The 125,329-nt window shown below is 35.5% G+C and overlaps 14 non-coding genes across 14 annotated transcripts; all 14 read left to right on the top strand.

The window, feature by feature from the left end:
* The first annotated feature begins 3,739 nt into the window (after positions 1-3,739).
* Trnak-uuu (transfer RNA lysine (anticodon UUU)) lies at positions 3,740-3,812 on the top strand. Its single transcript has one exon. It is a non-coding gene; the product is annotated as a tRNA-Lys (tRNA).
* Positions 3,813-11,259: 7,447 nt separating this feature from the next.
* Trnak-uuu (transfer RNA lysine (anticodon UUU)) lies at positions 11,260-11,332 on the top strand. Its single transcript has one exon. It is a non-coding gene; the product is annotated as a tRNA-Lys (tRNA).
* A 3,695-nt stretch (positions 11,333-15,027) lies between these two features.
* Trnak-uuu (transfer RNA lysine (anticodon UUU)) lies at positions 15,028-15,100 on the top strand. The gene has a single exon. It is a non-coding gene; the product is annotated as a tRNA-Lys (tRNA).
* A 7,477-nt stretch (positions 15,101-22,577) lies between these two features.
* On the top strand, positions 22,578-22,650 carry Trnak-uuu (transfer RNA lysine (anticodon UUU)). The gene has a single exon. It is a non-coding gene; the product is annotated as a tRNA-Lys (tRNA).
* Positions 22,651-26,343: 3,693 nt separating this feature from the next.
* On the top strand, positions 26,344-26,416 carry Trnak-uuu (transfer RNA lysine (anticodon UUU)). Its single transcript has one exon. It is a non-coding gene; the product is annotated as a tRNA-Lys (tRNA).
* A 3,701-nt stretch (positions 26,417-30,117) lies between these two features.
* Trnak-uuu (transfer RNA lysine (anticodon UUU)) lies at positions 30,118-30,190 on the top strand. The gene has a single exon. It is a non-coding gene; the product is annotated as a tRNA-Lys (tRNA).
* Positions 30,191-45,163: 14,973 nt separating this feature from the next.
* Trnak-uuu (transfer RNA lysine (anticodon UUU)) lies at positions 45,164-45,236 on the top strand. The gene has a single exon. It is a non-coding gene; the product is annotated as a tRNA-Lys (tRNA).
* Positions 45,237-54,824: 9,588 nt separating this feature from the next.
* Positions 54,825-54,897, top strand: Trnak-uuu (transfer RNA lysine (anticodon UUU)). The gene has a single exon. It is a non-coding gene; the product is annotated as a tRNA-Lys (tRNA).
* Positions 54,898-58,589: 3,692 nt separating this feature from the next.
* On the top strand, positions 58,590-58,662 carry Trnak-uuu (transfer RNA lysine (anticodon UUU)). Its single transcript has one exon. It is a non-coding gene; the product is annotated as a tRNA-Lys (tRNA).
* A 3,662-nt stretch (positions 58,663-62,324) lies between these two features.
* On the top strand, positions 62,325-62,397 carry Trnak-uuu (transfer RNA lysine (anticodon UUU)). The gene has a single exon. It is a non-coding gene; the product is annotated as a tRNA-Lys (tRNA).
* Positions 62,398-66,071: 3,674 nt separating this feature from the next.
* Trnak-uuu (transfer RNA lysine (anticodon UUU)) lies at positions 66,072-66,144 on the top strand. Its single transcript has one exon. It is a non-coding gene; the product is annotated as a tRNA-Lys (tRNA).
* Positions 66,145-76,557: 10,413 nt separating this feature from the next.
* Positions 76,558-76,630, top strand: Trnak-uuu (transfer RNA lysine (anticodon UUU)). Its single transcript has one exon. It is a non-coding gene; the product is annotated as a tRNA-Lys (tRNA).
* A 3,697-nt stretch (positions 76,631-80,327) lies between these two features.
* Trnak-uuu (transfer RNA lysine (anticodon UUU)) lies at positions 80,328-80,400 on the top strand. Its single transcript has one exon. It is a non-coding gene; the product is annotated as a tRNA-Lys (tRNA).
* A 32,291-nt stretch (positions 80,401-112,691) lies between these two features.
* Positions 112,692-112,764, top strand: Trnak-uuu (transfer RNA lysine (anticodon UUU)). Its single transcript has one exon. It is a non-coding gene; the product is annotated as a tRNA-Lys (tRNA).
* Positions 112,765-125,329: the final 12,565 nt, after the last annotated feature.

The raw sequence follows: 125,329 nt of genomic DNA, 5'->3' as shown, positions 1-125,329 counted from the left end.
TTCAGTCGGTATAGCATCAGACTTTTAATCTGAGGGTTCGTGAGTTCAAGTCCCACGGTGGGCGTACAATTTTTAATACCAGTACAAATTTATACTACACTTTGTACACGCGTCTATTTGGCTACAAATAGGTGTGATGGTAAATGTCCCACAGAAACGTTTTTTTCTCTCATATAATCATTTTTATGTTGAATTTTGATATCCTCTTCTTCAAATTCATTAGCTTGTCAATGTCTTTCTGGTTTCCACACAGCCCTCATAAAGGTACTGATTATGGTAGTGACCCTGTATGTACCCATCCAGATAAAAAGTGAATGAAATATGTAAGTTCATTTACATATTCTATATACTTCTATTGATGCGTTTTGTTTTGTAATTCAATAGTGTTGGGATTTTTCTATCCTATCCTTGTACTGGTGTATATTTTTGTTTGTTATCTAATATTTTCGAGCTCTTAGCGCTTTAACGTCTTAGGCGCTGTACTAAGTCCACATAATTATTATTATTATTATTATTATTATTATTATTATTGTTAATATTATTATTATTATTATTTTTATTATTATTATTATTATTATTATTATCAATTGTGGGAATTTACAAAATACTGATAAACAATTCTTCCGAATTATTTCTTCATTTTGATTTAGCAACTAAAATTGTAAGTCAGCAAAAATTCATTTTTACGACTAACATCTTTCTTTCTTTCCTTTTTTTTTTTTGGTCATTGTTTTTTATTCTTCTTTTTTGTGTTTTAACCATTAATATCACCGCACCGGATTGCGCGATCCTTGTGGCCACTGCTTTCGAGTGTCCGATAGCCCGTAATCATACTTCCCACAAAACTGTGAACTCATTATTGTAACCTTCATGACTTGATCTAAGATAGGTTTCTTTCACATATGTACGGTGCAGTCTTTATTTTCTCCACGTTGCAAAGTTTCATCTAACTCATCAGAACAGGAAAGAACTGACAGTACCTTGCAGTGCTAGTCTCTTTTCTTCTCTTCTTTTTAAGACATATTAACTTTTAGTCGCAGATTTTAAAATTCCTTTGAGATTTGTGTTACATTGCGAATTATATATTATGTTATTGTTTGAATCGTAAAATTAATGCATTTAATTCTCAAACGATGCATTGCATTCTTTAGCTTACTTAAATCGAGAACTATTATCAAAACTCGCAATTGATAAATCATTTTTAAAAATCCATATTTTCATTCATTTAGATTGAGCATCCGAAACTGGACGGCAACAATTTAATTTTAAGACTTAGTATTTTCACCAATACAATCATCGCATTCTATACCGCGATGTTGTGACCACCGAATTCAGGTGTCCGAGAGGCGGTGATCGTACCTCCATTAAAACCGTGAACACATCCTGCATGCATATCTCATGCAGTTATTGTTGATTGAAACGAGAAGTGTTTATACGTCTTCACGGTGCATTCTTCGTTTTGTCTCCATTACAACGTTTGAATAAACAATTTAGAACACGAAACAACTGATAGTAGCTTGCAGTGGTAGTGTCTCATTACTTTAAACATATTGTCTGTTAGGTGGAGCTTTTAGACTGGCGTTGACTTTTGTGCTTCTGTCCGTATATTTTAATAATATTCGTATCATAATATGAATGCGTTCAATTTGCATATGATATAGTGGATGCGTTAGATTTACTGGAATCAAGAAGAAATGCTGACAGAATGATCAACATCTCTTAGAGTTGATTAAATTGGGTACTCTATCCCGTTCGCATGGACATGTGGATACGCTCTCATTTAGGGACATTTTAGGAAAGGAGAGAAATACTTGCAGGTATATCTATATTCATTTTGACAACAATTGAAAATCAGTGGAAGCTAAATCATAACCACCTACCCTCGGACTTTCACCCATGACCCTTAGATTAAATGTCGGATGCTCTAGCGACTGAGATTGGGGCACTACTCATCCAAATTCTGTCAGTTTGTCAGTCTCGGATTTTGCTGCGTAGCCCTTTCCATTACATATTTAAAGGGCGCGGCCATATTTGTATCACATGACGTTTAGCAGTTATGGTGCAGATAGATGCCCAGAGCTCGGTTCAAACGAAAATGCTTTTCTTTACATTTCACGTCAATATCATTTAATTGCACAAGTCTTTGGAATTAAGAGTTTTTTGTTATGAAAACAAAATTCAGTAAATGCGTCCCCCACTGCTGCCATCATATTTGCATTTCCAGTAATGCTGCATATTAGTTCGTTAACTGAGAAATGAATGAGTCATAATTACCCAATAGTATTACGAATCTATGGTCATACACTAAAAAACAAACCTAAGCAAAACCAAAACGGTTTGTAATACTGAACAAATAATTCAGTTAACAAAGTTGTAAAATGAAAATGTAAGAGGGACTTACAGCATTATGAATTGCATCCAAAATCATCCCAAAATGTTATCTTCAAGTCCAAAGGAATAGAATGTTCCGAATAAAATCTACATCCTCAAATGCATTGGTCTACCAACAGTTCTGATATATCACAATGGCATTTTCAAGAATTCTTTAGAAATAATTCACAATAGGCCAAAAATAATATTTTAACCCACATAGCATTTTGTGGCTCCAATGAATAATTCAAACAAATGTTTGCTTCCAAATAATATCTAAACACAACAATAAATATATCTGAAGAATAATGTTACAAGAAGAACATACAAAATATGACTGACCAAATAGTCCAACTCCACGTACTTAAATACAGACATAAGGACTGAAAACTCATTAGCTACTACTCACTACGTGACAATGAACAAATATCCCTAAAAGCTCCGGTGGCCTAGTAATTACAGCGTACGCCTCGGATGCGGGAGTTCGTGGGATCGATCCCCGGCCGAGTCATACCAAAGACTTACAAATATGGTACTAACAGCTGCCTTGCTTGGAGCTCAGCATTAAGAGGTTAGTGTTAGGACTGGTCGGCCGGGTCTCAGGATAAAGTGACTGGGTGGGACATCATGCCACATGTCTGCGGCATGATGCCCCAGTGCTAGCCATCACTATAAACTGCCACACTGCAGACATCGTAGCGATATGACTGACAAATTCTTAAAAGCTACCTTAAAAATACAAATCACATGCACACACAAACACACACACACACACACACACACACAAATCTCCCATGTCGTAGAAATAAAACCACCACATCTAAAACACACCTTCCGTATTTATGTATTTTCTCCTGTACCGATCCATAGAAGAAAATCACAAATATGTATAGAGAACAATTAATTGGAAGCAAGTTTATCAACTTACAGGTGCTATTTAATTGATTATGTAGTGTGTAAGCATTGCTTTCTCTGGAAACAAAAAATTTCAAGATAGGTGATTTTCACATGTGTAATTAACTGAGAGAAATTAAGGAAAGAATGCGAAGATTTAAGAGAAGAGCAGAAGGATAGTGTTTGTGTTGTCCGGACTGTAAAATCATAACTGTTAACACAAAGAAACAATGACTAGTCTTAACTTTAGCAACTTGCTCGGCTAATGACACATTTGTGCATTTCCTTATGCAGCAAAATTTAAATTCCTCCGTGAATGGTTGATTGCCATATAACTGGATTATTGTTTCCATAAGGGGCTAACATCTAAGATCCAATCAATCCTAGACGCTAGCTATGTGAAGTTGATGAGATAACGATTAACCATGTTGCGCATAACTACCCGAGCCAACATTCGACCATGCATTAACAAGTAGCCCGCCTAGCTCAGTCGGTAGAGCATCAGACTTTTAATCTGAGGGTCGTGAGTTCGAGTCCCACGGTGGGCGTACAATTTTTAATACCAGTACAAATTTATACTTCACTTTGTACACGCGTCTATTTGGCTACAAATAGGTGTGATGGTAAATGTCCCACAGAAACGTTTTTTTCTCTCATATAATCATTTTTATGTTGAATTTTGATATCCTCTTCTTCAAATTCATTAGCTTGTCAATGTCTTTCTGGTTTCCACACAGCCCTCATAAAGGTACTGATTATGGTAGTGACCCTGTATGTACCCATCCAGATAAAAAGTGAATGAAATATGTAAGTTCATTTACATATTCTATATACTTCTATTGATGCGTTTTGTTTTGTAATTCAATAGTGTTGGGATTTTTCTATCCTATCCTTGTACTGGTGTATATTTTTGTTTGTTATCTAATATTTTCGAGCTCTTAGCGCTTTAACGTCTTAGGCGCTGTACTAAGTCCACATAATTATTATTATTATTATTATTATTATTATTATTATTAATTATTGTTGTTAATATTATTATTATTATTAATATTATTATTATTATTATTATTATTATTATTATCAATTGTGGGAATTTCCAAAATACTGATAAACAATTCTTCCGAATTATTTCTTCATTTTGATTTAGCAACTAAAATTGTAAGTCAGCAAAAATTCATTTTTACGACTAACATCTTTCTTTCTTTCCTTTTTTTTTTTTTTTTGGTCATTGTTTTTTATTCTTCTTTTTTGTGTTTTAACCATTAATATCACCGCACCGGATTGCGCGATCCTTGTGGCCACTGCTTTCGAGTGTCCGATAGCCCGTAATCATACTTCCCACAAAACTGTGAACTCATTATTGTAACCTTCATGACTTGATCTAAGATAGGTTTCTTTCACATATGTACGGTGCAGTCTTTATTTTCTCCACGTTGCAAAGTTTCATCTAACTCATCAGAACAGGAAAGAACTGACAGTACCTTGCAGTGCTAGTCTCTTTTCTTCTCTTCTTTTTAAGACATATTAACTTTTAGTCGCAGATTTTAAAATTCCTTTGAGATTTGTGTTACATTGCGAATTATATATTATGTTATTGTTTGAATCGTAAAATTAATGCATTTAATTCTCAAACGATGCATTGCATTCTTTAGCTTACTTAAATCGAGAACTATTATCAAAACTCGCAATTGATAAATCATTTTTAAAAAATCCATATTTTCATTCATTTAGATTGAGCATCCGAAACTGGACGGCAACAATTTAATTTTAAGACTTAGTATTTTCACCAATACAATCATCGCATTCTATACCGCGATGTTGTGACCACCGAATTCAGGTGTCCGAGAGGCGGTGATCGTACCTCCATTAAAACCGTGAACACATCCTGCATGCATATCTCATGCAGTTATTGTTGATTGAAACGAGAAGTGTTTATACGTCTTCACGGTGCATTCTTCGTTTTGTCTCCATTACAACGTTTGAATAAACAATTTAGAACACGAAACAACTGATAGTAGCTTGCAGTGGTAGTGTCTCATTACTTTAAACATATTGTCTGTTAGGTGGAGCTTTTAGACTGGCGTTGACTTTTGTGCTTCTGTCCGTATATTTTAATAATATTCGTATCATAATATGAATGCATTCAATTTGCATATGATATAGTGGATGCGTTAGATTTACTGGAATCAAGAAGAAATGCTGACAGAATGATCAACATCTCTTAGAGTTGATTAAATTGGGTACTCTATCCCGTTCGCATGGACATGTGGATACGCTCTCATTTAGGGACATTTTAGGAAAGGAGAGAAATACTTGCAGGTATATCTATATTCATTTTGACAACAATTGAAAATCAGTGGAAGCTAAATCATAACCACCTACCCTCGGACTTTCACCCATGACCCTTAGATTAAATGTCGGATGCTCTAGCGACTGAGATTGGGGCACTACTCATCCAAATTCTGTCAGTTTGTCAGTCTCGGATTTTGCTGCGTAGCCCTTTCCATTACATATTTAAAGGGCGCGGCCATATTTGTATCACATGACGTTTAGCAGTTATGGTGCAGATAGATGCCCAGAGCTCGGTTCAAACGAAAATGCTTTTCTTTACATTTCACGTCAATATCATTTAATTGCACAAGTCTTTGGAATTAAGAGTTTTTTGTTATGAAAACAAAATTCAGTAAATGCGTCCCCCACTGCTGCCATCATATTTGCATTTCCAGTAATGCTGCATATTAGTTCGTTAACTGAGAAATGAATGAGTCATAATTACCCAATAGTATTACGAATCTATGGTCATACACTAAAAAACAAACCTAAGCAAAACCAAAACGGTTTGTAATACTGAACAAATAATTCAGTTAACAAAGTTGTAAAATGAAAATGTAAGAGGGACTTACAGCATTATGAATTGCATCCAAAATCATCCCAAAATGTTATCTTCAAGTCCAAAGGAATAGAATGTTCCGAATAAAATCTACATCCTCAAATGCATTGGTCTACCAACAGTTCTGATATATCACAATGGCATTTTCAAGAATTCTTTAGAAATAATTCACAATAGGCCAAAAATAATATTTTAACCCACATAGCATTTTGTGGCTCCAATGAATAATTCAAACAAATGTTTGCTTCCAAATAATATCTAAACACAACAATAAATATATCTGAAGAATAATGTTACAAGAAGAACATACAAAATATGACTGACCAAATAGTCCAACTCCACGTACTTAAATACAGACATAAGGACTGAAAACTCATTAGCTACTACTCACTACGTGACAATGAACAAATATCCCTAAAAGCTCCGGTGGCCTAGTAATTACAGCGTACGCCTCGGATGCGGGAGTTCGTGGGATCGATCCCCGGCCGAGTCATACCAAAGACTTACAAATATGGTACTAACAGCTGCCTTGCTTGGAGCTCAGCATTAAGAGGTTAGTGTTAGGACTGGTCGGCCGGGTCTCAGGATAAAGTGACTGGGTGGGACATCATGCCACATGTCTGCGGCATGATGAACCAGTGCTAGCCATCACTATAACCTGCCACACTGCAGACATCGTAGCGATATGACTGACAAATTCTTAAAAGCTACCTTAAAAATACAAATCACATGCACACACAAACACACACACACACACACACACACACACACAAATCTCCCATGTCGTAGAAATAAAACCACCACATCTAACACACACCTTCCGTATTTATGTATTTTCTACTGTACCGATCCATAGAAGAAAATCACAAATATGTATAGAGAACAATTAATTGGAAGCAAGTTTATCAACTTACAGGTACTATTTAATTGATTATGTAGTGTGTAAGCATTGCTTTCTCTGGAAACAAAAAATTTCAAGATAGGTGATTTTCACATGTGTAATTAACTGAGAGAAATTAAGGAAAGAATGCGAAGATTTAAGAGAAGAGCAGAAGGATAGTGTTTGTGTTGTCCGGACTGTAAAATCATAACTGTTAACACAAAGAAACAATGACTAGTCTTAACTTTAGCAACTTGCTCGGCTAATGACACATTTGTGCATTTCCTTATGCAGCAAAATTTAAATTCCTCCGTGAATGGTTGATTGCCATATAAACTGGATTATTGTTTCCATAAGGGGCTAACATCTAAGATCCAATCAATCCTAGACGCTAGCTATGTGAAGTTGATGAGATAACGATTAACCTTGTTGCGCATAACTACCCGAGCCAACATTCGACCATGCATTAACAAGTAGCCCGCCTAGCTCAGTCGGTATAGCATCAGACTTTTAATCTGAGGGTCGTGAGTTCAAGTCCCACGGTGGGCGTACAATTTTTAATACCAGTACAAATTTATACTACACTTTGTACACGCGTCTATTTGGCTACAAATAGGTGTGATGGTAAATGTCCCACAGAAACGTTTTTTTCTCTCATATAATCATTTTTATGTTGAATTTTGATATCCTCTTCTTCAAATTCATTAGCTTGTCAATGTCTTTCTGGTTTCCACACAGCCCTCATAAAGGTACTGATTATGGTAGTGACCCTGTATGTACCCATCCAGATAAAAAGTGAATGAAATATGTAAGTTCATTTACATATTCTATATACTTCTATTGATGCGTTTTGTTTTGTAATTCAATAGTGTTGGGATTTTTCTATCCTATCCTTGTACTGGTGTATATTTTTGTTTGTTATCTAATATTTTCGAGCTCTTAGCGCTTTAACGTCTTAGGCGCTGTACTAAGTCCACATAATTATTATTATTATTATTATTATTATTATTATTATTGTTAATATTATTATTATTATTATTTTTATTATTATTATTATTATTATTATTATCAATTGTGGGAATTTACAAAATACTGATAAACAATTCTTCCGAATTATTTCTTCATTTTGATTTAGCAACTAAAATTGTAAGTCAGCAAAAATTCATTTTTACGACTAACATCTTTCTTTCTTTCCTTTTTTTTTTTGGTCATTGTTTTTTATTCTTCTTTTTTGTGTTTTAACCATTAATATCACCGCACCGGATTGCGCGATCCTTGTGGCCACTGCTTTCGAGTGTCCGATAGCCCGTAATCATACTTCCCACAAAACTGTGAACTCATTATTGTAACCTTCATGACTTGATCTAAGATAGGTTTCTTTCACATATGTACGGTGCAGTCTTTATTTTCTCCACGTTGCAAAGTTTCATCTAACTCATCAGAACAGGAAAGAACTGACAGTACCTTGCAGTGCTAGTCTCTTTTCTTCTCTTCTTTTTAAGACATATTAACTTTTAGTCGCAGATTTTAAAATTCCTTTGAGATTTGTGTTACATTGCGAATTATATATTATGTTATTGTTTGAATCGTAAAATTAATGCATTTAATTCTCAAACGATGCATTGCATTCTTTAGCTTACTTAAATCGAGAACTATTATCAAAACTCGCAATTGATAAATCATTTTTAAAAAATCCATATTTTCATTCATTTAGATTGAGCATCCGAAACTGGACGGCAACAATTTAATTTTAAGACTTAGTATTTTCACCAATACAATCATCGCATTCTATACCGCGATGTTGTGACCACCGAATTCAGGTGTCCGAGAGGCGGTGATCGTACCTCCATTAAAACCGTGAACACATCCTGCATGCATATCTCATGCAGTTATTGTTGATTGAAACGAGAAGTGTTTATACGTCTTCACGGTGCATTCTTCGTTTTGTCTCCATTACAACGTTTGAATAAACAATTTAGAACACGAAACAACTGATAGTAGCTTGCAGTGGTAGTGTCTCATTACTTTAAACATATTGTCTGTTAGGTGGAGCTTTTAGACTGGCGTTGACTTTTGTGCTTCTGTCCGTATATTTTAATAATATTCGTATCATAATATGAATGCGTTCAATTTGCATATGATATAGTGGATGCGTTAGATTTACTGGAATCAAGAAGAAATGCTGACAGAATGATCAACATCTCTTAGAGTTGATTAAATTGGGTACTCTATCCCGTTCGCATGGACATGTGGATACGCTCTCATTTAGGGACATTTTAGGAAAGGAGAGAAATACTTGCAGGTATATCTATATTCATTTTGACAACAATTGAAAATCAGTGGAAGCTAAATCATAACCACCTACCCTCGGACTTTCACCCATGACCCTTAGATTAAATGTCGGATGCTCTAGCGACTGAGATTGGGGCACTACTCATCCAAATTCTGTCAGTTTGTCAGTCTCGGATTTTGCTGCGTAGCCCTTTCCATTACATATTTAAAGGGCGCGGCCATATTTGTATCACATGACGTTTAGCAGTTATGGTGCAGATAGATGCCCAGAGCTCGGTTCAAACGAAAATGCTTTTCTTTACATTTCACGTCAATATCATTTAATTGCACAAGTCTTTGGAATTAAGAGTTTTTTGTTATGAAAACAAAATTCAGTAAATGCGTCCCCCACTGCTGCCATCATATTTGCATTTCCAGTAATGCTGCATATTAGTTCGTTAACTGAGAAATGAATGAGTCATAATTACCCAATAGCATTACGAATCTATGGTCATACACTAAAAAACAAACCTAAGCAAAACCAAAACGGTTTGTAATACTGAACAAATAATTCAGTTAACAAAGTTGTAAAATGAAAATGTAAGAGGGACTTACAGCATTATGAATTGCATCCAAAATCATCCCAAAATGTTATCTTCAAGTCCAAAGGAATAGAATGTTCCGAATAAAATCTACATCCTCAAATGCATTGGTCTACCAACAGTTCTGATATATCACAATGGCATTTTCAAGAATTCTTTAGAAATAATTCACAATAGGCCAAAAATAATATTTTAACCCACATAGCATTTTGTGGCTCCAATGAATAATTCAAACAAATGTTTGCTTCCAAATAATATCTAAACACAACAATAAATATATCTGAAGAATAATGTTACAAGAAGAACATACAAAATATGACTGACCAAATAGTCCAACTCCACGTACTTAAATACAGACATAAGGACTGAAAACTCATTAGCTACTACTCACTACGTGACAATGAACAAATATCCCTAAAAGCTCCGGTGGCCTAGTAATTACAGCGTACGCCTCGGATGCGGGAGTTCGTGGGATCGATCCCCGGCCGAGTCATACCAAAGACTTACAAATATGGTACTAACAGCTGCCTTGCTTGGAGCTCAGCATTAAGAGGTTAGTGTTAGGACTGGTCGGCCGGGTCTCAGGATAAAGTGACTGGGTGGGACATCATGCCACATGTCTGCGGCATGATGAACCAGTGCTAGCCATCACTATAAACTGCCACACTGCAGACATCGTAGCGATATGACTGACAAATTCTTAAAAGCTACCTTAAAAATACAAATCACATGCACACACAAACACACACACACACACACACACACACAAATCTCCCATGTCGTAGAAATAAAACCACCACATCTAAAACACACCTTCCGTATTTATGTATTTTCTCCTGTACCGATCCATAGAAGAAAATCACAAATATGTATAGAGAACAATTAATTGGAAGCAAGTTTATCAACTTACAGGTGCTATTTAATTGATTATGTAGTGTGTAAGCATTGCTTTCTCTGGAAACAAAAAATTTCAAGATAGGTGATTTTCACATGTGTAATTAACTGAGAGAAATTAAGGAAAGAATGCGAAGATTTAAGAGAAGAGCAGAAGGATAGTGTTTGTGTTGTCCGGACTGTAAAATCATAACTGTTAACACAAAGAAACAATGACTAGTCTTAACTTTAGCAACTTGCTCGGCTAATGACACATTTGTGCATTTCCTTATGCGGCAAAATTTAAATTCCTCCGTGAATGGTTGATTGCCATATAAACTGGATTATTGTTTCCATAAGGGGCTAACATCTAAGATCCAATCAATCCTAGACGCTAGCTATGTGAAGTTGATGAGATAACGATTAACCATGTTGCGCATAACTACCCGAGCCAACATTCGACCATGCATTAACAAGTAGCCCGCCTAGCTCAGTCGGTAGAGCATCAGACTTTTAATCTGAGGGTCGTGAGTTCGAGTCCCACGGTGGGCGTACAATTTTTAATACCAGTACAAATTTATACTTCACTTTGTACACGCGTCTATTTGGCTACAAATAGGTGTGATGGTAAATGTCCCACAGAAACGTTTTTTTCTCTCATATAATCATTTTTATGTTGAATTTTGATATCCTCTTCTTCAAATTCATTAGCTTGTCAATGTCTTTCTGGTTTCCACACAGCCCTCATAAAGGTACTGATTATGGTAGTGACCCTGTATGTACCCATCCAGATAAAAAGTGAATGAAATATGTAAGTTCATTTACATATTCTATATACTTCTATTGATGCGTTTTGTTTTGTAATTCAATAGTGTTGGGATTTTTCTATCCTATCCTTGTACTGGTGTATATTTTTGTTTGTTATCTAATATTTTCGAGCTCTTAGCGCTTTAACGTCTTAGGCGCTGTACTAAGTCCACATAATTATTATTATTATTATTATTATTATTATTATTATTATTATTATTGTTAATATTATTATTATTATTAATATTATTATTATTATTATTATTATTATTATTATCAATTGTGGGAATTTCCAAAATACTGATAAACAATTCTTCCGAATTATTTCTTCATTTTGATTTAGCAACTAAAATTGTAAGTCAGCAAAAATTCATTTTTACGACTAACATCTTTCTTTCTTTCCTTTTTTTTTTTTTTGGTCATTGTTTTTTATTCTTCTTTTTTGTGTTTTAACCATTAATATCACCGCACCGGATTGCGCGATCCTTGTGGCCACTGCTTTCGAGTGTCCGATAGCCCGTAATCATACTTCCCACAAAACTGTGAACTCATTATTGTAACCTTCATGACTTGATCTAAGATAGGTTTCTTTCACATATGTACGGTGCAGTCTTTATTTTCTCCACGTTGCAAAGTTTCATCTAACTCATCAGAACAGGAAAGAACTGACAGTACCTTGCAGTGCTAGTCTCTTTTCTTCTCTTCTTTTTAAGACATATTAACTTTTAGTCGCAGATTTTAAAATTCCTTTGAGATTTGTGTTACATTGCGAATTATATATTATGTTATTGTTTGAATCGTAAAATTAATGCATTTAATTCTCAAACGATGCATTGCATTCTTTAGCTTACTTAAATCGAGAACTATTATCAAAACTCGCAATTGATAAATCATTTTTAAAAAATCCATATTTTCATTCATTTAGATTGAGCATCCGAAACTGGACGGCAACAATTTAATTTTAAGACTTAGTATTTTCACCAATACAATCATCGCATTCTATACCGCGATGTTGTGACCACCGAATTCAGGTGTCCGAGAGGCGGTGATCGTACCTCCATTAAAACCGTGAACACATCCTGCATGCATATCTCATGCAGTTATTGTTGATTGAAACGAGAAGTGTTTATACGTCTTCACGGTGCATTCTTCGTTTTGTCTCCATTACAACGTTTGAATAAACAATTTAGAACACGAAACAACTGATAGTAGCTTGCAGTGGTAGTGTCTCATTACTTTAAACATATTGTCTGTTAGGTGGAGCTTTTAGACTGGCGTTGACTTTTGTGCTTCTGTCCGTATATTTTAATAATATTCGTATCATAATATGAATGCATTCAATTTGCATATGATATAGTGGATGCGTTAGATTTACTGGAATCAAGAAGAAATGCTGACAGAATGATCAACATCTCTTAGAGTTGATTAAATTGGGTACTCTATCCCGTTCGCATGGACATGTGGATACGCTCTCATTTAGGGACATTTTAGGAAAGGAGAGAAATACTTGCAGGTATATCTATATTCATTTTGACAACAATTGAAAATCAGTGGAAGCTAAATCATAACCACCTACCCTCGGACTTTCACCCATGACCCTTAGATTAAATGTCGGATGCTCTAGCGACTGAGATTGGGGCACTACTCATCCAAATTCTGTCAGTTTGTCAGTCTCGGATTTTGCTGCGTAGCCCTTTCCATTACATATTTAAAGGGCGCGGCCATATTTGTATCACATGACGTTTAGCAGTTATGGTGCAGATAGATGCCCAGAGCTCGGTTCAAACGAAAATGCTTTTCTTTACATTTCACGTCAATATCATTTAATTGCACAAGTCTTTGGAATTAAGAGTTTTTTGTTATGAAAACAAAATTCAGTAAATGCGTCCCCCACTGCTGCCATCATATTTGCATTTCCAGTAATGCTGCATATTAGTTCGTTAACTGAGAAATGAATGAGTCATAATTACCCAATAGTATTACGAATCTATGGTCATACACTAAAAAACAAACCTAAGCAAAACCAAAACGGTTTGTAATACTGAACAAATAATTCAGTTAACAAAGTTGTAAAATGAAAATGTAAGAGGGACTTACAGCATTATGAATTGCATCCAAAATCATCCCAAAATGTTATCTTCAAGTCCAAAGGAATAGAATGTTCCGAATAAAATCTACATCCTCAAATGCATTGGTCTACCAACAGTTCTGATATATCACAATGGCATTTTCAAGAATTCTTTAGAAATAATTCACAATAGGCCAAAAATAATATTTTAACCCACATAGCATTTTGTGGCTCCAATGAATAATTCAAACAAATGTTTGCTTCCAAATAATATCTAAACACAACAATAAATATATCTGAAGAATAATGTTACAAGAAGAACATACAAAATATGACTGACCAAATAGTCCAACTCCACGTACTTAAATACAGACATAAGGACTGAAAACTCATTAGCTACTACTCACTACGTGACAATGAACAAATAACCCTAAAAGCTCCGGTGGCCTAGTAATTACAGCGTACGCCTCGGATGCGGGAGTTCGTGGGATCGATTCCCGGCCGAGTCATACCAAAGACTTACAAATATGGTACTAACAGCTGCCTTGCTTGGAGCTCAGCATTAAGAGGTTAGTGTTAGGACTGGTCGGCCGGGTCTCAGGATAAAGTGACTGGGTGGGACATCATGCCACATGTCTGCGGCATGATGAACCAGTGCTAGCCATCACTATAAACTGCCACACTGCAGACACCGTAGCGATATGACTGACAAATTCTTTAAAGCTACCTTAAAAATACAAATCACATGCACACACAAACACACACACACACACACACACACACACACAAATCTCCCATGTCGTAGAAATAAAACCACCACATCTAACACACACCTTCCGTATTTATGTATTTTCTCCTGTACCGATCCATAGAAGAAAATCACAAATATGTATAGAGAACAATTAATTGGAAGCAAGTTTATCAACTTACAGGTACTATTTAATTGATTATGTAGTGTGTAAGCATTGCTTTCTCTGGAAACAAAAAATTTCAAGATAGGTGATTTTCACATGTGTAATTAACTGAGAGAAATTAAGGAAAGAATGAGAAGATTTAAGAGAAGAGCAGAAGGATAGTGTTTGTGTTGTCCGGACTGTAAAATCATAACTGTTAACACAAAGAAACAATGACTAGTCTTAACTTTAGCAACTTGCTCGGCTAATGACACATTTGTGCATTTCCTTATGCAGCAAAATTTAAATTCCTCCGTGAATGGTTGATTGCCATATAAACTGGATTATTGTTTCCATAAGGGGCTAACATCTAAGATCCAATCAATCCTAGACGCTAGCTATGTGAAGTTGATGAGATAACGATTAACCATGTTGCGCATAACTACCCGAGCCAACATTCGTCCATGCATTAACAAGTAGCCCGCCTAGCTCAGTCGGTAGAGCATCAGACTTTTAATCTGAGGGTCGTGAGTTCGAGTCCCACGGTGGGCGTACAATTTTTAATACCAGTACAAATTTATACTTCACTTTGTACACGCGTCTATTTGGCTACAAATAAGTGTGATGGTAAATGTCCCACAGAAACGTTTTTTTCTCTCATATAATCATTTTTATGTTGAATTTTGATATCCTCTTCTTCAAATTCATTAGCTTGTCAATGTCTTTCTGGTTTCCACACAGCCCTCATAAAGGTACTGATTATGGTAGTGACCCTGTATGTACCCATCCAGATAAAAAGTGAATGAAATATGTAAGTTCATTTACATATTCTATATACTTCTATTGATGCGTTTTGTTTTGTAATTCAATAGTGTTGGGATTTTTCTATCCTATCCTTGTACTGGTGTATATTTTTGTTTGTTATCTAATATTTTCGAGCTCTTAGCACTTTAACGTCTTAGGCGCTGTACTAAGTCCACATAATTATTATTATTATTATTATTATTATTATTATTATTGTTAATATTATTATTATTATTATTTTTATTATTATTATTATTATTATTATTATTATTATTATTATTATTATTATTATTATCAATTGTGGGAATTTCCAAAATACTGATAAACAATTCTTCCGAATTATTTCTTCATTTTTATTTAGCAACTAAAATTGTAAGTCAGCAAAAATTCATTTTTACGACTAACATCTTTCTTTCTTTCCTTTTTTTTTTTTTTGGTCATTGTTTTTTATTCTTCTTTTTTGTGTTTTAACCATTAATATCACCGCACCGGATTGCGCGATCCTTGTGGCCACTGCTTTCGAGTGTCCGATAGCCCGTAATCATACTTCCCACAAAACTGTGAACTCATTATTGTAACCTTCATGACTTGATCTAAGATAGGTTTCTTTCACATATGTACGGTGCAGTCTTTATTTTCTCCACGTTGCAAAGTTTCATCTAACTCATCAGAACAGGAAAGAACTGACAGTACCTTGCAGTGCTAGTCTCTTTTCTTCTCTTCTTTTTAAGACATATTAACTTTTAGTCGCAGATTTTAAAATTCCTTTGAGATTTGTGTTACATTGCGAATTATATATTATGTTATTGTTTGAATCGTAAAATTAATGCATTTAATTCTCAAACGATGCATTGCATTCTTTAGCTTACTTAAATCGAGAACTATTATCAAAACTCGCAATTGATAAATCATTTTTAAAAAATCCATATTTTCATTCATTTAGATTGAGCATCCGAAACTGGACGGCAACAATTTAATTTTAAGACTTAGTATTTTCACCAATACAATCATCGCATTCTATACCGCGATGTTGTGACCACCGAATTCAGGTGTCCGAGAGGCGGTGATCGTACCTCCATTAAAACCGTGAACACATCCTGCATGCATATCTCATGCAGTTATTGTTGATTGAAACGAGAAGTGTTTATACGTCTTCACGGTGCATTCTTCGTTTTGTCTCCATTACAACGTTTGAATAAACAATTTAGAACACGAAACAACTGATAGTAGCTTGCAGTGGTAGTGTCTCATTACTTTAAACATATTGTCTGTTAGGTGGAGCTTTTAGACTGGCGTTGACTTTTGTCCTTCTGTCCGTATATTTTAATAATATTCGTATCATAATATGAATGCATTCAATTTGCATATGATATAGTGGATGCGTTAGATTTACTGGAATCAAGAAGAAATGCTGACAGAATGATCAACATCTCTTAGAGTTGATTAAATTGGGTACTCTATCCCGTTCGCATGGACATGTGGATACGCTCTCATTTAGGGACATTTTAGGAAAGGAGAGAAATACTTGCAGGTATATCTATATTCATTTTGACAACAATTGAAAATCAGTGGAAGCTAAATCATAACCACCTACCCTCGGACTTTCACCCATGACCCTTAGATTAAATGTCGGATGCTCTAGCGACTGAGATTGGGGCACTACTCATCCAAATTCTGTCAGTTTGTCAGTCTCGGATTTTGCTGCGTAGCCCTTTCCATTACATATTTAAAGGGCGCGGCCATATTTGTATCACATGACGTTTAGCAGTTATGGTGCAGATAGATGCCCAGAGCTCGGTTCAAACGAAAATGCTTTTCTTTACATTTCACGTCAATATCATTTAATTGCACAAGTCTTTGGAATTAAGAGTTTTTTGTTATGAAAACAAAATTCAGTAAATGCGTCCCCCACTGCTGCCATCATATTTGCATTTCCAGTAATGCTGCATATTAGTTCGTTAACTGAGAAATGAATGAGTCATAATTACCCAATAGTATTACGAATCTATGGTCATACACTAAAAAACAAACCTAAGCAAAACCAAAACGGTTTGTAATACTGAACAAATAATTCAGTTAACAAAGTTGTAAAATGAAAATGTAAGAGGGACTTACAGCATTATGAATTGCATCCAAAATCATCCCAAAATGTTATCTTCAAGTCCAAAGGAATAGAATGTTCCGAATAAAATCTACATCCTCAAATGCATTGGTCTACCAACAGTTCTGATATATCACAATGGCATTTTCAAGAATTCTTTAGAAATAATTCACAATAGGCCAAAAATAATATTTTAACCCACATAGCATTTTGTGGCTCCAATGAATAATTCAAACAAATGTTTGCTTCCAAATAATATCTAAACACAACAATAAATATATCTGAAGAATAATGTTACAAGAAGAACATACAAAATATGACTGACCAAATAGTCCAACTCCACGTACTTAAATACAGACATAAGGACTGAAAACTCATTAGCTACTACTCACTACGTGACAATGAACAAATAACCCTAAAAGCTCCGGTGGCCTAGTAATTACAGCGTACGCCTCGGATGCGGGAGTTCGTGGGATCGATCCCCGGCCGAGTCATACCAAAGACTTACAAATATGGTACTAACAGCTGCCTTGCTTGGAGCTCAGCATTAAGAGGTTAGTGTTAGGACTGGTCGGCCGGGTCTCAGGATAAAGTGACTGGGTGGGACATCATGCCACATGTCTGCGGCATGATGAACCAGTGCTAGCCATCACTATAAACTGCCACACTGCAGACACCGTAGCGATATGACTGACAAATTCTTAAAAGCTACCTTAAAAATACAAATCACATGCACACACAAACACACACACACACACACAAATCTCCCATGTCGTAGAAATAAAACCACCACATCTAACACACACCTTCCGTATTTATGTATTTTCTCCTGTACCGATCCATAGAAGAAAATCACAAATATGTATAGAGAACAATTAATTGGAAGCAAGTTTATCAACTTACAGGTACTATTTAATTGATTATGTAGTGTGTAAGCATTGCTTTCTCTGGAAACAAAAAATTTCAAGATAGGTGATTTTCACATGTGTAATTAACTGAGAGAAATTAAGGAAAGAATGAGAAGATTGAAGAGAAGAGCAGAAGGATAATGTTTGTGTTGTCCGGACTGTAAAATCATAACTGTTAACACAAAGAAACAATGACTAGTCTTAACTTTAGCAACTTGCTCGGCTAATGACACATTTGTGCATTTCCTTATGCAGCAAAATTTAAATTCCTCCGTGAATGGTTGATTGCCATATAAACTGGATTATTGTTTCCATAAGGGGCTAACATCTAAGATCCAATCAATCCTAGACGCTAGCTATGTGAAGTTGATGAGATAACGATTAACCATGTTGCGCATAACTACCCGAGCCAACATTCGACCATGCATTAACAAGTAGCCCGCCTAGCTCAGTCGGTAGAGCATCAGACTTTTAATCTGAGGGTCGTGAGTTCGAGTCCCACCGTGGGCGTACAATTTTTAATACCAGTACAAATTTATACTTCACTTTGTACACGCGTCTATTTGGCTACAAATAGGTGTGATGGTAAATGTCCCACAGAAACGTTTTTTTCTCTCATATAATCATTTTTATGTTGAATTTTGATATCCTCTTCTTCAAATTCATTAGCTTGTCAATGTCTTTCTGGTTTCCACACAGCCCTCATAAAGGTACTGATTATGGTAGTGACCCTGTATGTACCCATCCAGATAAAAAGTGAATGAAATATGTAAGTTCATTTACATATTCTATATACTTCTATTCATGCGTTTTGTTTTGTAATTCAATAGTGTTGGGATTTTTCTATCCTATCCTTGTACTGGTGTATATTTTTGTTTGTTATCTAATATTTTCGAGCTCTTAGCACTTTAACGTCTTAGGCGCTGTACTAAGTCCACAGTATTATTATTATTATTATTATTATTATTATTGTTAATATTATTATTATTTTTATTATTATTATTATTATTATTATTATTATTATTATTATTATTATTATTATTATTATCAATTGTGGGAATTTACAAAATACTGATAAACAATTCTTCCGAATTATTTCTTCATTTTGATTTAGCAACTAAAATTGTAAGTCAGCAAAAATTCATTTTTACGACTAACATCTTTCTTTCTTTCCTTTTTTTTTTTTTTTTTGGTCATTGTTTTTTATTCTTCTTTTTTGTGTTTTAACCATTAATATCACCGCACCGGATTGCGCGATCCTTGTGGCCACTGCTTTCGAGTGTCCGATAGCCCGTAATCATACTTCCCACAAAACTGTGAACTCATTATTGTAACCTTCATGACTTGATCTAAGATAGGTTTCTTTCACATATGTACGGTGCAGTCTTTATTTTCTCCACGTTGCAAAGTTTCATCTAACTCATCAGAACAGGAAAGAACTGACAGTACCTTGCAGTGCTAGTCTCTTTTCTTCTCTTCTTTTTAAGACATATTAACTTTTAGTCGCAGATTTTAAAATTCCTTTGAGATTTGTGTTACATTGCGAATTATATATTATGTTATTGTTTGAATCGTAAAATTAATGCATTTAATTCTCAAACGATGCATTGCATTCTTTAGCTTACTTAAATCGAGAACTATTATCAAAACTCGCAATTGATAAATCATTTTTAAAAAATCCATATTTTCATTCATTTAGATTGAGCATCCGAAACTGGACGGCAACAATTTAATTTTAAGACTTAGTATTTTCACCAATACAATCATCGCATTCTATACCGCGATGTTGTGACCACCGAATTCAGGTGTCCGAGAGGCGGTGATCGTACCTCCATTAAAACCGTGAACACATCCTGCATGCATATCTCATGCAGTTATTGTTGATTGAAACGAGAAGTGTTTATACGTCTTCACGGTGCATTCTTCGTTTTGTCTCCATTACAACGTTTGAATAAACAATTTAGAACACGAAACAACTGATAGTAGCTTGCAGTGGTAGTGTCTCATTACTTTAAACATATTGTCTGTTAGGTGGAGCTTTTAGACTGGCGTTGACTTTTGTGCTTCTGTCCGTATATTTTAATAATATTCGTATCATAATATGAATGCATTCAATTTGCATATGATATAGTGGATGCGTTAGATTTACTGGAATCAAGAAGAAATGCTGACAGAATGATCAACATCTCTTAGAGTTGATTAAATTGGGTACTCTATCCCGTTCGCATGGACATGTGGATACGCTCTCATTTAGGGACATTTTAGGAAAGGAGAGAAATACTTGCAGGTATATCTATATTCATTTTGACAACAATTGAAAATCAGTGGAAGCTAAATCATAACCACCTACCCTCGGACTTTCACCCATGACCCTTAGATTAAATGTCGGATGCTCTAGCGACTGAGATTGGGGCACTACTCATCCAAATTCTGTCAGTTTGTCAGTCTCGGATTTTGCTGCGTAGCCCTTTCCATTACATATTTAAAGGGCGCGGCCATATTTGTATCACATGACGTTTAGCAGTTATGGTGCAGATAGATGCCCAGAGCTCGGTTCAAACGAAAATGCTTTTCTTTACATTTCACGTCAATATCATTTAATTGCACAAGTCTTTGGAATTAAGAGTTTTTTGTTATGAAAACAAAATTCAGTAAATGCGTCCCCCACTGCTGCCATCATATTTGCATTTCCAGTAATGCTGCATATTAGTTCGTTAACTGAGAAATGAATGAGTCATAATTACCCAATAGTATTACGAATCTATGGTCATACACTAAAAAACAAACCTAAGCAAAACCAAAACGGTTTGTAATACTGAACAAATAATTCAGTTAACAAAGTTGTAAAATGAAAATGTAAGAGGGACTTACAGCATTATGAATTGCATCCAAAATCATCCCAAAATGTTATCTTCAAGTCCAAAGGAATAGAATGTTCCGAATAAAATCTACATCCTCAAATGCATTGGTCTACCAACAGTTCTGATATATCACAATGGCATTTTCAAGAATTCTTTAGAAATAATTCACAATAGGCCAAAAATAATATTTTAACCCACATAGCATTTTGTGGCTCCAATGAATAATTCAAACAAATGTTTGCTTCCAAATAATATCTAAACACAACAATAAATATATCTGAAGAATAATGTTACAAGAAGAACATACAAAATATGACTGACCAAATAGTCCAACTCCACGTACTTAAATACAGACATAAGGACTGAAAACTCATTAGCTACTACTCACTACGTGACAATGAACAAATAACCCTAAAAGCTCCGGTGGCCTAGTAATTACAGCGTACGCCTCGGATGCGGGAGTTCGTGGGATCGATCCCCGGCCGAGTCATACCAAAGACTTACAAATATGGTACTAACAGCTGCCTTGCTTGGACCTCAGCATTAAGAGGTTAGTGTTAGGACTGGTCGGCCGGGTCTCAGGATAAAGTGACTGGGTGGGACATCATGCCACATGTCTGCGGCATGATGAACCAGTGCTAGCCATCACTATAAACTGCCACACTGCAGACACCGTAGCGATATGACTGACAAATTCTTAAAAGCTACCTTAAAAATACAAATCACATGCACACACAAACACACACACACACACACACACACACACACACAAATCTCCCATGTCGTAGAAATAAAACCACCACATCTAACACACACCTTCCGTATTTATGTATTTTCTCCTGTACCGATCCATAGAAGAAAATCACAAATATGTATAGAGAACAATTAATTGGAAGCAAGTTTATCAACTTACAGGTACTATTTAATTGATTATGTAGTGTGTAAGCATTGCTTTCTCTGGAAACAAAAAATTTCAAGATAGGTGATTTTCACATGTGTAATTAACTGAGAGAAATTAAGGAAAGAATGAGAAGATTGAAGAGAAGAGCAGAAGGATAATGTTTGTGTTGTCCGGACTGTAAAATCATAACTGTTAACACAAAGAAACAATGACTAGTCTTAACTTTAGCAACTTGCTCGGCTAATGACACATTTGTGCATTTCCTTATGCAGCAAAATTTAAATTCCTCCGTGAATGGTTGATTGCCATATAAACTGGATTATTGTTTCCATAAGGGGCTAACATCTAAGATCCAATCAATCCTAGACGCTAGCTATGTGAAGTTGATGAGATAACGATTAACCATGTTGCGCATAACTACCCGAGCCAACATTCGACCATGCATTAACAAGTAGCCCGCCTAGCTCAGTCGGTAGAGCATCAGACTTTTAATCTGAGGGTCGTGAGTTCGAGTCCCACGGTGGGCGTACAATTTTTAATACCAGTACAAATTTATACTTCACTTTGTACACGCGTCTATTTGGCTACAAATAGGTGTGATGGTAAATGTCCCACAGAAACGTTTTTTTCTCTCATATAATCATTTTTATGTTGAATTTTGATATCCTCTTCTTCAAATTCATTAGCTTGTCAATGTCTTTCTGGTTTCCACACAGCCCTCATAAAGGTACTGATTATGGTAGTGACCCTGTATGTACCCATCCAGATAAAAAGTGAATGAAATATGTAAGTTCATTTACATATTCTATATACTTCTATTCATGCGTTTTGTTTTGTAATTCAATAGTGTTGGGATTTTTCTATCCTATCCTTGTACTGGTGTATATTTTTGTTTGTTATCTAATATTTTCGAGCTCTTAGCACTTTAACGTCTTAGGCGCTGTACTAAGTCCACATTATTATTATTAATATTATTATTATTATTATTGTTAATATTTTTATTATTATTATTTTTATTAATATTATTATTATTATTATTATTATTATTATTATTATTATTATTATTATTATCAATTGTGGGAATTTACAAAATACTGATAAGCAATTCTTCCGAATTATTTCTTCATTTTGATTTAGCAACTAAAATTGTAAGTCAGCAAAAATTCATTTTTACGACTAACATCTTTCTTTCTTTCCTTTTTTTTTTTTTTGGTCATTGTTTTTTATTCTTCTTTTTTGTGTTTTAACCATTAATATCACCGCACCGGATTGCGCGATCCTTGTGGCCACTGCTTTCGAGTGTCCGATAGCCCGTAATCATACTTCCCACAAAACTGTGAACTCATTATTGTAACCTTCATGACTTGATCTAAGATAGGTTTCTTTCACATATGTACGGTGCAGTCTTTATTTTCTCCACGTTGCAAAGTTTCATCTAACTCATCAGAACAGGAAAGAACTGACAGTACCTTGCAGTGCTAGTCTCTTTTCTTCTCTTCTTTTTAAGACATATTAACTTTTAGTCGCAGATTTTAAAATTCCTTTGAGATTTGTGTTACATTGCGAATTATATATTATGTTATTGTTTGAATCGTAAAATTAATGCATTTAATTCTCAAACGATGCATTGCATTCTTTAGCTTACTTAAATCGAGAACTATTATCAAAACTCGCAATTGATAAATCATTTTTAAAAAATCCATATTTTCATTCATTTAGATTGAGCATCCGAAACTGGACGGCAACAATTTAATTTTAAGACTTAGTATTTTCACCAATACAATCATCGCATTCTATACCGCGATGTTGTGACCACCGAATTCAGGTGTCCGAGAGGCGGTGATCGTACCTCCATTAAAACCGTGAACACATCCTGCATGCATATCTCATGCAGTTATTGTTGATTGAAACGAGAAGTGTTTATACGTCTTCACGGTGCATTCTTCGTTTTGTCTCCATTACAACGTTTGAATAAACAATTTAGAACACGAAACAACTGATAGTAGCTTGCAGTGGTAGTGTCTCATTACTTTAAACATATTGTCTGTTAGGTGGAGCTTTTAGACTGGCGTTGACTTTTGTGCTTCTGTCCGTATATTTTAATAATATTCGTATCATAATATGAATGCATTCAATTTGCATATGATATAGTGGATGCGTTAGATTTACTGGAATCAAGAAGAAATGCTGACAGAATGATCAACATCTCTTAGAGTTGATTAAATTGGGTACTCTATCCCGTTCGCATGGACATGTGGATACGCTCTCATTTAGGGACATTTTAGGAAAGGAGAGAAATACTTGCAGGTATATCTATATTCATTTTGACAACAATTGAAAATCAGTGGAAGCTAAATCATAACCACCTACCCTCGGACTTTCACCCATGACCCTTAGATTAAATGTCGGATGCTCTAGCGACTGAGATTGGGGCACTACTCATCCAAATTCTGTCAGTTTGTCAGTCTCGGATTTTGCTGCGTAGCCCTTTCCATTACATATTTAAAGGGCGCGGCCATATTTGTATCACATGACGTTTAGCAGTTATGGTGCAGATAGATGCCCAGAGCTCGGTTCAAACGAAAATGCTTTTCTTTACATTTCACGTCAATATCATTTCATTGCACAAGTCTTTGGAATTAAGAGTTTTTTGTTATGAAAACAAAATTCAGTAAATGCGTCCCCCACTGCTGCCATCATATTTGCATTTCCAGTAATGCTGCATATTAGTTCGTTAACTGAGAAATGAATGAGTCATAATTACCCAATAGTATTACGAATCTATGGTCATACACTAAAAAACAAACATAAGCAAAACCAAAACGGTTTGTAATACTGAACAAATAATTCAGTTAACAAAGTTGTAAAATGAAAATGTAAGAGGGACTTACAGCATTATGAATTGCATCCAAAATCATCCCAAAATGTTATCTTCAAGTCCAAAGGAATAGAATGTTCCGAATAAAATCTACATCCTCAAATGCATTGGTCTACCAACAGTTCTGATATATCACAATGGCATTTTCAAGAATTCTTTAGAAATAATTCACAATAGGCCAAAAATAATATTTTAACCCACATAGCATTTTGTGGCTCCAATGAATAATTCAAACAAATGTTTGCTTCCAAATAATATCTAAACACAACAATAAATATATCTGAAGAATAATGTTACAAGAAGAACATACAAAATATGACTGACCAAATAGTCCAACTCCACGTACTTAAATACAGACATAAGGACTGAAAACTCATTAGCTACTACTCACTACGTGACAATGAACAAATATCCCTAAAAGCTCCGGTGGCTTAGTAATTACAGCGTACACCTCGGATGCGGGAGTTCGTGGGATCGATCCCCGGCCGAGTCATACCAAAGACTTACAAATATGGTACTAACAGCTGCCTTGCTTGGAGCTCAGCATTAAGAGGTTAGTGTTAGGACTGGTCGGCCGGGTCTCAGGATAAAGTGACTGGGTGGGACATCATGCCACATGTCTGCGGCATGATGAACCAGTGCTAGCCATCACTATAAATTGCCACACTGCAGACATCGTAGCGATATGACTGACAAATTCTTAAAAGCTACCGTAAAAATACAAATCACATGCACACACAAACACACACACACACACAAATCTCCCATGTCGTAGAAATAAAACCACCACATCTAACACACACCTTCCGTATTTATGTATTTTCTCCTGTACCGATCCATAGAAGAAAATCACAAATATGTATAGAGAACAATTAATTGGAAGCAAGTTTATCAACTTACAGGTACTATTTAATTGATTATGTAGTGTGTAAGCATTGCTTTCTCTGGAAACAAAAAATTTCAAGATAGGTGATTTTCACATGTGTAATTAACTGAGAGAAATTAAGGAAAGAATGCGAAGATTTAAGAGAAGAGCAGAAGGATAGTGTTTGTGTTGTCCGGACTGTAAAATCATAACTGTTAACACAAAGAAACAATGACTAGTCTTAACTTTAGCAACTTGCTCGGCTAATGACACATTTGTGCATTTCCTTATGCAGCAAAATTTAAATTCCTCCGTGAATGGTTGATTGCCATATAAACTGGATTATTGTTTCCATAAGGGGCTAACATCTAAGATCCAATCAATCCTAGACGCTAGCTATGTGAAGTTGATAAGATAACGATTAACCATGTTGCGCATAACTACCCGAGCCAACATTCGACCATGCATTAACAAGTAGCCCGCCTAGCTCAGTCGGTAGAGCATCAGACTTTTAATCTGAGGGTCGTGAGTTCGAGTCCCACGGTGGGCGTACAATTTTTAATACCATTACAAATTTATACTACACTTTGTACACGCGTCTATTTGGCTACAAATAGGTGTGATGGTAAATGTCCCACAGAAACGTTTTTTTCTCTCATATAATCATTTTTATGTTGAATTTTGATATCCTCTTCTTCAAATTCATTAGCTTGTCAATGTCTTTCTGGTTTCCACACAGCCCTCATAAAGGTACTGATTATGGTAGTGACCCTGTATGTACCCATCCAGATAAAAAGTGAATGAAATATGTAAGTTCATTTACATATTCTATATACTTCTATTCATGCGTTTTGTTTTGTAATTCAATAGTGTTGGGATTTTTCTATCCTATCCTTGTACTGGTGTATATTTTTGTTTGTTATCTAATATTTTCGAGCTCTTAGCGCTTTAACGTCTTAGGCGCTGTACTAAGTCCACATAATTATTATTATTATTATTATTGTTATTATTATTATTGTTAATATTATTATTATTATTATTTTTATTATTATTATTATTATTATTATTATTATTATTATTATTATTATTATCAATTGTGGGAATTTCCAAAATACTGATAAACAATTCTTCCGAATTATTTCTTCATTTTGATTTAGCAACTAAAATTGTAAGTCAGCAAAAATTCATTTTTACGACTAACATCTTTCTTTCTTTCCTTTTTTTTTTTGGTCATTGTTTTTTATTCTTCTTTTTTGTGTTTTAACCATTAATATCACCGCACCGGATTGCGCGATCCTTGTGGCCACTGCTTTCGAGTGTCCGATAGCCCGTAATCATACTTCCCACAAAACTGTGAACTCATTATTGTAACCTTCATGACTTGATCTAAGATAGGTTTCTTTCACATATGTACGGTGCAGTCTTTATTTTCTCCACGTTGCAAAGTTTCATCTAACTCATCAGAACAGGAAAGAACTGACAGTACCTTGCAGTGCTAGTCTCTTTTCTTCTCTTCTTTTTAAGACATATTAACTTTTAGTCGCAGATTTTAAAATTCCTTTGAGATTTGTGTTACATTGCGAATTATATATTATGTTATTGTTTGAATCGTAAAATTAATGCATTTAATTCTCAAACGATGCATTGCATTCTTTAGCTTACTTAAATCGAGAACTATTATCAAAACTCGCAATTGATAAATCATTTTTAAAAAATCCATATTTTCATTCATTTAGATTGAGCATCCGAAACTGGACGGCAACAATTTAATTTTAAGACTTAGTATTTTCACCAATACAATCATCGCATTCTATACCGCGATGTTGTGACCACCGAATTCAGGTGTCCGAGAGGCGGTGATCGTACCTCCATTAAAACCGTGAACACATCCTGCATGCATATCTCATGCAGTTATTGTTGATTGAAACGAGAAGTGTTTATACGTCTTCACGGTGCATTCTTCGTTTTGTCTCCATTACAACGTTTGAATAAACAATTTAGAACACGAAACAACTGATAGTAGCTTGCAGTGGTAGTGTCTCATTACTTTAAACATATTGTCTGTTAGGTGGAGCTTTTAGACTGGCGTTGACTTTTGTGCTTCTGTCCGTATATTTTAATAATATTCGTATCATAATATGAATGCATTCAATTTGCATATGATATAGTGGATGCGTTAGATTTACTGGAATCAAGAAGAAATGCTGACAGAATGATCAACATCTCTTAGAGTTGATTAAATTGGGTACTCTATCCCGTTCGCATGGACATGTGGATACGCTCTCATTTAGGGACATCTTAGGAAAGGAGAGAAATACTTGCAGGTATATCTATATTCATTTTGACAACAATTGAAAATCAGTGGAAGCTAAATCATAACCACCTACCCTCGGACTTTCACCCATGACCCTTAGATTAAATGTCGGATGCTCTAGCGACTGAGATTGGGGCACTACTCATCCAAATTCTGTCAGTTTGTCAGTCTCGGATTTTGCTGCGTAGCCCTTTCCATTACATATTTAAAGGGCGCGGCCATATTTGTATCACATGACGTTTAGCAGTTATGGTGCAGATAGATGCCCAGAGCTCGGTTCAAACGAAAATGCTTTTCTTTACATTTCACGTCAATATCATTTAATTGCACAAGTCTTTGGAATTAAGAGTTTTTTGTTATGAAAACAAAATTCAGTAAATGCGTCCCCCACTGCTGCCATCATATTTGCATTTCCAGTAATGCTGCATATTAGTTCGTTAACTGAGAAATGAATGAGTCATAATTACCCAATAGTATTACGAATCTATGGTCATACACTAAAAAACAAACATAAGCAAAACCAAAACGGTTTGTAATACTGAACAAATAATTCAGTTAACAAAGTTGTAAAATGAAAATGTAAGAGGGACTTACAGCATTATGAATTGCATCCAAAATCATCCCAAAATGTTATCTTCAAGTCCAAAGGAATAGAATGTTCCGAATAAAATCTACATCCTCAAATGCATTGGTCTACCAACAGTTCTGATATATCACAATGGCATTTTCAAGAATTCTTTAGAAATAATTCACAATAGGCCAAAAATAATATTTTAACCCACATAGCATTTTGTGGCTCCAATGAAAAATTCAAACAAATGTTTGCTTCCAAATAATATCTAAACACAACAATAAATATATCTGAAGAATAATGTTACAAGAAGAACATGCAAAATATGACTGACCAAATAGTCCAACTCCACGTACTTAAATACAGACATAAGGACTGAAAACTCATTAGCTACTACTCACTACATGACAATGAACAAATATCCCTAAAAGCTCCGGTGGCCTAGTAATTACAGCGTACGCCTCGGATGCGGGAGTTCGTGGGATCGATCCCCGGCCGAGTCATACCAAAGACTTACAAATATGGTACTAACAGCTGCCTTGCTTGGAGCTCAGCATTAAGAGGTTAGTGTTAGGACTGGTCGGCCGGGTCTCAGGATAAAGTGACTGGGTGGGACATCATGCCACATGTCTGCGGCATGATGAACCAGTGCTAGCCATCACTATAAACTGCCACACTGCAGACATCGTAGCGATATGACTGACAAATTCTTAAAAGCTACCTTAAAAATACAAATCACATGCACACACAAACACACACACACACACACACACACACACACAAATCTCCCATGTCGTAGAAATAAAACCACCACATCTAACACACACCTTCCGTATTTATGTATTTTCTCCTGTACCGATCCATAGAAGAAAATCACAAATATGTATAGAGAACAATTAATTGGAAGCAAGTTTATCAACTTACAGGTACTATTTAATTGATTATGTAGTGTGTAAGCATTGCTTTCTCTGGAAACAAAAAATTTCAAGATAGGTGATTTTCACATGTGTAATTAACTGAGAGAAATTAAGGAAAGAATGCGAAGATTTAAGAGAAGAGCAGAAGGATAGTGTTTGTGTTGTCCGGACTGTAAAATCATAACTGTTAACACAAAGAAACAATGACTAGTCTTAACTTTAGCAACTTGCTCGGCTAATGACACATTTGTGCATGTCTTTATGCAGCAAAATTTAAATTCCTCCGTGAATGGTTGATTGCCATATAAACTGGATTATTGTTTCCATAAGGGGCTAACATCTAAGATCCAATCAATCCTAGACGCTAGCTATGTGAAGTTGATGAGATAACGATTAACCATGTTGCGCATAACTACCCGAGCCAACATTCGACCATGCATTAACAAGTAGCCCGCCTAGCTCAGTCGGTAGAGCATCAGACTTTTAATCTGAGGGTCGTGAGTTCGAGTCCCACGGTGGGCGTACAATTTTTAATACCAGTACAAATTTATACTACACTTCGTACACGCGTCTATTTGGCTACAAATAGGTGTGATGGTAAATGTCCCACAGAAACGTTTTTTTCTCTCATATAATCATTTTTATGTTGAATTTTGATATCCTCTTCTTCAAATTCATTAGCTTGTCAATGTCTTTCTGGTTTCCACACAGCCCTCATAAAGGTACCGATTATGGTAGTGACCCTGTATGTACCCATCCAGATAAAAAGTGAATGAAATATGTAAGTTCATTTACATATTCTATATACTTCTATTGATGCGTTTTGTTTTGTAATTCAATAGTGTTGGGATTTTTCTATCCTATCCTTGTACTGGTGTATACTTTTGTTTGTTATCTAATATTTTCGAGCTCTTAGCGCTTTAACGTCTTAGGCGCTGTACTAAGTCCACATAATTATTATTATTATTATTATTATTATTATTATTGTTAATATTATTATTATTATTTTTATTATTATTATTATTATTATTATTATTATTATTATTATTATTATTATCATTATTATCAATTGTGGGAATTTCCATAATACTGATAAACAATTCTTCCGAATTATTTCTTCATTTTGATTTTGCAACTAAAATTGTAAGTCAGCAAAAATTCATTTTTACGACTAACATCTTTCTTTCTTTCCTTTTTTTTTGGTCATTGTTTTTTATTCTTCTTTTTTGTGTTTTAACCATTAATATCACCGCACCGGATTGCGCGATCCTTGTGGCCACTGCTTTCGAGTGTCCGATAGCCCGTAATCATACTTCCCACAAAACTGTGAACTCATTATTGTAACCTTCATGACTTGATCTAAGATAGGTTTCTTTCACATATGTACGGTGCAGTCTTTATTTTCTCCACGTTGCAAAGTTTCATCTAACTCATCAGAACAGGAAAGAACTGACAGTACCTTGCAGTGCTAGTCTCTTTTCTTCTCTTCTTTTTAAGACATATTAACTTTTAGTCGCAGATTTTAAAATTCCTTTGAGATTTGTGTTACATTGCGAATTATATATTATGTTATTGTTTGAATCGTAAAATTAATGCATTTAATTCTCAAACGATGCATTGCATTCTTTAGCTTACTTAAATCGAGAACTATTATCAAAACTCGCAATTGATAAATCATTTTTTAAAAATCCATATTTTCATTCATTTAGATTGAGCATCCGAAACTGGACGGCAACAATTTAATTTTAAGACTTAGTATTTTCACCAATACAATCATCGCATTCTATACCGCGATGTTGTGACCACCGAATTCAGGTGTCCGAGAGGCGGTGATCGTACTTCCATTAAAACCGTGAACACATCCTGCATGCATATCTCATGCAGTTATTGTTGATTGAAACGAGAAGTGTTTATACGTCTTCACGGTGCATTCTTCGTTTTGTCTCCATTACAACGTTTGAATAAACAATTTAGAACACGAAACAACTGATAGTAGCTTGCAGTGGTAGTGTCTCATTACTTTAAACATATTGTCTGTTAGGTGGAGCTTTTAGACTGGCGTTGACTTTTGTGCTTCTGTCCGTATATTTTAATAATATTCGTATCATAATATGAATGCATTCAATTTGCATATGATATAGTGGATGCGTTAGATTTACTGGAATCAAGAAGAAATGCTGACAGAATGATCAACATCTCTTAGAGTTGATTAAATTGGGTACTCTATCCCGTTCGCATGGACATGTGGATACGCTCTCATTTAGGGACATTTTAGGAAAGGATAGAAATACTTGCAGGTATATCTATATTCATTTTGACAACAATTGAAAATCAGTGGAAGCTAAATCATAACCACCTACCCTCGGACTTTCACCCATGACCCTTAGATTAAATGTCGGATGCTCTAGCGACTGAGATTGGGGCACTACTCATCCAAATTCTGTCAGTTTGTCAGTCTCGGATTTTGCTGCGTAGCCCTTTCCATTACATATTTAAAGGGCGCGGCCATATTTGTATCACATGACGTTTAGCAGTTATGGTGCAGATAGATGCCCAGAGCTCGGTTCAAACGAAAATGCTTTTCTTTACATTTCACGTCAATATCATTTCATTGCACAAGTCTTTGGAATTAAGAGTTTTTTGTTATGAAAACAAAATTCAGTAAATGCGTCCCCCACTGCTGCCATCATATTTGCATTTCCAGTAATGCTGCATATTAGTTCGTTAACTGAGAAATGAATGAGTCATAATTACCCAATAGTATTACGAATCTATGGTCATACACTAAAAAACAAACCTAAGCAAAACCAAAACGGTTTGTAATACTGAACAAATAATTCAGTTAACAAAGTTGTAAAATGAAAATGTAAGAGGGACTTACAGCATTATGAATTGCATCCAAAATCATCCCAAAATGTTATCTTCAAGTCCAAAGGAATAGAATGTTCCGAATAAAATCTACATCCTCAAATGCATTGGTCTACCAACAGTTCTGATATATCACAATGGCATTTTCAAGAATTCTTTAGAAATAATTCACAATAGGCCAAAAATAATATTTTAACCCACATATCATTTTGTGGCTCCAATGAATAATTCAAACAAATGTTTGCTTCCAAATAATATCTAAACACAACAATAAATATATCTGAAGAATAATGTTACAAGAAGAACATACAAAATATGACTGACCAAATAGTCCAACTCCACGTACTTAAATACAGACATAAGGACTGAAAACTCATTAGCTACTACGCACTACGTGACAATAAACAAATATCCCTAAAAGCTCCGGTGGTCTAGTAACTACAGCGTACGCCTCGGATGCGGGAGTTCGTGGGATCGATCCCCGGCCGAGTCATACCAAAGACTTACAAATATGGTACTAACAGCTGCCTTGCTTGGAGCTCAGCATTAAGAGGTTAGTGTTAGGACTGGTCGGCCGGGTCTCAGGATAAAGTGACTGGGTGGGGCATCATGCCACATGTCTGCGGCATGATGCCCCAGTGCTAGCCATCACTATAAACTGCCACACTGCAGACATCGTAGCGATATGACTGACAAATTCTTAAAAGCTACCTTAAAAATACAAATCACATGCACACACAAACACACACACACACACACACAAATCTCCCATGTCGTAGAAATAAAACCACCACATCTAACACACACCTTCCGTATTTATGTATTTTCTCCTGTACCGATCCATAGAAGAAAATCACAAATATGTATAGAGAACAATTAATTGGAAGCAAGTTTATCAACTTACAGGTACTATTTAATTGATTATGTAGTGTGTAAGCATTGCTTTCTCTGGAAACAAAAAATTTCAAGATAGGTGATTTTCACATGTGTAATTAACTGAGAGAAATTAAGGAAAGAATGCGAAGATTTAAGAGAAGAGCAGAAGGATAGTGTTTGTGTTGTCCGGACTGTAAAATCATAACTGTTAACACAAAGAAACAATGACTAGTCTTAACTTTAGCAACTTGCTCGGCTAATGACACATTTGTGCATTTCCTTATGCAGCAAAATTTAAATTCCTCCGTGAATGGTTGATTGCCATATAAACTGGATTATTGTTTCCATAAGGGGCTAACATCTAAGATCCAATCAATCCTAGACGCTAGCTATGTGAAGTTGATGAGATAACGATTAACCATGTTGCGCATAACTACCCGAGCCAACATTCGACCATGCATTAACAAGTAGCCCGCCTAGCTCAGTCGGTAGAGCATCAGACTTTTAATCTGAGGGTCGTGAATTCGAGTCCCACGGTGGGCGTACAATTTTTAATACCAGTACAAATTTATACTTCACTTTGTACACGCGTCTATTTGGCTACAAATAGGTGTGATGGTGAATGTCCCACAGAAACGTTTTTTTTTTCTCTCATATAATCATTTTTATGTTGAATTTTGATATCCTCTTCTTCAAATTCATTAGCTTGTCAATGTCTTTCTGGTTTCCACACAGCCCTCATAAAGGTACTGATTATGGTAGTGACCCTGTATGTACCCATCCAGATAAAAAGTGAATGAAATATGTAAGTTCATTTACATATTCTATATACTTCTATTGATGCGTTTTGTTTTGTAATTCAATAGTGTTGGGATTTTTCTATCCTATCCTTGTACTGGTGTATATTTTTGTTTGTTATCTAATATTTTCGAGCTCTTAGCGCTTTAACGTCTTAGGCGCTGTACTAAGTCCACATAATTATTATTATTATTATTATTATTATTATTATTGTTAATATTATTATTATTATTATTTTTATTATTATTATTATTATTATTATTATTATTATTATTATCAATTGTGGGAATTTCCATAATACTGATAAACAATTCTTCCGAATTATTTCTTCATTTTGATTTAGCAACTAAAATTGTAAGTCAGCAAAAATTCAATTTTTACGACTAACATCTTTCTTTCTTTCCTTTTTTTTTGGTCATTGTTTTTTATTCTTCTTTTTTGTGTTTTAACCATTAATATCACCGCACCGGATTGCGCGATCCTTGTGGCCACTGCTTTCGAGTGTCCGATAGCCCGTAATCATACTTCCCACAAAACTGTGAACTCATTATTGTAACCTTCATGACTTGATCTAAGATAGGTTTCTTTCACATATGTACGGTGCAGTCTTTATTTTCTCCACGTTGCAAAGTTTCATCTAACTCATCAGAACAGGAAAGAACTGACAGTACCTTGCAGTGCTAGTCTCTTTTCTTCTCTTCTTTTTAAGACATATTAACTTTTAGTCGCAGATTTTAAAATTCCTTTGAGATTTGTGTTACATTGCGAATTATATATTATGTTATTGTTTGAATCGTAAAATTAATGCATTTAATTCTCAAACGATGCATTGCATTCTTTAGCTTACTTAAATCGAGAACTATTATCAAAACTCGCAATTGATAAATCATTTTTAAAAAATCCATATTTTCATTCATTTAGATTGAGCATCCGAAACTGGACGGCAACAATTTAATTTTAAGACTTAGTATTTTCACCAATACAATCATCGCATTCTATACCGCGATGTTGTGACCACCGAATTCAGGTGTCCGAGAGGCGGTGATCGTACCTCCATTAAAACCGTGAACACATCCTGCATGCATATCTCATGCAGTTATTGTTGATTGAAACGAGAAGTGTTTATACGTCTTCACGGTGCATTCTTCGTTTTGTCTCCATTACAACGTTTGAATAAACAATTTAGAACACGAAACAACTGATAGTAGCTTGCAGTGGTAGTGTCTCATTACTTTAAACATATTGTCTGTTAGGTGGAGCTTTTAGACTGGCGTTGACTTTTGTGCTTCTGTCCGTATATTTTAATAATATTCGTATCATAATATGAATGCATTCAATTTGCATATGATATAGTGGATGCGTTAGATTTACTGGAATCAAGAAGAAATGCTGACAGAATGATCAACATCTCTTAGAGTTGATTAAATTGGGTACTCTATCCCGTTCGCATGGACATGTGGATACGCTCTCATTTAGGGACATTTTAGGAAAGGATAGAAATACTTGCAGGTATATCTATATTCATTTTGACAACAATTGAAAATCAGTGGAAGCTAAATCATAACCACCTACCCTCGGACTTTCACCCATGACCCTTAGATTAAATGTCGGATGCTCTAGCGACTGAGATTGGGGCACTACTCATCCAAATTCTGTCAGTTTGTCAGTCTCGAATTTTGCTGCGTAGCCCTTTCCATTACATATTTAAAGGGCGCGGTCATATTTGTATCACATGACGTTTAGCAGTTATGGTGCAGATAGATGCCCAGAGCTCGGTTCAAACGAAAATGCTTTTCTTTACATTTCACGTCAATATCATTTCATTGCACAAGTCTTTGGAATTAAGAGTTTTTTGTTATGAAAACAAAATTCAGTAAATGCGTCCCCCACTGCTGCCATCATATTTGCATTTCCAGTAATGCTGCATATTAGTTCGTTAACTGAGAAATGAATGAGTCATAATTACCCAATAGTATTACGAATCTATGGTCATACACTAAAAAACAAACATAAGCAAAACCAAAACGGTTTGTAATACTGAACAAATAATTCAGTTAACAAAGTTGTAAAATGAAAATGTAAGAGGGACTTACAGCATTATGAATTGCATCCAAAATCATCCCAAAATGTTATCTTCAAGTCCAAAGGAATAGAATGTTCCGAATAAAATCTACATCCTCAAATGCATTGGTCTACCAACAGTTCTGATATATCACAATGGCATTTTCAAGAATTCTTTAGAAATAATTCACAATAGGCCAAAAATAATATTTTAACCCACATAGCATTTTGTGGCTCCAATGAATAATTCAAACAAATGTTTGCTTCCAAATAATATCTAAACACAACAATAAATATATCTGAAGAATAATGTTACAAGAAGAACATACAAAATATGACTGACCAAATAGTCCAACTCCACGTACTTAAATACAGACATAAGGACTGAAAACTCATTAGCTACTACGCACTACGTGACAATGAACAAATATCCCTAAAAGCTCCGGTGGTCTAGTAATTACAGCGTACGCCTCGGATGCGGGAGTTCGTGGGATCGATCCCCGGCCGAGTCATACCAAAGACTTACAAATATGGTACTAACAGCTGCCTTGCTTGGAGCTCAGCATTAAGAGGTTAGTGTTAGGACTGGTCGGCCGGGTCTCAGGATAAAGTGACTGGGTGGGGCATCATGCCACATGTCTGCGGCATGATGAACCAGTGCTAGCCATCACTATAAACTGCCACACTGCAGACATCGTAGCGATATGACTGACAAATTCTTAAAAGCTACCTTAAAAATACAAATCACATGCACACACAAACACACACACACACACACACAAATCTCCCATGTCGTAGAAATAAAACCACCACATCTAACACACACCTTCCGTATTTATGTATTTTCTCCTGTACCGATCCATAGAAGAAAATCACAAATATGTATAGAGAACAATTAATTGGAAGCAAGTTTATCAACTTACAGGTACTATTTAATTGATTATGTAGTGTGTAAGCATTGCTTTCTCTGGAAACAAAAAATTTCAAGATAGGTGATTTTCACATGTGTAATTAACTGAGAGAAATTAAGGAAAGAATGCGAAGATTTAAGAGAAGAGCAGAAGGATAGTGTTTGTGTTGTCCGGACTGTAAAATCATAACTGTTAACACAAAGAAACAATGACTAGTCTTAACTTTAACAACTTGCTCGGCTAATGACACATTTGTGCATTTCCTTATGCAGCAAAATTTAAATTCCTCCGTGAATGGTTGATTGCCATATAAACTGGATTATTGTTTCCATAAGGGGCTAACATCTAAGATCCAATCAATCCTAGACGCTAGCTATGTGAAGTTGATGAGATAACGATTAACCATGTTGCGCATAACTACCCGAGCCAACATTCGACCATGCATTAACAAGTAGCCCGCCTAGCTCAGTCGGTAGAGCATCAGACTTTTAATCTGAGGGTCGTGAATTCGAGTCCCACGGTGGGCGTACAATTTTTAATACCAGTACAAATTTATACTTCACTTTGTACACGCGTCTATTTGGCTACAAATAGGTGTGATGGTGAATGTCCCACAGAAACGTTTTTTTTTTCTCTCATATAATCATTTTTATGTTGAATTTTGATATCCTCTTCTTCAAATTCATTAGCTTGTCAATGTCTTTCTGGTTTCCACACAGCCCTCATAAAGGTACTGATTATGGTAGTGACCCTGTATGTACCCATCCAGATAAAAAGTGAATGAAATATGTAAGTTCATTTACATATTCTATATACTTCTATTGATGCGTTTTGTTTTGTAATTCAATAGTGTTGGGATTTTTCTATCCTATCCTTGTACTGGTGTATATTTTTGTTTGTTATCTAATATTTTCGAGCTCTTAGCGCTTTAACGTCTTAGGCGCTGTACTAAGTCCACATAATTATTATTATTATTATTATTATTATTATTGTTAATATTATTATTATTATTATTTTTATTATTATTATTATTATTATTATTATTATTATTATTATTATTATTATTATTATCAATTGTGGGAATTTCCATAATACTGATAAACAATTCTTCCGAATTATTTCTTCATTTTGATTTAGCAACTAAAATTGTAAGTCAGCAAAAATTCATTTTTACGACTAACATCTTTCTTTCTTTCCTTTTTTTTTGGTCATTGTTTTTTATTCTTCTTTTTTGTGTTTTAACCATTAATATCACCGCACCGGATTGCGCGATCCTTGTGGCCACTGCTTTCGAGTGTCCGATAGCCCGTAATCATACTTCCCACAAAACTGTGAACTCATTATTGTAACCTTCATGACTTGATCTAAGATAGGTTTCTTTCACATATGTACGGTGCAGTCTTTATTTTCTCCACGTTGCAAAGTTTCATCTAACTCATCAGAACAGGAAAGAACTGACAGTACCTTGCAGTGCTAGTCTCTTTTCTTCTCTTCTTTTTAAGACATATTAACTTTTAGTCGCAGATTTTAAAATTCCTTTGAGATTTGTGTTACATTGCGAATTATATATTATGTTATTGTTTGAATCGTAAAATTAATGCATTTAATTCTCAAACGATGCATTGCATTCTTTAGCTTACTTAAATCGAGAACTATTATCAAAACTCGCAATTGATAAATCATTTTTAAAAAATCCATATTTTCATTCATTTAGATTGAGCATCCGAAACTGGACGGCAACAATTTAATTTTAAGACTTAGTATTTTCACCAATACAATCATCGCATTCTATACCGCGATGTTGTGACCACCGAATTCAGGTGTCCGAGAGGCGGTGATCGTACTTCCATTAAAACCGTGAACACATCCTGCATGCATATCTCATGCAGTTATTGTTGATTGAAACGAGAAGTGTTTATACGTCTTCACGGTGCATTCTTCGTTTTGTCTCCATTACAACGTTTGAATAAACAATTTAGAACACGAAACAACTGATAGTAGCTTGCAGTGGTAGTGTCTCATTACTTTAAACATATTGTCTGTTAGGTGGAGCTTTTAGACTGGCGTTGACTTTTGTGCTTCTGTCCGTATATTTTAATAATATTCGTATCATAATATGAATGCATTCAATTTGCATATGATATAGTGGATGCGTTAGATTTACTGGAATCAAGAAGAAATGCTGACAGAATGATCAACATCTCTTAGAGTTGATTAAATTGGGTACTCTATCCCGTTCGCATGGACATGTGGATACGCTCTCATTTAGGGACATTTTAGGAAAGGATAGAAATACTTGCAGGTATATCTATATTCATTTTGACAACAATTGAAAATCAGTGGAAGCTAAATCATAACCACCTACCCTCGGACTTTCACCCATGACCCTTAGATTAAATGTCGGATGCTCTAGCGACTGAGATTGGGGCACTACTCATCCAAATTCTGTCAGTTTGTCAGTCTCGGATTTTGCTGCGTAGCCCTTTCCATTACATATTTAAAGGGCGCGGCCATATTTGTATCACATGACGTTTAGCAGTTATGGTGCAGATAGATGCCCAGAGCTCGGTTCAAACGAAAATGCTTTTCTTTACATTTCACGTCAATATCATTTAATTGCACAAGTCTTTGGAATTAAGAGTTTTTTGTTATGAAAACAAAATTCAGTAAATGCGTCCCCCACTGCTGCCATCATATTTGCATTTCCAGTAATGCTGCATATTAGTTCGTTAACTGAGAAATGAATGAGTCATAATTACTCAATAGTATTACGAATCTATGGTCATACACTAAAAAACAAACCTAAGCAAAACCAAAACGGTTTGTAATACTGAACAAATAATTCAGTTAACAAAGTTGTAAAATGAAAATGTAAGAGGGACTTACAGCATTATGAATTGCATCCAAAATCATCCCAAAATGTTATCTTCAAGTCCAAAGGAATAGAATGTTCCGAATAAAATCTACATCCTCAAATGCATTGGTCTACCAACAGTTCTGATATATCACAATGGCATTTTCAAGAATTCTTTAGAAATAATTCACAATAGGCCAAAAATAATATTTTAACCCACATAGCATTTTGTGGCTCCAATGAATAATTCAAACAAATGTTTGCTTCCAAATAATATCTAAGCACAACAATAAATATATCTGAAGAATAATGTTACAAGAAGAACATACAAAATATGACTGACCAAATAGTCCAACTCCACGTACTTAAATACAGACATAAGGACTGAGAACTCATTAGCTACTACGCACTACGTGACAATAAACAAATATCCCTAAAAGCTCCGGTGGTCTAGTAACTACAGCGTACGCCTCGGATGCGGGAGTTCGTGGGATCGATCCCCGGCCGAGTCATACCAAAGACTTACAAATATGGTACTAACAGCTGCCTTGCTTGGAGCTCAGCATTAAGAGGTTAGTGTTAGGACTGGTCGGCCGGGTCTCAGGATAAAGTGACTGGGTGGGGCATCATGCCACATGTCTGCGGCATGATGCCCCAGTGCTAGCCATCACTATAAACTGCCACACTGCAGACATCGTAGCGATATGACTGACAAATTCTTAAAAGCTACCTTAAAAATACAAATCACATGCACACACAAACACACACACACACACACACAAATCTCCCATGTCGTAGAAATAAAACCACCACATCTAACACACACCTTCCGTATTTATGTATTTTCTCCTGTACCGATCCATAGAAGAAAATCACAAATATGTATAGAGAACAATTAATTGGAAGCAAGTTTATCAACTTACAGGTACTATTTAATTGATTATGTAGTGTGTAAGCATTGCTTTCTCTGGAAACAAAAAATTTCAAGATAGGTGATTTTCACATGTGTAATTAACTGAGAGAAATTAAGGAAAGAATGCGAAGATTTAAGAGAAGAGCAGAAGGATAGTGTTTGTGTTGTCTGGACTGTAAAATCATAACTGTTAACACAAAGAAACAATGACTAGTCTTAACTTTAGCAACTTGCTCGGCTAATGACACATTTGTGCATTTCCTTATGCAGCAAAATTTAAATTCCTCCGTGAATGGTTGATTGCCATATAAACTGGATTATTGTTTCCATAAGGGGCTAACATCTAAGATCCAATCAATCCTAGACGCTAGCTATGTGAAGTTGATGAGATAACGATTAACCATGTTGCGCATAACTACCCGAGCCAACATTCGACCATGCATTAACAAGTAGCCCGCCTAGCTCAGTCGGTAGAGCATCAGACTTTTAATCTGAGGGTCGTGAATTCGAGTCCCACGGTGGGCGTACAATTTTTAATACCAGTACAAATTTATACTTCACTTTGTACACGCGTCTATTTGGCTACAAATAGGTGTGATGGTGAATGTCCCACAGAAACGTTTTTTTTTTCTCTCATATAATCATTTTTATGTTGAATTTTGATATCCTCTTCTTCAAATTCATTAGCTTGTCAATGTCTTTCTGGTTTCCACACAGCCCTCATAAAGGTACTGATTATGGTAGTGACCCTGTATGTACCCATCCAGATAAAAAGTGAATGAAATATGTAAGTTCATTTACATATTCTATATACTTCTATTGATGCGTTTTGTTTTGTAATTCAATAGTGTTGGGATTTTTCTATCCTATCCTTGTACTGGTGTATATTTTTGTTTGTTATCTAATATTTTCGAGCTCTTAGCGCTTTAACGTCTTAGGCGCTGTACTAAGTCCACATAATTATTATTATTATTATTATTATTATTATTATTGTTAATATTATTATTATTATTATTTTTATTATTATTATTATTATTATTATTATTATTATTATTATTATTATTATCAATTGTGGGAATTTCCATAATACTGATAAACAATTCTTCCGAATTATTTCTTCATTTTGATTTAGCAACTAAAATTGTAAGTCAGCAAAAATTCATTTTTACGACTAACATCTTTCTTTCTTTCCTTTTTTTTTGGTCATTGTTTTTTATTCTTCTTTTTTGTGTTTTAACCATTAATATCACCGCACCGGATTGCGCGATCCTTGTGGCCACTGCTTTCGAGTGTCCGATAGCCCGTAATCATACTTCCCACAAAACTGTGAACTCATTATTGTAACCTTCATGACTTGATCTAAGATAGGTTTCTTTCACATATGTACGGTGCAGTCTTTATTTTCTCCACGTTGCAAAGTTTCATCTAACTCATCAGAACAGGAAAGAACTGACAGTACCTTGCAGTGCTAGTCTCTTTTCTTCTCTTCTTTTTAAGACATATTAACTTTTAGTCGCAGATTTTAAAATTCCTTTGAGATTTGTGTTACATTGCGAATTATATATTATGTTATTGTTTGAATCGTAAAATTAATGCATTTAATTCTCAAACGATGCATTGCATTCTTTAGCTTACTTAAATCGAGAACTATTATCAAAACTCGCAATTGATAAATCATTTTTAAAAAATCCATATTTTCATTCATTTAGATTGAGCATCCGAAACTGGACGGCAACAATTTAATTTTAAGACTTAGTATTTTCACCAATACAATCATCGCATTCTATACCGCGATGTTGTGACCACCGAATTCAGGTGTCCGAGAGGCGGTGATCGTACCTCCATTAAAACCGTGAACACATCCTGCATGCATATCTCATGCAGTTATTGTTGATTGAAACGAGAAGTGTTTATACGTCTTCACGGTGCATTCTTCGTTTTGTCTCCATTACAACGTTTGAATAAACAATTTAGAACACGAAACAACTGATAGTAGCTTGCAGTGGTAGTGTCTCATTACTTTAAACATATTGTCTGTTAGGTGGAGCTTTTAGACTGGCGTTGACTTTTGTGCTTCTGTCCGTATATTTTAATAATATTCGTATCATAATATGAATGCATTCAATTTGCATATGATATAGTGGATGCGTTAGATTTACTGGAATCAAGAAGAAATGCTGACAGAATGATCAACATCTCTTAGAGTTGATTAAATTGGGTACTCTATCCCGTTCGCATGGACATGTGGATACGCTCTCATTTAGGGACATTTTAGGAAAGGATAGAAATACTTGCAGGTATATCTATATTCATTTTGACAACAATTGAAAATCAGTGGAAGCTAAATCATAACCACCTACCCTCGGACTTTCACCCATGACCCTTAGATTAAATGTCGGATGCTCTAGCGACTGAGATTGGGGCACTACTCATCCAAATTCTGTCAGTTTGTCAGTCTCGAATTTTGCTGCGTAGCCCTTTCCATTACATATTTAAAGGGCGCGGTCATATTTGTATCACATGACGTTTAGCAGTTATGGTGCAGATAGATGCCCAGAGCTCGGTTCAAACGAAAATGCTTTTCTTTACATTTCACGTCAATATCATTTCATTGCACAAGTCTTTGGAATTAAGAGTTTTTTGTTATGAAAACAAAATTCAGTAAATGCGTCCCCCACTGCTGCCATCATATTTGCATTTCCAGTAATGCTGCATATTAGTTCGTTAACTGAGAAATGAATGAGTCATAATTACCCAATAGTATTACGAATCTATGGTCATACACTAAAAAACAAACCTAAGCAAAACCAAAACGGTTTGTAATACTGAACAAATAATTCAGTTAACAAAGTTGTAAAATGAAAATGTAAGAGGGACTTACAGCATTATGAATTGCATCCAAAATCATCCCAAAATGTTATCTTCAAGTCCAAAGGAATAGAATGTTCTGAATAAAATCTACATCCTCAAATGCATTGGTCTACCAACAGTTCTGATATATCACAATGGCATTTTCAAGAATTCTTTAGAAATAATTCACAATAGGCCAAAAATAATATTTTAACCCACATAGCATTTTGTGGCTCCAATGAATAATTCAAACAAATGTTTGCTTCCAAATAATATCTAAACACAACAATAAATATATCTGAAGAATAATGTTACAAGAAGAACATACAAAATATGACTGACCAAATAGTCCAACTCCACGTACTTAAATACAGACATAAGGACTGAAAACTCATTAGCTACTACGCACTACGTGACAATGAACAAATATCCCTAAAAGCTCCGGTGGTCTAGTAATTACAGCGTACGCCTCGGATGCGGGAGTTCGTGGGATCGATCCCCGGCCGAGTCATACCAAAGACTTACAAATATGGTACTAACAGCTGCCTTGCTTGGAGCTCAGCATTAAGAGGTTAGTGTTAGGACTGGTCGGCCGGGTCTCAGGATAAAGTGACTGGGTGGGGCATCATGCCACATGTCTGCGGCATGATGCCCCAGTGCTAGCCATCACTATAAATTGCCACACTGCAGACATCGTAGCGATATGACTGACAAATTCTTAAAAGCTACCTTAAAAATACAAATCACATGCACACACAAACACACACACACACACACACAAATCTCCCATGTCGTAGAAATAAAACCACCACATCTAACACACACCTTCCGTATTTATGTATTTTCTCCTGTACCGATCCATAGAAGAAAATCACAAATATGTATAGAGAACAATTAATTGGAAGCAAGTTTATCAACTTACAGGTACTATTTAATTGATTATGTAGTGTGTAAGCATTGCTTTCTCTGGAAACAAAAAATTTCAAGATAGGTGATTTTCACATGTGTAATTAACTGAGAGAAATTAAGGAAAGAATGCGAAGATTTAAGAGAAGAGCAGAAGGATAGTGTTTGTGTTGTCCGGACTGTAAAATCATAACTGTTAACACAAAGAAACAATGACTAGTCTTAACTTTAGCAACTTGCTCGGCTAATGACACATTTGTGCATTTCCTTATGCAGCAAAATTTAAATTCCTCCGTGAATGGTTGATTGCCATATAAACTGGATTATTGTTTCCATAAGGGGCTAACATCTAAGATCCAATCAATCCTAGACGCTAGCTATGTGAAGTTGATGAGATAACGATTAACCATGTTGCGCATAACTACCCGAGCCAACATTCGACCATGCATTAACAAGTAGCCCGCCTAGCTCAGTCGGTAGAGCATCAGACTTTTAATCTGAGGGTCGTGAGTTCGAGTCCCACGGTGGGCGTACAATTTTTAATACCAGTACAAATTTATACTTCACTTTGTACACGCGTCTATTTGGCTACAAATAGGTGTGATGGTGAATGTCCCACAGAAACGTTTTTTTTTCTCTCATATAATCATTTTTATGTTGAATTTTGATATCCTCTTCTTCAAATTCATTAGCTTGTCAATGTCTTTCTGGTTTCCACACAGGACTTCCGGTTATGACATCAGAAGGAAAACACGTTTGATGATCGCTCCGTGAATTTTCAAGTTTTTTTCCTTTAATAGACATTTTTGCTGTTTTAATTTGTTACAGGTACGTTGATAAGATTTGTTTGATCGCATTCATATATAAGTGAGATATATTTTGAGTGTGTGGATAACTTTATCCACCACACAAAATATTATTTTCTGTGACAATGAATACAAAGCCTGGTCGTGCTGCACGTGCAGCACAAGGAGCTGACTCACACTCTAATGACACCAGTGGAATAGCTAACAATAAGAATGGCATGTCGAGTAACATCGATAGACAGACAGGAGCTTCTCGTCGTTTTGGGAAAGAATGTACCGTGGTGATTGATGTAAAGGATGTGAAGAAAATAAAGGCAAGTGATATTGTTAGAAGTGTAGAAGAATTAACCGGAGATATGTCGGTCTATGCAGTTGTGCCCAAAGGTGCAAATTTGTATGAGGTCACACTACCGAGTAAGGAAGTAGCATATAATACCTTGTGTGGAATTGATATTGGAAGTGAACACTTTGATTGTACTCTTTTATATTCAGACACTATTATTGTGTCAATTCTTCATTTACCAGCATACATCACAGATGATGATATAAGTATGAAGCTCGGTGAATACGGAGTAGAACTTCTTTCTCCCATTCAACGCAGATATTATCCTGGGACTAGTGTGGCTGATGGGACTCGTTATGTCAAATGTAAATTTCCACAGCAGGTAAAATCCTTGCCTTACAGTCTAAAATTTCAGACTATCAATGGTCAACAATACTTTAGAGTATTACACAATAATCAAGTTAAGGTATGTTCTAGATGTCTTGATCCGGGACATGTTATAAAAGACTGCCCTGATTTTGTATGCTACAAGTGTGGGGAGCAAGGCCATGTAGCAAAAAATTGCACAAGGCAAAGATGTGAAAGTTGTGGAAGTTTTCCTCTTATGTGTACATGCAGGATATGCGACAAATGCCACAAAGAGGCGCAAACATGTATGTGTTACAGAGAGGCCATTGCAGGCATTCATTCGCAAGTTGATGATGATACGAGGGAAGACATATTGGAGTTACAGAGTGACGAAGATGATAAAGAAGAAATTGAGAATGCAAAAAAAGATAATGAGAGTGGAGAAAGTGGGGAAGAAAAAGAAAGAAGTGGAGTTGATATGACCAATGTAGAAATAGAATCTGAGGAGGAAGTAAACAACAATCATACAATTGGAGATGGATCGGGGACAGATTCAGATGATGACAGGAAGATGGCTGCAGACGTTGTTGAAAGATCAAACGAATCACGTACATGTCAAGAAAACGGTACTAATATCGAAAATTTCAAAGTAGTACAAAGGAGGAGGAGAAGGTTTAATCCAGTACCTAACATGAAGATGAATAGCATGCGACGAACACCTATGAAGAAATGATCAAACACTCAACATTTTTTAATACTTTCAATACACTCATCATAATCATGGCTTTAAATATTGTATCTCTAAATGTAAATGGCTTGCGTAATTTGAATAAACTAAAGTCTGTTTTAGAAATATTTAAAGAGAAAAGAGGCCATATTTTATTATTGCAAGAAACCTTTTGGGATGATGAGTTTGTTGAAAGTATTAGAGAAAATGAGATTTGGAATGGTGACATATTTCATAGTAATGCTGACAATAGGAGGGCAGGTGTTGCTGTTTTAGTAGTGAGAGAATTGAGAAATCAGGTGACACAAGAAATGATTGAAAAGGGTAGGATTTTACATCTTAAAATAGCTAGTGATGATAAAGTGATTGATTTAATCAATATTTATGCTCCAAATATTGTGAAGGAAAGGGTTAACTTTTTCATGAAGCTAAATACATATTTACATAACAGTACTAGTGATAGCACTATCCTGGCTGGTGATTTTAATACAACTTTAGCAGGTATTGATCGACATAACAAAGCCTTACATATTGATGATGTAGCAGTGCGTGAACTTTATAAAATTATTCATGATAGGAATATTACCGATTTATGGAGATCACGAAATCCTAGTACTCGTAGTTTCTCCAGAAAACAAGTTGTACTAGGCGAATTGAAGCAGAGTAGAATAGATTATTTTTTGATTTCCTCAAAATTGCATTCCAATGTGCAAAATATTTATTATGCAGATACATCCTTTAGTGATCATTCTTTTGTATACCTTAAACTAAATACCTGCAAAGTGGAAACAGGGCCCGGATTATGGATACTAAATAACAATGTTCTTTTTGAGGAAAAATATGTACAAAGAGTGAAATCAATTCTTACCGAGGGAAAAACTGACGAAATGTATTTCAGTGAACCACTCATTTGGTGGGATAATGTAAAATACAAAATTAAAAAATTTTCCCAAGTATACTGTACAAGAAGAAATAAGGAAAGATTACAAGAATACTTTACATTGCAAAATAAATTAAAATCATTTTCAGAAAAAGTCGCAAATAAAGAATCATATGACATTAACAAATATGAAGAACTAAAACATCAGCTAAGTGACTATGAAACTGATTTTTGTCGGGGTGCTATATTGAGATCTAAGGCGAAATGGGCAATTGAAAGCGATAGAAATACTAAATACTTTCTAAATCTTGAGAAATATCGACACAACAAAAATGTAATCAATGAATTGATTGATGATGATGGTGTAATTATTTCAAATACAAGCGGGATCTTAGATGAAATACATCAGTTTTATAGTCATTTATATTCTTCGGTAACTGTTGATGATAATTGTACTGATTCACTTTTAAATTTTGTAAACTGTTCTGTATCTGATGAGGATAAAGATATGTGTGATGCCATAATAACAGTTGATGAAATACATACAGCTATAAAAGGGATGGCTAAAAATAAAAGCCCCGGCCCGGACGGATTGACAGTAGAGTGGTATTGTAAATTTTATGATTGTATATATGATATTCTGTTGCACATCTTTCAGAGTGTTAAGAATGACAATATTATGTCGAGATCAATGAGATTTGGGGTTATATCACTTATTTATAAAAATAAGGGGGATAATAGAAGATTGCAAAATTGGCGTCCTATCAGTTTACTTAATGTAGATTATAAAATTTTGGCAAGGATTTTGTCTACACGTTTAAAAATGGTATTACCCAAAATTATTTCTCAAACTCAGACATGTTGTATAGTTGGGAGAGATATTGCTGATACTATAGTCACTGTAAGAGATATTATAGATATGGTTGAGAGAGACAATCTTGAGGGATATATCTTAAAAATTGATCAAGAAAAAGCGTTTGACAGAGTTTGCCACTCATATTTGATTTCTGTTTTACGAAAGTTCGGTTTTGGTGACAATTTTATTCAGTGGATAAAGATATTTTATAATGAAATTAAAAGTAGTGTTAAATGCAATGGTCATCTAACGAAACCCTTTTTAATTAAAAATTCAGTCAGACAAGGTTGTCCTATATCAGCAATGTTATATGTATTAGCAGCAGAACCCTTAGGACTCGCTATCAAAGCAAATCCCACTATCAAAGGTATTCCACTCCCACTGTCTAGTAATACAAGTAAAGTTTTTCAACATGCAGATGATACAACCTTGACATTAGCGGACACACAATCCATTAATCAATCTTTTAATGTACTTGACTTGTATTGTAAAGGATCTGGTGCAAAGGTGAACAAGGAAAAGACAGAACTTCTGTGTATTGGATCTGGTAAACTTACTGATGATTATTGCAAACAATTACAAATTCAAATGTGTGATCAAGTCATCTTAATTTTGGGAGCTTATGTTGGAAAATGTGCAAAGTTATGTGAGCAACTGAACTGGAATGATAGATTGTCTAAAATTAAAAACTTATTGCAACTGTGGTCACAGAGATATTTGACAATACAAGGAAAAGTAACAGTTGTTAATAACTTATTAGTTTCTAGAGTATTGTACATAGTGTCAGTTCAGCCTCTTCCTGATATGATTGCTGATGAATTGAAGCAATTATTTCTCAGATTTATCTGGTCAGGAAAGTCCCATTTGGTTCACTATTATACAATAATTGGTGATAAGCGAAATGGCGGACTACAGTTAACTGATATAAAGATGAAAATGTATGCATTCAGACTAAAATTTTTAAAAAGATACTTTGATGTGAATTGCCATGCTATGTGGAAAAATACCTTTGATCACTTTTTATCTACTGTCCTGAACATGAGGTTGACCAAAGAGTTGTTTCTCATGTCTTTAAATAAGCAACAATTGAATACCCTACCTATATTTTACAGAGAAATGTTTCATGCATGGGAAAAACTTAGAAATAATATCGATACCAATATTGATGTGAGGAATGTTTTTGAACAACCTCTTTTTTTTTAAAATCCTAATATTACATGTGCTGGTAAAACGTTGTTTTTCGCAGAATTTATAGAAGCAGGAATTGTTCGTGTTCAGGATATTACATATGAATTTGTACCTGGAATACTACCTTATAGAGCTATTCAAGAAATGATATACAAATCAAATTCTGAGATCAAAACAGATAAGATAAAAAAAGACTATAATTGCATAATAGAAAGTATACCATTAGGCTGGAGAAATATTGTTGCAACAGAGTCAAAACCCACTGTAACCAATGGGAGAAATAATATGTTTCTCAGAGTTGATACAAAATTATATGACCTCTGTTTATGTACAACACAACTATTTTACAAGCTTTTATGTACGTTGATTTTTCAAGAACCAGCTTCTGTTTCCTTTTGGAGTAAGATATTTAGTTTGGAAAAGCATAAATACTGGAAATTGATACACCTACCTTTCAAGACCCCAGATTGTATAGATTTGGATTACAGAATAATGCACAATCGAATATTTACAAAAGAGAGACTAAAATACTATGGCAAAATTGATAATGACTTATGTCCAGTGTGCCAGTTGGAAACAGAGGATTTATTTCACATGCTTTTGAAATGTCCTGAATTAAGCTCTTTTAAGAATTATATTGTATATATATAGTTGAGATTCTTTTTAAAAATTGTAGAGTTGGTGTTCTCAATAGCACTTTTTTTGAACAAATGCTCATGATAGGATATAACAAAGAAACAAAATCAGTAAATAGTTATTTTTTGAACTACATTCTGAGCATTGCTCGATTGTGCATTTACAATAGAAGAAACATTATGTCGTTATTAGGGAAACAAATAGACATCGAAAGATTGTTCCAATATTTGACTAGAAAATATATATTATATGCGTATCAACATTACAAAGACAAAAATCAGACTTTGATTACGAAGTATTTTGTAAAGGATAATCCTTTAATGAGAATAGAAGAGGATAAAGTGTTTATTACATTGTAGAATCATTGTTTTGTACTATAGCATTACAAAATAAAATTTTAGAATCATTGTTCTGTAATATAGCCTAACAAAATACTATTGTAGAATCATTGTTTTGTAATATAGCATTACAAAATACTATTGTAGAACCATTATTTTGTAATATAGCATTACAAACTACTATGTACATACTGACTGTATACTTTTAACTTATATACTGTACAAAGCGTTTTTTAAATAAAGAAAGAAAAAAAAAAAGCACTCTGGACTTTGAATCCAGCATTCCGAGTTCAAATCTCGGTAGAAAAAAAAAAAAAAAAAAAAAGAATCAGACTTTTAATCAGAGGGTCGTGAGTTCGAGTCCCACGGTGGGCGTACAATTTTTAATACCAGTACAAATTTATACTACACTTCGTACACGCGTCTATTTGGCTACAAATAGGTGTGATGGTAAATGTCCCACAGAAAGGTTTTTTTCTCTCATATAATCATTTTTATGTTGAATTTTGATATCCTCTTCTTCACATTCATTAGCTTGTCAATGTCTTTCTGGTTTCCACACAACCCTCATAAAGGTAACGATTATGGTAGTGACCCTGTATGTACCCATCCAGATAAAAAGTGAATGAAATATGTAAGTTCATTTACATATTCTATATACTTCTATTGATGCGTTTTGTTTTGTAATTCATTAGTGTTGGGATTTTTCTATCCTATCCTTGTACTGGTGTATATTTTTGTTTGTTATCTAATATTTTCGAGCTCTTAGCGCTTTAACGTCTTAGGCGCTGTACTAAGTCCACATAATTATTATTATTATTATTATTGTTATTATTATTATTGTTAATATTATTATTATTATTATTTTTATTATTATTATTATTATTATTATTATTATTATTATTATTATCAATTGTGGGAATTTCCAAAATACTGATAAACAATTCTTCCGAATTATTTCTTCATTTTGATTTAGCAACTAAAATTGTAAGTCAGCAAAAATTCATTTTTACGACTAACATCTTTCTTTCTTTCCTTTTTTTTTTGGTCATTGTTTTTTATTCTTCTTTTTTGTGTTTTAACCATTAATATCACCGCACCGGATTGCGCGATCCTTGTGGCCACTGCTTTCGAGTGTCCGATAGCCCGTAATCATACTTCCCACAAAACTGTGAACTCATTATTGTAACCTTCATGACTTGATCTAAGATAGGTTTCTTTCACATATGTACGGTGCAGTCTTTATTTTCTCCACGTTGCAAAGTTTCATCTAACTCATCAGAACAGGAAAGAACTGACAGTACCTTGCAGTGCTAGTCTCTTTTCTTCTCTTCTTTTTAAGACATATTAACTTTTAGTCGCAGATTTTAAAATTCCTTTGAGATTTGTGTTACATTGCGAATTATATATTATGTTATTGTTTGAATCGTAAAATTAATGCATTTAATTCTCAAACGATGCATTGCATTCTTTAGCTTACTTAAATCGAGAACTATTATCAAAACTCGCAATTGATAAATCATTTTTAAAAAATCCATATTTTCATTCATTTAGATTGAGCATCCGAAACTGGACGGCAACAATTTAATTTTAAGACTTAGTATTTTCACCAATACAATCATCGCATTCTATACCGCGATGTTGTGACCACCGAATTCAGGTGTCCGAGAGGCGGTGATCGTACCTCCATTAAAACCGTGAACACATCCTGCATGCATGTCTCATGCAGTTATTGTTGATTGAAACGAGAAGTGTTTATACGTCTTCACGGTGCATTCTTCGTTTTGTCTCCATTACAACGTTTGAATAAACAATTTAGAACACGAAACAACTGATAGTAGCTTGCAGTGGTAGTGTCTCATTACTTTAAACATATTGTCTGTTAGGTGGAGCTTTTAGACTGGCGTTGACTTTTGTGCTTCTGTCCGTATATTTTAATAATATTCGTATCATAATATGAATGCATTCAGTTTGCATATGATATAGTGGATGCGTTAGATTTACTGGAATCAAGAAGAAATGCTGACAGAATGATCAACATCTCTTAGAGTTGATTAAATTGGGTACTCTATCCCGTTCGCATGGACATGTGGATACGCTCTCATTTAGGGACATTTTAGGAAAGGAGAGAAATACTTGCAGGTATATCTATATTCATTTTGACAACAATTGAAAATCAGTGGAAGCTAAATCATAACCACCTACCCTCGGACTTTCACCCATGACCCTTAGATTAAATGTCGGATGCTCTAGCGACTGAGATTGGGGCACTACTCATCCAAATTCTGTCAGTTTGTCAGTCTCGAATTTTGCTGCGTAGCCCTTTCCATTACATATTTAAAGGGCGCGGCCATATTTGTATCACATGACGTTTAGCAGTTATGGTGCAGATAGATGCCCAGAGCTCGGTTCAAACGAAAATGCTTTTCTTTACATTTCACGTCAATATCATTTCATTGCACAAGTCTTTGGAATTAAGAGTTTTTTGTTATGAAAACAAAATTCAGTAAATGCGTCCCCCACTGCTGCCATCATATTTGCATTTCCAGTAATGCTGCATATTAGTTCGTTAACTGAGAAATGAATGAGTCATAATTACCCAATAGTATTACGAATCTATGGTCATACACTAAAAAACAAACATAAGCAAAACCAAAACGGTTTGTAATACTGAACAAATAATTCAGTTAACAAAGTTGTAAAATGAAAATGTAAGAGGGACTTACAGCATTATGAATTGCATCCAAAATCATCCCAAAATGTTATCTTCAAGTCCAAAGGAATAGAATGTTCCGAATAAAATCTACATCCTCAAATGCATTGGTCTACCAACAGTTCAGATATATCACAATGGCATTTTCAAGAATTCTTTAGAAATAATTCACAATAGGCCAAAAATAATATTTTAACCCACATAGCATTTTGTATCTCCAATGAATAATTCAAACAAATGTTTGCTTCCAAATAATATCTAAACACAACAATAAATATATCTGAAGAATAATGTTACAAGAAGAACATACAAAATATGACTGACCAAATAGTCCAACTCCACGTACTTAAATACAGACATAAGGACTGAAAACTCATTAGCTACTACGCACTACGTGACAATGAACAAATATCCCTAAAAGCTCCGGTGGCCTAGTAATTACAGCGTACGCCTCGGATGCGGGAGTTCGTGGGATCGATCCCCGGCCGAGTCATACCAAAGACTTACAAATATGGTACTAACAGCTGCCTTGCTTGGAGCTCAGCATTAAGAGGTTAGTGTTAGGACTGGTCGGCCGGGTCTCAGGATAAAGTGACTGGGTGGGACATCATGCCACATGTCTGCGGCATGATGCCCCAGTGCTAGCCATCACTATAAACTGCCACACTGCAGACATCGTAGCGATATGACTGACAAATTCTTAAAAGCTACCTTAAAAATACAAATCACATGCACACACAAACACACACACACACACACAAATCTCCCATGTCGTAGAAATAAAACCACCACATCTAACACACACCTTCCGTATTTATGTATTTTCTCCTGTACCGATCCATAGAAGAAAATCACAAATATGTATAGAGAACAATTAATTGGAAGCAAGTTTATCAACTTACAGGTACTATTTAATTGATTATGTAGTGTGTAAGCATTGCTTTCTCTGGAAACAAAAAATTTTAAGATAGGTGATTTTCACATGTGTAATTAACTGAGAGAAATTAAGGAAAGAATGCGAAGATTTAAGAGAAGAGCAGAAGGATAGTGTTTGTGTTGTCCGGACTGTAAAATCATAACTGTTAACACAAAGAAACAATGACTAGTCTTAACTTTAGCAACTTGCTCGGCTAATGACACATTTGTGCATTTCCTTATGCAGCAAAATTTAAATTCCTCCGTGAATGGTTGATTGCCATATAAACTGGATTATTGTTTCCATAAGGGGCTAAGATCTAAGATCCAATCAATCCTAGACGCTAACTATGTGAAGTTGATGAGATAACGATTAACCATGTTGCGCATAACTACCCGAGCCAACATTCGACCATGCATTAACAAGTAGCCCGCCTAGCTCAGTCGGTAGAGCATCAGACTTTTAATCTGAGGGTCGTGAGTTCGAGTCCCACGGTGGGCGTACAATTTTTAATACCAGTACAAATTTATACTACACTTCGTACACGCGTCTATTTGGCTACAAATAGGTGTGATGGTAAATGTCCCACAGAAACGTTTTTTTCTCTCATATAATCATTTTTATGTTGAATTTTGATATCCTCTTCTTCAAATTCATTAGCTTGTCAATGTCTTTCTGGTTTCCACACAGCCCTCATAAAGGTACTGATTATGGTAGTGACCCTGTATGTACCCATCCAGATAAAAAGTGAATGAAATATGTAAGTTCATTTACATATTCTATATACTTCTATTCATGCGTTTTGTTTTGTAATTCAATAGTGTTGGGATTTTTCTATCCTATCCTTGTACTGGTGTATATTTTTGTTTGTTATCTAATATTTTCGAGCTCTTAGCGCTTTAACGTCTTAGGCGCTGTATTAAGTCCACATAATTATTATTATTATTATTATTATTATTATTATTATTATTATTATTATTGTTAATATTATTATTATTATTATTTTTATTATTATTATTATTATTATTATTATTATTATTATTATTATTATTATTATCAATTGTGGGAATTTCCAAAATACTGATAAACAATTCTTCCGAATTATTTCTTCATTTTGATTTAGCAACTAAAATTGTAAGTCAGCAAAAATTCATTTTTACGACTAACATCTTTCTTTCTTTCCTTTTTTTTTGGTCATTGTTTTTCATTCTTCTTTTTTCTGTTTTAACCATTAATATCACCGCACCGGATTGCGCGATCCTTGTGGCCACTGCTTTCGAGTGTCCGATAGCCCGTAATCATACTTCCCACAAAACTGTGAACTCATTATTGTAACCTTCATGACTTGAACTAAGATAGGTTTCTTTCACATATGTACGGTGCAGTCTTTATTTTCTCCACGTTGCAAAGTTTCATCTAACTCATCAGAACAGGAAAGAACTGACAGTACCTTGCAGTGCTAGTCTCTTTTCTTCTCTTCTTTTTAAGACATATTAACTTTTAGTCGCAGATTTTAAAATTCCTTTGAGATTTGTGTTACATTGCGAATTATATATTATGTTATTGTTTGAATCGTAAAATTAATGCATTTAATTCTCAAACGATGCATTGCATTCTTTAGCTTACTTAAATCGAGAACTATTATCAAAACTCGCAATTGATAAATCATTTTTAAAAAATCCATATTTTCATTCATTTAGATTGAGCATCCGAAACTGGACGGCAACAATTTAATTTTAAGACTTAGTATTTTCACCAATACAATCATCGCATTCTATACCGCGATGTTGTGACCACCGAATTCAGGTGTCCGAGAGGCGGTGATCGTACCTCCATTAAAACCGTGAACACATCCTGCATGCATATCTCATGCAGTTATTGTTGATTGAAACGAGAAGTGTTTATACGTCTTCACGGTGCATTCTTCGTTTTGTCTCCATTACAACGTTTGAATAAACAATTTAGAACACGAAACAACTGATAGTAGCTTGCAGTGGTAGTGTCTCATTACTTTAAACATATTGTCTGTTAGGTGGAGCTTTTAGACTGGCGTTGACTTTTGTGCTTCTGTCCGTATATTTTAATAATATTCGTATCATAATATGAATGCATTCAATTTGCATATGATATAGTGGATGCGTTAGATTTACTGGAATCAAGAAGAAATGCTGAGAGAATGATCAACATCTCTTAGAGTTGATTAAATTGGGTACTCTATCCCGTTCGCATGGACATGTGGATACGCTCTCATTTAGGGACATCTTAGGAAAGGAGAGAAATACTTGCAGGTATATCTATATTCATTTTGACAACAATTGAAAATCAGTGGAAGCTAAATCATAACCACCTACCCTCGGACTTTCACCCATGACCCTTAGATTAAATGTCGGATGCTCTAGCGACTGAGATTGGGGCACTACTCATCCAAATTCTGTCAGTTTGTCAGTCTCGGATTTTGCTGCGTAGCCCTTTCCATTACATATTTAAAGGGCGCGGTCATATTTGTATCACATGACGTTTAGCAGTTATGGTGCAGATAGATGCCCAGAGCTCGGTTCAAACGAAAATGCTTTTCTTTACATTTCACGTCAATATCATTTCATTGCACAAGTCTTTGGAGTTAAGAGTTTTTTGTTATGAAAACAAAATTCAGTAAATGCGTCCCCCACTGCTGCCATCATATTTGCATTTCCAGTAATACTGCATATTAGTTCGTTAACTGAGAAATGAATGAGTCATAATTACCCAATAGTATTACGAATCTATGGTCATACACTAAAAAACAAACATAAGCAAAACCAAAACGGTTTGTAATACTGAACAAATAATTCAGTTAACAAAGTTGTAAAATGAAAATGTAAGAGGGACTTACAGCATTATGAATTGCATCCAAAATCATCCCAAAATGTTATCTTCAAGTCCAAAGGAATAGAATGTTCCGAATAAAATCTACATCCTCAAATGCATTGGTCTACCAACAGTTCTGATATATCACAATGGCATTTTCAAGAATTCTTTAGAAATAATTCACAATAGGCCAAAAATAATATTTTAACCCACATAGCATTTTGTGGCTCCAATGAATAATTCAAACAAATGTTTGCTTCCAAATAATATCTAAACACAACAATAAATATATCTGAAGAATAATGTTACAAGAAGAACATACAAAATATGACTGACCAAATAGTCCAACTCCACGTACTTAAATACAGACATAAGGACTGAAAACTCATTAGCTACTACTCACTACGTGACAATGAACAAATATCCCTAAAAGCTCCGGTGGCCTAGTAATTACAGCGTACGCCTCGGATGCGGGAGTTCGTGGGATCGATCCCCGGCCGAGTCATACCAAAGACTTACAAATATGGTACTAACAGCTGCCTTGCTTGGAGCTCAGCATTAAGAGGTTAGTGTTAGGACTGGTCGGCCGGGTCTCAGGATAAAGTGACTGGGTGGGGCATCATGCCACATGTCTGCGGCATGATGCCCCAGTGCTAGCCATCACTATAAACTGCCACACTGCAGACATCGTAGCGATATGACTGACAAATTCTTAAAAGCTACCTTAAAAATACAAATCACATGCACACACAAACACACACACACACACACACAAATCTCCCATGTCGTAGAAATAAAACCACCACATCTAACACACACCTTCCGTATTTATGTATTTTCTCCTGTACCGATCCATAGAAGAAAATCACAAATATGTATAGAGAACAATTAATTGGAAGCAAGTTTATCAACTTACAGGTACTATTTAATTGATTATGTAGTGTGTAAGCATTGCTTTCTCTGGAAACAAAAAATTTCAAGATAGGTGATTTTCACATGTGTAATTAACTGAGAGAAATTAAGGAAAGAATGCGAAGATTTAAGAGAAGAGCAGAAGGATAGTGTTTGTGTTGTCCGGACTGTAAAATCATAACTGTTAACACAAAGAAACAATGACTAGTCTTAACTTCGGCTAATGACACATTTGTGCATTTCCTTATGCAGCAAAATTTAAATTCCTCCGTGAATGGTTGATTGCCATATAAACTGGATTATTGTTTCCATAAGGGGCTAACATCTAAGATCCAATCAATCCTAGACGCTAGCTATGTGAAGTTGATGAGATAACGATTAACCATGTTGCGCATAACTACCCGAGCCAATATTCGACCATGCATTAACAAGTAGCCCGCCTAGCTCAGTCGGTAGAGCATCAGACTTTTAATCTGAGGGTCGTGAGTTCGAGTCCCACGGTGGGCGTACAATTTTTAATACCAGTACAAATTTATACTTCACTTCGTACACGCGTCTATTTGGCTACAAATAGGTGTGATGGTAAATGTCCCACAGAAACGTTTTTTTCTCTCATATAATCATTTTTATGTTGAATTTTGATATCCTCTTCTTCAAATTCATTAGCTTGTCAATGTCTTTCTGGTTTCCACACAGCCCTCATAAAGGTACTGATTATGGTAGTGACCCTGTATGTACCCATCCAGATAAAAAGTGAATGAAATATGTAAGTTCATTTACATATTCTATATACTTCTATTCATGCGTTTTGTTTTGTAATTCAATAGTGTTGGGATTTTTCTATCCTATCCTTGTACTGGTGTATATTTTTGTTTGTTATCTAATATTTTCGAGCTCTTAGCGCTTTAACGTCTTAGGCGCTGTACTAAGTCCACATAATTATTATTATTATTATTATTATTATTATTGTTAATATTATTATTATTATTATTTTTATTATTATTATTATTATTATTATTATTATTATTATCAATTGTGGGAATTTCCAAAATACTGATAAACAATTCTTCCGAATTATTTCTTCATTTTGATTTAGCAACTAAAATTGTAAGTCAGCAAAAATTCATTTTTACGACTAACATCTTTCTTTCTTTCCTTTTTTTTTTGGTCATTGTTTTTTATTCTTCTTTTTTGTGTTTTGACCATTAATATCACCGCACCGGATTGCGCGATCCTTGTGGCCACTGCTTTCGAGTGTCCGATAGCCCGTAATCATACTTCCCACAAAACTGTGAACTCATTATTGTAACCTTCATGACTTGATCTAAGATAGGTTTCTTTCACATATGTACGGTGCAGTCTTTATTTTCTCCACGTTGCAAAGTTTCATCTAACTCATCAGAACAGGAAAGAACTGACAGTACCTTGCAGTGCTAGTCTCTTTTCTTCTCTTCTTTTTAAGACATATTAACTTTTAGTCGCAGATTTTAAAATTCCTTTGAGATTTGTGTTACATTCCGAATTATATGTTATGTTATTGTTTGAATCGTAAAATTAATGCATTTAATTCTCAAACAATGCATTGCATTCTTTAGCTTACTTAAATCGAGAACTATTATCAAAACTCGCAATTGATAAATCATTTTTAAAAAATCCATATTTTCATTCATTTAGATTGAGCATCCGAAACTGGACGGCAACAATTTAATTTTAAGACTTAGTATTTTCACCAATACAATCATCGCATTCTATACCGCGATGTTGTGACCACCGAATTCAGGTGTCCGAGAGGCGGTGATCGTACCTCCATTAAAACCGTGAACACATCCTGCATGCATATCTCATGCAGTTATTGTTGATTGAAACGAGAAGTGTTTATACGTCTTCACGGTGCATTCTTCGTTTTGTCTCCATTACAACGTTTGAATAAACAATTTAGAACACGAAACAACTGATAGTAGCTTGCAGTGGTAGTGTCTCATTACTTTAAACATATTGTCTGTTAGGTGGAGCTTTTAGACTGGCGTTGACTTTTGTGCTTCTGTCCGTATATTTTAATAATATTCGTATCATAATATGAATGCATTCAATTTGCATATGATATAGTGGATGCGTTAGATTTACTGGAATCAAGAAGAAATGCTGAGAGAATGATCAACATCTCTTAGAGTTGATTAAATTGGGTACTCTATCCCGTTCGCATGGACATGTGGATACGCTCTCATTTAGGGACATCTTAGGAAAGGAGAGAAATACTTGCAGGTATATCTATATTCATTTTGACAACAATTGAAAATCAGTGGAAGCTAAATCATAACCACCTACCCTCGGACTTTCACCCATGACCCTTAGATTAAATGTCGGATGCTCTAGCGACTGAGATTGGGGCACTACTCATCCAAATTCTGTCAGTTTGTCAGTCTCGGATTTTGCTGCGTAGCCCTTTCCATTACATATTTAAAGGGCGCGGTCATATTTGTATCACATGACGTTTAGCAGTTATGGTGCAGATAGATGCCCAGAGCTCGGTTCAAACGAAATTGCTTTTCTTTACATTTCACGTCAATATCATTTAATTGCACAAGTCTTTGGAATTAAGAGTTTTTTGTTATGAAAACAAAATTCAGTAAATGCGTCCCCCACTGCTGCCATCATATTTGCATTTCCAGTAATGCTGCATATTAGTTCGTTAACTGAGAAATGAATGAGTCATAATTACCCAATAGTATTACGAATCTATGGTCATACACTAAAAAACAAACATAAGCAAAACCAAAACGGTTTGTAATACTGAACAAATAATTCAGTTAACAAAGTTGTAAAATGAAAATGTAAGAGGGACTTACAGCATTATGAATTGCATCCAAAATCATCCCAAAATGTTATCTTCAAGTCCAAAGGAATAGAATGTTCCGAATAAAATCTACATCCTCAAATGCATTGGTCTACCAACAGTTCTGATATATCACAATGGCATTTTCAAGAATTCTTTAGAAATAATTCACAATAGGCCAAAAATAATATTTTAACCCACATAGCATTTTGTGGCTCCAATGAATAATTCAAACAAATGTTTGCTTCCAAATAATATCTAAACACAACAATAAATATATCTGAAGAATAATGTTACAAGAAGAACATACAAAATATGACTGACCAAATAGACCAACTCCACGTACTTAAATACAGACATAAGGACTGAAAACTCATTAGCTACTACTCACTACGTGACAATGAACAAATATCACTAAAAGCTCCGGTGGCCTAGTAATTACAGCGTACGCCTCGGATGCGGGAGTTCGTGGGATCGATCCCCGGCCGAGTCATACCAAAGACTTACAAATATGGTACTAACAGCTGCCTTGCTTGGAGCTCAGCATTAAGAGGTTAGTGTTAGGACTGGTCGGCCGGGTCTCAGGATAAAGTGACTGGGTGGGGCATCATGCCACATGTCTGCGGCATGATGCCCCAGTGCTAGCCATCACTATAAACTGCCACACTGCAGACATCGTAGCGATATGACTGACAAATTCTTAAAAGCTACCTTAAAAATACAAATCACATGCACACACAAACACACACACACACACACACACAAATCTCCCATGTCGTAGAAATAAAACCACCACATCTAACACACACCTTCCGTATTTATGTATTTTCTACTGTACCGATCCATAGAAGAAAATCACAAATATGTATAGAGAACAATTAATTGGAAGCAAGTTTATCAACTTACAGGTACTATTTAATTGATTATGTAGTGTGTAAGCATTGCTTTCTCTGGAAACAAAAAATTTCAAGATAGGTGATTTTCACATGTGTAATTAACTGAGAGAAATTAAGGAAAGAATGCGAAGATTTAAGAGAAGAGCAGAAGGATAGTGTTTGTGTTGTCCGGACTGTAAAATCATAACTGTTAACACAAAGAAACAATGACTAGTCTTAACTTCGGCTAATGACACATTTGTGCATTTCCTTATGCAGCAAAATTTAAATTCCTCCGTGAATGGTTGATTGCCATATAAACTGGATTATTGTTTCCATAAGGGGCTAACATCTAAGATCCAATCAATCCTAGACGCTAGCTATGTGAAGTTGATGAGATAACGATTAACCATGTTGCGCATAACTACCCGAGCCAATATTCGACCATGCATTAACAAGTAGCCCGCCTAGCTCAGTCGGTAGAGCATCAGACTTTTAATCTGAGGGTCGTGAGTTCGAGTCCCACGGTGGGCGTACAATTTTTAATACCAGTACAAATTTATACTTCACTTCGTACACGCGTCTATTTGGCTACAAATAGGTGTGATGGTAAATGTCCCACAGAAACGTTTTTTTCTCTCATATAATCATTTTTATGTTGAATTTTGATATCCTCTTCTTCAAATTCATTAGCTTGTCAATGTCTTTCTGGTTTCCACACAGCCCTCATAAAGGTACTGATTATGGTAGTGACCCTGTATGTACCCATCCAGATAAAAAGTGAATGAAATATGTAAGTTCATTTACATATTCTATATACTTCTATTCATGCGTTTTGTTTTGTAATTCAATAGTGTTGGGATTTTTCTATCCTATCCTTGTACTGGTGTATATTTTTGTTTGTTATCTAATATTTTCGAGCTCTTAGCGCTTTAACGTCTTAGGCGCTGTACTAAGTCCACATAATTATTATTATTATTATTATTATTATTATTGTTAATATTATTATTATTATTATTTTTATTATTATTATTATTATTATTATTATTATTATTATCAATTGTGGGAATTTCCAAAATACTGATAAACAATTCTTCCGAATTATTTCTTCATTTTGATTTAGCAACTAAAATTGTAAGTCAGCAAAAATTCATTTTTACGACTAACATCTTTCTTTCTTTCCTTTTTTTTTTGGTCATTGTTTTTTATTCTTCTTTTTTGTGTTTTGACCATTAATATCACCGCACCGGATTGCGCGATCCTTGTGGCCACTGCTTTCGAGTGTCCGATAGCCCGTAATCATACTTCCCACAAAACTGTGAACTCATTATTGTAACCTTCATGACTTGATCTAAGATAGGTTTCTTTCACATATGTACGGTGCAGTCTTTATTTTCTCCACGTTGCAAAGTTTCATCTAACTCATCAGAACAGGAAAGAACTGACAGTACCTTGCAGTGCTAGTCTCTTTTCTTCTCTTCTTTTTAAGACATATTAACTTTTAGTCGCAGATTTTAAAATTCCTTTGAGATTTGTGTTACATTCCGAATTATATGTTATGTTATTGTTTGAATCGTAAAATTAATGCATTTAATTCTCAAACAATGCATTGCATTCTTTAGCTTACTTAAATCGAGAACTATTATCAAAACTCGCAATTGATAAATCATTTTTAAAAAATCCATATTTTCATTCATTTAGATTGAGCATCCGAAACTGGACGGCAACAATTTAATTTTAAGACTTAGTATTTTCACCAATACAATCATCGCATTCTATACCGCGATGTTGTGACCACCGAATTCAGGTGTCCGAGAGGCGGTGATCGTACCTCCATTAAAACCGTGAACACATCCTGCATGCATATCTCATGCAGTTATTGTTGATTGAAACGAGAAGTGTTTATACGTCTTCACGGTGCATTCTTCGTTTTGTCTCCATTACAACGTTTGAATAAACAATTTAGAACACGAAACAACTGATAGTAGCTTGCAGTGGTAGTGTCTCATTACTTTAAACATATTGTCTGTTAGGTGGAGCTTTTAGACTGGCGTTGACTTTTGTGCTTCTGTCCGTATATTTTAATAATATTCGTATCATAATATGAATGCATTCAATTTGCATATGATATAGTGGATGCGTTAGATTTACTGGAATCAAGAAGAAATGCTGAGAGAATGATCAACATCTCTTAGAGTTGATTAAATTGGGTACTCTATCCCGTTCGCATGGACATGTGGATACGCTCTCATTTAGGGACATCTTAGGAAAGGAGAGAAATACTTGCAGGTATATCTATATTCATTTTGACAACAATTGAAAATCAGTGGAAGCTAAATCATAACCACCTACCCTCGGACTTTCACCCATGACCCTTAGATTAAATGTCGGATGCTCTAGCGACTGAGATTGGGGCACTACTCATCCAAATTCTGTCAGTTTGTCAGTCTCGGATTTTGCTGCGTAGCCCTTTCCATTACATATTTAAAGGGCGCGGTCATATTTGTATCACATGACGTTTAGCAGTTATGGTGCAGATAGATGCCCAGAGCTCGGTTCAAACGAAATTGCTTTTCTTTACATTTCACGTCAATATCATTTAATTGCACAAGTCTTTGGAATTAAGAGTTTTTTGTTATGAAAACAAAATTCAGTAAATGCGTCCCCCACTGCTGCCATCATATTTGCATTTCCAGTAATGCTGCATATTAGTTCGTTAACTGAGAAATGAATGAGTCATAATTACCCAATAGTATTACGAATCTATGGTCATACACTAAAAAACAAACATAAGCAAAACCAAAACGGTTTGTAATACTGAACAAATAATTCAGTTAACAAAGTTGTAAAATGAAAATGTAAGAGGGACTTACAGCATTATGAATTGCATCCAAAATCATCCCAAAATGTTATCTTCAAGTCCAAAGGAATAGAATGTTCCGAATAAAATCTACATCCTCAAATGCATTGGTCTACCAACAGTTCTGATATATCACAATGGCATTTTCAAGAATTCTTTAGAAATAATTCACAATAGGCCAAAAATAATATTTTAACCCACATAGCATTTTGTGGCTCCAATGAATAATTCAAACAAATGTTTGCTTCCAAATAATATCTAAACACAACAATAAATATATCTGAAGAATAATGTTACAAGAAGAACATACAAAATATGACTGACCAAATAGACCAACTCCACGTACTTAAATACAGACATAAGGACTGAAAACTCATTAGCTACTACTCACTACGTGACAATGAACAAATATCACTAAAAGCTCCGGTGGCCTAGTAATTACAGCGTACGCCTCGGATGCGGGAGTTCGTGGGATCGATCCCCGGCCGAGTCATACCAAAGACTTACAAATATGGTACTAACAGCTGCCTTGCTTGGAGCTCAGCATTAAGAGGTTAGTGTTAGGACTGGTCGGCCGGGTCTCAGGATAAAGTGACTGGGTGGGGCATCATGCCACATGTCTGCGGCATGATGCCCCAGTGCTAGCCATCACTATAAACTGCCACACTGCAGACATCGTAGCGATATGACTGACAAATTCTTAAAAGCTACCTTAAAAATACAAATCACATGCACACACAAACACACACACACACACACACACAAATCTCCCATGTCGTAGAAATAAAACCACCACATCTAACACACACCTTCCGTATTTATGTATTTTCTACTGTACCGATCCATAGAAGAAAATCACAAATATGTATAGAGAACAATTAATTGGAAGCAAGTTTATCAACTTACAGGTACTATTTAATTGATTATGTAGTGTGTAAGCATTGCTTTCTCTGGAAACAAAAAATTTCAAGATAGGTGATTTTCACATGTGTAATTAACTGAGAGAAATTAAGGAAAGAATGCGAAGATTTAAGAGAAGAGCAGAAGGATAGTGTTTGTGTTGTCCGGACTGTAAAATCATAACTGTTAACACAAAGAAACAATGACTAGTCTTAACTTTAGCAACTTGCTCGGCTAATGACACATTTGTGCATTTCCTTATGCAGCAAAATTTAAATTCCTCCGTGAATGGTTGATTGCCATATAAACTGGATTATTGTTTCCATAAGGGGCTAACATCTAAGATCCAATCAATCCTAGACGCTAGCTATGTGAAGTTGATGAGATAACGATTAACCATGTTGCGCATAACTACCCGAGCCAACATTCGACCATGCATTAACAAGTAGCCCGCCTAGCTCAGTCGGTAGAGCATCAGACTTTTAATCTGAGGGTCGTGAGTTCGAGTCCCACGGTGGGCGTACAATTTTTAATACCAGTACAAATTTATACTTCACTTCGTACACGCGTCTATTTGGCTACAAATAGGTGTGATGGTAAATGTCCCACAGAAACGTTTTTTTCTCTCATATAATCATTTTTATGTTGAATTTTGATATCCTCTTCTTCAAATTCATTAGCTTGTCAATGTCTTTCTGGTTTCCACACAGCCCTCAGAAAGGTACTGATTATGGTAGTGACCCTGTATGTACCCATCCAGATAAAAAGTGAATGAAATATGTAAGTTCATTTACATATTCTATATACTTCTATTCATGCGTTTTGTTTTGTAATTCAATAGTGTTGGGATTTTTCTATCCTATCCTTGTACTGGTGTATATTTTTGTTTGTTATCTAATATTTTCGAGCTCTTAGCGCTTTAACGTCTTAGGCGCTGTACTAAGTCCACATAATTATTATTATTATTATTATTATTATTATTATTGTTAATATTATTATTATTATTATTTTTATTATTATTATTATTATTATTATTATTATTATTATTATTATTATTATTATCAATTGTGGGAATTTCCAAAATACTGATAAACAATTCTTCCGAATTATTTCTTCATTTTGATTTAGCAACTAAAATTGTAAGTCAGCAAAAATTCATTTTTACGACTAACATCTTTCTTTCTTTCCTTTTTTTTTTGGTCATTGTTTTTTATTCTTCTTTTTTGCGTTTTGACCATTAATATCACCGCACCGGATTGTTCGATCCTTGTGGCCACTGCTTTCGAGTGTCCGATAGCCCGTAATCATACTTCCCACAAAACTGTGAACTCATTATTGTAACCTTCATGACTTGATCTAAGATAGGTTTCTTTCACATATGTACGGTGCAGTCTTTATTTTCTCCACGTTGCAAAGTTTCATCTAACTCATCAGAACAGGAAAGAACTGACAGTACCTTGCAGTGCTAGTCTCTTTTCTTCTCTTCTTTTTAAGACATATTAACTTTTAGTCGCAGATTTTAAAATTCCTTTGAGATTTGTGTTACATTGCGAATTATATATTATGTTATTGTTTGAATCGTAAAATTAATGCATTTAATTCTCAAACAATGCATTGCATTCTTTAGCTTACTTAAATCGAGAACTATTATCAAAACTCGCAATTGATAAATCATTTTTAAAAAATCCATATTTTCATTCATTTAGATTGAGCATCCGAAACTGGACGGCAACAATTTAATTTTAAGACTTAGTATTTTCACCAATACAATCATCGCATTCTATACCGCGATGTTGTGACCACCGAATTCAGGTGTCCGAGAGGCGGTGATCGTACCTCCATTAAAACCGTGAACACATCCTGCATGCATATCTCATGCAGTTATTGTTGATTGAAACAAGAAGTGTTTATACGTCTTCACGGTGCATTCTTCGTTTTGTCTCCATTACAACGTTTGAATAAACAATTTAGAACACGAAACAACTGATAGTAGCTTGCAGTGGTAGTGTCTCATTACTTTAAACATATTGTCTGTTAGGTGGAGCTTTTAGACTGGCGTTGACTTTTGTGCTTCTGTCCGTATATTTTAATAATATTCGTATCATAATATGAATGCATTCAATTTGCATATGATATAGTGGATGCGTTAGATTTACTGGAATCAAGAAGAAATGCTGACAGAATGATCAACATCTCTTAGAGTTGATTAAATTGGGTACTCTATCCCGTTCGCATGGACATGTGGATACGCTCTCATTTAGGGACATCTTAGGAAAGGAGAGAAATACTTGCAGGTATATCTATATTCATTTTGACAACAATTGAAAATCAGTGGAAGCTAAATCATAACCACCTACCCTCGGACTTTCACCCATGACCCTTAGATTAAATGTCGGATGCTCTAGCGACTGAGATTGGGGCACTACTCATCCAAATTCTGTCAGTTTGTCAGTCTCGGATTTTGCTGCGTAGCCCTTTCCATTACATATTTAAAGGGCGCGGTCATATTTGTATCACATGACGTTTAGCAGTTATGGTGCAGATAGATGCCCAGAGCTCGGTTCAAACGAAATTGCTTTTCTTTACATTTCACGTCAATATCATTTAATTGCACAAGTCTTTGGAATTAAGAGTTTTTTGTTATGAAAACAAAATTCAGTAAATGCGTCCCCCACTGCTGCCATCATATTTGCATTTCCAGTAATGCTGCATATTAGTTCGTTAACTGAGAAATGAATGAGTCATAATTACCCAATAGTATTACGAATCTATGGTCATACACTAAAAAACAAACATAAGCAAAACCAAAACGGTTTGTAATACTGAACAAATAATTCAGTTAACAAAGTTGTAAAATGAAAATGTAAGAGGGACTTACAGCATTATGAATTGCATCCAAAATCATCCCAAAATGTTATCTTCAAGTCCAAAGGAATAGAATGTTCCGAATAAAATCTACATCCTCAAATGCATTGGTCTACCAACAGTTCTGATATATCACAATGGCATTTTCAAGAATTCTTTAGAAATAATTCACAATAGGCCAAAAATAATATTTTAACCCACATAGCATTTTGTGGCTCCAATGAATAATTCAAACAAATGTTTGCTTCCAAATAATATCTAAACACAACAATAAATATATCTGAAGAATAATGTTACAAGAAGAACATACAAAATATGACTGACCAAATAGTCCAACTCCACGTACTTAAATACAGACATAAGGACTGAAAACTCATTAGCTACTACTCACTACGTGACAATGAACAAATATCCCTAAAAGCTCCGGTGGCCTAGTAATTACAGCGTACGCCTCGGATGCGGGAGTTCGTGGGATCGATCCCCGGCCGGGTCTCAGGATAAAGTGACTGGGTGGGACATCATGCCACATGTCTGCGGCATGATGCCCCAGTGCTAGCCATCACTATAAACTGCTATAAAAAAAAAAAAAAAAAAAAAAATGCATATTTGTCTTGGTCGTCAACAATGTGCAAAGGTATGAAAAGCTAAGCATAGTATTCTAGTTTTCATGTGTAATATATGACGTTATAAATGGCATAGATAAACTGATAGATGTATGTATATATATATACACTTAAGTGCTCTTTTATGTTGTGTGTGATTGTTATTGCGAAAAAAGGAATTGAAATTCGTACACGATCTGTGATTCGTACATGTACTGATTTAGTGCTCATAATTACTATATATGACGATATGCCATATACATGTCAGAGATTTGCCATCTACAGTCAGATTCTAGATAAGATCTAAATTCACATTGGGGCATTCGGATCATGATCATGGGGCATTCGGATTGTGATGTTGGAAACATGATGTGTGGGTAATGTCAAATACATCAAGTATCGTTGTTAAAGACTATATGTATTTTGTGAGATGCTTTTGTGAACTGTTGTTCACGTTAACTCACGTTAACTCATTCCAGTGTAAATGTGTACTCAGTCCTAGTGCCAGTAGTTATTTCCTTATATGTGTTATATATTTAGTTTTTTAGTGAGTAGATAGTGAGTAGATAGTGAGCAAATCACATATGTACGAATTCAAAATATTATGGTAGCGGATGCGTTAGCTTTGGTACCGTTACCATGTGTTAATTCTGAGCTAAGTTCTGAGTTAGACCAAATATCATTCATCATTCGAACAATGAGAACAATTTCAGTTAAGTGATGCACGAGAGGTATCAGAACATACAACTGTTACATATCTGTCCTAGCAGAAGAGGGCTCACATTCGTTAATGCAAGTGCGAGCGATATATAACAGGTATTAACCTATTTATCAATTGTATACGGACTTCACTATAAACCGTTGAACATGGATGACAACCTAGAAATAGATGAGCGTTACAGTGGTGATGAAAGGTCCGGTTTAGAAGAAGACTTAATAGCAACCCAGACCGAAAAAAATATATACCTTCAAATTGATTCGAAATTTGGAACTCTGGACAGAGATGAATTTAAAAAGAAGATGTGTTTGGAATTGGATGTACAGAGTTTAAAAGATATAAGACTATCACTTCACGACCTGGCTAAATTGGAAAATGTCAATTACCCTGTGACGCGTATAGTTGAGAGAACAGTAAGATGTGATAGTGCTCCTCTAGAGGAGAGATTAGCTGAGGATATATTTATTCTATACCATTTCTTAACAGGAGATAACAACTTATCTGAAGTGAAAAGCCTTGCGTCGAGACAGAAGCCGAGCACGGGCACGATTGATAATAGTACATGCGTGAGTCAAGCATCTAAAAGAAAAGGATCTAACAAACAGTCTCAGCGATCTGAACCAAAACCAGAACAGGTGATAACGTTATCAGATCACAATTCAGTATCTTCACTATCAAATGATAAAAATGACAGTTCAATAACAACAGAGAACTTATACAAGATAATAGACCTAAAACATTTTATACAAAGCAGTATTCAACAAATGAAAGATGACATTAGAAATGAATTGAAAACTGAGCTTGACAAGATACGTAAAGAACTGCTCAGTAGAGATGTTAACTCGACTAGGTTACAATCAGAATTAGGAAGATGCAAAGAGGAAGAGAAGAAGTTATCACAAGACAACCTGGCCTTGAGAATGTCACTCAGGGAGAAGAATAACCAGCTGGAAACTATAAATGCTCACCAGCTGTTTCTACACCAATTGCTCGGTGATAAAGTATATAACAAGGCTAAAGAAAATGTAACTTCAAAATGTGAGGCAGAAACTCAGACATTACTAGCCGATATAGTGCGTATGGGCAATCATTCAAATGAAACACAAACGGAAAAGAGGGCTAAAGCGATAAATGCTCTGGACTCTGATTATATCAAACGGCGGAAGCATTTATCGGATCAAACAGAATATAAGGCCAAGTCAACTGACTCAAGGGAAAGAGTGGCGTCGACACTGTCCACCATACTCAATACCTCCAACGAAGAACCTACATTAGTTAAAGATAACGATGTACGTGATTATCTCCAAGATCAGAAATACTCGGACCGAGTACACACAAGGAACAACGATAGGGAGAGAAGGTCACCATTAGCAAACAATCCGGGCACCTCATTGAAGGACACTGATAAAGTAAACAAACCGATTGAAGTTATCACAACCAACAGAAACTACAGACCACATAAACGAATGAGGAACTCTTATGAACGTCGAGTTCTAATGTCAAGAATACCAGTTGATAGAACAAGAGAGGAGATGAGAACCTGTATTAAAAAACACGCTAAAATTAAAGGGGTAGAAGTAATTGACTCTCAGATATTAAAGCATTGGCGAGTAAAAGGAGGAAAGGACACTTTTACTGTTTTAATCACGGTAGATAAGTTAGACTTTGAGAAAGTTTTAGAGGAAGGTTTTTGGCCAAATTTTGTATGGGCAAGAGAATGGTATGAGGATTATGGTGATAAGGACACCCAGCAGTACTGGCGTAAATAAATAAAGGAGTAGTAAGTAAAATACATATATTATGGTAAATTGCTATAAAGTCTTTGCAATACTTGTGTTGAAAATCTATTTTTCGTTAAGTCAACTAATGTCTAGTCATACATTTCGTTTGTTGACGTGGAACGTAAAAGGAGTCATGTACGGGTCACCTTACTTGCATTCTTTGCTAAATGAGGTAGATGTTGCTGTACTTACTGAGCATTGGCTTCTTCCGGAGCAGCTCAATTTCCTAGATAATATACATCCAGATTTTAAATCATTCGCACGCTCTGACAAAAGACTAGCAGTAAACTTCGAAGAAAGGCTAAGGCATACGGGGTTCGGGGGAATAGCAATCCTTTATAGGAAATCACTCCGCGTTAATCCCTTGTCGAGCGCTGGCAGTGACAGAGTTTTAGGGATAGAGGTAAAATGTAATGATAGACTTAAATATTTTATATTCGGGGCACTTTTACCATCAACTAATTTTCCTATTGCAAGTTACTCCGAAACAATAGAAGAACTAAAGGATCAGTTTGATATTTTCTGCAAAGAAGGCATTCCCATACTTGCCGGAGACTTCAATGGTCAGCTAAGTTCACTGTTTAGCTCCAAAGCAAATGGTTTAACATCAAACGCTAGAGGCACTATTCTGGAAAAGTTTCTGAGCGATAGACATCTAATATCTGTTAATAGTCAATCCATTTGTGAAGGGCCAGATTTTACTTTTTTCTCAACCGATGGCAAATCAAAATCTTTGATAGACCATATACTATTGCAAAAAAGTAAATTCGATTTAGTGGTTAAGGCAGAAATAATAGATGATCATCCTTTAAACATTTCAGATCATCTTCCTGTAAAAATAGAGTTGGTCACACCTTTAGTACATAAGACAATAATGGCTGACGAGCATATCATTCATTCCATAAATTGGAAGAAAGCCTCAGCAGAACAAATGAATAGATATAAGGAAGCAACACGCAACGAATTGTTAGCGCAAATGCATAAAGCAGAATTAGCGACGAATGTCGATATTGAAATTATTATTCAAGACACAGTAAAGATTTTACATGAAGCAGCATCTAGGTTTCTCCCCATAAAGAGGTTTTGCCCATACGCTAACCCCTATTGGAAACTATTAAACGTAAAAGAGTTTCACACGGAAATGCGGCTGAAACGCAGGGTATGGATTTCTAATGGTAGGCCAAGAGGTTGGGAATATATATCATATGCGAACTATAAGAAAGCGAAGAAATTGTTTGCAAAAGAATTATTGAAAGCTAAAGAAATATACGATAGAGAACAATTTAGTGAGCTTGAAAAGGCTGCAGAGCTCGATATTTCTACTTTCTATAAGTTTATACGGAATAAAAGAAATAAACGCGATTACATTCACGAAATCGAATCAAACGGAAAAATTGTACGCGATCACGACTCTATTAGAGAGTTATGGGCAAATCATTTCTCCAGTTTATCACTGCCTGACAATACTTATCTGTACGATGAAAATCATTACCAGATGGTCTTAGCAGAGGTCAGAAAACAAACTAAAGAAACCTATTCACACTTTGATGAACTTGTTGATAAAATCCCCACTAGAGACGAAATCAGTAGTGCAATTAGCTCTCTCAATAAAGATAAGGCATGTGGCCACGACGGTATTGTTGCTGAGCATTTACTGTTTGCGGACCCTCCAAGCAGTGTACAATTACTTGAAATTATATTCACAAAAGTGTACGAGGCCGAGAAGTACCCGTGCCACTTTAAACAAGGTTTGGTTATACCAATATTCAAAGGAGGGGGAAAGAACAAATTAGATATGAATAATTACCGCGATATAACTATAATTCCAGTGCTTCAGAAAGTTCTAGAACAAATTATATATAGTAGACTACTTATATTTTCTAAACAGATTTCTTTTCCAAATCCGTTGCAACAGGGTTTTAGAAATAATTGCGGTAGTATCACTGCAGCGTTCTGTATCAAAGAATCTATATGCTACTATTTGGATAAAAATACTCCTGTCTATGCTACATTTCTTGATAATGCTAAAGCCTTCAACACAGTTTGGCATAACGGGTTATTCCACAAGTTGTACAGACTTGGCATCAAAGGGAAGACCTGGCGCATCATGAAAGATTCGTTTGAGAGAGTAACAAGCTCTGTTTTATATGCGGGCAAGCTGTCCAAACGCTTCGATATTATGCAGGGTGTAGGACAGGGCCGTATCTTGTCTGCCTGGTTCTTTCTTGTAATGATAGAGGATTTGATCACGGAATTAGATCACACTTTGCGAGGTCTAAATCTTGTTGATCTCCACCTGCCTTGTGTCTTATTAGCAGATGACACAACTGTAATGTCTAACTCGCGTCATTCAATGCAACAGCTGCTAGATACAATTTCCGACTATGCGAAAAGGTGGAGATTAAGATATAATGCAGATAAAAGTTGCACCATCTTGTTTACTAACAAAAGAACGACTGGTATACCTTCTTTTATGCTCGACAAATCTCCAATTCCGGCAGTCAAAAGTAAGAAGTATGCCGGCATACCTCTAAAATACAACTTAAAACCAAACGACGCGATAAAAGAAGTATGTGATAAAGGCAAACACTTGTTAAACTCTTTATATTTTATTGGTATCAGAGATGGAGGAATGAACCCTCTAACAAGTCTGAAGATTTGGAAAAGAATTATTCTACCCTCGGTCCTATATGGATGTGAACTATGGTCAGGTATCACAAACTCAAATATAGAAGAACTTGAGTTATGCCAGAGATATGCAGCGCGACGTATGCAAGCTTTCGATAAATATTCGCCTACGGAGGCAACAAGTAGTACCTTAGGACTCTGGTCAATGGAAGCATACATAGATAGGATGAAATTGCTCCTTTTCAACCGATTATGTAAGGGCGATTGGACTTTTATCTGGAAAAAGATTTTCATTATGCGCCTATGTCAGTATCTGAACAACCCGCTAAAACAGACGGGATTTATACCTGATATTGACAAAATAACTAAGAAATATGTTATGGGAAATGTTCTTTTAGACTATGCAGAAAGTATGCAAACTGAAGAAAAACTCATCTGGAATCGACATATTACTGATATTATCCAAAACCATGAAGAAACTACCTGGAGAGCAAATATGGAACTAAGGGATGATTTAATTCACTTCAGAAACATTCATTTGGACTTAAAACCAAGTAATATATGGTTTCTTGGGCGTAAATATCCATCCATGTTATGGCCTCTCTCTGAAGTAATGAAACTATATATCATGCCTGTTGGTAAAGTTATGGTATGCAAACTCTGTGGAAAAGAGACTGACGACAGAGCGAAACATCTTATTTTAGGCTGCGAAATGCTGCTAGAGGAACGAAATGTTTTCTTTGAGAGAGTGATTGACTCTTTAGAAGTGAGAGACGGGGTTAACTTATTCAATCAAGAAGACGATATATTGTTGGAGACACTTCTTGGAAGCAGGGTTGACTGCATGTCGTCTATTGACGATGACGTATCAGATAGGCTCATGTTGGTGACCGCAAACAGCATAGCTTCATTCTACAATAAAATGTGTGCCCTACTATCAACTAACATGCCCTAACATGATATTAAAAGTAAGTAGTAAATTAACATTAAATATAAACAATTAAAGGCCAAAGTCTTCTTGTCAAATCCGCAAATTTTGTTGTCTAACAGCTGTTTGTGTGTGCGTTTATGTATTTGTTTATGTATTTGTTTATGTTTATTTCCAAGAGATTTCTATATGGTTTTCTGTATTTATATATCTCATTTTGTAAACGCATTAGTTGACGATGTATATATCATGCTTGCGTTCTCGTCTATGATGTGTCTCATAATTCTATGATATGTATAATATGTATCTTAGCAACCTGATATACTCTTTGCTGTAGAGGTTGCTAAGTCATTTAGACAGTCAGTCATAGATAAATGCATGCACGCACGCATACGCGCAAACAAGTATATATATATGCATAAATACATGCGTCATATGAAGAAAAGAAACTACATATAGAATTACACTGTTATAAGTTTTACATTTCATTTTCGTTGCTATCTCGGACTTAATGTTAAGCACATAACACTATAGACGTATTAACTTTTCGAAATATTATCATCATCAAGCAACTGTTAAAAGATCAGTGCCATGCTCCGCCAAATGATTGCAGATTTGAATAATTGCAGGTATTGAGATATTTCGTTTTGTCAATACGGTAGCTTACACAGTATTACAATTGTATTACTACTGTATCTTTGTCACTTTTCTGTTCTATTTTATGAATTTGTATTATTCTGAATTTGTTTAATCTGATGTAATCTCTTTTTAAAGAGGAAATAAAGTCAGTCAGTCAGTCAGTCAGTCAGTCACACACACACACACACAAATCTCCCATGTCGTAGAAATAAAACCACCACATCTAACACACACCTTCCGTATTTATGTATTTTCTCCTGTACCGATCCATAGAAGAAAATCACAAATATGTATAGAGAACAATTAATTGGAAGCAAGTTTATCAACTTACAGGTACTATTTAATTGATTATGTAGTGTGTAAGCATTGCTTTCTCTGGAAACAAAAAATTTCAAGATAGGTGATTTTCACATGTGTAATTAACTGAGAGAAATTAAGGAAAGAATGCGAAGATTTAAGAGAAGAGCAGAAGGATACTGTTTGTGTTGTCCGGACTGTAAAATCATAACTGTTAACACAAAGAAACAATGACTAGTCTTAACTTTAGCAACTTGCTCGGCTAATGACACATTTGTGCATTTCCTTATGCAGCAAAATTTAAATTCCTCCGTGAATGGTTGATTGCCATATAAACTGGATTATTGTTTCCATAAGGGGCTAACATCTAAGATCCAATCAATCCTAGACGTTAGCTATGTGAAGTTGATGAGATAACGATTAACCATGTTGCGCATAACTACCCGAGCCAACATTCGACCATGCATTAACAAGTAGCCCGCCTAGCTCAGTCGGTAGAGCATCAGACTTTTAATCTGAGGGTCGTGAGTTCGAGTCCCACGGTGGGCGTACAATTTTTAATACCAGTACAAATTTATACTACACTTCGTACACGCGTCTATTTGGCTACAAATAGGTGTGATGGTAAATGTCCCACAGAAACGTTTTTTTCTCTCATATAATCATTTTTATGTTGAATTTTGATATCCTCTTCTTCAAATTCATTAGCTTGTCAATGTCTTTCTGGTTTCCACACAGCCCTCATAAAGGTACTGATTATGGTAGTGACCCTGTATGTACCCATCCAGATAAAAAGTGAACGAAATATGTAAGTTCATTTACATATTCTATATACTTCTATTCATGCGTTTTGTTTTGTAATTCAATAGTGTTGGGATTTTTCTATCCTATCCTTGTACTGGTGTATATTTTTGTTTGTTATCTAATATTTTCGAGCTCTTAGCGCTTTAACGTCTTAGGCGCTGTACTAAGTCCACATAATTATTATTATTATTATTATAATTATTATTATTATTGTTAATATTATTATTATTATTTTTTTATTATTATTATTATTATTATTATTATTATTATTATTATCAATTGTGGGAATTTCCAAAATACTGATAAACAATTCTTCCGAATTATTTCTTCATTTTGATTTAGCAACTAAAATTGTAAGTCAGCAAAAATTCATTTTTACGACTAACATCTTTCTTTCTTTCCTTTTTTTTTTTGGTCATTGGTTTTTATTCTTCTTTTTTGTGTTTTAACCATTAATATCACCGCACCGGATTGCGCGATCCTTGTGGCCACTGCTTTCGAGTGTCCGATAGCCCGTAATCATATTTCCCACAAAACTGTGAACTCATTATTGTAACCTTCATGACTTGATCTAAGATAGGTTTCTTTCACATATGTACGGTGCAGTCTTTATTTTCTCCACGTTGCAAAGTTTCATCTAACTCATCAGAACAGGAAAGAACTGACAGTACCTTGCAGTGCTAGTCTCTTTTCTTCTCTTCTTTTTAAGACATCTTAACTTTTAGTCGCAGATTTTAAAATTCCTTTGAGATTTGTGTTACATTGCGAATTATATATTATGTTATTGTTTGAATCGTAAAATTAATGCATTTAATTCTCAAACGATGCATTGCATTCTTTAGCTTACTTAAATCGAGAACTATTATCAAAACTCGCAATTGATAAATCATTTTTAAAAAATCCATATTTTCATTCATTTAGATTGAGCATCCGAAACTGGACGGCAACAATTTAATTTTAAGACTTAGTATTTTCACCAATACAATCATCGCATTCTATACCGCGATGTTGTGACCACCGAATTCAGGTGTCCGAGAGGCGGTGATCGTACCTCCATTAAAACCGTGAACACATCCTGCATGCATATCTCATGCAGTTATTGTTGATTGAAACGAGAAGTGTTTATACGTCTTCACGGTGCATTCTTCGTTTTGTCTCCATTACAACGTTTGAATAAACAATTTAGAACACGAAACAACTGATAGTAGCTTGCAGTGGTAGTGTCTCATTACTTTAAACATATTGTCTGTTAGGTGGAGCTTTTAGACTGGCGTTGACTTTTGTGCTTCTGTCCGTATATTTTAATAATATTCGTATCATAATATGAATGCATTCAATTTGCATATGATATAGTGGATGCGTTAGATTTACTGGAATCAAGAAGAAATGCTGACAGAATGATCAACATCTCTTAGAGTTGATTAAATTGGGTACTCTATCCCGTTCGCATGGACATGTGGATACGCTCTCATTTAGGGACATCTTAGGAAAGGAGAGAAATACTTGCAGGTATATCTATATTCATTTTGACAACAATTGAAAATCAGTGGAAGCTAAATCATAACCACCTACCCTCGGACTTTCACCCATGACCCTTAGATTAAATGTCGGATGCTCTAGCGACTGAGATTGGGGCACTACTCATCCAAATTCTGTCAGTTTGTCAGTCTCGGATTTTGCTGCGTAGCCCTTTCCATTACATATTTAAAGGGCGCGGTCATATTTGTATCACATGACGTTTAGCAGTTATGGTGCAGATAGATGCCCAGAGCTCGGTTCAAACGAAAATGCTTTTCTTTACATTTCACGTCAATATCATTTAATTGCACAAGTCTTTGGAATTAAGAGTTTTTTGTTATGAAAACAAAATTCAGTAAATGCGTCCCCCACTGCTGCCATCATATTTGCATTTCCAGTAATGCTGCATATTAGTTCGTTAACTGAGAAATGAATGAGTCATAATTACCCAATAGTATTACGAATCTATGGTCATACACTAAAAAACAAACATAAGCAAAACCAAAACGGTTTGTAATACTGAACAAATAATTCAGTTAACAAAGTTGTAAAATGAAAATGTAAGAGGGACTTACAGCATTATGAATTGCATCCAAAATCATCCCAAAATGTTATCTTCAAGTCCAAAGGAATAGAATGTTCCGAATAAAATCTACATCCTCAAATGCATTGGTCTACCAACAGTTCTGATATATCACAATGGCATTTTCAAGAATTCTTTAGAAATAATTCACAATAGGCCAAAAATAATATTTTAACCCACATAGCATTTTGTGGCTCCAATGAATAATTCAAACAAATGTTTGCTTCCAAATAATATCTAAACACAACAATAAATATATCTGAAGAATAATGTTACAAGAAGAACATACAAAATATGACTGACCAAATAGTCCAACTCCACGTACTTAAATACAGACATAAGGACTGAAAACTCATTAGCTACTACTCACTACGTGACAATGAACAAATATCCCTAAAAGCTCCGGTGGCCTAGTAATTACAGCGTACGCCTCGGATGCGGGAGTTCGTGGGATCGATCCCCGGCCGAGTCATACCAAAGACTTACAAATATGGTACTAACAGCTGCCTTGCTTGGAGCTCAGCATTAAGAGGTTAGTGTTAGGACTGGTCGGCCGGGTCTCAGGATAAAGTGACTGGGTGGGGCATCATGCCACATGTCTGCGGCATGATGCCCCAGTGCTAGCCATCACTATAAACTGCCACACTGCAGACATCGTAGCGATATGACTGACAAATTCTTAAAAGCTACCTTAAAAATACAAATCACATGCACACACAAACACACACACACACACACACACACACACACACACACAAATCTCCCATGTCGTAGAAATAAGACCACCACATCTAACACACACCTTCCGTATTTATGTATTTTCTCCTGTACCGATCCATAGAAGAAAATCACAAATATGTATAGAGAACAATTAATTGGAAGCAAGTTTATCAACTTACAGGTACTATTTAATTGATTATGTAGTGTGTAAGCATTGCTTTCTCTGGAAACAAAAAATTTCAAGATAGGTGATTTTCACATGTGTAATTAACTGAGAGAAATTAAGGAAAGAATGCGAAGATTTAAGAGAAGAGCAGAAGGATAGTGTTTGTGTTGTCCGGACTGTAAAATCATAACTGTTAACACAAAGAAACAATGACTAGTCTTAACTTTAGCAACTTGCTCGGCTAATGACACATTTGTGCATTTCCTTATGCAGCAAAATTTAAATTCCTCCGTGAATGGTTGATTGCCATATAAACTGGATTATTGTTTCCATAAGGGGCTAACATCTAAGATCCAATCAATCCTAGACGTTAGCTATGTGAAGTTGATGAGATAACGATTAACCATGTTGCGCATAACTACCCGAGCCAACATTCGACCATGCATTAACAAGTAGCCCGCCTAGCTCAGTCGGTAGAGCATCAGACTTTTAATCTGAGGGTCGTGAGTTCGAGTCCCACGGTGGGCGTACAATTTTTAATACCAGTACAAATTTATACTACACTTCGTACACGCGTCTATTTGGCTACAAATAGGTGTGATGGTAAATGTCCCACAGAAACGTTTTTTTCTCTCATATAATCATTTTTATGTTGAATTTTGATATCCTCTTCTTCAAATTCATTAGCTTGTCAATGTCTTTCTGGTTTCCACACAGCCCTCATAAAGGTACTGATTATGGTAGTGACCCTGTATGTACCCATCCAGATAAAAAGTGAATGAAATATGTAAGTTCATTTACATATTCTATATACTTCTATTCATGCGTTTTGTTTTGTAATTCAATAGTGTTGGGATTTTTCTATCCTATCCTTGTACTGGTGTATATTTTTGTTTGTTATCTAATATTTTCGAGCTCTTAGCGCTTTAACGTCTTAGGCGCTGTACTAAGTCCACATAATTATTATTATTATTATTATTATTATTATTATTATTGTTAATATTATTATTATTATTATTTTTATTATTATTATTATTATTATTATTATTATTATTATTATTATTATTATCAATTGTGGGAATTTCCAAAATACTGATAAACAATTCTTCCGAATTATTTCTTTATTTTGATTTAGCAACTAAAATTGTAAGTCAGCAAAAATTCATTTTTACGACTAACATCTTTCTTTCTTTCCTTTTTTTTTTTGGTCATTGTTTTTTATTCTTCTTTTTTGTGTTTTAACCATTAATATCACCGCACCGGATTGCGCGATCCTTGTGGCCACTGCTTTCGAGTGTCCGATAGCCCGTAATCATACTTCCCACAAAACTGTGAACTCATTATTGTAACCTTCATGACTTGATCTAAGATAGGTTTCTTTCACATATGTACGGTGCAGTCTTTATTTTCTCCACGTTGCAAAGTTTCATCTAACTCATCAGAACAGGAAAGAACTGACAGTACCTTGCAGTGCTAGTCTCTTTTCTTCTCTTCTTTTTAAGACATATTAACTTTTAGTCGCAGATTTTAAAATTCCTTTGAGATTTGTGTTACATTGCGAATTATATATTATGTTATTGTTTGAATCGTAAAATTAATGCATTTAATTCTCAAACGATGCATTGCATTCTTTAGCTTACTTAAATCGAGAACTATTATCAAAACTCGCAATTGATAAATCATTTTTAAAAAATCCATATTTTCATTCATTTAGATTGAGCATCCGAAACTGGACGGCAACAATTTAATTTTAAGACTTAGTATTTTCACCAATACAATCATCGCATTCTATACCGCGATGTTGTGACCACCGAATTCAGGTGTCCGAGAGGCGGTGATCGTACCTCCATTAAAACCGTGAACACATCCTGCATGCATATCTCATGCAGTTATTGTTGATTGAAACGAGAAGTGTTTATACGTCTTCACGGTGCATTCTTCGTTTTGTCTCCATTACAACGTTTGAATAAACAATTTAGAACACGAAACAACTGATAGTAGCTTGCAGTGGTAGTGTCTCATTACTTTAAACATATTGTCTGTTAGGTGGAGCTTTTAGACTGGCGTTGACTTTTGTGCTTCTGTCCGTATATTTTAATAATATTCGTATCATAATATGAATGCATTCAATTTGCATATGATATAGTGGATGCGTTAGATTTACTGGAATCAAGAAGAAATGCTGACAGAATGATCAACATCTCTTAGAGTTGATTAAATTGGGTACTCTATCCCGTTCGCATGGACATGTGGATACGCTCTCATTTAGGGACATTTTAGGAAAGGAGAGAAATACTTGCAGGTATATCTATATTCATTTTGACAACAATTGAAAATCAGTGGAAGCTAAATCATAACCACCTACCCTCGGACTTTCACCCATGACCCTTAGATTAAATGTCGGATGCTCTAGCGACTGAGATTGGGGCACTACTCATCCAAATTCTGTCAGTTTGTCAGTCTCGGATTTTGCTGCGTAGCCCTTTCCATTACATATTTAAAGGGCGCTGTCATATTTGTATCACATGACGTTTAGCAGTTATGGTGCAGATAGATGCCCAGAGCTCGGTTCAAACGAAAATGCTTTTCTTTACATTTCACGTCAATATCATTTAATTGCACAAGTCTTTGGAATTAAGAGTTTTTTGTTATGAAAACAAAATTCAGTAAATGCGTCCCCCACTGCTGCCATCATATTTGCATTTCCAGTAATGCTGCATATTAGTTCGTTAACTGAGAAATGAATGAGTCATAATTACCCAATAGTATTACGAATCTATGGTCATACACTAAAAAACAAACCTAAGCAAAACCAAAACGGTTTGTAATACTGAACAAATAATTCAGTTAACAAAGTTGTAAAATGAAAATGTAAGAGGGACTTACAGCATTATGAATTGCATCCAAAATCATCCCAAAATGTTCTCTTCAAGTCCAAAGGAATAGAATGTTCCGAATAAAATCTACATCCTCAAATGCATTGGTCTACCAACAGTTCTGATATATCACAATGGCATTTTCAAGAATTCTTTAGAAATAATTCACAATAGGCCAAAAATAATATTTTAACCCACATAGCATTTTGTGGCTCCAATGAATAATTCAAACAAATGTTTGCTTCCAAATAATATCTAAACACAACAATAAATATATCTGAATAATAATGTTACAAGAAGAACATACAAAATATGACTGACCAAATAGTCCAACTCCACGTACTTAAATACAGACATAAGGACTGAAAACTCATTAGCTACTACTCACTACGTGACAATGAACAAATATCCCTAAAAGCTCCGGTGGCCTAGTAATTACAGCGTACGCCTCGGATGCGGGAGTTCGTGGGATCGATCCCCGGCCGAGTCATACCAAAGACTTACAAATATGGTACTAACAGCTGCCTTGCTTGGAGCTCAGCATTAAGAGGTTAGTGTTAGGACTGGTCGGCCGGGTCTCAGGATAAAGTGACTGGGTGGGACATCATGCCACATGTCTGCGGCATGATGAACCAGTGCTAGCCATCACTATAACCTGCCACACTGCAGACATCGTAGCGATATGACTGACAAATTCTTAAAAGCTACCTTAAAAATACAAATCACATGCACACACAAACACACACACACACACACACAAATCTCCCATGTCGTAGAAATAAAACCACCACATCTAACACACACCTTCCGTATTTATGTATTTTCTCCTGTACCGATCCATAGAAGAAAATCACAAATATGTATAGAGAACAATTAATTGGAAGCAAGTTTATCAACTTACAGGTACTATTTAATTGATTATGTAGTGTGTAAGCATTGCTTTCTCTGGAAACAAAAAATTTCAAGATAGGTGATTTTCACATGTGTAATTAACTGAGAGAAATTAAGGAAAGAATGCGAAGATTTAAGAGAAGAGCAGAAGGATAGTGTTTGTGTTGTCCGGACTGTAAAATCATAACTGTTAACACAAAGAAACAATGACTAGTCTTAACTTTAGCAACTTGCTCGGCTAATGACACATTTGTGCATTTCCTTATGCAGCAAAATTTAAATTCCTCCGTGAATGGTTGATTGCCATATAAACTGGATTATTGTTTCCATAAGGGGCTAACATCTAAGATCCAATCAATCCTAGACGCTAGCTATGTGAAGTTGATGAGATAACGATTAACCATGTTGCGCATAACTACCCGAGCCAACATTCGACCATGCATTAACAAGTAACCCGCCTAGCTCAGTCGGTAGAGCATCAGACTAGCAGCAGGGAAGTTGTACAGACCTTCCGTTCCAGACCAAATAAAGCTTCCTACGAGAACTTTCTCCGTAGAAGCCTCAGAAAGCAGAAATAACGCCTTCTACGGAAGCTAATTTTCGTGTATTTCAGACTGAGTGCTTCGGTTGTTCGCGCCGGTGTGTTAGTAAATTATAGCGTCCAGGACAGGAAAAATAAATGAAGAAGAATTCTTCGGGATAGATTTTTGTGTTAATTTTTTTGTTGTCTCTGGGGGCTGCTTTGGCCAATTTTACGTCACATTAATATAATATACTTGAAAATAATATGAGTCAGAAAACTAGCACAGTTGGAGAGCCTCATTCTGCCAGATTAGCGCGAGAACAATTAGCGGCACTAAAGAAACTTATCCCGGCAAAACAATTATTTAAGAAAAATGTCCGAACACACGAAGATACAGAATTCGGTATTGCCGAGGTATCGTCAAAATGGTTAAAGCCAGTTACTGAAACAACCGAGCGAGTCGTATATGGTGAGAAAAGAGATAAGGATATCATGAAAAGTGGAATTGTTCCCATGTTGAAAGGTATCGAGGAACAATCACGAGTATTACCGGAACGATTAGCAATACTAGCACAACAATGCAGGCAACAACCTGCAATTGGTTTTAAAATAAGTAAAGGAAAACCTGGAGTAGGAAAACCTAGAGTAGGAAAAGGGAAGTTTAATATTGAGAATTTAAGAGAAAATTTCAACGAGGCGGGATGGGAAATAATATCACAGCCGCTCTCTACGCTGTATAGTAATATAGATCAATTTGGTCAATTTGCGGAAAATTATTTTGATGGTCGAGGAGAATATCTGACTGATGAAGGAAAAAAAAGATACACAAACCGTAAAAATTGGTATAGTATGTTATATAAAGTTTACACGGGAAAACCACAGTCGAGAGAAACGGATCCATATTACAGAAGATTTTTAACAGCCGCAAAGGAAACATATAACTATAATGTGCAACAAGCGAAGGAAGAAAAGCAACAAGCGAAGGAAGAAAAGCAACAAGCGAAGGAAGAAAAGCAACAAGCGAAAGAAAAAAGAAGACAAGAGAAAGAAGAAAAGGCTAAAACTTCACGGAAAAGAAAAACAAAATTAAAAGAAGATATTCAACCACAGGAGGAAGATATTCAACCACAGGAGGAAGATATTCAACCACAAGAAGAAGATATTCAAACACCTGTGCTGAAGGGACTTCGAATGTTAACTGCTGAAGAAATGGACTCTTTTTTAAGAGAGAAGAAGATTGATTATAGAAAACCTGCCGATTTTTATTTGAGAAAAGACAAAATTGATAATCTCAAAGATGACGGCGAAAGATTAATGACCGCTACGAATTATAGTCCAGAAAATCTAAGAAGATATGTGAACGAAGAGCACATTAAATTAGTCACATCAGGAGATTGGCCGGCGTTAATTCATTTTGGTAATTTAAGAAAGCCAATAAATATATACGATCATGAATATTTAAAATTTTTAGAGGAGGTTAGTATCTTCAGAAAATTAACACAATCAAGAGGTTATTTTCCGGAACATCCTAGTGGGATACCAAGGGATCCTTCCCCCCCCCCCCAGGTACTCCACCACCACAAGATACAAAAACGGGAACCGGATATACCGTTTGCCCTGACAGCGTCGTCAACGATGTATCTCGCCTCGAAATATTAATCGGAGGAAAACGAGCCGGAAATAACTCTCGTGAAATAATCAACGAGGCCTCAGATATTTGTCAGCGATTATTCCGCGGTGGCGTCATCGACTCCTACATTTACAAGGAACTCGTCGATGAACCCATCGATTAAAACAACACAATTGAAATAACATGATTGTTCACAAACATCAGCGCAGACCTAGACAGGTCCGCATAGTTAACTCTCGATTGCCTGTATATAAATATATTCACGGCAATGGATTCGGCGACATCGTTAAAAGTTTCGTCACGCGGGTAGTCCCTAAAATAGGAGCCGCAGCTAAGCAAATCGCATCAAAAGCAATAGGAAAGATCGGCGAGACTGTTATTTCTGGCGTTGGCAATTTGGCCAGTAAAGGCTTCGATGCTGTCAAAAGCAAAATATCAAATTTAATGCGTAAAAAAAACAGCCTGTCAAATTACCTAGCACCAGCGAAATGCCCCCCGAAATCAGTAAAGCCATAAACGACGCGGCAAATAAAAAAATAAATGAGCTAGCACAGGAAGTTGCTAACACAAATCTAGCACAGGAAGTCGCGAATACAAGTTTCATATCAGGCAGCGGTCTTCGTTTTAGATGAAATTCTTATTAATAAATGTTCGCACAAGTGTCAAATGAAGTGTTCGACATGGACGAGCCTGTAGGTAGAGACACATCCGTGCGAGATTTTCAGTATTTCTCGTACGACGCAGTTGAACCAAATACACCTAATCGTTTGGAAATTCAAGTTCACGATACAACAAGATATTTTCTTCCATCTGAGGCGTATATCGAAGTTGTTGGGGAAGTTATTAAAACGGATAATACCGTCTATGGAGCAAATTTTAGAGTTGGATTTGTTAACAACGGTATTATGGCATTATTCAAGAACGCTACTTACATGATCGACGGAAGAGAGATTGAGTCAATTACTAATGATGTTGACTTAGCAACAACGATAATAGGCCTAGCTAGATACTCGGATGATTTTACTAGATCAGCTGGCCCTAGTATGATGTTTGCCAAAGATAATTCTGATCGTCCCGATAATAGGCCGTTTACCATTGGACAACCCAACAATCGTGCCAATAATCCCGCTGATATCCAAGATATGATTATTAGCACTAATAATGATCATAATCTTGGATTTTCCACACGAGGACTTATGCTACAAGGAAATCGCAGAAGATTCTCTTGTGCTATTCCGTTATCCCATATATTCGGATTTTGTAGGCATTTCAGGAAAATTATCTACGGAGCGAAACACACCGTAACATTTGTCAGAAAAGGAAATAGCGATGATGCTATCTGGCGAGAAGGTGCTATCAATTACAATACTAACTTGATAGATGCCAATGCCGATCCCCCAAATGCCGGCCAGGTAAAGTTACTCAAATTTACCTTGTGGATGCCAGCGATAACACCATCAATTATCGAGGAAGAAAAATTATTGTCATTTATGAACCAAGGCGGTAAATCTGTCATGTCATGGCTGACAACAACAACAGATTCCATAAATACTGATATTGATGGTGATTTTACCTGGCGTATTGCATCGCAGCAAGGTACCTCTGCACCTAGGCATATCTTTATCGCTTTTTTGCACACAAGAAGGTATCATCAATTATACAGCCACATGATATTCGATAGCATACACGCAACAAACGTATCACTGAGAGTAAATGGCCAACAAGAACCATCAGAGGAAATATCAATTAATTTTGAAAATTATTCGACAGCTCGCGCGTATCATCGCTTGCTAAGTTTCATGGGTCGCGATCAAAATATCGATACCGGATTGCAAATATCGCAGCTGGATTTTAATAAATTTTATCCTATCTATTACTTTTCCATGGAGCATCTCGATCTGGTAAAACAATCCGTCGTTGATATCCATTTCAAGGCTAGAATTCGCACAGGAAATAATTTATATAAAGCAGTTGCGGTGATTCTCAGCGATAGAACAATGATCTTGGAGGGAATCAGCGGAAGAATGAGAATTATAGACGCTCCTGTCGAGAAAATGTAACTTTGAAGATTTTCTAAATTTAGATTAAACGATTATTAATATGCCATACGAACACGTCAGCGTAACTCTGACCCCGGGTCAGATGAAAAAACTCCAAACAGCAACAGCAAAGCGATGCGGTACGAAATTAACCCTGAAAAATGATCAAATTCAGGGCGGTCCTAACAAACTGTCGCTAACTAAAAATCAACGTGAACGTTTCGCCAAAGCCAAATCAGCGAATTCTGGCGTTCATGTGAATCTTAGTATAGGCGCCATCAGGGATATGGTCAAAACGGGTGGATTTTTCCCTCTATTAGCCGCTATTCCCGCGTTAATAGCAGGTGCAAAAGCGTTAGGGTTAGGTGCTGTTGGAGCCGCAGGTGCTAAATTAGCACATAAAGTAATGGGAGGGCGATACGGTTAAAAAAAGGGAAGCGGCCTCTATCTAAGACGACCTCCCATGTACGGATCCGGCCTTTATCTAAGACGACCCCCGTACGGATCCGGTCTGAAATTAGCCTACCAGCCTCAAATTTAGATTTATTCAACGAAGCAAAGAATAAAAAAATAAAATTTTTCAGAGGCGTATTTATGCGGGATCAACTACCAGAAAAACCAAACCCTACCGAGACAGGAATAATAAATCTCGATTCAAATACCGGCCCTGGCACACACTTGGTCGCCTACGCGATTAATCCTCGCGAAGTTGTTTATTTTGACTCGTACGGATTAGCTCCACCAAAAGAATTCGTCAATTACGTGTCAAAGTTAAATATTCCAATTTGGTATTCAACACTTCCGACGCAGACGTTAATGGATCCACCGATATGCGGTCCTGAATCAATTAATGTCCTTGATGCAATTTCAAAATCATCCGGTCCGTATCATAAAATCGTATTTGAATATGCCATAGATAAATATCATGGTTGATATTTACGGTAGATTTATCTACAGAAAGAAGGAAGCAGAAGTGACTGACGTCGATCTATCAAAGTTCGCAACCAGGGATGATATTAATAATCTTCTATCGCTGTCAGAAGTGGATCCTGGCGAAGTTGCTGTTTTTCAGAGCCGCGAAGGAAGATTACAAACAAGCAACGTGAAAATAACAGATATAATCAAGCGAGACGAATATAACGATCGCATTAATCAATTTACTAGCCTGTCAGATTCGGTATCAAAATCCATCGCTGATATCGCCGATATCATAGCGAAGTTACCCCTGAAGGCTAATATCGCGGATGTGGAAAAAAAGGACAACGAGTTATCAGCAACGTTGCTTCTGAAGGCCGATAAAACATTATACGACGATCTTCAGGACAGAGTGACAAAAAGACTTAACAGGCTAAATAACGATCTTAAAAAACTCGACGATGCCTTAGCTAAATTTAGCAAAAAATTTGAGGATGATATAAAAACATCCGGCGATACTTCCTCCGCCGCAAACGAACTAGCAAAGAAAAAAGCCGATCAAGCATCGCATGACGATCTTAGCGATAAAGTAAGAAAAATCAACGAGGATATTACCGAAATAAATATCGTAATGAGTCAGAAAAGCGATAAAACATCGCACGACGATCTCAGCGAGAAAACAAAAAAAATCAACGAGGATATTGCCAAAATCAACGAGGAAATTAACGTGGTACGTGAATTGGCACGTCAAAAGGTCGATAAAACATCACACGACGATCTCAGCGAGAACGTGAGAAAAATCAACGAGGATATTGCTAAAATCAACGATGAAATTTCCAAGACGCGTGATTTGGCGCCTCAAAAGGTTGATGTATCGTCGTATGACGGAGAAATTCGAGATTTAAACACGAAACTTCTCGACGCAACTACAAAAATTAGCGATATTAGCACAAAAATATCGTCAATGAATCTTGGAAGATTAGCGCGTATTAATATACCAGCGGAGGTAGAAACAGAAAATCTTCCCTGCAATGTGCCATTTGTGGTAAAAATACAAGATATTAGATGGACACCTGAGAATAACACATTTAGCTTTACCTCGCCAATTACTGGCGTATATCGAGTATATATCACCGGAGCGACAAAATTCAATGTAATAATAGACGATGGTTATGATTTTCGTGAATTTGGTCCTGGGTTTTTTGTTATGACCATATTTAAAGGTAAAACAAAAACCTTTATGCTAGAACCACAAGTTAGAACCATGATGATGGTCGATTGTCAAGCAATTTTCGAATATTTATCCGGAATATATCCAATTGGTTAGATAAACTAACTAATAAATGACCGCATCGGATTACCGTTACAATCAGGCGCGTTCATGGCAGGATTCGCTAAAAAAACTTCTCGACGAATATCAGGTAAAAATAAAAAAATATCAACGCAGATTAGTTGCCATCGATGTCGCCGTGTACGCGGTAAGTGCAATAATTGCCGGTGCAGGTATAATCTTATCCGCGGTAACAACAATCGCACCAATCGTAGCAACGATAATAATCTCGTCGACAACAACAATCGCTGGTGTTCTCAATATCATCGCAAAAAAAATATCCTCGTGCACGAATGAGAAATTGTCTCTATACACGAGTAAATTATCCCAGGTCAACGAGGCGTATTCGAAATTATCATCGTTGCTTTCTGAGAGTCTCAACGATGGCGTTATATCCGATCTAGAATTTTCAGCAATGATAAATATCTACTCCGAGATTGAACAAATGAATATCAATAATGTCGGAACTAACTCAAATCGTGACAAACACGACACCGCCGATAACGACACTGATATCGGCAAGCTCAACCAGGCCAGAATTTAGTATCGATTTTCCAACACCAATTAGCGTCAAGGAAATTGCGCTGTCACAGTTACGCGTCTATAACAGCTGGCCCAATGTTAGGTCGAAATCATTTGGTAGATTATCATCGAATAATTCGCTTGTTTTTGCCAATAAAAACCGTCCTGATGGAACTCCCGATTGGATCGTCGTTGGCATACCAACAGGCAGTTACGAAATTGAGCAACTAGATAAGGAACTTACCAGTAGAATATCAAATATAACTGGCGATGCTACTCCAGGAATAAAAATATCCTCGCACGATCCAACGTTGTCGTCGATAATCGAGGTAAAATCGCCATATATCGTTGATATTTACCAGTCATCGATTAGGACAGTTCTAGGTTGGCCCGAAATCGCACCTCTGGCAAAACCAGAAAAACCAGATTTTATTATTCCAGGTTGGCACGAAGAAGCTCCTCCAGAGCTACCGGAGCCAAAAAAATCAGATTTTACCACCGACGAAGGATGGTACGGAGATATCAAACACAAGCCTCTGATCCACAGCGCCATCAATCTCATGAATAACCACAAATTTAACTTGGTAATGTTCGCTTTTACTTTTAGGGACGAAAGAATTCTCTCGTGGTTGCCTCTTCCCAAAATTTCCCCAGATGTCGAAATCTTCGACGCTACCAACATTAACAGGACAATATTCCCCATAGACGGCATCTTGGTAAGAAAAACCATCGACGAATTTAATCAAGAACATAAATTACAATTAAATTTACTACGAGAATCCTTTCATGAATGCATCTTAAATAAATCAGGTTCATGTAGCGAAATTATCGGACGCGTGAAGATTTTAAATCAACTCGCGAATGATGTTGAATATTATCATGGTATGTTCATTCGGGCGATAATCGACGATATATCAATTGCCGATTATGTTCTTCCCATTAGCAGCTTCACGTTGATCAGAAATTCAGGAGAAAAACAAAAATTCATGAGAGTATTTGGATTAACCGAGGAAACGCTACCAAATTTCAAATTTCCCGATTATGATGTTGATGAAATGAGAAAATCCGTCACTGATACCATCGATGATTTATTTCCGAAATTACATGCCGCGTGGACTAAAAAAATACAATCAGAATCGATTCTCAAACATAATAATGATCCTGCCGGGCAAGGGCGGCATATCTCGCCAGGTATCGTTAACATAACGGAAGTTATCGCGATTTATCTTCACGCGGATGTCGTTGAAGGTAGCTACAACGTGGATTCGTCTGTGTCAGAGCAGGCACAGCAGGGATTTATCTTATATTCGTTTTCACCTAGCGCCTCTCCGGGTTTTTTGATAATAAAAGAGCCAGTAAATCCGTTTTATCTGCGATGTCACAATCGATTATTATCGAAGATAAATTTCAAACTGACGGATCAAAATGGACATTTGCTTGATATACGCGGAGAAACGCTTAGTATTAATTTGCTGGTGAGATCATAGAATCAAAGATTCTTAAATCTCTCCACGGGAAAAAAACAGGCCAAAAAAATAAATAAAAACCAGCAGATTTTTCAAAATTAATAAAAATTTTTAATTTTGATGGGGTAAATACCCGTTAAATTGTGCAATTTATATAATTTAGCAAATCTGCTGGGGTAAATACCCGTCAAATTGTGCAATTTATATAATTTTATGTTTTTGATGGGGTAAATACCCGTCAAAATTAAGAAAATTGTACAATTTCAGTAAAATAATTATTTCGGTAAATAATAAAAAAAAATAATAAAATTAGAATCGGAGATTCTTGAAATTAAGAAATTTGTGTAATTTAGTAAATTTGATGGGGTAAATACCCGTTAAATTGTGCAATTTATATAATTTAGCAAATCTGCTGGGGTAAATACCCGTCAAATTGTGCAATTTATATAATGTTATGTTTTTGATGGGGTAAATGGTAGTCAGAAATAAGAAAATTATACAATTTCATTAAAATAATTATTTCGGTAAATAATAAAAAAAATTAATAAAAATCAGAAAAAATTAAGAAATTTGTGTAATTTTATGTTTTTGATGGGGTAAATACCCGTTAAATTGTGTAATTTATATAATTTCATGAATCAGCTGGGGTAAATACCCGTCAAATTGTGCAATTTATATAATTTTATGTTTTTGATGGGGTAAATACCCGTCAAAATTAAGAAAATTATACAATTTCAGTAAAATATTAAAAAAAAATAAAATTTTGTTTTTTTTGTGATAAAATCTTCAGAATCTTCAAGAATCGGAAGATTCCTTGAGTCTAGAATCAGAAATCGAGGATTCCTTGAATCTACTTTCATCGACCAGCTTTTTCAACTGCCTGACGCGCGAGCTGGTAATTTTTCTTGACTCATACTCGTCGGACAAACTCGACCTAACTTTTTCTACCAGCGTCGATAATTTAACAAAATTCTCGATTTGATCATCGCTGACAGTCGCAAGTGATTGGTACATGGCAATCTGGATTTTCTTTATAAACTTGTATTCTGACGGTAGCGTGTACCTGTATTCGAGTTTCCCCTGAACAATTGTTTCAAATTCGGACCGGATTTTACCCGCGTCCAAATCTGAGGATAAATTTATGTTTTTGTTTTTCAGATCCTCGATGGCTTCGATGATGTTGTTTACGTTTTCTTCGTCCATTATATAAATTTTTGTAATATTTAATTAATTTTCAAAAATCTTCGATTTCACTTTCTGAATCTGAAATTATCGGAATATAGTAAAACTCGATCCACTCGCCAAATAGATATGAGAATGTTGCATTTTGAATTTTTTCTGCCACTCGACGCACCGAGACTATATTAATACCGAAGTATCTTGCAGCGGCCCTCATCGATGTAAATGCAAGTTCCTCGCTTGTTTCTTTATTTATTGATTTAACCGCCTTAGCTATTCGCGGTCCGCCGGTATTGCCGGATCTGCAATTTTCACTCTGAGTTACCGCTCGAAGATTAAATAATTTATTATTAGCTTTATTTCCATCGATATGATCGATAACGAGACCGATTTCTATTGGTCCGTTGAAAACCTCGAATACAAATCTGTGATTACAATAGCTTGTACATCTTCGTTTTTTGTTTTTGTTGATGGTAAATCTGAGATATCCAAATCTATCAACTTTACCAACACGATTCTTTGTTTTAATATGCCTGACGATACCATCCGATGATGCCTCGTATCCCATGATCGTAGGATGAGATTTAAACTCGCATGTCATTGTTGTTTCTGGAGTTGCTGATTTTGGATTCATATATAATAATTATATGTCTAAATCGTGATTTGCCTTGAATCGATTAATATAATCTTCTTCACATGTTATAACCGACGAGGATCTTTTTTCATAATACCGACGCAATTCTCGATAATTTTTTCCTCCGCAGGCTAAACACAATCGAGTTTTTTCCTCGCGTGCCAACTTGACAAACTAAACACCGCTGTGGTCCTTTACTGCCACGTCGAATCGCATGTGTGTGAGCGCCGCAATAATCGCCTCTGCAGGATTTGTCACATGATTTTGTTGAGCCGATTAATATCCACTTGCATTGCATTATTATAATTTAAACATTTGTCTAAAATATAATCATGGACGCATTTGATCTTGATGAGGCAGAATATATTATATCTGAAGTTGACCGAGCGAAGAGAGAATTTTTCGACGATGGAGCGATTCATACTTGGTCGACTTGGAAAACGAACTCTGTTGATGCTACGATGAACCTGGAGCGAGCCAAGAAAATAATCGAGCACATAAAAACCGAGCATAAGGAAGAGCGATTTATCTTTGGAATAAAATTTATCGCACAAATGCCCGACGATACTTGGATTATTCGTGATAAACGAGATCCAGTGCGTGGCGGTAAGAAAAATGTTATTCTCGATAAAAACTCTAAGCATGGATTGTTACTTGGAATCGACGGTCCTTATTATGCCAGGGCATATCCATCTAGCGCTGTTGTTTATGGAATTTATCGGCTAAATAACAACCCGGACGTGAAAAATCTACCTGCGATGAAAGAATCACCGATGATAAATTGCGTGGCCGAGCGTGTCATCGAACTTATGAAAAACGCCCGACGTGGATCTGGTCTGACCCAGTTGAGGTTGAATAAAATTAACGCATGGGCAAAGACTGTCGCTGATGGTGCATCTGTGGACGATGTAGCTGTGTTGAGCAAAAAACTTAAGTTTCCTATCACAGTGAAAACGCTATCGGGAGAAATATTATATTCATCGCCGTATAGATCTCGAGGAGCGCCAATCGAGATTGTCGATCACAACTCCCACGCGTGGTCGCAGTCGGTAATGATATTTCCACGAGATCGTGTGGTTAAATTTTATCCCGTGGAATTTTCCACGGTAGATGCCGCGAAAGATAATTCCGATGCTATGTTTAGATTTATCAAAAAATTAAGCGCATCTGATCCAATATCGATATGGTTATTCTCGAGCGAAGAAAGATACGATCAATTTATTCTGCCATGCGGCGATATTTACCGGGATGAAATATTACACGAGTCGATGAAAAATCTCGCGGTGAAATATTCGTCGAATCCCGATCAATTACTGACAAATTGCTTTACAATTCCGTCTGTGGCCGCTCACGCCGCTAGAGAGAAAAACTCGTGGAAACCTACAAGGAACGAATTCCTCGCTGATATTCAACTTAGCTGTATCGAATACGGCCATGGCGGATTGTGGAATACCAAATACAATTTCGAAGATATGATCTCCGTTGACATGAGCGCGTGTTATCCTGGAAGTTTCCTCGGATATGGCGATTGTGCAGATTATTTTGCTAAATTCGGCCATCCTACCAGCGAGATGACAAGAGTAGCGATTAACGGGCCGTTACCTGATTTTGCCATAACCGGATTCGCTTGTGTTACGTCATTCGAGTTTGCTGAAAATTTACATAAGATTTGTTATATTTGGTTCGGTAGGCATTTCTCTCAGCGCCGTTGGGTTCCTACGGTGTTGTTGAGATATATGCTAGATTCGTCGATGTTAGTATCGTTGACAGTGAGCGAGGCGATTATATCGTATAGGAAACAGATCGAGGTGTGGCTACCGACAGATTGTGACAACGCGAAAGATATAGGAAGAAAAATAATTGGTAAATTTACTCAAGGTGGATCTGTTGATCATAAACATCGACACGCTAGGTTGTTTATCAACGATGCCGAGATGGTTTTTATTATCGCAGATACGGTATCGCGAGGAATATTTTGTAATAGAGAGAATATTATCATTGATGGAGCGAAGTTAGGTACCGTAATTAGCTACCTTGACGGAGAATCAGCACAGTATACGCATTTGCGGTCGTCGATGCTCGCTTATGTTAGCATAAATTTACTGTCGATGATAAATAAATTTTCTGATATCGCGGTAAGAGTCGCGACGGATTCATTTTATATCGATAACAAATACCAGTGCAGGCTGGAAAATTTAATCACCGATGGTAGTTCATGGGGAACCTGGAGGATAAAAAACGAAGATATTCTAGATTATTGCGAAGATGCCGATGTTGAAGATTGTGATAAATTTCATCGAGATAAATTTGGAGAATCTTCGATTCTGGAATCTTCTGTGGCCGCATCTGCATTTGACCCAATTTCACGTAGCAAATTCGTCTACCTAAATGGGCCTGGTGGTAGCGGTAAAACAACGCGAGCAATAAACTTATTTGCGAACTCCGATATGATTGTGTTGACTCCGACTCACAGATTAGCGCGAGAAATAAAGCAGCGCGGAGTTGGTTCTTGCACGTATCACAGTTATTTCAAATACAGCGGCGGATCATGGGATTCGGCTCGTATGGGAAACAAATATATCAACAAGATCATAATATTTGATGAGATTTGCACGGTGAATCTAGATATACTAAAATCGATCTTGGCTTGGCTGGAAGGGAAAAATACCACCGTGATAATGTGCGGTGATCACGGCCAACCTGATCCTATCGATGGTGAATCGCCTCATGAATGGCTCAGAAACTTCGTTGATTATTATGAGGAAATCGACGCCGATTATAGATCGACTGATATTTTACTGACCGAATTTAAGAAATTAATTCGACTACAACCGAATAAGATTCAATGTGACGTAATGAGAAGAATAATCGACGAGACTCCGATGGGCGATTTTCTAAATTTATGGCGTCCCGATCATCTAATCGTTGCTAGTAGAAAAATTATTCGTGATATTATCCAGGAAATGCTATTCAAGCTGCACTGTGAGAAATTTCCAACGCTGCAGGTACCGTTATGCTATAGGCCAGCTAATACTAGGAAACAAAATATCAGTGTTGCTTTGCCATGCGGAGAGGAAAAGATTTTGGTCTTGAACGATATTATCTTCGTTGATATTAATCTTGTCAATGACGCGATAAATGCAGAAAAATCACCGTGGAAACTAGGATACGCAACAACGATACACTCATCGCAGGGATTGACCATCGATGGCCAAGTTTGGATCGTCGATGATAGAATTTCCTGGTCAAATTTAGTGTATTTAGCCGTGTCGAGAGTAAGAAAATTATCTCAGCTAGGACGAATTCGAGTAAATCACATCAATGACGCTGGCGGTAGTTGAGTATCTTCTGGTACTATTTGTAATTCTTTGGTAAATCCGCGTTGTGGCGCTAACGAATCTAGGATATAAATCGCTGGTCTTCCTGACGATCTTGTTACGGCAGATATTTTATGTGTTGTAACGCTCCAGGTTGGGTCGGTTGCTCTTTTTCTGCCTCCCTCGGCCTCACCTTCTTTATACAAATATCTGACCGTGACACTACCTAGTACAGGTTGAATTGTGGAATCTCGCTTCAAAGGTATATTCGATTTTGTAATTGCAATTGCAGGTTTCATTGCTATTGTTCGAGTTACTTCGTTATTTAACGCGTTAATCACATGAGGCAATCTTGATACCCAATCGTGAGATCGATTATCTTGAATAAATTCACGCGCGTATTGGTATCCAAATAATCGTTCTGCGAGCGTTTTGTTGAATCTTTCGACGATAGCTTGATTGTGATGAACACCTACAATACCGCGACGGATTTTAACATTATTCTTTTTCATCAATGAAGTAACCGCGCCAAGAAATTCTCGACCTGGATCAACCTGGAGAAGATTCGGCCATGTTAACGGGCATCGTGAATAAATTTCGTTAAATGCCTTTGCAATTTCCGTTGCTGTTTTATTCGATAATGGCTCGGCTTCTTTATACCTGCTAGCGATATCAACGACTGTCAGGACATATTTATATGTGACTCCGTCGACGGTATCGGAAGGAAGAAACATAAGATCAGCCTGATGGACCTCATTAGGGACACTGACGGTGAAACTTGCATATGGTATTTTCTTAGGCGGAGGAAGATATATTTGCCAAATTGCCTGTTTCGATAACCACGATTCAGCGGTGGATTGTTTTACCTTAGCGGCTTTAGCGAGTTTGGCAATTGCTGATTTTCCTCGCCAGAATCCTCGCGGAGAATAATATATCTGCTCCATTATTATTTACCAGCGCCGAGTACTAATTTACCTTTCATTGCGCCTTTTATCAACCAAGTTGCCAATTTTTCTTTGAAACTTTTGTCAGGAATCGCGTTTAGTGCGTGAATTAGCCTGATATCAGCGAGATGCATTTGTTGTAAATCCCCGCTGCGATACGCGAGATCGTGGTAGTAACAAGCGTTATCGATGGCGTTTACCGGATCTTCACCTTGCTTTGGTTGGTTATTATCGTCGAGTCTTATATCGAGCCTCGTTCCGGGTCCACAGTAATTGTACCCTGGTAGATGCTTCTCTCCGGGATATTTCGCCCAGGGCAGCCCAGGTAGATTTTTCATGGAGGCGGCAATGTCTCCTCCGGTTCTAATTTTTTTTTTACAAATCTGAACTTGCGTGTCTTGCAAACTTTGCATTCTCCTGCAATTGCGTTCCTGTTATTGCGTGTAACGATTTCAGTCGGATTTATCGTAGCTGTGTGCGTGCGGCACTTAACACAATATAGATCCATGTATTTTAGTAACATGAATGTAATTGATTTCTCGGCCACGAAGCGACGCGAACAGGTAAAGCATAATGCGGTATTACCGAATTCGATAAGAATGATAATCATTGGCCCATCCGGATCTGGTAAGACGCAATTGTTGCTAAATTTGATTATGCGATGGCTAAAATGGGACAAATTGTATCTGGTTGCACCATCCGTGGACGATCAACGATGTTATCAGGTGTTAAAAGAATTTAGCGATAATACCGACGAAGGCACAATCGAATTCATCACAGATATCAATGAAGCTCCATCCGTGGAAAATTTGGACGGTGATGTTAATAATCTTGTTGTATTCGATGATGTTATGCTGGACAAACAGACCAACCCGGCTAGGATATTCTCGCGTGGCAGACACAAGAACACCGATGTGATTTACGTGACACAGAGATATACGCAGATTCCCAAGGTGATCAGGGAAAATTGTAATATCTTGTCGGTATTCAATGGCGTAGACACACACACGCTGAGAAATATTCATCAGACCTGGTGTAACGGCGACATGGATATAAACAAATTCAAAAATTTATTTAGCCGCGATCAGGCAACACCACACGGTTTTATTACGATCAATCTTCATGATCCACGCAGTCGGTATCGAATTGGTCTCGATCAAATTTATTCATGAAAAAGCAGCCCAACCATGCAACAAAAAAATTAACACAAAAATCTATCCCGAAGAATTCTTCTTCATTTATTTTTCCTGTCCTGGACGCTATATTTTACTAACACACCGGCGCGATCAACCGATGCATCCGGAGAGAAATGCACGAAAATTAGCTTCCGTAGAAGGTGTTATTTCTGCTTTCTGAGGCTTCTACGGAGAAAGTTCTCGTAGGAAGCTTTATTTGGTCTGGAACGGAAGGTCTGTACAACTTCCCTGCTGCTTCAGACTTTTAATCTGAGGGTCGTGAGTTCGAGTCCCACGGTGGGCGTACAATTTTTAATACCAGTACAAATTTATACTACGCTTTGTACATGTCTATTTGGCTACAAATAGGTGTGATGGTAAATGTCCCACAGAAACGTTTTTTTCTCTCATATAATCATTTTTATGTTGAATTTTGATATCCTCTTCTTCAAATTCATTAGCTTGTCAATGTCTTTCTGGTTTCCACACAGCCCTCATAAAGGTACTGATTATGGTAGTGACCCTGTATGTACCCATCCAGATAAAAAGTGAATGAAATATGTAAGTTCATTTACATATTCTATATACATCTATTGATGCGTTTTGTTTTGTAATTCAATAGTGTTGGGATTTTTCTATCCTATCCTTGTACTGGTGTATATTTTTGTTTGTTATCTAATATTTTCGAGCTCTTAGCGCTTTAACGTCTTAGGCGCTGTACTAAGTCAACATAATTATTATTATTATTATTATTATTATTATTATTATTATTATTATTATTATTGTTAATATTATTATTATTATTATTTTTATTATTATTATTATTATTATTATTATTATTATTATCAATTGTGGGAATTTCCAAAATACTGAAAACAATTCTTCCGAATTATTTCTTCATTTTGATTTAGCAACTAAAATTGTAAGTCAGCAAAAATTCATTTTTACGACTAACATCTTTCTTTCTTTCCTTTTTTTTTTGGTCATTGTTTTTAATTCTTCTTTTTTGTGTTTTAACCATTAATATCACCGCACCGGATTGCGCGATCCTTGTGGCCACTGCTTTCGAGTGTCCGATAGCCCGTAATCATACTTCCCACAAAACTGTGAACTCATTATTGTAACCTTCATGACTTGATCTAAGATAGGTTTCTTTCACATATGTACGGTGCAGTATTTATTTTCTCCACGTTGCAAAGTTTCATCTAACTCATCAGAACAGGAAAGAACTGACAGTACCTTGCAGTGCTAGTCTCTTTTCTTCTCTTCTTTTTAAGACATATTAACTTTTAGTCGCAGATTTTAAAATTCCTTTGAGATTTGTGTTACATTGCGAATTATATATTATGTTATTGTTTGAATCGTAAAATTAATGCATTTAATTCTCAAACGATGCATTGCATTATTTAGCTTACTTAAATCGAGAACTATTATCAAAACTCGCAATTGATAAATCATTTTTAAAAAATCCATATTTTCATTCATTTAGATTGAGCATCCGAAACTGAACGGCAACAATTTAATTTTAAGACTTAGTATTTTCACCAATACAATCATCGCATTCTATACCGCGATGTTGTGACCACCGAATTCAGGTGTCCGAGAGGCGGTGATCGTACCTCCATTAAAACCGTGAACACATCCTGCATGCATATCTCATGCAGTTATTGTTGATTGAAACGAGAAGTGTTTATACGTCTTCACGGTGCATTCTTCGTTTTGTCTCCATTACAACGTTTGAATAAACAATTTAGAACACGAAACAACTGATAGTAGCTTGCAGTGGTAGTGTCTCATTACTTTAAACATATTGTCTGTTAGGTGGAGCTTTTAGACTGGCGTTGACTTTTGTGCTTCTGTCCGTATATTTTAATAATATTCGTATCATAATATGAATGCATTCAATTTGCATATGATATAGTGGATGCGTTAGATTTACTGGAATCAAGAAGAAATGCTGACAGAATGATCAACATCTCTTAGAGTTGATTAAATTGGGTACTCTATCCCGTTCGCATGGACATGTGGATACGCTCTCATTTAGGGACATTTTAGGAAAGGAGAGAAATACTTGCAGGTATATCTATATTCATTTTGACAACAATTGAAAATCAGTGGAAGCTAAATCATAACCACCTACCCTCGGACTTTCACCCATGACCCTTAGATTAAATGTCGGATGCTCTAGCGACTGAGATTGGGGCACTACTCATCCAAATTCTGTCAGTTTGTCAGTCTCGGATTTTGCTGCGTAGCCCTTTCCATTACATATTTAAAGGGCGCGGTCATATTTGTATCACATGACGTTTAGCAGTTATGGTGCAGATAGATGCCCAGAGCTCGGTTCAAACGAAAATGCTTTTCTTTACATTTCACGTCAATATCATTTCATTGCACAAGTCTTTGGAATTAAGAGTTTTTTGTTATGAAAACAAAATTCAGTAAATGCGTCCCCCACTGCTGCCATCATATTTGCATTTCCAGTAATGCTGCATATTAGTTCGTTAACTGAGAAATGAATGAGTCATAATTACCCAATAGTATTACGAATCTATGGTCATACACTAAAAAACAAACCTAAGCAAAACCAAAACGGTTTGTAATACTGAACAAATAATTCAGTTAACAAAGTTGTAAAATGAAAATGTAAGAGGGACTTACAGCATGATGAATTGCATCCAAAATCATCCCAAAATGTTATCTTCAAGTCCAAAGGAATAGAATGTTCCGAATAAAATCTACATCCTCAAATGCATTGGTCTACCAACAGTTCTGATATATCACAATGGCATTTTCAAGAATTCTTTAGAAATAATTCACAATAGGCCAAAAATAATATTTTAACCCACATAGCATTTTGTGGCTCCAATGAATAATTCAAACAAATGTTTGCTTCCAAATAATATCTAAACACAACAATAAATATATCTGAAGAATAATGTTACAAGAAGAACATACAAAATATGACTGACCAAATAGTCCAACTCCACGTACTTAAATACAGACATAAGGACTGAAAACTCATTAGCTACTACTCACTACGTGACAATGAACAAATATCCCTAAAAGCTCCGGTGGCCTAGTAATTACAGCGTACGCCTCGGATGCGGGAGTTCGTGGGATCGATCCCCGGCCGAGTCATACCAAAGACTTACAAATATGGTACTAACAGCTGCCTTGCTTGGAGCTCAGCATTAAGAGGTTAGTGTTAGGACTGGTCGGCCGGGTCTCAGGATAAAGTGACTGGGTGGGACATCATGCCACATGTCTGCGGCATGATGCCCCAGTGCTAGCCATCACTATAAACTGCCACACTGCAGACATCGTAGCGATATGACTGACAAATTCTTAAAAGCTACCTTAAAAATACAAATCACATGCACACACAAACACACACACACACACACACAAATCTCCCATGTCGTAGAAATAAAACCACCACATCTAACACACACCTTCCGTATTTATGTATTTTCTCCTGTACCGATCCATAGAAGAAAATCACAAATATGTATAGAGAACAATTAATTGGAAGCAAGTTTATCAGCTTACAGGTACTATTTAATTGATTATGTAGTGTGTAAGCATTGCTTTCTCTGGAAACAAAAAATTTCAAGATAGGTGATTTTCACATGTGTAATTAACTGAGAGAAATTAAGGAAAGAATGCGAAGATTTAAGAGAAGAGCAGAAGGATAGTGTTTGTGTTGTCCGGACTGTAAAATCATAACTGTTAACACAAAGAAACAATGACTAGTCTTAACTTTAGCAACTTGCTCGGCTAATGACACATTTGTGCATTTCCTTATGCAGCAAAATTTAAATTCCTCCGTGAATGGTTGATTGCCATATAAACTGGATTATTGTTTCCATAAGGGGCTAACATCTAAGATCCAATCAATCCTAGACGCTAGCTATGTGAAGTTGATGAGATAACGATTAACCATGTTGCGCATAACTACCCGAGCCAACATTCGACCATGCATTAACAAGTAGCCCGCCTAGCTCAGTCGGTAGAGCATCAGACTTTTAATCTGAGGGTCGTGAGTTTGAGTCCCACGGTGGGCGTACAATTTTTGATAGGGACTTCCGGTTATGACATCAGAAGGAAAACACGTTCGATGATCGCTCCGTGAATTTTCCAGTTTTTTTCCTTTAATAGACATTTTTGCTGTTTTAATTTGTTACAGGTACGTTGATAAGATTTGTGTGATCGCATTCATATATAAGTGAGATATATTTTGAGTGTGTGGATAACTTTATCCACCACACAAAATATTATTTTCTGTGACAATGAATACAAAGCCTGGTCGTGCTGCACGTGCAGCACAAGGAGCTGACTCACACTCTAATGACACCAGTGGAATAGCTAACAATAAGAATGGCAGGTCGAGTAACATTGATAGACAGACAGGAGCTTCTCGTCGTTTTGGGAAAGAATGTACCGTGGTGATTGATGTAAAGGATGTGAAGAAAATAAAGGCAAGTGATATTGTTAGAAGTGTAGAAGAATTAACCGGAGATATGTCGGTCTATGCAGTTGTGCCCAAAGGTGCAAATTTGTATGAGGTCACACTACCGAGCAAGGAAGTAGCATATAATACCTTGTGTGAAATTGATATTGGAAGTGAACACTTTGATTGTACTCTATTATATTCAGACACTATTATAGTGTCAATTCTTCATTTACCAGCATACATCAATGATGATGATATAAGTATGAAGCTCGGTGAATACGGAGTAGAACTTCTTTCTCCCATTCAACGCAGATATTATCCTGGAACTAGTGTGGCTGATGGGACTCGTTATGTCAAATGTAAATTTCCACAGCAGGTAAAATCCTTGCCTTACAGTCTGAAATTTCAGACTGTTAATGGTCAACAATACTTTAGAGTATTACATGATAATCAAGTTAAGGTATGTTCTAGATGTCTAGATCCGGGACATGTTATAAAAGACTGCCCTGATTTTGTATGCTACAAGTGTGGGGAGCAAGGCCATGTAGCAAAAAATTGCACAAGGCAAAGATGTGAAAGTTGTGGAAGTTTTCCTCTTATGTGTACATGCAGGATATGCGACAAATGCCACAAAGAGGCGCAAACATGTATGTGTTACAGAGAGGCCATTGCAGGCATTCATTCGCAAGTTGATGATGATACGAGGGAAGACATATTGGAGTTACCGAGTGACGAAGATGATAAAGAAGAAATTGAGAATGCAAAGAAAGATAATGAGAGTGGAGAAAGTGGGGAAGAAAAAGAAAGAAGTGGAGTTGATATGACCAATGTAGAAATAGAGGAAGTAAACAACAATCATACAATTGGAGATGGATCGGGGACAGATTCAGATGATGACAGGAAGATGGCTGCAGACGTTGTTGAAAGATCAAACGAATCACGTACATGTCAAGAAAACGGTACTAATATCGAAAATTTCAAAGTAGTACAAAGGAGAAGGAGAAGGTTTAATCCAGTACCTAACATGAAATTGAATAGCATGCGACGAACACCTATTAAGAAATGATCAAACACTCAACATTTTTTAATACTTTCTATACACTCATCATAATCATGGCTTTAAATATTGTATCTCTAAATGTAAATGGCTTGCGTAATTTGAATAAACTAAAGTCTGTTTTAGAAATATTTAAAGAGAAAAGAGGCCATATTTTATTATTGCAAGAAACCTTTTGGGATGATGAGTTTGTTGAAAGTGTTAGAGAAAATGAGATTTGGAATGGTGAAATATTTTATAGTAATGCAGACAATAGGAGGGCAGGTGTTGCTGTTTTAGTAGTGAGAGAATTGAGAAATCAGGTGACACAAGAAATGATTGAAAAGGGTAGGATTTTACATCTTAAAATAGCTATTGATGATAAAGTGATTGATTTAATCAATATTTATGCTCCAAATGTTGTGAAGGAAAGGTTTAACTTTTTCATGAAGCTAAATACATATTTACATAACAGTACTAGTGATAGCACTATCCTGGCTGGTGATTTTAATACAACTTTAGCAGGTATTGATCGACATAACAAAGCCTTACATATTGATGATGTAGCAGTGCGTGAACTTTATAAAATTATTCATGATAGGAATATTACCGATTTATGGAGATCACGAAATCCTAGTACTCGTAGTTTCTCCAGAAAACAAGTTGTACTAGGCGAAATGAAGCAGAGTAGAATAGATTATTTTTTGATTTCCTCAAAATTGCATTCCAATGTGCAAAATATTTATTATGCAGATACATCCTTTAGTGATCATTCTTTTGTATACCTTAAACTAAATACCTGCAAAGTGGAAACAGGGCCCGGATTATGGATACTAAACAACAATGTTCTTTTTGAGGAAAAATATGTAGAAAGAGTGAAATCAATTCTTACCGAAGGAAAAACTGACGAAATGTATTTCAGGGAACCACTCATTTGGTGGGATAATGTAAAATACAAAATTAAAAAATTTTCCCAAGTATACTGTACAAGAAGAAATAAGGAAAGATTACAAGAATACTTTACATTGCAAAATAAATTAAAATCATTTTCAGAAAAAGTCGCAAATAAAGAATCATATGACATTAACAAATATGAAGAACTAAAACATCAGCTAAGTGACTATGAAACTGATTTTTGTCGGGGTGCTATATTGAGATCTAAGGCGAAATGGGCAATTGAAAGCGATAGAAATACTAAATACTTTCTAAATCTTGAGAAATATCGACACAACAAAAATGTAATCAATGAATTGATTGATGATGATGGTGTAATTATTTCAAATACAAGCGGGATCTTAGATGAAATACATCAGTTTTATAGTCATTTATATTCTTCGGTAACTGTTGATGATAATTGTACTGATTCACTTTTAAATTTTGTAAACTGTTCTGTATCTGATGAGGATAAAGATATGTGTGATGCCATAATAACAGTTGATGAAATACATACAGCTATAAAAGGGATGGCTAAAAATAAAAGCCCCGGCCCGGACGGATTGACAGTAGAGTGGTATTGTAAATTTTATGATTGTATATATGATATTCTGTTGCACATCTTTCAGAGTGTTAAGAATGACAATATTATGTCGAGATCAATGAGATTTGGGGTTATATCACTTATTTATAAAACTAAGGGGGATAATAGAAGATTGCAAAATTGGCGTCCTATCAGTTTACTTAATGTAGATTATAAAATTTTGGCAAGGATTTTGTCTACACGTTTAAAAATGGTATTACCCAAAATTATTTCTCAAACTCAGACATGTTGTATAGTTGGGAGAGATATTGCTGATACTATAGTCACTGTAAGAGATATTATAGATATGGTTGAGAGAGACAGTCTTGAGGGATATATCTTAAAAATTGATCAAGAAAAAGCGTTTGACAGAGTTTGCCACTGATATCTGATTTCTGTTTTACGAAAGTTCGGTTTTGGTGACAATTTTATTCAGTGGATAAAGATATTTTATAATGAAATTAAAAGTAGTGTTAAATGCAATGGTCATCTAACGAAACCCTTTTTAATTAAAAATTCAGTCAGACAAGGTTGTCCTATATCAGCAATGTTATATGTATTAGCAGCAGAACCCTTAGGACTCGCTATCAAAGCAAATTCCACTATCAAAGGTATTCCACTCCCACTGTCTAGTAATACAAGTAAAGTTTTTCAACATGCAGATGATACAACCTTGACATTAGCGGACACACAATCCATTAATCAATCTTTTAATGTACTTGACTTGTATTGTAAAGGATCTGGTGCAAAGGTGAACAAGGAAAAGACAGAACTTCTGTGTATTGGATCTGGTAAACTTACTGATGATTATTGCAAACAATTACAAATTCAAATGTGTGATCAAGTCATCTTAATTTTGGGAGCTTATGTTGGAAAATGTGCAAAGTTATGTGAGCAACTGAACTGGAATGATAGATTGTCTAAAATTAAAAACTTATTGCAACTGTGGTCACAGAGATTTTTGACAATACAAGGAAAAGTAACAGTTGTTAATAACTTATTAGTTTCCAGAGTATTGTACATAGTGTCAGTTCAGCCTCTTCCTGATATGATTGCTGATGAATTGAAGCAATTATTTCTCAGATTTATCTGGTCAGGAAAGTCTCATTTGGTTCACTATTATACAATAATTGGTGATAAGCGAAATGGCGGACTACAGTTAACTGATATAAAGATGAAAATGTATGCATTCAGACTAAAATTTTTAAAAAGATACTTTGATGTGAATTGCCATGCTATGTGGAAAAATACCTTTGATCACTTTTTATCTACTGTCCTGAACATGAGGTTGACCAAAGAGTTGTTTCTCATGTCTTTAAATAAGCAACAATTGAATACCCTACCTATATTTTACAGAGAAATGTTTCATGCATGGGAAAAACTTAGAAATAATATCGATACAAATATTGATGTGAGGAATGTTTTTGAACAACCTCTCTTTTTAAATACTAATATTACATGTGCTGGTAAAACGTTGTTTTTCGCAGAATTTATAGAAGCAGGAATTGTTCGTGTTCAGGATATTACATATGAATTTGTACCTGGAATACTACCTTATAGAGCTATTCAAGAAATGATATACAAATCAAATTCTGAGATCAAAACAGATAAGATAAAAAAAGACTATAATTGCATAATAGAAAGTATACCATTAGGCTGGAGAAATATTGTTGCAACAGAGTCAAAACCCACTGTAACCAATGGGAGAAATAATATGTTTCTCAGAGTTGATACAAAATTATATGACCTTTGTTTATGTACAACACAACTTTTTTACAAGCTTTTATGTACGTTGATTTTTCAAGAACCAGCTTCTGTTTCCTTTTGGAGTAAGATATTTAGTTTGGAAAAGCATAAATACTGGAAATTGATACACCTACCTTTCAAGACCCCAGATTGTATAGATTTGGATTACAGAATAATGCACAATCGAATATTTACAAAAGAGAGACTAAAATACTATTGCAAAATTGATAATGACTTATGTCCAGTGTGCCAGTTGGAAACAGAGGATTTATTTCACATGTTTTTGAAATGTCCTGAATTAAGCTCTTTTAAGAATTATATTGTATATATAGTTGAGATTCTTTTTAAAAATTGTAGAGTTGGTGTTCTCAATAGCACTTCTTTTGAACAAATGCTCATGATAGGATATAACAAAGAAACAAAATTAGTAAATAGTTATTTTTTGAACTACATTCTGAGCATTGCTCGATTGTGCATTTACAAAAGAAGAAACATTATGTCGTTATTAGGGAAACAAATAGACATCGAAAGATTGTTCCAATATTTGACTAGAAAATATATATTATATGCGTATCAACATTACAAAGACAAAAATCAGACTTTGATTACGAAGTATTTTGTAAAAGATAATCCTTTAATGAGAATAGAAGAGGATAAACTGTTTATTACATTGTAGAATCATTGTTTTTGTACTATAGGATTACAAAATAAAATTTTAGAATCATTGTTCTGTAACATAGCTTAACAAAATGTTGTAGAATCATTGTTTTGTAATATAGCATTACAAAATACTATTGTAGAACCATTATTTTGTAATATAGCATTACAAATTACTATGTACATACTGACTGTATACTTTTAACTTATATGCTGTACAAAGCGTTTTTTAAATAAAGAAAGAAAAAAAAAAAATCAGACTTTTAATCTGAGGGTCGTGAGTTCGAGTCCCACGGTGGGCGTAGAATTTTTAATACCATTACAAATTTATACTACACTTTGTACACGCGTCTATTTAGCTACAAATAGGTGTGATGGTAAATGTCCCACAGAAACGTTTTTTTTCTCTCATATAATCATTTTTATGTTGAATTTTGATATCCTCTTCTTCAAATTCATTAGCTTGTCAATGTCTTTCTGGTTTCGACACAGCCCTCATAAAGGTACTGATTATGATAGTGACCCTGTATGTACCCATCCAGATAAAAAGTGAATGAAATATGTAAGTTCATTTACATATTCTATATACTTCTATTGAAGCGTTTTGTTTTGTAATTCAATAGTGTTGGGATTTTTCTATCCTATCCTTGTACTGGTGTATATTTTTGTTTGTTATCTAATATTTTCGAGCTCTTAGCGCTTTAACGTCTTAGGCGCTGTACTAAATCCACATAATTATTATTATGATTATTATTATTATTATTATTATTAATATTATTATTGTTATTATTTTTATTATTATTATTATTATTATTATCAATTGTGGGAATTTCCAAAATACTGATAAACAATTCTTCCGAATTATTTCTTCATTTTGATTTAGCAACTAAAATTGTAAGTCAGCAAAAATTCATTTTTACGACTAACATCTTTCTTTCTTTCCTTTTTTTTTTTTTTGGTCATTTATTTTTATTCTTCTTTTTTGTGTTTTAACCATTAATATCACCGCACCGGATTGCGCGATCCTTGTGGCCACTGCTTTCGAGTGTCCGATAGCCCGTAATCATACTTCCCACAAAACTGTGAACTCATTATTGTAACCTTCATGACTTGATCTAAGATAGGTTTCTTTCACATATGTACGGTGCAGTCTTTATTTTCTCCACGTTGCAAAGTTTCATCTAACTCATCAGAACAGGAAAGAACTGACAGTACCTTGCAGAGCTAGTCTCTTTTCTTCTCTTCTTTTTAAGACATATTAACTTTTAGTCGCAGATTTTAAAATTCCTTTGAGATTTGTGTTACATTGCGAATTACATATTATGTTATTGTTTGAATCGTAAAATTAATGCATTTAATTCTCAAACGATGCATTGCATTCTTTAGCTTACTTAAATCGAGAACTATTATCAAAACTCGCAATTGATAAATCATTTTTAAAAAATCCATATTTTCATTCATTTAGATTGAGCATCCGAAACTGGACGGCAACAATTTAATTTTAAGACTTAGTATTTTCACCAATACAATCATCGCATTCTATACCGCGATGTTGTGACCACCGAATTCAGGTGTCCGAGAGGCGGTGATCGTACCTCCATTAAAACCGTGAACACATCCTGCATGCATATCTCATGCAGTTATTGTTGATTGAAACGAGAAGTGTTTATACGTCTTCACGGTGCATTCTTCGTTTTGTCTCCATTACAACGTTTGAATAAACAATTTAGAACACGAAACAACTGATAGTAGCTTGCAGTGGTAGTGTCTCATTGCTTTAAACATATTGTCTGTTAGGTGGAGCTTTTAGACTGGCGTTGACTTTTGTGCTTCTGTCCGTATATTTTAATAATATTCGTATCATAATATGAATGCATTCAATTTGCATATGATATAGTGGATGCGTTAGATTTACTGGAATCAAGAAGAAATGCTGACAGAATGATCAACATCTCTTAGAGTTGATTAAATTGGGTACTCTATCCCGTTCGCATGGACATGTGGATACGCTCTCATTTAGGGACATTTTAGGAAAGGAGAGAAGTACTTGCAGGTATATCTATATTCATTTTGACAACAATTGAAAATCAGTGGAAGCTAAATCATAACCACCTACCCTCGGACTTTCACCCATGACCCTTAGATTAAATGTCGGATGCTCTAGCGACTGAGATTGGGGCACTACTCATCCAAATTCTGTCAGTTTGTCAGTCTCGGATTTTGCTGCGTAGCCCTTTCCATTACATATTTAAAGGGCGCGGCCATATTTGTATCACATGACGTTTAGCAGTTATGGTGCAGATAGATGCCCAGAGCTCGGTTCAAACGAAAATGCTTTTCTTTACATTTCACGTCAATATCATTTCATTGCACAAGTCTTTGGAATTAAGAGTTTTTTTGTTATGAAAACAAAATTCAGTAAATGCGTCCCCCACTGCTGCCATCATATTTGCATTTCCAGTAATGCTGCATATTAGTTCGTTAACTGAGAAATGAATGAGTCATAATTACCCAATAGTATTACGAATCTATGGTCATACACTAAAAAACAAACCTAAGCAAAACCAAAACGGTTTGTAATACTGAACAAATAATTCAGTTAACAAAGTTGTAAAATGAAAATGTAAGAGGGACTTACAGCATTATGAATTGCATCCAAAATCATCCCAAAATGTTATCTTCAAGTCCAAAGGAATAGAATGTTCCGAATAAAATCTACATCCTCAAATGCATTGGTCTACCAACAGTTCTGATATATCACAATGGCATTTTCAAGAATTCTTTAGAAATAATTCACAATAGGCCAAAAATAATATTTTAACCCACATAGCATTTTGTGGCTCCAATGAATAATTCAAACAAATGTTTGCTTCCAAATAATATCTAAACACAACAATAAATATATCTGAAGAATAATGTTACAAGAAGAACATACAAAATATGACTGACCAAATAGTCCAGCTCCACGTACTTAAATACAGACATAAGGACTGAAAACTCATTAGCTACTACTCACTACGTGACAATGAACAAATATCCCTAAAAGCTCCGGTGGCCTAGTAATTACAGCGTACGCCTCGGATGCGGGAGTTCGTGGGATCGATCCCCGGCCGAGTCATACCAAAGACTTACAAATATGGTACTAACAGCTGCCTTGCTTGGACCTCAGCATTAAGAGGTTAGTGTTAGGACTGGTCGGCCGGGTCTCAGGATAAAGTGACTGGGTGGGACATCATGCCACATGTCTGCGGCATGATGCCCCAGTGCTAGCCATCACTATAAACTGCCACACTGCAGACATCGTAGCGATATGACTGACAAATTCTTAAAAGCTACCTTAAAAATACAAATCACATGCACACACAAACACACACACACACACAAATCTCCCATGTCGTAGAAATAAAACCACCACATCTAACACACACCTTCCGTATTTATGTATTTTCTCCTGTACCGATCCATAGAAGAAAATCACAAATATGTATAGGGAACAATTAATTGGAAGCAAGTTTATCAACTTACAGGTACTATTTAATTGATTATGTAGTGTGTAAGCATTGCTTTCTCTGGAAACAAAAAATTTCAAGATAGGTGATTTTCACATGTGTAATTAACTGAGAGAAATTAAGGAAAGAATGCGAAGATTTAAGAGAAGAGCAGAAGGATAGTGTTTGTGTTGTCCGGACTGTAAAATCATAACTGTTAACACAAAGAAACAATGATTAGTCTTAACTTTAGCAACTTGCTCGGCTAATGACACATTTGTGCATTTCCTTATGCAGCAAAATTTAAATTCCTCCGTGAATGGTTGATTGCCATATAAACTGGATTATTGTTTCCATAAGGGGCTAACATCTAAGATCCAATCAATCCTAGACGCTAGCTATGTGAAGTTGATGAGATAACGATTAACCATGTTGCGCATAACTACCCGAGCCAACATTCGACCATGCATTAACAAGTAGCCCGCCTAGCTCAGTCGGTAGAGCATCAGACTTTTAATCTGAGGGTCGTGAGTTCGAGTCCCACGGTGGGCGTACAATTTTTAATACCATTACAAATTTATACTACACTTTGTACACGCGTCTATTTAGCTACAAATAGGTGTGATGGTAAATGTCCCACAGAAACGTTTTTATTTTCTCATATAATCATTTTTATGTTGAATTTTGATATCCTCTTTTTCAAATTCATTAGCTTGTCAATGTCTTTCTGGTTTCCACACAGCCCTCAGAAAGGTACTGATTATGGTAGTGACCCTGTATGTACCCATCCAGATAAAAAGTGAATGAAATATGTAAGTTCATTTCCATATTCTATATACTTCTATTGAAGCGTTTTGTTTTGTAATTCAATAGTGTTGGGATTTTTCTATCCTATCCTTGTACTGGTGTATATTTTTGTTTGTTATCTAATATTTTCGAGCTCTTAGCGCTTTAACGTCTTAGGCGCTGTACTAAGTCCATATAATTAGTATTATTATTATTATTATTATTATTATTATTATTATTATTATTATTATTATTAATATTATTGTTATTATTTTTATTATTATTATTATTATTATTATTATTATTATTATTATTATTATTATTATTATCAATTGTGGGAATTTCCAAAATACTGATAAACAATTCTTCCGAATTATTTCTTCATTTTGATTTAGCAACTAAAATTGTAAGTCAGCAAAAATTCATTTTTACGACTAACATCTTTCTTTCTTTCCTTTTTTTTTTTTTTGGTCATTTATTTTTATTCTTCATTTTTGTGTTTTAACCATTAATATCACCGCACCGGATTGCGCGATCCTTGTGGCCACTGCTTTCGAGTGTCCGATAGCCCGTAATCATACTTCCCACAAAACTGTGAACTCATTATTGTAACCTTCATGACTTGATCTAAGATAGGTTTCTTTCACATATGTACGGTGCAGTCTTTATTTTCTCCACGTTGCAAAGTTTCATCTAACTCATCAGAACAGGAAAGAACTGACAGTACCCTGCAGGGCTAGTCTCTTTTCTTCTCTTCTTTTTAAGACATATTAACTTTTAGTCGCAGATTTTAAAATTCCTTTGAGATTTGTGTTACATTGCGAATTACATATTATGTTATTGTTTGAATCGTAAAATTAATGCATTTAATTCTCAAACGATGCATTGCATTCTTTAGCTTACTTAAATCGAGAACTATTATCAAAACTCGCAATTGATAAATCATTTTTAAAAAATCCATATTTTCATTCATTTAGATTGAGCATCCGAAACTGGACGGCAACAATTTAATTTTAAGACTTAGTATTTTCACCAATACAATCATCGCATTCTATACCGCGATGTTGTGACCACCGAATTCAGGTGTCCGAGAGGCGGTGATCGTACCTCCATTAAAACCGTGAACACATCCTGCATGCATATCTCATGCAGTTATTGTTGATTGAAACGAGAAGTGTTTATACGTCTTCACGGTGCATTCTTCGTTTTGTCTCCATTACAACGTTTGAATAAACAATTTAGAACACGAAACAACTGATAGTAGCGTGCAGTGGTAGTGTCTCATTACTTTAAACATATTGTCTGTTAGGTGGAGCTTTTAGACTGGCGTTGACTTTTGTGCTTCTGTCCGTATATTTTAATAATATTCGTATCATAATATGAATGCATTCAATTTGCATATGATATAGTGGATGCGTTAGATTTACTGGAATCAAGAAGAAATGCTGACAGAATGATCAACATCTCTTAGAGTTGATTAAACTGGGCACTCTATCCCCTTCGCATGGACATGTGGATACGCTCTCATTTAGGGACATTTTAGGAAAGGAGAGAAATACTTGCAGGTATATCTATATTCATTTTGACAACAATTGAAAATCAGTGGAAGCTAAATCATAACCACCTACCCTCGGACTTTCACCCATGACCCTTAGATTAAATGTCGGATGCTCTAGCGACTGAGATTGGGGCACTACTCATCCAAATTCTGTCAGTTTGTCAGTCTCGGATTTTGCTGCGTAGCCCTTTCCATTACATATTTAAAGGGCGCGGCCATATTTGTATCACATGACGTTTAGCAGTTATGGTGCAGATAGATGCCCAGAGCTCGGTTCAAACGAAAATGCTTTTCTTTACATTTCACGTCAATATCATTTAATTGCACAAGTCTTTGGAATTAAGAGTTTTTTGTTATGAAAACAAAATTCAGTAAATGTGTCCTCCACTGCTGCCATCATATTTGCATTTCCAGTAATGCTGCATATTAGTTCGTTAACTGAGAAATGAATGAGTCATAATTACCCAATAGTATTACGAATCTATGGTCATACACTAAAAAACAAACATAAGCAAAACCAAAACGGTTTGAAATACTGAACAAATAATTCAGTTAACAAAGTTGCAAAATGAACATGTAAGAGGGACTTACAGCATTACGAATTGCATCCAAAATCATCCCAAAATGTTATCTTCAAGTCCAAAGGAATAGAATGTTCCGAATAAAATCTACATCCTCAAATGCATTGGTCTACCAACAGTTCTGATATATCACAATGGCATTTTCAAGAATTCTTTAGAAATAATTCACAATAGGCCAAAAATAATATTTTAACCCACATAGCATTTTGTGGCTCCAATGAATAATTCAAACAAATGTTTGCTTCCAAATAATATCTAAACACAACAATAAATATATCTGAAGAATAATGTTACAAGAAGAACATACAAAATATGACTGACCAAATAGTCCAACTCCACGTACTTAAATACAGACATAAGGACTGAAAACTTATTAGCTACTACTCACTACGTGACAATGAACAAATATCCCTAAAAGCTCCGGTGGCCTAGTAATTACAGCGTACGCCTCGGATGCGGGAGTTCGTGGGATCGATCCCCGGCCGAGTCATACCAAAGACTTACAAATATGGCACTAACAGCTGCCTTGCTTGGAGCTCAGCATTAAGAGGTTAGTGTTAGGACTGGTCGGCCGGGTCTCAGGATAAAGTGACTGGGTGGGACATCATGCCACATGTCTGCGGCATGATGCCCCAGTGCTAGCCATCACTATAAACTGCCACACTGCAGACATCGTAGCGATATGACTGACAAATTCTTAAAAGCTACCTTAAAAATACAAATCACATGCACACACAAACACACACACACACACACAAATCTCCCATGTCGTAGAAATAAAACCACCACATCTAACACACACCTTCCGTATTTATGTATTTTCTCCTGTACCGATCCATAGAAGAAAATCACAAATATGTATAGAGAACAATTAATTGGAAGCAAGTTTATCAACTTACAGGTACTATTTAATTGATTATGTAGTGTGTAAGCATTGCTTTCTCTGGAAACAAAAAATTTCAAGATAGGTGATTTTCACATGTGTAATTAACTGAGAGAAATTAAGGAAAGAATGCGAAGATTTAAGAGAAGAGCAGAAGGATAGTGTTTGTGTTGTCCGGACTGTAAAATCATAACTGTTAACACAAAGAAACAATGACTAGTCTTAACTTTAGCAACTTGCTCGGCTAATGAGACATTTGTGCATTTCCTTATGCAGCAAAATTTAAATTCCTCCGTGAATGGTTGATTGCCATATAAACTGGATTATTGTTTCCATAAGGGGCTAACATCTAAGATCCAATCAATCCTAGACGCTAGCTATGTGAAGTTGATGAGATAACGATTAACCATGTTGCGCATAACTACCCGAGCCAACATTCGACCATGCATTAAGAAGTAGCCCGCCTAGCTCAGTCGGTAGAACATCAGACTTTTAATCTGAGGGTCGTGAGTTCGAGTCCCACGGTGGGCGTACAATTTTTAATACCATTACAAATTTATACTACACTTTGTACACGCGTCTATTTAGCTACAAATAGGTGTGATGGTAAATGTCCCACAGAAACGTTTTTATTTTCTCATATAATCATTTTTATGTTGAATTTTGATATCCTCTTTTTCAAATTCATTAGCTTGTCAATGTCTTTCTGGTTTCCACACAGCCCTCAGAAAGGTACTGATTATGGTAGTGACCCTGTATGTACCCATCCACATAAAAAGTGAATGAAATATGTAAGTTCATTTCCATATTCTATATACTTCTATTGAAGCGTTTTGTTTTGTAATTCAATAGTGTTGGGATTTTTCTATCCTATCCTTGTACTGGTGTATATTTTTGTTTGTTATCTAATCTTTTCGAGCTCTTAGCGCTTTAACGTCTTAGGCGCTGTACTAAGTCCACATAATTATTATTATTATTATTATGATTATTATTATTATTATTAATATTATTATTGTTATTATTTTTATTATTATTATTATTATTATTATTATTATTATTATTATCAATTGTGGGAATTTCCAAAATACTGATAAACAATTCTTCCGAATTATTTCTTCATTTTGATTTAGCAACTAAAATTGTAAGTCAGCAAAAATTCATTTTTACGACTAACATCTTTCTTTCTTTCCTTTTTTTTTTTTTTGGTCATTTATTTTTATTCTTCATTTTTGTGTTTTAACCATTAATATCACCGCACCGGATTGCGCGATCCTTGTGGCCACTGCTTTCGAGTGTCCGATAGCCCGTAATCATACTTCCCACAAAACTGTGAACTCATTATTGTAACCTTCATGACTTGATCTAAGATAGGTTTCTTTCACATATGTACGGTGCAGTCTTTATTTTCTCCACGTTGCAAAGTTTCATCTAACTCATCAGAACAGGAAAGAACTGACAGTACCCTGCAGTGCTAGTCTCTTTTCTTCTCTTCTTTTTAAGACATATTAACTTTTAGTCGCAGATTTTAAAATTCCTTTGAGATTTGTGTTACATTGCGAATTACATATTATGTTATTGTTTGAATCGTAAAATTAATGCATTTAATTCTCAAACGATGCATTGCATTCTTTAGCTTACTTAAATCGAGAACTATTATCAAAACTCGCAATTGATAAATCATTTTTAAAAAATCCATATTTTCATTCATTTAGATTGAGCATCCGAAACTGGACGGCAACAATTTAATTTTAAGACTTAGTATTTTCACCAATACAATCATCGCATTCTATACCGCGATGTTGTGACCACCGAATTCAGGTGTCCGAGAGGCGGTGATCGTACCTCCATTAAAACCGTGAACACATCCTGCATGCATATCTCATGCAGTTATTGTTGATTGAAACGAGAAGTGTTTATACGTCTTCACGGTGCATTCTTCGTTTTGTCTCCATTACAACGTTTGAATAAACAATTTAGAACACGAAACAACTGATAGTAGCTTGCAGTGGTAGTGTCTCATTACTTTAAACATATTGTCTGTTAGGTGGAGCTTTTAGACTGGCGTTGACTTTTGTGCTTCTGTCCGTATATTTTAATAATATTCGTATCATAATATGAATGCATTCAATTTGCATATGATATAGTGGATGCGTTAGATTTACTGGAATCAAGAAGAAATGCTGACAGAATGATCAACATCTCTTAGAGTTGATTAAATTGGGCACTCTATCCCCCTCGCATGGACATGTGGATACGCTCTCATTTAGGGACATTTTAGGAAAGGAGAGAAATACTTGCAGGTATATCTATATTCATTTTGACAACAATTGAAAATCAGTGGAAGCTAAATCATAACCACCTACCCTCGGACTTTCACCCATGACCCTTAGATTAAATGTCGGATGCTCTAGCGACTGAGATTGGGGCACTACTCATCCAAATTCTGTCAGTTTGTCAGTCTCGGATTTTGCTGCGTAGCCCTTTCCATTACATATTTAAAGGGCGCGGCCATATTTGTATCACATGACGTTTAGCAGTTATGGTGCAGATAGATGCCCAGAGCTCGGTTCAAACGAAAATGCTTTTCTTTACATTTCACGTCAATATCATTTAATTGCACAAGTCTTTGGAATTAAGAGTTTTTTGTTATGAAAACAAAATTCAGTAAATGCGTCCCCCACTGCTGCCATCATATTTGCATTTCCAGTAATGCTGCATATTAGTTCGTTAACTGAGAAATGAATGAGTCATAATTACCCAATAGTATTACGAATCTATGGTCATACACTAAAAAACAAACCTAAGCAAAACCAAAACGGTTTGTAATACTGAACAAATAATTCAATTAACAAAGTTGTAAAATGAAAATGTAAGAGGGACTTACAGCATTATGAATTGCATCCAAAATCATCCCAAAATGTTATCTTCAAGTCCAAAGGAATAGAATGTTCCGAATAAAATCTACATCCTCAAATGCATTGGTCTACCAACAGTTCTGATATATCACAATGGCATTTTCAAGAATTCTTTAGAAATAATTCACAATAGGCCAAAAATAATATTTTAACCCACATAGCATTTTGTGGCTCCAATGAATAATTCAAACAAATGTTTGCTTCCAAATAATATCTAAACACAACAATAAATATATCTGAAGAATAATGTTACAAGAAGAACATACAAAATATGACTGACCAAATAGTCCAACTCCACGTACTTAAATACAGACATAAGGACTGAAAACTCATTAGCTACTACTCACTACGTGACAATGAACAAATATCCCTAAAAGCTCCGGTGGCCTAGTAATTACAGCGTACGCCTCGGATGCGGGAGTTAGTGGGATCGATCCCCGGCCGAGTCATACCAAAGACTTACAAATATGGTACTAACAGCTGCCTTGCTTGGAGCTCAGCATTAAGAGGTTAGTGTTAGGACTGGTCGGCCGGGTCTCAGGATAAAGTGACTGGGTGGGACATCATGCCACATGTCTGCGGCATGATGAACCAGTGCTAGCCATCACTATAACCTGCCACACTGCAGACATCGTAGCGATATGACTGACAAATTCTTAAAAGCTACCTTAAAAATACAAATCACATGCACACACAAACACACACACACACACACACAAATCTCCCATGTCGTAGAAATAAAACCACCACATCTAACACACACCTTCCGTATTTATGTATTTTCTCCTGTACCGATCCATAGAAGAAAATCACAAATATGTATAGAGAACAATTAATTGGAAGCAAGTTTATCAACTTACAGGTACTATTTAATTGATTATGTAGTGTGTAAGCATTGCTTTCTCTGGAAACAAAAAATTTCAAGATAGGTGATTTTCACATGTGTAATTAACTGAGAGAAATTAAGGAAAGAATGCGAAGATTTAAGAGAAGAGCAGAAGGATAGTGTTTGTGTTGTCCGGACTGTAAAATCATAACTGTTAACACAAAGAAACAATGACTAGTCTTAACTTTAGCAACTTGCTCGGCTAATGACACATTTGTGCATTTCCTTATGCAGCAAAATTTAAATTCCTCCGTGAATGGTTGATTGCCATATAAACTGGATTATTGTTTCCATAAGGGGCTAAGATCTAAGATCCAATCAATCCTAGACGCTAGCTATGTGAAGTTGATGAGATAACGATTAACCATGTTGCGCATAACTACCCGAGCCAACATTCGACCATGCATTAACAAGTAGCCCGCCTAGCTCAGTCGGTAGAGCATCAGACTTTTAATATGAGGGTCGTGAGTTCGAGTCCCACGGTGGGCGTACAATTTTTAATACCAGTACAAATTTATACTACACTTCGTACACGCGTCTATTTGGCTACAAATAGGTGTGATGATAAATGTCCCACAGAAACGTTTTTTTCTCTCATATAATCATTTTTATGTTGAATTTTGATATCCTCTTCTTCAAATTCATTAGCTTGTCAATGTCTTTCTGGTTTCCACACAGCCCTCATAAAGGTACTGATTATGGTAGTGACCCTGTATGTACCCATCCAGATAAAAAGTGAATGAAATATGTAAGTTCATTTACATATTCTATATACTTCTATTGAAGCGTTTTGTTTTGTAATTCAATAGTGTTGCGATTTTTCTATCCTATCCTTGTACTGGTGTATATTTTTGTTTGTTATCTAATATTTTCGAGCTCTTAGCGCTTTAACGTCTTAGGCGCTGTACTAAGTCCACATAATTATTATTATTATTATTATGATTATTATTATTATTATTAATATTATTATTGTTATTATTTTTATTATTATTATTATTATTATTATTATTATTATTATTATTATTATTATTATTATTATCAATTGTGGGAATTTCCAAAATACTGATAAACAATTCTTCCGAATTATTTCTTCATTTTGATTTAGCAACTAAAATTGTAAGTCAGCAAAAATTCATTTTTACGACTAACATCTTTCTTTCTTTCCTTTTTTTTTTTTTTGGTCATTTATTTTTATTCTTCATTTTTGTGTTTTAACCATTAATATCACCGCACCGGATTGCGCGATCCTTGTGGCCACTGCTTTCGAGTGTCCGATAGCCCGTAATCATACTTCCCACAAAACTGTGAACTCATTATTGTAACCTTCATGACTTGATCTAAGATAGGTTTCTTTCACATATGTACGGTGCAGTCTTTATTTTCTCCACGTTGCAAAGTTTCATCTAACTCATCAGAACAGGAAAGAACTGACAGTACCCTGCAGTGCTAGTCTCTTTTCTTCTCTTCTTTTTAAGACATATTAACTTTTAGTCGCAGATTTTAAAATTCCTTTGAGATTTGTGTTACATTGCGAATTACATATTATGTTATTGTTTGAATCGTAAAATTAATGCATTTAATTCTCAAACGATGCATTGCATTCTTTAGCTTACTTAAATCGAGAACTATTATCAAAACTCGCAATTGATAAATCATTTTTAAAAAATCCATATTTTCATTCATTTAGATTGAGCATCCGAAACTGGACGGCAACAATTTAATTTTAAGACTTAGTATTTTCACCAATACAATCATCGCATTCTATACCGCGATGTTGTGACCACCGAATTCAGGTGTCCGAGAGGCGGTGATCGTACCTCCATTAAAACCGTGAACACATCCTGCATGCATATCTCATGCAGTTATTGTTGATTGAAACGAGAAGTGTTTATACGTCTTCACGGTGCATTCTTCGTTTTGTCTCCATTACAACGTTTGAATAAACAATTTAGAACACGAAACAACTGATAGTAGCTTGCAGTGGTAGTGTCTCATTACTTTAAACATATTGTCTGTTAGGTGGAGCTTTTAGACTGGCGTTGACTTTTGTGCTTCTGTCCGTATATTTTAATAATATTCGTATCATAATATGAATGCATTCAATTTGCATATGATATAGTGGATGCGTTAGATTTACTGGAATCAAGAAGAAATGCTGACAGAATGATCAACATCTCTTAGAGTTGATTAAACTGGGCACTCTATCCCCTTCGCATGGACATGTGGATACGCTCTCATTTAGGGACATTTTAGGAAAGGAGAGAAATACTTGCAGGTATATCTATATTCATTTTGACAACAATTGAAAATCAGTGGAAGCTAAATCATAACCACCTACCCTCGGACTTTCACCCATGACCCTTAGATTAAATGTCGGATGCTCTAGCGACTGAGATTGGGGCACTACTCATCCAAATTCTGTCAGTTTGTCAGTCTCGGATTTTGCTGCGTAGCCCTTTCCATTACATATTTAAAGGGCGCGGCCATATTTGTATCACATGACGTTTAGCAGTTATGGTGCAGATAGATGCCCAGAGCTCGGTTCAAACGAAAATGCTTTTCTTTACATTTCACGTCAATATCATTTCATTGCACAAGTCTTTGGAATTAAGAGTTTTTTGTTATGAAAACAAAATTCAGTAAATGCGTCCTCCACTGCTGCCATCATATTTGCATTTCCAGTAATGCTGCATATTAGTTCGTTAACTGAGAAATGAATGAGTCATAATTACCCAGTAGTATTACGAATCTATGGTCATACACTAAAAAACAAACATAAGCAAAACCAAAACGGTTTGTAATACTGAACAAATAATTCAGTTAACAAAGTTGCAAAATGAACATGTAAGAGGGACTTACAGCATTATGAATTGCATCCAAAATCATCCCAAAATGTTATCTTCAAGTCCAAAGGAATAGAATGTTCCGAATAAAATCTACATCCTCAAATGCATTGGTCTACCAACAGTTCTGATATATCACAATGGCATTTTCAAGAATTCTTTAGAAATAATTCACAATAGGCCAAAAATAATATTTTAACCCACATAGCATCTTGTGGCTCCAATGAATAATTCAAACAAATGTTTGCTTCCAAATAATATCTAAACACAACAATAAATATATCTGAAGAATAATGTTACAAGAAGAACATACAATATATGACTGACCAAATAGTCCAACTCCACGTACTTAAATACAGACATAAGGACTGAAAACTCATTAGCTACTACTCACTACGTGACAATGAACAAATATCCCTAAAAGCTCCGGTGGCCTAGTAATTACAGCGTACGCCTCGGATGCGGGAGTTCGTGGGATCGATCCCCGGCCGAGTCATACCAAAGACTTACAAATATGGTACTAACAGCTGCCTTGCTTGGAGCTCAGCATTAAGAGGTTAGTGTTAGGACTGGTCGGCCGGGTCTCAGGATAAAGTGACTGGGTGGGACATCATGCCACATGTCTGCGGCATGATGCCCCAGTGCTAGCCATCACTATAACCTGCCACACTGCAGACATCGTAGCGATATGACTGACAAATTCTTAAAAGCTACCTTAAAAATACAAATCACATGCACACACAAACACACACACACACACACACACAAATCTCCCATGTCGTAGAAATAAAACCACCACATCTAACACACACCTTCCGTATTTATGTATTTTCTCCTGTACCGATCCATAGAAGAAAATCACAAATATGTATAGAGAACAATTAATTGGAAGCAAGTTTATCAACTTACAGGTACTATTTAATTGATTATGTAGTGTGTAAGCATTGCTTTCTCTGGAAACAAAAAATTTCAAGATAGGTGATTTTCACATGTGTAATTAACTGAGAGAAATTAAGGAAAGAATGCGAAGATTTAAGAGAAGAGCAGAAGGATAGTGTTTGTGTTGTCCGGACTGTAAAATCATAACTGTTAACACAAAGAAACAATGACTAGTCTTAACTTTAGCAACTTGCTCGGCTAATGACACATTTGTGCATTTCCTTATGCAGCAAAATTTAAATTCCTCCGTGAATGGTTGATTGCCATATAAACTGGATTATTGTTTCCATAAGGGGCTAACATCTAAGATCCAATCAATCCTAGACGCTAGCTATGTGAAGTTGATGAGATAACGATTAACCATGTTGCGCATAACTACCCGAGCCAACATTCGACCATGCATTAAGAAGTAGCCCGCCTAGCTCAGTCGGTAGAACATCAGACTTTTAATCTGAGGGTCGTGAGTTCGAGTCCCACGGTGGGCGTACAATTTTTAATACCATTACAAATTTATACTACACTTTGTACACGCGTCTATTTAGCTACAAATAGGTGTGATGGTAAATGTCCCACAGAAACGTTTTTATTTTCTCATATAATCATTTTTATGTTGAATTTTGATATCCTCTTTTTCAAATTCATTAGCTTGTCAATGTCTTTCTGGTTTCCACACAGCCCTCAGAAAGGTACTGATTATGGTAGTGACCCTGTATGTACCCATCCACATAAAAAGTGAATGAAATATGTAAGTTCATTTACATATTCTATATACTTCTATTGAAGCGTTTTGTTTTGTAATTCAATAGTGTTGGGATTTTTCTATCCTATCCTTGTACTGGTGTATATTTTTGTTTGTTATCTAATATTTTCGAGCTCTTAGCGCTTTAACGTCTTAGGCGCTGTACTAAGTCCACATAATTATTATTATTATTATTATGATTATTATTATTATTATTATTATTATTATTATTATTATTATTATTAATATTATTATTGTTATTATTTTTATTATCATTATTATTATTATTATTATTATTATTATTATTATTATTATTATTATTATCAATTGTGGGAATTTCCAAAATACTGATAATCAATTCTTCCGAATTATTTCTTCATTTTGATTTAGCAACTAAAATTGTAAGTCAGCAAAAATTTATTTTTACGACTAACATCTTTCTTTCTTTCCTTTTTTTTTTTTGGTCATTTATTTTTATTCTTCATTTTTGTGTTTTAACCATTAATATCACTGCACCGGATTGCGCGATCCTTGTGGCCACTGCTTTCGAGTGTCCGATAGCCCGTAATCATACTTCCCACAAAACTGTGAACTCATTATTGTAACCTTCATGACTTGATCTAAGATAGGTTTCTTTCACATATGTACGGTGCAGTCTTTATTTTCTCCACGTTGCAAAGTTTCATCTAACTCATCAGAACAGGAAAGAACTGACAGTACCCTGCAGTGCTAGTCTCTTTTCTTCTCTTCTTTTTAAGACATATTAACTTTTAGTCGCAGATTTTAAAATTCCTTTGAGATTTGTGTTACATTGCGAATTACATATTATGTTATTGTTTGAATCGTAAAATTAATGCCTTTAATTCTCAAACGATGCATTGCATTCTTTAGCTTACTTAAATCGAGAACTATTATCAAAACTCGCAATTGATAAATCATTTTTAAAAAATCCATATTTTCATTCATTTAGATTGAGCATCCGAAACT

This window comes from Sinohyriopsis cumingii, unplaced genomic scaffold (assembly GCF_028554795.1).
Source record: "Sinohyriopsis cumingii isolate HCF-2022 unplaced genomic scaffold, ASM2855479v2 utg001656l, whole genome shotgun sequence".
Taxonomy (NCBI): Eukaryota; Metazoa; Mollusca; class Bivalvia; order Unionida; family Unionidae; genus Sinohyriopsis; species Sinohyriopsis cumingii.
Note: the sequence above shows the minus strand (reverse complement) of the source record. Positions and strands in the feature narration are given on the sequence as shown.